The sequence below is a fragment of the Pseudorca crassidens genome, chromosome 2 (assembly GCF_039906515.1).
Source record: "Pseudorca crassidens isolate mPseCra1 chromosome 2, mPseCra1.hap1, whole genome shotgun sequence".
NCBI lineage: Eukaryota > Metazoa > Chordata > Mammalia > Artiodactyla > Delphinidae > Pseudorca > Pseudorca crassidens.
In genome coordinates, this window is record NC_090297.1 from 106051987 (window position 1) to 106156948 (window position 104962).

At 39.4% G+C, this 104962-nt stretch overlaps 2 protein-coding genes and 1 long non-coding RNA gene across 7 annotated transcripts; 1 reads left to right on the plus strand and 2 right to left on the minus strand.

Moving 5' to 3' along the window:
- Positions 1-5035: 5035 nt before the first annotated feature.
- PRKAB2 (protein kinase AMP-activated non-catalytic subunit beta 2) lies at positions 5036-22842 on the minus strand. 2 transcript variants are annotated; one of them, XM_067727503.1, is made up of 8 exons: positions 22726-22842; positions 22276-22458; positions 18352-18518; positions 17464-17557; positions 17107-17227; positions 13345-13478; positions 12604-12672; positions 5036-10269 (listed from the first exon to the last, which is right to left on the minus strand). In XM_067727503.1, the coding sequence occupies exons 2-8, from the start codon at positions 22429-22431 to the stop codon at positions 10192-10194; spliced, it is 819 nt and encodes a 272-aa protein (XP_067583604.1). In that variant the 5' UTR covers positions 22432-22458; positions 22726-22842; the 3' UTR covers positions 5036-10191. The 2 variants fall into 2 exon arrangements, with proteins under 2 accessions (XP_067583604.1, XP_067583605.1); XM_067727504.1 differs by lacking the exon at positions 22726-22842 and adding an exon at positions 22685-22704.
- LOC137219236 (uncharacterized) lies at positions 22796-75969 on the plus strand. 4 transcript variants are annotated; one of them, XR_010941037.1, is made up of 3 exons: positions 22796-23248; positions 49906-50162; positions 73421-75969. It is a non-coding gene; the product is annotated as an uncharacterized lncRNA (long non-coding RNA). The 4 variants fall into 4 exon arrangements; XR_010941035.1 differs by lacking the exon at positions 73421-75969 and adding an exon at positions 69962-70206; XR_010941036.1 differs by lacking the exon at positions 73421-75969 and adding an exon at positions 62519-64125.
- On the minus strand, positions 33514-70327 carry LOC137219233 (flavin-containing monooxygenase 5-like). Its single transcript, XM_067727502.1, has 8 exons — positions 70193-70327; positions 60023-60211; positions 57899-58061; positions 56208-56350; positions 53261-53460; positions 49747-50099; positions 43872-43944; positions 33514-42325 (listed from the first exon to the last, which is right to left on the minus strand). Exons 1-8 carry the CDS (start codon positions 70325-70327, stop codon positions 41980-41982), a joined length of 1602 nt encoding a protein of 533 aa, XP_067583603.1. The 3' UTR covers positions 33514-41979.
- Positions 75970-104962: the final 28993 nt, after the last annotated feature.

Consider the following 104962-nt stretch of genomic DNA (forward strand, 5'->3'; position numbering starts at 1 on the left):
ATGCATTCCCTATCAAAATCCCAACTTTTTTCACAAAAATAGAAAAATCCACCTTAAAATTCATATGGAACTTCAAGAGATCCTGAATATCCAAAACAATTTTGAAAATGAAGAACAAAGTTGGAAAACTCATATTTCCTGATTTCAAAACCTACTACAAAGTTACAGTAATCAAAAAGTGTGGTATTGGCATAAAGACAGACATATAGACCAATGGAATAGAATAGAGACCAGAAATAAACTCTTACATATATGGTCAAATGATTTTTGACAAGGGTGCCAAGACCATTCAATGGATGAAAGGACAGTCTTTTCAACAAAGAGTGCTGGGGGAAATGGATATCCACCAGCACTGGAATAAAGCTGAACTCTTATTTAACACCATATCCAAAAATTAACTCAAAATTGATCAAAGACCTAAATGTAAGAGCTAAAACCATAAAACTCTTAGAACAAAACAGGGGGAAAGCTTCATGACATTGGATTTGGCAATGATTTCTTGGCTATAACATCAAAGGCACAGGCAACAAAAGAAAAAAATAGGTAAATTGGACTTTATCAAAATGAAAAATTTTTGTGCATCAAAGGACTTCTATCATCAGAGTAAAAAGGCAACCCACAGAAAAGGAGAAAATATTTGCAAATCATATATCTGATATGGGATTAATATCCAGGAAATATAGAGAACTCTTAAAACTCAACAACAAAAAACATACAATCCAATTTAAAAATGAGCAAAGGACTTGAATGGACATTTCTTCAAAGAAGATACACAAATGGCCAATAAGCATGTGAAAAGATGTCAACATGACTGATCATCAGGGCAATGCAAATTAAAACCACAATGAGGTTTCACTTCACACTCATTAGGATGGCTATTATAACAATTTTAAAGGTCTCTAAACAAGAAAACAAAACAAAACAATTTCTACTACAGAGGTTGAGAATGTTTCCAGGAAAATTATGTACTCTATGACACCCCCTCTATCTCTTCCTGAGCACATATGTGAAGTTACTTTCTTACAGAATAGCCTTCAAATTAAACAAAATTCTTTATGTTCTCAAGGACAGTGTTTTCTCTTACCTAGTCTGGCAATCTTAATCTTTTAGTTCATTGAAATTTAATATAATTACTATTATAGCTGGGTATATGTCTACCACTTTATTACTTGGTTTCTATATTTACCATATGTTTTAAGTTCCACTTTCCCCTCCTTCTTTGATTTCTTTTTGATTAGACAAATATTTTATGTTATTACATTTTCTCCTCTTAACTTACCTTACCATTCTTTAAGAGTTTACCTTAGAAATATCAACATGCAACATTTTTTATTTAGTATATTTTTATACAAATGATTACTTTCACAATACTGCTAGAATTCCAACTAGGATTATTTTCATTCTTTCATAAAAAGTAGTTTTAGAGCTTCCCTGGTGGCACAGTGGTTGAGAGTCCGCCTGCCGATGCAGGGGACACGGGTTCGTGCCCCGGCCCGGGAAGATCCCACAGGCCCGTGAGCCATGGCCGCTGAACCTGCGCGTCCGGAGCCTGTGCTCCGCAACGGGAGAGGCCACGGCAGTGAGAGGCCCGCGTACCGCAAAAAGTAGTTTTAGTATGTTTGTAATATCCTTTGCTGGTGAGTCTTCTCAGTTTTTGTTTGTCTAAAAACATAGTTATTTCACCGTCATTTTAAAATTCTTAACATTTTTTGATTTATTGACGTATAATTAACTACACATATTTAAAGTGCACACTTGATCTGTGAGGCATCACCACACTCATGATAATGAATATAACCGTCATCCCCCAGAGTTTCCTCCTGCTCTTTCGTAATCTCTCCCTCTTTCCTATCCCTACCATTGATACCTCCATCCCTAGATAATCACTGATCTGATTTCTGGATCATATGGTATATGTTCTTTTCTGTTGGCTTCTTTTGCTCAGCCTAATGTTTTTGAGATTTAACCATGTTATTATGTTGTGATGGTTTATTTTATGTGTCAACTTGACTTGCCCAAATAGGATGCTCAGATAGGTGGCAAAACATTATTTCTGTGAGGGTGTTTCTGGAAGAGATTAGCATTTGGTCTATTAAGCTCTATCTCTGTGCAGCTTTCTCCTCCTTGGTACTCTACCCCGTGCATTCTGCATTGTTGGTCTTTGCAGACTTACCAGGCTGGAAATTCTCAAGGTATTCAGCCTGGGCAATTAAAGGGCTCACTTCATTTGTTTCCTGTATTTCAGGGATTACTGTCCTTCACTGCTTGTTTTTGAATGTCTAAAAACCATTATTTAATGTATTTTGTCTGGATCTTTGGTTGTTTTAGATGTGAGGATAAATCTAGTCCCTGTTATTCTATTTTGACCAGAAACAGAAGTCTCCTGGTAATTTTTGATTGGATGTCAAATATTGTGACTGTTTACATTGTTGAGTGCTGGATATTTTTGTACTCCTATAGGTATTCTTGAGTTTTGTCTTGGCATGCAATTATTTGGGAACCATTTGACCTTTCAAGAATTTTTAGTATAGTTCTTTTGTGTCCCATCCCGCATTAGTCCAATACTTGACAATGTCTTGGGACCATGTGCTTCAATCAAGCCCCTTTTCTCTAGTTAGTCTTTACTACCTCAGAACCAGGAGACTTTGGGACATTTCACTCTGCTTTTTATAAGCTCTCATGCTAGCTCTTAAGCCTTCCATGCAGTCCAGACTTCAGTAAGTGTCCTTTAGGGAAAACTAGCTGTGCATCTGATGCCCTTCAAGTTTTCAACTCATCCCTCTATCACCACATACCCACTAAGAGCTTTGTTGGTTTCACTTTACCCCCATCAGATACCCTCTGCCTGGGCAAAGCTCAGTCCTCAGCCCATGCCCAGAATCAGCAAATAGCTACAGGGAATAAGATGGCTAGTGATCTCAGTTCACCTTGGGCAGTTCTGCTTTCCCTCCTGAACATTAGATAATTTAGTCCTGGCTGCAGCCACAGTTCTTTGTTACATCTAAAAATAAGATGCCACTCTCAGAATCCATTCTGTGCTCAGACTGGCTCTTGATCAGGTAGATCCCTGGATTGTCAAATTCCTTTACTCTCCTCAGATATCCTAACTCTAGGTCATTCTCCCAGACAACCTACAGGAACCAGCTCTGCTAACTGGGGGAGAAAAAGAAACACCATCTTCAGGTTGCCACAAATGTTTCCATTTGTGGATACAACAAAAGACCCCGAACATTCAAAATATCTCCAGTCTGTCCCCTGACCCTCAGAAATATTTTCTGAGATCCTGTTGAATGTAACACCCATTCCACTACCCAATCCCAAAATGTAACTTGTAACTGTGACCCAGACTACTGTAATCGATGACAAAGATCCCTGAAAACAAGAACTAAGTTAGGTCTGTCATCATAGTTTTGAGGATCAGTTGGCCTGGAGTTAAGACTTTTACCCCTAAGATCCAGGTATACAGGTCTGCAGTAATCTTTGTGGCTTTCAGGTGTTTAGACTTCTCACCTGATGTTCTCATCCTAAGCTATCACTAGCAGGAGGGCTTTGGAAGTTGTAGTGAAGGGAAATTAGTTTTGGAGTAGTTGAGAATTTGGTGAAAAACTACTTTGGGTTTTAAAATATCATATAGCATATGGCCTTCTGACAAAGAACCTTGCCCTCCTCCCTAGAAAGTCAATGAAGAGAATACTTTCAAGACAGGAGTCTCCTTCAGCATATGACTGAGTGCCTGAAGCATTCTTACCAGTAAAAGAGCACAGAGAAGTTCATCTATAAGTACCCTGGAGCCAGGGAATGGGTTAGGGAAAGGGAGGTGGTACTCCAGATCTGCATATGTGCTGCTGGATGAATAGTGACCAAATAGGGCAGCGGAGAGACTCACAATGTCTCCCAACCACCTGTGTCATGGGTAATTGCCGATGCAGGGGAGGAGTTTGTAAGGGATACAACAAAAGACCCCAGATCAACTGGGCCAGAAGGAAGCACTTTGGGAAGCATATGTCAGTGCAAGTGTGGGTCTTGAAAGAATTCTGGTGCCATTTTATTGTTTCAGTGACCAGGGTACATGATGTTCAGGAGACCATTCTGTTAGTGCCTGAGTCCACGTTACACCTACCACTCTCTACCTCTGGTCTGCAGGCAGTCTTTTGACCTGCTGTTGAGCTTTGAGGCTGTTTTGGTCCATATCTACTATCACATGTCTTCATTACCTGTCCTTCTACTTCACATCTCCACTTCTCTCTTCAACTCCCGCTATTCTTCTCACCCTCTAGTCACTCCCACAGTGTCATTCCCTTCTCTCCCTTGAGGAAATTTAACTCAGTTGAATCTTTACAGCAGTAAATACAGGGTAGCCTTGTTGTGTTATCTGAAGAAAAGTCCAGAGACCAGCTATGTAAAAACCCCATGAAATAAAGGGATGGAAAACAAAAAGGATATTATAATCATGGCCCTGAACAAAGACATCTGAGGGAAGTGATTGCTGTCAGAATGAAGTATATAACCTGCTTTCAAGTACATATCTGACAGAGAAAGAATGAGTAGGGAAGTTCCAGGATAATGGATATATATATCTCTGGATATATGTTAGAATCACCTGGGGAGCTTAAAAAAATATAGATACCTGGATCCCATAGCAGAGATTTTCATTTAATTGGGGTGGAGGTAGTAGACTGGGCAGCAATATTTTTATAGAATCTGTATAGGTAGTATTAATGTCAGCCAGCGTTGAAACTCATTAGACTAGGATCTCAGCTAGTCCAGCACAGGATGATGGCTAAGTGTGCAGTTTACAGAAAGTGTTAAAAATCAAATCAGAGTTTGCATTCCTCTAGTTAATGTTGGCAGAGCCTGGAACAAAAAGAAGAGAAAAGGTGGCAGATGGAGGGATGACACCATATGTCCCATATACCTATTACTTTTCTCTTTATTCAAAAGTATCTGTGTGGCAATTTACATTCTTTAGATCCTGAGGCTAATTGAGTGGATAGGTCTTGATAATATAATCAGTAATCAATGAAGAACTCAAATATTATTGCTGTATAATACTTTTATTCAACAGTTTTACGGGAAAAAAACCCTCACATTTCTGTATGTGTTATATCACATAATTTTCAGACATGTCAGAGTCCAGTGAAAAATCACATTTGGAGAAAAGCTTTAAAATTCATTCTTGTATGCCACTCCTTTGTGAAATACCGAAAAGCAGCTCTGTATCGCAGCACTAAAGGTTACAAAAAGCACCATTTAAAGGAGGACTCACATGTTTAATTCCCTTTATAGTCTTATTCCCCCTTTGTAACAGAGCTGTACTCACTCAAAATGCTTCAGTGTAGTAACAACCAACATTCTCCAATTTACCAAAATTTAAACAAGTTTCACATATGGGGCCCAGTGTGGAGATTAGGACTAATCAACATTAGTGAGCTTTGGCTGTTCTAAAACCACAACCTGGGTAGGTGTTCTGTAGATGGGAATAGAAAAGAAATAGGATGATGAACACATAATGTAATACTTATAGTAGGTACCTCCTCGACCATTTTAACCTGACTATAAAATCCACATAGCATTTAGTTTTTCATATCGATCTTACTGCAAAAGCACTGTGCTACACAAAATTCGACTCCAACTAATGCTGGAACTAAAACAAAATTTAATTTTTAACAAAACGTATTCATTCAAAGCACAACTGAGGGGCTTCCCTGGTGGCGCAGTGGTTGAGAGTCCGCCTGCCGATGCGGGGGACACGGGTTTGTGCCCCGGTCCGGGAAGATCCCACGTGCCATGGAGCGGCTGGGCCCGTGAGCCATGGCCGCTGAGCCTGCGCGTCCAGAGCCTGTGCTCCGCATTGGGAGAGGCCCATGTACCGCAAAAAAAAAAAAAAAAAAAAAAAAAAAGCACAACTGAGTAAAGCAAATCAAGACAAAGCCCAAATTTGAATCCTGGAGGGATTCCACTGCGAAGAATTGGATTTCGTAAGTAACAGATTCTTGGAATTCTTTCCTTTTCTTTCTGTTTTCTTATACTTTTTAAAGATTTGGCCTTTTTACTCCAAAAGTTTCAGTTCATTTCAGAAATCACAGCCCTTCAGCCTCCAGTTGTGACTGGTGCTTAAGGAGAGACAAATGCCTAGATCTAGAGTTTTAAAAGACCCTAACTCCTATCCCTCCCAGGTCCTCCATCCCATGGGTAACTAGAGTCAGCAGTTCCTAGAAGACAGCAACAACTTGGCTTTAAGGATGAGTCACAATAATGCAGGAACCAACTGTGTATCTGCTCTTAAGCCTAGGCTCCAAATCGCTAGAACGTGAGGATTTAGAAATCTCTGAGAATAGAATGTATTTCAAACATACGCAAACATAGACTACTGCATATCATTTTTAGTTGAGGTCAAAAATTTAAAAGCTCTACTTCCCCAATTAAAAGCAGGGGATTCTATATCATTAATGTGTCTCCTTCATTTATACCCAGATTAATGTAAGACCAGTCTAGAGGTAACACTTCTTTCTGAATTTACCTTCATTTTAGCAGCATATGTGGAGTACCAACACTTTTCAAAGATTTTATCTCAGATCCATTAGGTCTACGAGACTAGAAATAATTGGGGTGAAGTGAGTGGGCCTGGGTTTGTAGGATCCTGTCAGAAACCTCTCTTGGATTCTTCTTTTACAGAGCTTCTTTACCATATATAAGCACTGTTTTAAAAAAAAGCCAACACTGTTGAGGCCAGGTATGACCTTCAGGGGTTTTGCCTACAGTGATTAAATCTCATTCAACTCTAAGCTTAAAACAAGCTAATAACCATAACACAGAAGTTCTCCTTACCAGCAAGATGACTAACATTTGTTTTAGGTAATGTTTGACTTTAGACCCTGGTAAAGCCTGCCTGACCCATGAAGTTAAAGCACAACATAGGAGAAAGTGTAGAAAATAGAAACAAGAAAAAGATTTTTTATACTGTAAATTCTGTACAATGAGATCCAAAGACACCAGTATATGTTTGATTTAATTTAAAAAAGGATATTTTTAGTTCCGAGTTACTTAAGCCTTAACTTTCCTAGTACCACTCCTCAGCTCAGTTACTCTTTCTTTTTCCCATAACTCCTAAACCATGATACAGTTCAAGAGTCAGCCCTCCCTAAGAATTACATTCTTACTCTTTGACTGTGAAACTCTTATAGGCAAAACAAATTTAAAAAACCCTAAAAAATTTTTTTTCCTTTATTCATTTTCAAAATCTGTCAAATTCTTCTGCAGAAAATAAACTATCCCTTTAACCAATATAAAAGAATGAGTGAACTGTACTCTTGGGTACCTTCCTCCCTCCCTCGCAACCTTCTAGAACAGTTTCTAGGGGACAGACTGAGAGTATGATAGGAATTCTCAAGGCCGTGGTATGTTAATCAGCAGTACAGAGGAGGGACAGGGCTGAATGAGTCATCATCCAATTCCTCTTACTGATCCCTTTCCATACCAGCTGGTAGGCTTCAGTTTCACATCTGGCTGAAAGATTACCTCAGAATTTGGAAAAGTGACACTTTCTACACATTTCCAGATTAGAAGGATCTGAAGGTCACCAGCACCAAAACCTACTGTCACTGGAGACAGACCCATTTCACAGAAGCCTCTGGCCTGAGAGAAACTGAAGGAATCTCTTTTCCTGCCACACTCTAATTATCTGTGCAGAATAGAGATTTTAATACAGGAACACAGAGACAATTACATGTCAATACTGCTGACAAGACATATGAGTACAACAAAATCCTCTAGGTGACAACCAAGATTTTAAATCCTCCTAAGTGGCCCACTTGTTTAATGGGTAATGGAAAAAACAAAATTCTAGTATAACTGAAGACAGTGTAGATCCTGAGAGTTGGTAGTAACAGAATTTGGCCTGGATTTTTAAAATGGCACACCATTCTAAAAGTGATTGGAACCATAAAACGTTCTCCACAATAGCCTTTTGAGGCGGATGGTGGCCTCGAGTGGCTAAAGCAGTATTTACTCTCAGCAATTAACCACCAAAGCACTGAGCAATTTACATTCCCGGCACGACAACAATCCCACACCCTACTGCCTCACACACAGGATCTAAGAGTTCTACATACTGGAAGACAACTGTATCATCAGCTTTACGTGGGAAAGACAGGAGGTAGCTAATTTACCTGTGGGTGCCCTTTCAGTGGGGCTGGGCTCATCTTAGCAGTCAAGGAGCCTCTCCAGCAACACGTTTAGCCTCCTTCAGTACTGAATGTTTGGCTTGCATTTATCTGTAATGGAAGAGCCACAGAAACTTGGGGAAAAATATCTTATCTCTGAATCTCAAGAGTGGATTGAATAGATACTTTTTACTCCACAAATGGAAATCACTGACCCCACTTCATCAACAAACATTTTCTGGAAGATACAGAAGAACAAGATAACTCTGTTAGCATTTAGTGCATGAAAGGGATACTTTTCATGGCTGGGAACACCAAAGGTAATTTCTTGCCTCTTGAATCCTTAAGTCGAGGGACACTTTTAGGTGCATAAAATGAGCCTGAATGGGTCTGTATCTAGAGCAATGTTTACTGTAATGATGTACACAGAGTCAGCCTTATTAATCTAAGACTGTAGGGGGCCAGACTAGAGAAGAAAATATTGGGGGCAATTTATCATAAGCCTGAAGTTCTCCAAATGCAGTCTCTTAAGACCAATGAAAAGGCATTTTTATTTTATTTTATTTTATTTTTGCGGTACGCGGGCCTCTCACTGTTGTGGCCTCTCCCGTTGCGGAGCACAGGCTCCGGACACGCAGGCTCAGCGGCCACGGTTCACGGGCCCAGCCGCTCCGCGGCATGTGGGATCTTCCCAGACTGGGGCACGAACCCGTGTCCCCTGAATCGGCAGGCGGACTCTCAACCGCTGTGCCACCAGGGAAGCCCGAAAAGCCATTTTCTGATAAAAGAAAAATGTAGGCACATAAAACTCTTCCAAGGATGAAAGACATGGAAGTTTTCCCTGGCTTTACTCCCACCTTCAAAGCTATCTGCTCTGTGAAAGAAAACATGGAAGCAGGGCCAAACCAGGTGGGAAAAAGTATGGGAATGTGCCAATACAGCCTAAACTGTGGCACCAAACCAAAACAAAAAAGTAGACCTGCATTCTGCCTTTCATATAAGGCTGAGCCATATTTTCTTCAGTAGAAGTTAAAATAAGTAGTGACAAAGTGTCATGGGCCTGTGCTGAGCTTAAAAAGGAGACTTTCTGGCTGCCCTAGTCTGTAAGGTGGGTCAGGTCTCACACAGCCTTTTTTTTGTTTGTTTGTTTGTTTGCGGTATGCGGGCCTCTCACTGTTGTGGCCTCTCCCGTTGCCTCCGGACGCGCAGGCTCAGCGGCCATGGCTCACGGGCCCAGCCGCTCCGTGGCATGTGGGATCTTCCCGGACCAGGGCACGAACCCGTGTCCCCTGCATCGGCTGGCGGACTCTCAACCACTGTGCCACCAGGGAAGCCTTCACACAGCCTTTGAAAGGGGTCACTTACCCACTGAGTTTTGTGTTAGGCAAGAGTCAGATATAGGATCTGAAGGAGGTTAACAAAGCAAGAATGTGAAATGAGAGGAAAAAGGGTTCTTGTGGGATACCTGGTATCATATAAAAAACAGATTGTGCACATACTCTGGGAATACAGAGAACCCATGCAAGAAAAGCTGCTTCTGCAAGGAGGCAGCTGTAAGTAGGGCAGCACTCTGGCACAAGTCCATCCCTTGGAGAGCCAAGGTAGCAGTGATAGAATCTCCACCCAACAAGGATCCTGAGAGTTTGCTCTTCATTCACTTTAGGAAAAAAGCTCCCTGTCATGGTTCTTCCTGCAGCTCTCCCCAACAGATCTTGGTGAGTTCCCACAGGTAGAGAGAATACATCTAGCTAGGAGGCTTCCATTAACTTTCCTCTCGTGTGTGTGTGTGTGTGTGTGTGTGTGTGTGTGTGTGTGTGTGTATATGATTTTTTCTTAAAATAAATTCCATGAACTCCTAAAGCTCTCATTTGCAATCAAATGCAAAAGCAGAGCATCCTACTCAGAGGCTCTGAAACACACATATTAGCCTCAAAGCAAATCAGCCTTCCAGTCCCAGGTAAGACTGGTCTAGTCCAGAAAGGCAAGGGAGATGCTTCTCCTGAATCCTGGGAGGCAGGAAGGAATCCCTTCAGATGGGCTTGTACAGCAGAGTAGTGACATACTTCTTCTTGTAGCGATGGGTTGCGCTAAGGACCATCACACTGTCCTGCAAGGGAAATAAACGTATGTAATTAATTCACTAGTTCAGGACGTAGGCAGCTGTTCCCAGCCATTAATCCTTCACAACTGCTCACTTTTAACAGAGTTAGTTTGATATTATAAAAAAAAGGTTGGTTTTGGATTCAAATCAATTTAAGTTTTGATCCTGACTTCTACTGTGACTCTATTTGTGACCCTGAGTAATCTACTTAATGTCTCTAAGTTTTTTCTCATCATTACAAAGGACAACACCTACCATTAATATGGTTCTGATGATTATATGAAAATATCTGACTATCTGAGAAAGTAGGTGCTGAAAAAATATTAGTCTCCTACCTCACTTCCTTCCCCACCTCACATTCAAATATTGGGCTTAAAACTATGATGGAAAAAAAGGGCTTCCCTGGTGGCGCAGTGGTTGAGAGTCCGCCTGCCAATGCAGGGGACACAGGTTCGTGCCCTGGTCCAGGAAGATCCCACATGCCATGGAGCCGCTGGGCCCGTGAGCCATGGCTGCTGAGCCTGCGCATCCGGAGCCTGTGCTCCACAATGGGAGAGGCCACAACAGTGAGAGGCCCATGTACCGCAAAAAAAAAAAACAAAAAACAAAAACAAAAAAAACAACTATGATGGAAAAAAAGAAATATCCTGATATCTATCTCTAGAAGGAAGTCTTAAAAGCAATGAGAAAAAAGGGCAGTGATCCTTTTGAAAAACCATTTCCAAGCCCCATTTAATACCAGGGATGAACTTTAAAAAAAGTCATCTCTGATCAAGAGGGGACTCAGGAATCATCTTCTATCCTTGAACAAAGTGGACCCTAAAATCCTCCTTGGAAAGACACTCAATCCAATGGATCAGTTCCAAACAGCTTAAACAATCTGAGAGAACCAGGGATAGGTCAAGGCCAAGCTGAACCACAACAATCAAGACCTTGACCTGGGTCAGAACCAGTGTGAAGAGTAAGAGGTACCATTTCCCAAGCAGTGTTACAGACCCTGGGTGTACCATAGAAAGAGATGGCAGACCTGTGGACATCACCTGATAGCCAAAGAGCAGATACAGGAGGCAAAATTCAGTTAGATCACAAAGAACCCAAGCAAATCCAATTAAGAAACCAGTGCCTCTTCCTTTTTTCCTCTATATTGTATCATCTACAATGAAGACTTCTCAGATTGACATTCTGTGACCACAGTATGCAGATCACAGCCTAAAAATGACAGACGCAAGGCAGGTAAAAAATTCAACTCCAGAAAGAGTTTGGTGGAAATGAGAAGTGGGTGAGAGAAAGAAACATCTACTTGGAAGAACCAGCACAATGGTCTCTAGGAAAGGACATGGAATAAAGATGGGAGGACTGGACCTCAGTCCTCTCTCTTGTACTTATTGGCAATATGACCTTCTATGAGCCTTAGTTTCTTTATCTATAAAACAGGGTTAAAAAATAATACTTATCCCACAAGGTTATTATAAAAATTAAATTCAATAATATACATTTAGTAAGTACCAGGTAATCTGTTAAAGACAGCTGTGATCAGTGATTTCCCTAATCTGGCTGCACATCTAAGAAATATAAGCAGCTTAAAAAAATTACTGAGGCCCATCCTAGATGCACTTATTCAGAATCCCTGGGGATGGAGCCTCTGAATCTGTATTTTCCCAAACTTCCCCCAAGTGATTCTGATGATGTTCAGCTTAGTTTGGTAACTACAGAACTATATAAAATATTATTCCAATAGCCAGACCACAAAGACATGACAAGACTGAACAGATATTTTCAATCCAGAATCTAAAGCAGCAGAGAAACCAAGAAGCATTCTAAGAGCTGGGACGGGGATGGCGGGGGGAACAGGGCAAATCTGGTCACATTTCTCCTTTAAGTAGTGGATAGGAAAGATGCAAGCACTTGGGTATATATGACTCAGGCAGCTGAAAGCAGCTCATGTCCACCTCTAAAAAAGTGGAAGCCTTAATATCACATTCAAGCATTCTTTGAACTGGAAGGTAAACTTGCTTTTTCTGTAAATGAAATCCTAGTACTATGAACTCAAACTTAATTAAGTAGGTGGTGCAAAGGTTATAGCTACCCAGAAAGAAACCAGGAAGCAAAAAAGTCCGTTCAATCACAGTGCAATTCAGCTAGCCAGAACTCAGATGTCGAGACTAAAATGTGAAACAAACCCACTAGTTAAAGAAAGAAACTTCTTCTCCTATAATCTGACCATTACTGCCAGCTTCAGCTTCAGTGAAGTAGCAGAGCAAGTAGCCACTAGGGAACACGTGTTCAACTCTTCCCCTCCCATTTTGGGGAAATATGTGAAGAACCAGGCCCACCACTTACCTTAATGGACAATGCATAGAGATGGTTCAGCATAACATGATTGGGCTCGGGGAGCAAGGCTGGATCACACTAAGAGGGGTAAAAAAAAAAACAAACCCAAAAAAACACCACTAAATGGGGTTAAATGCACAATCCTAAACCAGTTTATTCTTCCTCAGAGATCTTTGGGACTGTTGAGAAACTCAAAACTAGAATGTATTATTTCCTTTAAGTAATGCACTCATCCTAGTATATATAAATAATACATTCTCATTACAGAAAATTAGGAAAATTCTGAGTCCAGGGCAGAAACCCTTAGCCTCACTACCTATTCATTCTCTTTAACAGATCTTGCCCACAACACATATAGAAGATTTGTGTAAGAGGCAAAAATAATCTTAGTAGGAATCAAGTGAATTGACTAGAAATGTAAATTATATGCAAAATATACTTCTTTTGGATATCCCCAAATGATAAATACTCCTTATCTTATGTTGTAATAGAAGTCTTAGAAACTGGTTCTAGCAATCCATAGCTCTGAGCCTGATATATTAGGACCAGAAGACAACTATGAATTTTGGTAACAGTATTTGGAAAAGTCGCAACTCAGCCCTGGAAGAAGGAACTTGTAAAGCTACTGATACGTATATGATTTATACTCAACACACCTTTGTAATAATCCCAACGTCTACGATTACTACACTGTAGGTCAAATGGTCTAGTAACCCCCAGATGCCCCAGCAATACTCTTAGGATACTCACAGATATATTAGTGTCCTTGTTAAGAATAACTTGGAGAAGGTGAGGAGGCAGGATGGGTGGGGATTTGAATCTCTCCTCTGATCGAAACACATACATTTCTTGACCATAAGGCCCTGGGGGTGAGCTGGAAAGGTCTGGAAGATATTTATTCAAATATAAGGGAAAGTTGGAGAGCTATTAAAGATGCATGGAAAAACTGTCAGTACATGGCAGCTAATATTAAATATGGTAGAAGTCAAGAATCATAAACTTGTGACTTGTTGGGTCTACAACTGTAAGGCAAACAAAGAAAAAGTCTGCGTCATCCTGAACATAAACCATGAAGTTCCTCAACATGGTAACGTGACGTGAAGGATAGGGGAGGAGATGAGGGGTAAAAGATGTAGGTTCAGGGAAGAGCTACTCCATTTATCAATTGTATGACTTGGGACAAATCCCTCTTCTATAGTCAGTTTCCTCATTCATAAAATGAAAATAACAATCTCTGCCCTATTTCACAGTGCTTTTATAGGAATCAAATGAGACAACAGATGTGACAATGCCTTATAAACTATCAAACAATATGAAAATATTAGATTTGTTCTTTTTTCCAGTCAAGCAGCAAGGTTATAAACTTTAAGACTACTGATACTACGATGACTGCAACAAAAAGGAAAAATTAATAACAATGTAGTAGTCATTAGGGGAATGCAAATCAAAACCACAATGAGATACCACTTCACACTCATTAAGATGGCTAGAATAAAAAAAGACAGACAATAATAATTATTGGCGATGATGTGGAGAAGTTGGAACCTTTGTATTATTCCCATTGCTGGTTGGAATGTAAAATGGTGCACCACTTTGGAGAACGGTTTGGCAGTTCCTCCAAAAGTTAAGCACAAAGTTACCATATGACCCAGCAATTATACTCCTGGGTACATGCCCAAGAGAAATGAAAACATATGCCCACACAAAAACTTGAACACAAATGTTCATAACACCATTATTTGTAACAGACAAAAAGTGGAAACAATCCAAATGTCCGTCAGCTAATGAATGGATAAATAAAATGGTATACGCATACAATGGAATTTTATTCAGCCATAAAAAGGAATGAAGTAATTATATACATTACAACATGGATGAACCCTGAAAACATTATGCTAAGTGAAAGAAGCCAGACACAAAAGACCACGTAGTGTATGATCCCATTTATATGAAATGTCCAAAACAGGCAAATCCATAGAGACACAAAGTAGATTTGTGGTTGCCAGAGGCGGAGGGAAGGAGGCAATGGGAAGTGACTGCTCATGGGGATGGGGTTTCTTTTGGGGGTGATTAAAATACTCTGGAATTTGGACTTCCCTGGTGGTCCAGTGGTTAAGAATCCGCCTGCCAATGCAGGGGACACGGGTTTGATCCCTGGTCTGGGAAGATGCCACATGCTGCGGAGCAACTAAGCCCATGTGCCACAACTACTGAGCCTGCGCTCTAGAGCCCACAAGCCACAACTACTGAGCCCATGTGCCTAGAGCCCATGCTCTGCAACTAGAGAAGCCACTGCAATGAGAAGCCCACACACTGCAACGAAGAGTAGTCCCCGCTCACTGCAACTAGAGAAAGCCTGCGTGCAGCAGTGAAGACCCAGCGCAGCCAAAAAAAACAAAACAAAACTCTGGAATTATATAGTGATGATGGTTGCACAACTCTGTGAATATACTAAAACTTACTGGATTGCACACCTTAACAGAGTGAATTTTATGGCATGTGAAATTATATCTTAAAAAAATGGAAAAAGTGTATGCAGACAGAATAGAAATACACAAAAATGAAGAGAACTATAAGTTTTTGCTTAAAAATTTTTAATGTTTTTTACAGTTTCTAGTAAAAAGGATTTTAACAACCAGTTCAGCATAAGAACTCAGATTTCAATTAAATATACCGTGGGACAAAAGAAAAGAGTAGCAAAAATACTGTTATATTAAACAATATCTTAAAAATGTATAGAACGTGAAACTTTTCAAAGTACTCTCAGGTATTTTATCATAGATCCACAAAAACACTCTTTGCAAGTACATAGAACAGTTTTTTTTTTTTTCCCTTTCCATCAGAAAAAAAAATGGTTAAGTCATCTACCCAAAGTCATATACACGGCAAAGATGGTCACTGAGTGCAGATTAAAACCCATTATCTGAAGATTCCTAATAAAATGTATTCTAAACCCTACCTCAGTGGATCAGGAAATTGGGTGAAAGTGGGAAGAGAGAAATATCAAAAGTATGCTAGTCCTCTTTCTCTATAATTATGATTATATGTCTATTATTCATTGGTTGATTTGCTAGAATCATATAATGCAAAAATTTAGAGTAACTAGTGGCCTCATCATTCAATTCAGTATTTTTAAACTCTTTTAAATCTCTGCGCCACCAGTTAAGAACAACGTCCAGCCTTACTTTCTGAGCTTATATAATGAAAACAATATTTTTGTAATTTTCCTAAACAATTATTATACTATTGCTTATTCTTTTAGAAACTGCATAAGCCACTCTTGTGTCCTGAGATTCTAATATGTCTCACTTCAGGTATTGTGTCTCCTCAGCTGTGAATCGCTGAGAGTCTAAGCCTCTGATTTTACTGATAAGGAACCAAGAACCAAAAAGGCTGAAGGAGTTGTCCGTGATGCAAAGCTAGTTAGTAGCAGAGGCAGGCTTTGAACTCACAAGGGAGAAGTGTGCTTACTGGAAACACAGTTCTTTAGACAGTCATAGCCTTTACTGTAAAACAACAAAATTGGTAACTGTGAGCATGGATAGCAAATCCCTTTTCTGGTTTTATAGCTAATGTAAGGAGAGATGAAGGCCTTGGAAAAAGCACTGGGAGAAACAAAAGGATACAAGTCTTTTCCTCTACGAAGGGCTTTTTTTTTTAACCCAAAACTTACAAAACTTCAGTTAACATATACACAAAAGAAATGTGAGGTTTGGGAACTTCCCTGGTGGTCCAATGGGTAAGACTCCATGCTCCCACTGCAGGGGGCCCGGGTTTGATCCCTGGTTGGGAACTAGATCCTGCATGCATGCCGCAACTAAGAAGTCCACCTGCTGTAACTAAAAGATCCCGCATGCCGCAACAAAGAGCCTGTGTGCCGCAACTAGGACACAGCACAGCCAAAATTAATTAATTATTTAAAGAAATTTAAAAAAAAACCGGAAATGTGAGGTTTTTATAACCCTTTTCCCGCAAAAACTGCCATATATGTAGGCCCTATAAAATTATACAACTGCCAACTGAGCTAGCAAACTGGCAGGATTAAGCTGAGGCAGCTAAACAAGGCATATGAGACACAGCTAGCCCCTGCTAGTTGATACTCTCAAAGGTCAATGAAAAACTTGAAATATTACTAGAAATAGCTTTTTAAACTATAGACCATAGCCTATTAGTGGTTTATAAAAAGAAGGATAAAATAGAAAATAGAGTACTTTACATGTAATAAAGGCAAATATTATACTGTAAGACTTGTGTTACTGTTGTGTGTGTGTGTGTGTGTATGAGTGTGTACTGGGTTACAGTGTAAACCTACTGGTTAAAAAGTTTGAAATCAAGTACACTAGACAGATTTTTTTCTTGAAGACGGGTACCTAATGTTTATAGGAGAAACATATACATACAATTGATAAGATTCCTAAGGAGAAAATGAAAAAACAAACAAAAACCACTCTTGGGAAGAAACACGCATTATAAGAAAAACAGATCAAGAAAGAGCAAATACTACAAAATTACCTCGACAAGATGTCTCTGAGCTTTCCATTGAATCCAGCTTTAAAGCATCAAACACCTCAAAATCAGATTTCTTGACATGGATCAAATTGTTAATTGTGCCAAGCTGACTGGTAACCACAGGCTGAAACAATGAATGGAAAAAAAATTCATGAAACCCCATTTCAAATACATCTCTTCTATTCAACTCTCCTCTTTTTAAAAGGGATCATACTTGGCACCACCATCTTTTATCAAGAAAGAAATCCAACAGTATAGGAGCCTATCAGTCCTGACTGCAATGATGTTTGACACCAAGGGGAACGATAGTTTAAAGGAGACTGTTAAGTCAGTGGTTACCCTCGGAGATCAAGGCCTTACCTCTGATGGATCATGAACCCATTGTCCATCCACAAAGAACTTGTACTGGTGCTCTCCCTCAGGGAGGTCCAGGATGGCAACAAAGTCATTATGGCTATAGAAAAAAACAGAAAGTTAAATAGGCCAAATTTCTATTAGAAGACAGAATATAAATGTAAAAACCACGAGGCAATCACAATATCATACCAATGATCTCCCGCATTCTTAAGTGATTGCAACCCCTGTAGTAAAAAATAATTTATAAACCCATTCTCCTTTTTTATATCACCTTGAGCATGTATTTGCTAGCCCCTCCCAATAACTTTAGTTCTTAACTAATATCTGGAAAAGAACAATAAAGATGTTAATCCTCCCGAATGTTCCACCTTAGTACAACTATTTTGCTTCAGCAAAACGGATCCCTCATGAATGTAAATAAGATAGCAAGTAGGTTCAGGATAAGAAGTGCCTCAAGGTACCCTTCCCATATTTTGGTGGCAGATTCTAGAAAATTACCTATATACAAAGGGCCATAACCAGTTACATAATTCACTGTTGCTCTGAAAGCAACAAACAACATTACTACCTAGAACTTTACAGTGTGTTTTGTTTTAGTGCAGAAGTCAGAGCAACTGGACTCAGGCAGTTATGGAAGACTTCCCACAAGCATAGAAAGGACTTGTGTTAACACAGTCTTAAAGAAAATGACATTCTAAGTGGTAAAACATCTCTGACTCACTATGAGGTTAGAAAAAAATGTCACAGATATACTTATTGGTCACAGAAAATATTCTAGAGAGAGTCCCTAGCAGGTGGAGAGGAGTAGTCCAGCCAGGTCTCTCTCCTAAGAAAGGAAATCAAGTCTCTACTCCTGGACCCTGTAGACTCAACCAAGACACTTGTCTTCACCTCTTAATCAGTGGAATCTTGGTGCTCCAATTGTTGAAGGACCCAGAGATGAAGACCTCCTTGCCTCCTTCAGACCAGCGGATAACAGTGGGCCGGGCCTGCTGTGTGGGCTTTACGGAGTCCTCCAAATCCTGCTGCCATGATACAAACTCTTTGTCCCCAGGGAGCTGTAAGAAGGATTAGGTCATCCCTAAATTGTGACCCAGGAATTCTGAAAAGGTCACTCTCCTCCCTAGGGCAGAGAGGGGTGCTACGTTTCTGCTAAGGATTAATAAGCCTTGAAATTAGCAACTAAATCAGATTTTGAACAAACTATAGAAAAAGAACTCATCTAGGACCAAAATGGTCAAATGGCTTATGCTCGAAGGCTACCCAAATCACAGCCTAACTTCTGAGTCTGCATGTATCACTCATTCTTTCAGAGCCTTAGGATTTCCCTTAAGAAACAAACAAACAAAAAACCTTACTTCCTCTTACCAGATTAACTCATAGGCAGACAATTATGATATGCTTCTGAGTGTCTCTTAAGAGAAAAAATATGAAAATAAAGTATGGTTCTACAAAAAATAATTAAGTTAACCACATGCAAATATGAGCAGCTCCCAATTTATCAGTTGTAATAGAAATTAGAGATGCTAAAATTCATAAGTAATTCACAATCTCTGCTTTAGTTAATAGGTTACAAAAGGACATTAAAAATATAAAAATCAGGGCTTCCCTGGTGGCACAGTGGTTGAGAGTCCGCCTGCCGATGCAGGGGACGCAGGTTTGTGCCCCGGTCTGGGAGGATTCCACATGCCGCGGAGCAGCTGAGCCTGAGCGACCGGAGCCTCTGCTCTGCAGTGGGAGAGGCCACAGCAGTGAGAGGCCCGCGTACCGCAAAAAAAATAAAAAATATATATGTATATATATATATATATATATACATATATATATAAATCAGATCATTGGTTTCATAAATTTTGAGAAATCGTTATGAAATCTTACTTGCTCACCTATGCCAGGTTTGTACTAGTTATTTCAGGAGTAGGGATGAAAATTCTGGAGCCCCAAGAAGCATCAGATCAAAAACACAGTTTCCTTTAAAAAAGTGGTTCCAATATCAAATGAAGTATGTAGGATTCCGGAAAAACAACTGACTCCTTACTTAGTTTCTTTTCATTACCATCCTTCAGAACAGGAATTGGCAAACTATGGCCAGTGAGCCAGATGCTTTTACAAATAAGGTTTTATCAGAAAATAGCCACACTCATTCACTTACTCATTTTCTATAGCTGCTTTCATGCTACAATGGCAGAAGTGAGTAGTTGTGACAGACTGTATGGTCCGCAAAGTCTAGAATATTACCTACCTGGCCCTTTATAGAAAAAGTTTGCTCACCCCCACTTCAGATTGGCTTAAATAACTTTGGTAAATAAGACTATATGGTACCAAGCCAAAATATTACCAAATAAAATAATGTGGGTTAAAAAAAAAAAAAGGACTAGTTTATTCATTTGGGCTTTACTTTCAAAATGGCTGAGGCAGACTACCTTCCATACTCTCTCTCAATATTCCTCAAAACTACGCTATGAGATACCAGTAGCAGCATAATCCAAAGCAAGCAGAGAAAGAGAATTGAAGGAACTTTCACATTATATAAGGAAGTGGCTTAAGAGAAAAGTTTGATCTCCATTTTCTCAAAGCAATGAACTCTTATTTGACAGGCTGTATTAGAATTACAGAAATGTTTACATATGCCTAACAATTACATATGCCTCAGATTCTGATTCAGATATAAGGTCCGGGAATCTACTTTTAAAAAGCTTCCCAGACAATAATACTGAAATTATATTAAAAATAAAGAAAGAAACCTCATCTTTAGAGATACATCCTAAAATATTTACAAATAAAGTAATATTTGATATGATGGTCTGGGATTTGCTTCAAAATAATTGGTGGAGGAAGAGTGGATTGGGGTATAGGTGACATAAATTCATTCATGATTTGATCATTGTTTAAACTGGATGACAGTTAATACAGGAGTTCATTACACCGTTCTCCTGACTTTGAAACATGGAAAATGTTTCAAATTTTCTATGCAGTGTTCAAACAAATCTCAGGTGAGTCTAATGTGCAAATAGGACTGAAAACCATTGAACTAGTAAACCGAAGAAGGCTGGCATTTGAAGCAACGTAGGCCCGCCTGCCACTGTTTCTATTACTTACTTTTATGATTTAATAGTTTCAGTTTAGAATTTGAAAGCTACAAACTATTAATATGCCTAGCTTTGGAAGAAAGCCCTTCCACGTATGACATGACATTTCTGTGGTAGGCATGAGTGCAGCTGACTAGCAAAAAGATTGTTTACTCCAAGTTAAATAGTCAGCAAAATCATCAGGAAAAGAGGCAAAACAATTAGAATTATAACTGAAAAATGTTTAAGTGAAACATTGAGGGAAGAAATACAGTAGATTGAGAACTATAAAATCTTAGATTTGGAAGTGACCTTGGGAATTATTTGAACCAATTTTCTTATTTCACAAATGTCAAGATTGAGGTAAGGGAAAGAATGATCCAAAATAGGCTCCATTTCAGACAGAGCAACCTGGCTTTTATTCAGGACGCCGATTACTGCAGTCACAGTTTGACAAATACACTGTACTTAAATCCTGAGTCACCAATGTAGGAAACTGGTAAAAATACAATCACCTTGAGAAAGCTCTGAAGAAGTAAATTCAGATGGCTGAGGAGAGGGCCCAAATGTTGAGGAAGAAGTCCTGAAGTGGGAGAAGGAAGAAAGGAACGAAGAAGAAACCCCAAGAAATCACCCTCACTTCTCTTTGTGATTATGTTCTCAGTTGTGATCCAAGAAAATAAACAGTAGAATCCACATTTCATGTGTTATCAACCCGGCAGATTATTCTCTATTTACAAGAGTAAATAAAATAAAACCCCAGATGGGTGGGACAGGATGAGTGATAACATCAAACCTACCCCAATCTCCCCAACCCCTCCATTTTTCTACTTCATTCTAGTCAGACTACCAGGAGGAATTAATGTATTTAATGCCTACAACTCTGAAAGTGATTAGAAACATTCGAATAGTAATTACATTGCTGTCAGCTCCATCTATCCTTTCTGTAGGGTGAATACAAGTTGCCACTTTCCTGAAAGTCCTTGATTGAGAGCAAGGTCTTCAGGGCAACTGTGGGTTGTCCATTTTCAGCCGCGGTAACATTATGAAGTACTACCGGAAATTAGAGAAATCCTGGAATTATTTGCTCTCCCACTTGAGAAGCAGCTGGACGTGAAAGAAGCAGCTCAGCCAAGACTACTGTAAAGTATGAGATGAAAACTAAGCAGTCAACCAAATAATGTCCTTTATTGATCCCCAAGACTAGAAGAAAGTATTCATATAAGCAAGTGGTTGCTGCTCACAGCCATGCCAAAGGGGAAGAGGATCTGAAGTGATGAGCTCTCAGATGGGCAAAAATGATACTGATACACAACAGTTATCAGGAAAAAGAAATTCATTTACCTACCTCAAGGCAAATGTGAGGAAATGCCGCCTATGGTCAGCAACTCGGGTAACCTACCCTCTGAAGTTTTTCACCAGGGCTCACAACCTACAAATTCATCAGTACTCTAGAAGAGGGTGCCTGTTAGGAGAACCAAGGGCGACCGGGCGGAGGTTTGTTGGCCTCATCCTAAAAATGTGGCCAAAAGAGTAGTCGAGTAACAAGAACTCCGCCTCTATCCTACTTTGAGACAGCACCGCGAAAGGAATTACCACTCAATATCTCCGTCCCCGAAAAAAGCCTTTAATTCTAAAAACCGTAACCCAGGTCAGTGTGATAAGAAAAAATCAAAATAGGGAGGAGGAGCCCTGACACCCAGACTACTGCAGCATCGCCACCAACTGGGGGCGTGGGGACACTCACCTTGGAATCCGGCAGGCTGAAGACGCTGGGGTCATCGGTGCTCCCCACCATGATCTTATGTTCCTTGCCCGGGGCATGGCCGCCGGCGCCCTCGGCGCGCGCAGCCTTGGCGCCGTGGCGCTCCCCGGCCACCCGGTCGCTGGTGGTGTTTCCCATGGCGGTGCAGCTCGAGTCGGGGGCCACCTGCCGTGCGGAACAACACGGGGCTAGGGACACCCCGGCGGTCGCGTCTGGGGAGCCCCTGGCCCCGCCCCTGCGTCTGGGGACCCGGGCAAGGGAATCCCCGCCCCAGGAAAGCCGCGCGCAGGGGAGCCGGCCCTCCCTCCCTGGCCGCCAGGAACCCCCGGAACCCCCAATCCCCCTAGTTGCCCGCTGCTCAAGAAACCCGCTTTCGGAAACTCCCCCGCACCCTCCGCGCTCACTGCCCAGGGGCGCTCCCACCCCAATCACCTCCCGCGATGCTCTGCCTCCTCCCGGGACCAATGGTGCGATGGATGTTCTGCGGACAAGGCCACCAATAAAGTTATTGAAATTGAAGCCACGCCCCGGGCTAGCGACCCGGGTTTCCTCCTAAAATGGCTACAAGGCCAGAGACGCGGGGTCGCCCCGCGCGCGTTCCCTGCGGCCGCGCCGCGGCAGCGCTCGGGGCCCGCCGGCCTCTCTAGCCACCGTCGCCTCGATGGTGGGCAGCCGTGCGGAGCCTTCAGCGCCAGGCGGGGGCGCCGGTTCCGCAATCCACCGCGTGCGGGGCCAGGACTGCTTCGCTGGCGAGACTGCGCCGAGATCTTTGGTTGCTTGAGCCTCAGGGATTGGTATCTGGTGGGGACGGTCACCGAAGGACACGGGGTCCCCTCACGGGCTCTGGTGCGCACCCGGTGGAGCGGCATTGCTTTTTTCCCCGCTCCCTCACCTGGCCTCAGGTTCGCCAAACGTTTTCATTTTGTAGCGTCGTTTGGACAGGCATCCCGGAGAGGTGAGTTCCTATAGGGAATAAGAAAACGGACTTGCAACTGAAAGCTAAGGAAGTAGTAGTGGTAATTGCTCGAGGTTAAAACTAAGTGCTATGGGGAGCAGACAGCCTGACTGGGTCCCCAGGGAACAGGGAATAATTAGGAGATAAATCTTTTTTTTAAAAAATATTTTTGTTTATTTATTTTTGACTGCGTTGGGTCTTCGTTGCTGCGCACGGGCTTTCTCTAGTTGCGGCGAGCGGGGGCTACTCTTTATTGTGGTGCTCGGGCTTCTCATTGTGGTGGCTTCTCTTGTTGCGGAGCACGGGCTCTAGGCGCACGGGCTTCAGTAGCTGTGGCTCTTCGGCTGTAGAGCGCAGGCTTAGTAGTTGTGGTGCACGGGCTTAGTTGCTCCGCGGCATGTGGGATCTTCCCAGACCAGGGATCGAACCCATGTCCCCTGAATTGGCAGGCAGATTTTTAACCACTGCGCCACCAGGGAAGTCCCAGGAGATAAATCTTGACAAATTGTTAAAATTAGTATAAGGAGAAGGAGAAAGCTATTCTAGGCTAAGAAACAGCACTTGCAGTGAGCAACCCCAGAAGAAATGAAATTCAAGAAAGAGAGCAACAGAACCATCAGAAGGAATACTTAGGTAGAAAAGGGCAACGACAGTCTTGTTGGAGCAGATTCAGGTTTCTACTGATAATTAATGGGACTTAGGTGGTATTTACTAATTCTTACTCTGTATTATGATTATATGCATGTCTCATTACCTACTAGAAACCCTTGTCACTCAGCATGTGTTATAGTGACCAGCAGCATGGGCATCACCTGGGAGCTTGTTAGAAATGCTGAGTCTGAGGCCCCATCCTACAGAATCAGATTCTGCATTTTAACAAGATCCCCAAGGGAATGTGTATACACATTAAAGTGTAAGAACCACTGCATTGACTACTGGCAGAGAGCAAATCTAGGTTTGATTCTTCATGTTCTTGCATGCACCTTGTACAGAGTAAACATTTGCAGAATGAAGGGTACATGAATACTGTTTACTACATTTATAACAGGATAATTGCACTTAGTCTTAAACACAGCCAGTAATGGGGAACCCCAAGTCACACAAGGCCACCTTTTCTGAATGAGCAGCTCTATTTGTTGAAAAGTTCGTTTTATATTAAGTTGAAAACCCATCCACTTAAGTCCAACAAATCCTCTGCTCCCCCTTTTGTTTTTGCTCTGCCCCTAATAAACTCAGTTATTCTGTAGCTCTTAACCAAAGACAGTTTGCAGAAAAAAAGGTACATTTTTTTTACTGCAACCTTTTGCTCACCCCTCCAAAATCATTACTGTCTAGTTACCTCCTTCTTGGATAATCTTACCCCCCCCCCTTATCCCCGAGTTCCTTTCAATCTTTCCACAGGACTCTGAAGCAAGGTCCTTGAAGGACTAATACAATAAACATTAACTTGTGTACTGTTCAGCTTTCTAGCCCCAGGGTGGTTTCTCCATGCCAAGTAATATGTCCCCAGTATGTATTTCCTTACAAGCGTCAAATCAGCATAGGAGGAGCAAATCTGCTTTGGGGATTATTCATGACACTGTTCTGCTCTAATAACATTTATAAATCGGTCAGTAGTTAATAATAAAAGTCAACTTTGCATATTGTGTATTTTAGACATAAGACAAAAGTAATTTGACACTGTAGGAAGGATTAATTGCTTCTCCCTAGTCCCATGTTTGTTTGTTTTTTCCTTATACTCAGGAAAGACTAGGTAAAGAAACATGATCTCTTAACCAACACCAGTATAATTTCTCTCTTCAGACTTAATGCTGTTGCCCCAGTGTCCTATCCTTCCTTCTAGAGGGAAGGAAAAGAAGAAGGTAATAGGCAAAATAATTGGTGGGGGTTCTCTTGATGTTACTGTATCTCAGATGTCATTGCCACTCATCTCCTCAGATAAGCCATTCTGCCTGATAAACTGAGGAGAATAATGGAGAGCGTGGGAGGCTTCGCAACACAGTATACTTTTATGCATGCTGCTGAAGGTGTCCTACTTCCTCTGAGAGGTGAGGATGGGGGAATGGGGGAAGAATATATCGATTTTACAGAACTGGATGACAGGTTAGATTCGGCACCTGGAGCTTTACTTTCCTGTCTCTGCTCCCCAGTTTGCATCCCCACTTGTGATCAGGAATGAGTGTGACATCTCATCTTGGTGATTTCCATTTCAAAAACAATCTGATCTTTTTTATAAAGTTAAACATACACCTAACATGCAGTTTAGTAATCCCACTCTTAGGTATTTATTCAAGTGATATAAAGACAGGTTCACACAAAAACCTGTACATAAATATTTATTTGTACAAAACATATGTGGCTTCACTCATTTTCACCCCAAAAGGTAAACAACACAAGTGTCTTTTGCCTGGTAAATCTATAAACAAAATGTGGTATAGCCATAAATGGAATACTGCTCAGCAATGAAAAGGATTAAACTCTTGATACACACAACATGGATGAATATCAGATGCATTATGGGAAGTGAAAGAAGCCAGAGTCTATTTACATGACATTCTGGAAAAAGCAAGACTTAGGGTCAGAAAACAGATCAGTGCTTTCCAGGAGTTGAAGGTGGGAAGAGGTGTTGACTACAAAGGGGCCTTAGGAAATTTGGGGGAGTTATAGAATACTTCTGTATCTTGATTGTAATGGTGTTATGCATCTGTCAAAACTTACAGAACTGTACACTAAAAAGGGTGATTTTATTGTATGAACATTATACCTCAATAAAAAATAAAAACAATTTAATACTATTTAAAATATCAGCTTTAGGAAGAGGAATGATACAAGTTTATACACAAAAGAGACTACTCAACCATTGTGGAAAGTAATTATTTTTAAAAACAAATACCATTGATATTAATTTTTTCCACCTTTATTGAGGTATAATGATAAAATTATATATATTTAAAGTATGCAGCATGATGACTTGATGTATGTGAACACTGTGAAATGATTCCCACAATCAAGGTAATTCACATCTATCACTTCACACCTCTGTGTGTTTGTGTGGGAAAATGCTTAAGATTTACTCTCTTAGCAAATTTCAGGTACATAGCACAGTATTATTAACTATAGTCACCATGCTGTGCTTATTCATCTTATAACTTAAAGTTTATACCCTTTGACCAACATCTTCCCATTTCCCCTAACTCCTGACCCCTGGCAACTATCATTCTACCCTCTGTTTCTCTGAGTTCGACTTTTTTTTTAGATTCTAGGTATGAGTGACACAACACAGTATTTGGCTTTCTCTGACTTATTTCACTTAGCATAATGCCCTCAAGGCCCATCCATGATGTTGCACATGGCAGGATATTCTTCTTATGGCTAAATAATGTTCCATTGTGTATGTATATGCTACATCTTCTTTATCCATTCATCTTTAAACAGATACTTAGGTTGTCTCCATATCTTGGCTACTGTGAATAATACTGCAGTGAACATGGGAGTGCAGATATATCTTCAAGATCCTGATTTCATTTCCTTTGGATATATACCCATAAGTAGGATTACTGGATCATATGGTAGTTCTATGTTTTAATTTTTGAGGAATCTCCATACTGTTTTCCACAGTGGCTATACCAGTTTACATTCCCACAAAAGCATGCAAGGTTTCCCTTTTCTCCAAGTCCTTGCCGACTCTTATCTCTTGTCTTTTTGGTAATAACCATTCGAACAGATGAGGTGATGATATCTCATTGTAGTTCTGATTTACATTTCCCTGATGATTAGCAATGTTGAGTGCCTTTTCCTGTACCTGTTGGCCGTTTGTATACCTTCTTTGGAGAAATACCTATTCAGGTCTGTGATATCATGGTTTATAATAGGAAACATATATTTGGTCTTTGTCCCTCTTTATGAAATCCCAAAACCCTTGGCATTTCCTAAGTGATGAGAGCATTAAAGGTGTTTCTTGTTAGGTTAACGAAATGCCTTTTGGACTGAACCTAAGGATGGGAGCTGTTGTCAGGAAAACCAAACACGTGATTAGAGGGTTGGAACTTTCAGTCCCACACCCTGACCTCTGGGGAAGGGAGAGGAGCTGGAGGTTGAAACAATTGCCAATGGACAATGAGTTAATCAATCATGCCTGTGTACTGAAGCCTCCACAAACCCCCAAAAAGGACAGGAATTTGGAGAGCTTCCAGGTGGGTGAACTCGTGGAGATTCACGGAGAGTGGCTCGCTTGGAGAGGGCATGGAAACTCTGAGCCTTTTCCCCATACTCTGCGCTCAAGGAGATGGATCAAAACTGTCTACCCCTTAAGTATGGGCGGAGCATATTAACTTCCTTCCAAAGAATACAATATAGAAAAGGGGAAAAAAGGATAACTTTACAGTGGAAAAACTTAAACACAACCTCAGCCAGCTTAACATCATTAGTGGGAAGTCAGTAGCAGTACCTTTGATATAAGGTGATGAGAATAGCACTTTACCTCTGTAGTTTTCCTCCTGACAGCCCAAACCCCTAGACTAATCATGAGGAAAAAATATCAGACAATCACAAATTAAGGGATAGTCTACAAAATACTTAACTAGTACTCCTCAAAACTGTCAAGATCATCAAAAACAAGGAAAGTGTAAGTCTAAAAGCAGCCTAATGATAAGGAGTAATGTGATACCCTAAGTGGGAGTCTGTGATAGAAAAAACATTAGGGATAAAGTAAATAAATCAGAATAAAGTATGGAACTTAGTTCTTTTCAAATTGTCAAGTTCCTGAAAGAAGCAAAACACTGAAGAACTGATGAAGATTAGAGGAGATTAATGATACATAACAACTAAATGCAATATAAGATCCTGGAACCAAAAAAGGGAAATTAGAGGGAAAAGTGATGAAAATTGAATAAGTGATTTAGTTAACAGTTTTATATCAATGTTAATTTTCTTGTTTTGATAATTGTTGTAATGTTATGTGAAGTCTTATCTTTAGGGAACCTGGGTAAAGCTTATACAAGAAGTCTTTGTATTTTTTTTGCAACTTTTCTGAAAGAATGAAATCAATTCAAAATAAAAAGTTTAAAAAATTACTAAAGTAATCCAAATAGTAAAACACATGAGGAAGCCCAGTGACATGATCTTGACTCAGAAGACTTTTTCTTTTTTAAATTTTTGGCTGTGCTGCGCAGCATGTGGGATCTTAGTTCCCCAAGCAGGGATCAAACCCGTACCCCCTGCATTGGAAGTGCAGAGTCTTAATCTCTGGACTGCCAGGGAAGTCCCAGAAGACTCTTCAAATGACATTTTCACCCAAAGAAATAGAGAAAAAGAATACTCTGAAGAGAGCTTTAAAATAAGTTTATTTAAAATCCTCAAGGAAGGGAAGATACTAGTTTGAATACACCCCAGCTCCACACCACTCTCATCCCAACCCAATTTTCATAACTCAGCGTCTGTTGGTTCTGGTAGATAGTAGAGACCTCAGAATCCGTTCAAGTCCTGACAGAAAGAGCAATTACAGGTCTTCCTCACCTTTTGGCTAAATCGGTGGTTCTTAAACTTTACCATGCATCAGGAGGGCTTACTAAAACACAGATGACTGGTGACTGGAACTTCTGATTCAGTAAGTCTGGGATGGGGTCTGAGAATTTCTACCAAGTTCCAGATGATGCTGGTGTTTCTGGATCAAGAACCAAATTCTGAGAAACACTGGGGCAGGCAACAGTCTGGAGACCAGTACTGGAGATCCCTAATAAAAGGCAGTGTGAGGAAAGAGGTAGCTGACTCTTGGAACCATAATAGTGCTTCCCATTATCTCCAAAAATAAAGAATTAAAACCAACCAGAATATGGGGAACAAATCTCCTATACAGAAAAATTCCACATTTATGTATGAATTGCCTTCTCAAGGATGTGGAGCATAACTCCAGGCCTGAGATTGCTTATTCTTCGGAAGGCCACCTTGCATCTTTGGCCGATGGCTGGTGTCTGGGAATTTGGATTTCGGGAGGGTTCTTACCACCCCAACTGATAAGAGTGGCTCTCTGTGCCTATACTGTGTAACCGTGTGGTTTATACTGAACACCTGCTCTCCTTCTGGGAGTCTGGAATTTTGATATGGGCAGGCAGAGGGTGGCTGTGGACTATAGCCCTATTACAGACCTTGGGCACAGAGTGGAAAGATGTGAAAGTCTTCTGACTGCTTCTGTTTTCTTAGAGAAAAAAGAAACAAGGTTTAGTGGTCATGAATTTCAGACGTCAAATGAGCACAGTGATATTTTTCTCTTGCCATATTTAAGTGTTTTAGTGCAGGCACATAACTAAAGGTAATGTTTAGCCAAGCAAGTATGGAGGAAAGGGCTAAGGAATTGAGAATGCATGGTAGGATATGATTATAATGTTGGACCATGGCTTATAGACCAGGTAGGCTAGGAAGTGAAGATAGAGCAGGTTGATGGAGGGCATGAAGTGGAGTCAAAAAACTGTGGAGTTAGAGTACTGGAGTGAATGTGCTGAAAAGATAAGAGATGGTTTTGGAGAGTGGGTTGCTTGAAATCGAGATTTTGGTGGTAATGACATAGGTAGATTATAAAATCATTGGAATGAGAAGGTCATTGAAGGGAGAGGCCAGGTGGTAAAGGTCTACCTCAACACTCATACTTATTCTCCCGTCCTCCTTAATAACAGAACCTTAATTTTACCTGGACACACTGCCTTTCTGTATAAAGACACATTTCCTAGGCTTCCTGGTAGCTAGATATATGTGACAAAATACTTCCAATGAGATCTAAGTGGAAATGTTATATGGAACTTCTAGTAATTGTACTTAAAAGAAAAGGGGTGTGGCCTTCTATATTTCTCTTTCCCTCTGTGTAGAATGTCCATATAATGGCTGGAGCTCCAGCAGCCATCTTGGACCATAAGGTAGAAGCCATATGCTGATAGTGGAGCAGAAAGAGATGCTGTGGAGCTGTTACAGCATTTCAGGACTATCTTCCTCTAGAGTTTTTCATATGAGAGGGAAATAAACTTAAACCTTTTTTAATCCATTGTTACTTTGGGTTTTTCTATTATATGCAGTGGAATCTAATCCTAACTAATACATTGGGTTGGTGAAAGTATTACCTACACAGATGTGAACTACAGAATAATGCTGCACATCCAAGTTCATGTCAGCATTATTCACAATAGCCAAAACATGGAAACAACCTAAGTGTCTATCAGTGGAGAAACAGATAAAGAATATGTGGTGTATATACACAATGGTATATTATTCAGCAAAGAAATGAAGGAAATCCTGCCTTTGCAGCAACATGGATGGACCTTGAAGGCATTATGCTAGGTGAAGTAAGTAAGACAGAGAAAGAGAAGTATTGTATGATCTCACTTCTATGTGGAATCTAAAAAACAGAACAAAGTACCTGAACTCATAGATGCACAGAACAGATTGGTGGTCGGCAGAGGTGGGGGATGGGCAAAATGGGTGAAGGGGGTCAAAAGGTAAATACTTGAGTTATAAGATAAACAAGTCCTGGGGATATAATGTACAGCATGGTGAGTACAGTTAACAATACTGTACTGTATATTTGAAAGTTGCTAAGAGAGTAGATCTTTAAAGTTCTCATCACAAGAAAAAAATTTGTTAACCATTTGTGGCCATAGATGTAAACTAGACTTACTTTGGTGATCACTTCATTTTATATATATAGAAATTATTATATGGTACACCTGAAACTAATATAATGTTATATGTCAATTATGTATCAATAAAAAAATTGAGGTTAAAAAAACTGCTGAAAAAATTAACTACAGGAGTAGTTATATAGAGAGAGAGGGGGAAAGCTTGGTGCTAAAATCTTCACTGAATGAAGAGGAGTAAATGGGAGGTCCGTAAATAATTTCAAACAGGAGAGGTAGTGGGTGCTTTAAAGAAGCTGGGGAATTTGAGAAAGCAGGGAGAAACAGCAATGAGGACCAAGGCAGCAAGGAGGATCCAGGAAGACACGCACCCCACCTTCGTTCCCGCGCTAAGATATTGCCTTTTAACATCCTGTGTTTGATTGAGGAAATAAGATATGGATAGGACATGTCACTTGTGTTTCAAACCAAACAATATTAGAGATGACATACTGACTCAGAGCAATGATCTATCCCAGAATATTTTCTGGAAGAACATGCTTGCCCCACAGACATTGCAAAATGTTAAGCACCCCATAATCTCCTCAATAACTTTTTAATAAAATAGTGAAGTATTATTCACTATTTTATTTACTCCTTTAAAAACTCATCCATATTTTTATCTCCCACACTGAGCTTAATTAATTAATCATTTAATTAATCATTTATTTACTGAGGTATTACTGTGTTTCAGGTACTATATTAGGCACTAGGAACATACAGATTAATTACAAAGTATCTTTCTCAAAGGAATTTACTAGTTCAAGGAGGAACTAGGTGACAGAAACAATTGACATTATATAGTGTGACAAATGATAGTCACCACATATAATTGAGCAATATACCAGGTGTGGTGTGAAGCATAAAGATAGGTCACCTATTTAATCCTGGAGGTTTCTAGAACAGATAACAGATTACGTGAATCTTGAAGGTGAAATAGGTTGGGCAAGGGGAAACATAAGAATGTATATAGAAACATGGAAAAACACAGCACTTTGGGAAATTCCAAGTAGGCAGCTTGGAGGATGTTTGTATAGTATTATACGTTATATTACTACTGACAAAAGTAACCATGCACAGATCCAGTACTGAGTAAAATTATCTCATTCATGAATATACTTGTTATTAATATACCGTACATTTTGCTAGTGGAGACTATTGGCTTAATGTGCTCAGCTATAAGAACTTACCTAAGTATTTTAAGAAAATGTGTCTTTTGACCATATTACCATTTTCTCCTCTCTGCAACTGTAGTCTATACTTATTCAACAAAGGAACAAAATTGCCATAGTAAGTAATAGTATGCTTTATTAGAAGAACTTAATTTGTAGAGTAATCAAGGGAAAAGATAGTAATTTAAATGAATGGTACTATCCAATATTCTTCCTCCTCTGAGAAAATTCCACTAGACTATGCCTCTGGGTCAAATCCTGAACCAAAAGAATACATTTTTTAAAAAAAAAATAATTTTAAAATTTTAGAATAGTTTTAGATTTAAGAAAAACTTGGGAAGTTAGTACAGAGTTCCTGTGTATCCCACACACAATTTATTTTATTGGTAACATCTTACGTTACAGTGCTACATTTGTCACAACCAATAAACCAATCAGTACCTTGTTATTAACCATAATCCATACTTTATTAATATTTCTTCAATTATTACTTAATGTCTTTTTATGTTCCAAGATCCCATCCAAGGTACATTACATTTAGACATCAGGTCTTAGGCTCCTCTATACTATGACAATTTCTCAGACCTTCCTTTTTTTTGATGAGCTTCAGTTTTGAGATGGTCAGGTATTTTGTAAGATATTCCTGAACCTGGGTTTGTCTGATGTTTTCCTCATGGTTAGACTGGGTTATGGTTTTAGGGAGGAAGACCACAGAGGCAAAGTACCCTTCTCATCACATCATATCAAGAGTACATACTATCCACATGACTTTACTGTTGATGTTAATCTTGATCACCCAGCCGAGGTAGTGTTTGTCAGATTTCTCCACTGTAAAGTTATTTTTCTCCCTTTACCGCTCTTTGGAAGGAAGTCACTCTATGCAGCCTACACTTAAGGAATGGGGAGTTATGCTCCACCTCCTGGAGGGCAGAGTATTTATATAAATTGTTTGAAATTCTTCCATATGGGAGTTTTCTCTATTCTACCCCACTTATTATTCAATCACTTATTTATACCATTATGGACTGATGGGTATTTTTTATACTTTATATTATAATCCAATGCTAGGCTATTTATATTGTTCAAATTGTTCCAGCTTTGGCCATTGGGACCACTTTCAGTTGGTTCCTGTGTCCCTGTGACATTCCCCCATCGATTTGCTTTTTGAGCACTTCCTTACTTTCTGGCACTACAAGAAAGCATTTTTCTGTATAATATAATTGGGGAAATGATACAACCTTTTAATATAATTACAAAAGCAAGATATGGTAAATTGATGATTAATACACATTCATCAGTAACTAGGGCTTTGTATCTTGAGTTGTTTTGAGTTCACTTTCCTATTCACATCTTACTTTTAGCTTGGTTTAGAATTTAACCAATGATTTTTTTGGGGGGGTAAACTTTCATATTATAAGGAAACTGAGAGAGTCAGTGAGCTTAGAATTACATGCTTTTTATTTAAAGAGGACACTGGGGTACTTATTGCTGATAACTAGGAATTACATTATCAAAGGACTTTAATTCAACAGACTTACATGCTGAAAGAGGCAAATTTATATGTTGAAAGAACGAAATGGAAAAGAAGCGGCTTTCAATTTAATTTTGAACAAGAATAGTGTGCAGATTAAAAGATACTAGGTCCATTTTAATAGAGGATAAATCCCAGTACCACAAAGATTCTGGAAGAAAAAAGACCATCCAATTCTCAAAAAGCATTTTCCACAGGGAAAATTAGGCGAAATAGCAGGGAATTGTACAAATAGTTATATGATTAGGAGGAAGTTGTAGTCTCACATTTCTGGTTCTCTTATTTATTGTACATTGGGAAAGATAATGATTTCTAATGTTGTTCTTCCAGTTGTTCAAATTTATTTTTTGGTTAAGCAATAGGCAGCAATCCCAAATGTATTACACCACAGCTAATTTATGAACACACTTGGCTGGTACATCAGTTCCTTTCTTCATGAAATTAGGTGTGTCAGACATCTAACACTTAGTGAACTACTCTGACAGACAAGAAGAGAGCAAAACTTCTACGGATGAGAAAACAGAATCAACAGCAGCACTTGGACATAAACTGGAGGCCCTGGTTTCATTTCATTTGCTTTGTTTTTCATAACTACAATGTGTGACATAAGAACTGTTATAAGCAGAATACCCCTATATTTAGTTGTTAATCCTAATTTATTACATAACTGACCTCTTCGAATACTTACTACTTAGACTCTCTGTGTGAGAGGGTGTGGAGGGGAGATAGTAGGAGTTGGGGGGAGATAAATCCAATCACATTTGTAGGCCACACCACAGCAGTTGATGGCTACTTATCATAGTTCCTAAGTTAAAGTCTTGTATCCTAATATGGGAACTAAGAGATCAAAAAAGACTGGACAGCTCATTTAAAATCCCAATTTTTCCAGCCAAGTTGAACCTGCTGGTAGCTGCTAGATTGTTAAAATGATCCATGAGCCTAGAAAGTTGGAGGTAGTTTCTTCATTGAGAAAATAGAGATGTGTTGCTTAGAGGAAAAGAGTGAAAAATGACCAGGTATCAGACACACTAGTGAACAGCTAGTGAAACAAAGTGTTTAAGTATCTATATATCTTATCTTAGGTATATACAACTGTTATAAGACCATTATTTCTCTTATCTCTGAGGAAAAATACATTTAGTTACAATATTAAAAACAAATAAAAGATTAAAAGTCTAGTAGAAAACCAAATCCTGTCAGAAGCACAATTACATGGAATCTCCCATTTCTTATGTAGATATTGGCTTATTCTTCCCACCATATTATTTGATAAATGACAGCAAACATTTATTAAGCACCTACCACAAGGGCAGAGTCAAGATGACGGACTAGGAGGACGCGGAATTCGCGTCTCCGCATAACTAGGGCACCCACCATACACTGGTGGGGGACCACAGACAACTAAGGGGAATGGGAGGAACACCCAGTGACAGGGTAGGATGTGGGGCTTGTGGGGGGGGAGTGAGGGAGGAGGAGAAGTGGAGGTGGGACAGGACTGGTGCCCCTGATGGGCGGCTGTGGGAAGGGAAGGGATCCCATGCACGAAGGGGGAAATTGGGGGACCATTGGGAGGGCAGAGGATCAAAAGGGAGCATGCCCAGGTTTTCCCTGCCCTCTTGGGCCCCTGGGAGCCTGCTGAAATCCCAGGCCTGATCCTCTGCCCACCGAGGCCCCCTCCAGCCACGCGGGTCCTGAGGGAGTGGGAGGGAGGTAAGGGGGAGCAAAAGTAAAGGCTGACATACAAGACCGGCATCCCTGAGGGGTGGCTGGGGGATGGGAGGAGTTCCTACACCCAGTGGGACCGACCCACAGTTACGAGGGACGGCAGTTGCGGGGACACCCTAGAGGGTGGCGCAGAGGAATGGAAGGGCACGTGGCCAGCGCTTTCCCTTTCCACTTAGGCACCAGGGAGCCTGTTGGGCTCCTAGGCCTAATCCTCTTACTTTGGAGCCTCCTTCCTGCCGTGCAGAGCCCAAGCCCAGCCCCTACACCCCACCCAGGGCTCTACCTCTACACTCGGAGACCCCCTCTGAGAGCCCCTACAGCCACACTGGGCCTAAACCCCACCCACACACCCTCACCCAGGACCTTACCTCCAAACTCTGGAACTCCACACTCCAGAGGCCCCCCTTTGGATGTGCTGCCTCTCCCCTTCTGCGCAGACGCTAAGCAGAGCCCCTGCCCCATGTTTGAACGGAGCCTGCCTAGGCCCCACCCCCAAGGCCTTTTCCGGCTGCATGGGTCCTGAGCCTAGGCCATGCCCCACTCCCAAAAGTCACCCATCTCTCGCCTAGGTTCCCCCCCCCCACGCTAAAACCCACCACTGCCTAATTTCCACCCATGCTGAAACTCTGTGCCCCATAGCCAAGGCTTTTTTTTTTCTTTTCTCTTTTTCCTCTTTTAGATTGAGGTTCTGTTTTACCTTGATTCATCCTTGTTGATTCATGTATATTTTTATTTTTTCTAATAAATCTTTTAGTTTAAGTTTATTCTTTATACTTTGTTATTGTTCTGCTCCTTTTGGCTTGTTCTCCCCCTTTTCTTCCCTTTCTTTTTTCTGTTGTGGTTTTGTTTTATCTTGTTGCAGTTGTTTCAGTTATATATTTTTTCCTAATATATTTTTTATCTTTCTAATTTTATTTTGCTTTTTATTCTTTGTTCTTGTACTGCTCCTTTTTTTTCTTTCTTTTTTTTTTGCTGTGCCACGTGGCTTGCGGGATCTTGGTTCCCAGGCTGGAAGTCAGGCCTGACCTCCTGTGGTGGGAGTTCTGAGTCCAAACCACTGGACTAAGAGAGAACCTCAGACCCTAGAGAATATTAATTGGAGTGAGGCCTCCCGGAAGTCCTCATCTCAGCACCAAGACCCGGCTCTATCCACCTGCCTGCAAGCTCCAGTGCTGGATGCCTCAGGCCAAACAACCAGTAACACAGGAATACAGCCCTACCCATCAAATTTAAAAAAAAAAATGACAAAAAATAATTACAGACGAAGGAGCAATGTGAAAACTTACAAGACCAAATAAGTGATGAAATAGGCAACCTACCTGAAAAAGAATTCAGAGTAATGATAGTAAAGATGATCCAGAATCTCGGAAACAGAATGGAGAAAATACAAGAAACATTTAACAAGTATCTAGAAGAACTAAAGAGCAAACAGTGATGAACAACACAGTAACTGAAACTAAAAATCCTCTAGAAGGAATCAGTAGCTGAATAACTGAGGCAGAAGAATGGATAAGTGATCTGGAAGATAAAATAGTGGAAATAACTGCCAGGGAGCAGAATACAGAAAAAAGAATGAAAAGAATTGAGGACAGTCTCAGAGACCTCTGGGACAGCATTAAACGCACCAACATTCAAATTATATTCAAACATTCAAATTATAGAAGAAGAGAAAAAGAAAGGGTCTGAGAAAATATTTGAAGAGATCATAGTCGAAAACGTCCTTAACATGGGAAAGGAAATAGTCAATCAAGTCCAGGAAGCGCAGAGAGTCCCATACAGGATAAACCCAAAGAGAAACATGCTGAAACACACATTAATCGAACTATCAAAAATTAAATAAAAATAAAAAATTTAAAAGCAGCAAGGGAAAAGCAACAAATAACATACAAGGGAATCCCCATAAGGTTAACAGTTGCTCTTTCAACAGAAACTCTGCAAGCCACAGGGGAGTGGCAGGACATATTTAGAGTAATGAAAGGGGAACACCAACAACCAAGATTACCTGGAAAGGATCTCATTCAGATTTGACGGAGAAATCAAAAACTTTACAGACAAGCAAAAGCTAAGGGAATTCAGCACCACCAAACCAGCTTTACAACAAAATGCTAAAGGAACTTCTCTAAGCGGGAAACACTAGAGAAGAAAAAGACCCACAAAAACATATCCAAATCAATTAAGAAAATGGTAATAGGAACATCCATATTGATAATAACCTTGAATGTAAGTGGATTAAATGCTCCAACCAAAAGACACAGACTGGCTGAATGGATACAAAAACAAGAGCCTTATATATGCTGTCTACAAGAAACCCACTTCAGACCTAGGGACACATAGAGTGAAAGTGAGGGGATGGAAGAAGATATTCCACGCCAATGGAAATCACAAGAAAGCTGGATTAGCAATACTCATATCAGATGAAATAGTCTTTAAAATAAAGACTGTTACAAGAGATAAGAAAGGACACTAAATAATGATCAAGGGATCAATCCAAGAAGAAAACGTAACAACTATAAATATTTATGCACCTAACATAGGAACACCTCAATACATAAGGCAAATGCTAACAGCCATAAAAGGAGAAATCAACAGTAACACGATGGTAGTGGGGGACTTTAACACCCCACTTAACACCAATAGACAGATCATCCAGAGAGTAAATAAATAAGGAAACACAAGCTTTAAAAGACACAATAGACCAGATAGACCTAATTGATATTTAGGACATTCCACCTGAAAGTGGAAAAACACACTTTCTTCTGAAGTGCATATGGAACACTCTCCAGAATAGATCACATCCTGGGTCACAAATCAAGCCTTGGAAAATTTAAGAAAACTGAAATCGTATCAAGCATCTTTTCCAACCACAACGCTATGAGATTAGAAATCAATTACAGGAAAAAAAACAGTAAAAGACACAAACACATGGAGGCTAGACAGTGCACTGCTAAATAACCAAGAGATCACTGAAGAAATCAAAGAAGAAATCAAAAAATACCTAGGAACAAATGACAACAAAAACACAATGATCCCAAACCTATGGGATGCATCTAAAGCAGTTGTAAGAGGGAAGTTCATGGCAATTCAAGCTCACCTCAAGAAACAAGAAAAATCTCAAATAAACAGTATAACCTTACACCTAAAGCAACTAGAAAAAGGACAAAGCCCAAAGGTAGTAGAAGGAAAGAAATCATAATCAGAGCAGAAATAAATGAAATAGAAACAAATGGCAAAGATCAATAAAACTAAAAGCTGGTTCCTTGAGACGATAAACAGAATTGATAAACCTTTAGCCAGACTCACCAAGAAAAGAAGGGAGAGGACTCAAACCAATAAAATTAGAAATGAAAAGAAGAGATTACAAGTGACACTGCAGAAATTCAAAAGATTATAATAGACTACTACAAGCAACTCTATACCAATAAAATGGGCAACCTGGAAGAAATGGACAAATTCCTGGAAAAGTACAACTTTACAAGATTGAACCAGGAAGAATTAGGAAATATAAACAGACCAATCACAGGTAATGAAATTGAAACTGTAACTTAAAATCTTCCAACAAACAAAAGTCTAGGACCAGATGGCTTCACAGGCAAATTCTATCAAACATTTAGAGAAGAGTTAACACCTATCCTTCTCAAACTCTTCCAAAAAGTTGTGGAGGGAGGAACACTTCCAAACTTGTTCTACGAGGGCCACCATCACCCTGTTACCAAAACCAAACAAAGATATTACAAAAAAAGAAAATTATAGACCAGTATCACTGAAGAACATAGACACAAAAATCCTCAAGAAAATACTAGCAAACAGAATCCAACAACACACTAAAAGAATAATACACCATGATCAAGTGGGATTTATCCCAGGGATGCAAGGATTCTTCAGTATACATAATCAATGTGATACACCATATTAACAAATTAAAGAATAAAGATCATATGATCGTCTCAATAGATGCAGAAAAAGCTTTTGGCAGAATTCAACACCCATTTATGATAAAAATTACAGAAAGTGGGCATAGAGGGAACCTACCTCAACATAATAAAAGCCATATATGACAAACCCACTGCAAACATCGTTCTCAATGGTGAAAAACTGAAAGCATTTCCTCTAAGATCAGGAAAAAGAGAAGGCTGTCCACTCTTGCCACTATTAATCAACACAGTATTGGAAGTCTTAGGTGCAGCAATCAGAGAAGAAAAAGAAATAAAAGGGATACAAATTGGAAAAGACCTAAAACTGACTTTCCCAATGATATGGTACTATACATAGAAAATCCTAAAGATGCCACCAGAAAACTACCAGAACTAGTCAGTGAATTTGGTAAGGTTGCAGGATACAAAATTAATGCGCAGAAATCTCTTGCATTCCTATACAGTAACAACGAAAGATCAGAAAGAGAAATTAAGGAAACAATCCCATTTACCATCACAACAATAACAATAAAAAATACCTAGGAGTAAACCTACCTAAAGAGGCAAAAGACCTGTACTCAGAAAACTATAAAACACTGATTAAAGAAATCAAAAATAACATAAACAGTTGGGCAGGTATACCTTGGTCCTGGATTGGAAGAATCAATACTGTGAAAATGACTATATTACCCAAAGCAATCTACAGATTCAATGCAATCCCTATCAAATTACCAGTGGCATTTTTCACAGAACTAGAACAAGAAATCTTACAATTTGTATGGAAACACAAAAGACCCCAAATAGCCAAAGCAATCTTGAGAACGAAAAATGGTGCTGGAGGAATCAGTTTCCCTGACTGCAGACTATACTCCAAGTCTACAGTAATCAAGACAGTATGATACTGGCACAAAAACAGAAATATAGATCAATGGAACAGGATAGAAAGCCCAGAGATAAACCCATGCACATAGGGTCACCTTATCTTTGACAAAGGAGGCAAGAATATACAGTGGAGAAAAGACAGCCTCTTCAATAAGTGATGCTGGGAAAACCGGACAGCTACATGTGAAAGAATGAAATTAGAACACACACTAACTACAGACACAAAAATAACTTCAATGGATTAAAGACCTAAATATAAGGCCAGACACTATAAAACTCTTAGAGGAAAACATAGGCAGAACACTCTATGACATAAATCACAGCAAGATCCTTTTTGACCCACCTCCTGGAATAAGGGAATTAAAAACAGGAATAAACAACTGAGACGTAATGAAATGTAAAAGCTTTTGCACAGCGAAGGAAACCATAAACAAGATGAAAAGACAACCCTCAGAATGGGAGAAAATATTTGCAAACAACAACTGACAAAGGATTAATCTCCAAAATATACAATCAGCTTATGCAGTAACACAAAAACAAAAAACCCAATCCCAAAATGGGGAGAAGACCTAAATATTTCTCCAAAGAAGACATACAGATGGCCAAAGAAGACATACAGATGGCCAGGAGGCACATGAAGAGGTGCTCAACATCACTAATTATTAGAGACATGCAAATCAAAACTACAATGAGGTATTACCTCACACCTATTAGAATGGGCATCATCAGAAAATCTACAAACAATAAATGCTGGAGAGGGTGTGGATAAAAGGGAACACTCTTACACTGTTGGTGGGAATGTGAATTGGTACAGCCACTATGGAGAACAGTATGGAGGTTCCTTAAAAAACTAAAAATAGAACTACCATATGACCCAGCAATCCCACTATTGGGCATATACCCTGAGAAAACCGTAATTCAAATAGAGTCACATAGCACAATGTTCATTGCAGCACTGTTTACAATAGCCAGGACATGGAACCAACCTAAGTGTCCATCAACAGATGAATGGATAAAGAAGATGTGGCACATATATATACATTGGAATATTACTCAGCCATAACAAGGAACGAAATTGAGTTATTTGTGCTGAGGTGCATGGACCTAGAATCTGTCATACAGAGTGAAGTAAGTTAGAAAAACAAATACCATATGCTAACGCATATATATGGGATTTAAAGAAGCAGTACTGATGAACCTAGTGGCAGAGCAGGAATAAAGATGCAGACATAGAGAACTGACTTGAGGACACAGTGGGGAAGGGGAAGCTGGGATGAAGTGAGAGAGTAGCATTGATGTATATACACTACCAAATGTAAAATGGATGGCTAGTGGGAAGCTGCTGCATAGCACAGGGAGATCAGCTCAATGCTTTAGAGGGATGGGATAGGGAGGGTGGGAGGGAAGCTGAAGAGGGAGGGGATATGGGGATATATGTATACATATAGCTGACTCACTTTGTCATACAGCAGAAATTAACACAATATTGTAAAGCATTTATACTCCAATAAACATGTCAAAAGAAAAGAAAAGAAAAGAAAGCACCTACCACATGTCAGGAACTCTGCTAAGGACAAACAAAGATGACTAACAGAGTACCTGAGCTCACAGTCCAGGAATTACTGGAAGGAAAAAGTGATGGGTCATAAGAGTAAGGGAGGTAAGTCAGTACAAATGAAAAGCTGAGATTTCACTGTAGGGAAAAGAGGAAAAAAGGGTTAATGCTTTGGAAAGAGAAATAAAAGTAGCTTTCTGGGCAGTGTGAAGCTGAGAGTTGTTCAATCTTGTCAGGTTCTGAAGGCATCTCCAGATCCAGCTTTCAAAGAAAACTGGGACAGTGACAATGGAACAGCTAAAAATAGGTCATAATTATAGCAAAGAAAGCCACAGCCAGCATAAACCTGGCCATTGTTATTGTTGAAGTTGTGGAATTGTTGCTTTCAATTACTCTTGTCATTAGCGGCTTCCTGATACGATCTTCTGTGGTGAGGATAGCTTTTCGAGCTCCATCCCACTTTCCAGGGCCCTGTAGCCGATACTGGATTGGAGTACAGGGTCCCCAAAATAACTGTAATGCCAATTTGGGGTCAGTGAAGGCCAGGGACAGCAGATTGGGCCTGACGCCCACCAGATCAGCAAGCTCATCCATGGTATCTATATAGTCTCCCTGGATGGTGTGGCGTTGGCTGTCCACATACCTGAAGCAGAGAAGACAGAAACCATGCCTATTAACAATTCAGTCACTCCATCAATTAATCAATGCTTCCTATCTGTTCTTGGCTCAATATTGAGCTAGGAGCTGCAGAAACTAGTGAAGAAAGACACTGTCTCTATCCTTAAGGGCCTTATAGTCCACTGGACTCGATAAGATAGATACACATGAAACAGAGAAGAATGTAAGACTTTTGGTAAATCATGTGGTATTAGACTCCTAAATAGAAATGTAGAAGAGGGTAGTTAAAATCGAGCTATGATAAGTCGTTGAAGGATGTGGAAGAAATAGATAAGCTGAGAACAAAGAGGAAAGGATTACAAGTCAATATATATAATGTAGAATATATATTGTAGAAGTTTGTTAGTGAAAGGAAGGAGGAAGATAGGAGAGCACCTAGAAAGGGTATCAGGGTTAAGTAAAAACTGTCTTTCTCCTCCTTGCAGAAGGGAGAGTTATGCTGGTATAATCAGTTGAAGAAAACCACGTCTTTGGGCATGGAATGATTGTGCCTCTGACTTCTCCACAAAAATCTAGGAGCTTTATTAACATCAACTTTGTTCAAATAAAAATCAGCAGTGAATAAGCTCAAGTTCTGAAATTCAGACTGCTAAATGTGTCCACCCAAGCACTAAAATACGGGCTGGTGGTACCACCTTCCCAGATCTTATAGATTACTCATACTAAGAGCCACTGTGACCTAATTATGCTGTCACATGACAGCCAGCAAAGTGGCCTCTGCAGATTTGTAAATCTACCTGCAGATTTGTAATTTAACCATCTCTACCTCTCATTAATTCATCGCTGCCCTTCCTTCCTCTGGCAGCTCTAGTATCTCTTCATGTAATCCTTGCCAAAATAACGTACCAGGTTTTCTCTCCATGTGCTTTTTCCTACTTGACTTTTCTTTTAGGCCCTAAACATAGAATTTTCTTAAGCTTTTCTCTCCTTTCCCATCCACATTCAAACCACTTGGTGGTAATTCTCTATTCTATTGTCACAAACTATGATTTCCTTTTCCTTCAAAATATAATCTAAATCCTTAAACAAACACGAGGACAATAAATACAGTACAACATTGCTCTTATTAAGAAGTAAGTGGGGGGACTTTCCTGGTCGTGCAGTGGTTAAGAATCCGCCTGCCAATGCAGGGGTCATGGGTTCGATCCCTGGTCCAGAAAGATCCCACATGCTGTGGAGCAACTAAGCCTGTGTGCCACAACTACTGAGCCCGTGTACCGCAACTACTAAACCCCGCGCACCCTAGAGCCCATGCACCACAACTACTGAAGCCCACACGCTCTAGGGCCCACATGCTGCAACTACTGAAGCCCGCGTGCCTAGAGCCCATGCTCCGCAACAAGAGAAGCCATCACAATGAGAAGCCCATGCACCGCAAAGAAGAGTAGCCCCCTGCTCTCCAGAACTAGAGAAAGCCCATGCACAGGAACGAAGACCCAATGCAGCCAAAAGAGAAGAAAAAGAACTAAGTGGGAAAAATTAACCACCTATCTTCCTGGGAGAACTCTTACCTTTTGGCCATATCCTCTTGAACCTTAGCTATTTCTTTTATCATTTCATTTTGTAAGGCTAATGTCTTTATCCCTAAAGAGAAAAATCAAAATTTTAAGTGTAAAATTACCTCAGTATGAACACTAACCCTATTAACAATTACCATGCTATGGAAAATTCAAAGGAATACAGGTTAGTTGTCTGTACCAAGGAGGTTACACCTTCACTTGATCACCTTACCCTACCACCACCAGAATATAATAATATTAACCTCAGTAGCTTACTCTTTTCTGCTTTGTCTTTGTAAGATATTTCTCCTAATCTGCTTTCCAACCAAAAGCTGCCTCCTCCCTAACATAGTCTTTCAATTGGGAAATGAAATCTGGCCATGAGGAAATGATAAATGGCCTTAAAAGTATATGGAAAATGAGGTACAAAGTAAAAGGGCGGGAGGAATATGGGAAACACACCTGTACTTGTACTCTTATTAACAAAGAGGCTTTATACCACAGGGAGAAGGAAGTAAAAGTAAACTCTCAGTCCTGTTGTATGCCTACAGTTCCATGGAAGATAAGCCTTACCTTCTAAATTTTTTAATTTACTGAGAGTGAGGGGTAAGGTCAAGGGCAACTCATAATACCCAATCTTAACAGATAAATTTAAGCACCAATGAACAGTTCCAGTAGGAGGAATTTAACACCAAGGACATGGCTAGACAAAGGTAGAGTAGTATTTAAGTTGACATAGACAACTCTCAATTTAAATGATAAGCTTTATGCCCGGATTTACAGGCACTATGCCATGTAGAAAACTTTAGCCACACCCAACTCTAAAGTGTTACTCCACAAAATTCTGGAACGTGTAATTTTAGAATGGGAATATATCTTACCTAATACAATCCTCTCTACAAGTACTCTCAAGTGGTTATCTCATTCCTCCTTAAATATCTCTGGTGATGGGGATCTCATCACCTGAGGAGATGATTTAATTGTTTGGCTGCTCTACTTGCTGGAACATTATTCTTTTCATTGACCCCAGAACCTGGCTCCATGCAGCTGGCACCAGTGGACTTAGCTCTGCCTTCTGGAGCCAAGGAGTCTAGTGTTAACAAATGACAGCGTTTGAACCATTTGAGAACAACTGTCATAACTTCTTTAAGTCTTCCCATTATCAGCCTTAAAGCCTTAACAGTTCCCCATATAACAGCTTTCATGTTCTCTGCCCCACTGGTTGCCTTTCTCTGGGCTCACTCTAGTAACTATCCTGGTGTGTCCCTCTTAAAACATGAGACCCAAATTCAACCCTCAAGAAATAGCCTTCTGTGTTTTGCCATGTGTTCTTTTCATTTTAGCCTTGGGAATTATTATGTATGTTCGTAAGTCAATGAGGAATCACTGAAATGCTTCATTTGAAGTTAATCACAGGTCTTAAGATGCTCATGAAGCACAGTTTGAGAGTTGATTTCCAAATTATTTCTCATGGTACAACCATAATTTTTACTTCTCTTAAGTAGAAACATTATGGAGGAGGAGGTGATTTCTTGCCTGTGATTCAGCCAATCCATCCAAAAAACAAAACAAAAAACAACAAAAACACAACCAAACAATCATTATAAATTAGATAGGTAGATAGATAGGAATATATAAAGATGTGTACTGTATCCGGTGGTGCAGTTCTTAATTCATTGATACTGTTGTTGCAGTGTTTCCTCATTCAGGCACATGTCATTTTTACCATATGTATCTCCCTCCTTCCTATCTTGCACCTCCTCTTATATTACCAGTTTACATCAATGGCCACAACCCTGAGCAGATTCTTTTTCTGGCTTTCATCTCCAACCTACATTCCCTCCAAATCCTTTCAAATTCACCAATGAAATTTCATTCAAATATTTCTCGTATTCCTTTACCTTAGTTTAAAGCCCTCATTATGTCTTTCTTGGACATTTGTCACAGGCTCGCAACTGACCTATTTCCCATTTCATTTCCCTCTAATACGTCTTCTGAGTTACAAATCTGATTTGACTCCCCCTCTGCCAGTTAATCCTTCAATTGTTCTCTATTGCCTACATTGAATGTGAACTTCTTGCATGGCACCTAAGGATTTTTCTTGGTTTTGCCTCTATAAATATCTCCAGCTTCATTTTCTTTAATTCCTATAATACTTTATTCTCCAGAATTCTGAACTCCTTATAGTTCTCAGGACTTGGTTTATTTTGTCATTTTCTCTAACTTTGCATAAATATTACTAATTGTTCTCTTCTCTGTTATGTTCAAGATGCCATTGTCCTCTTAGTAAACTCTTACTTTTTTACAGTGTATTTGCAGTTGTAGGGAGAATTGGGTACTTATTCCTTTCTGCTCCCATAGCCAGCTCCTCTATATTGTTATTGGACCCTTGTTTAGGATATAGTAAATACCTGCTGAATGAACACATTAAATGTCTGTTTACTTGTCTCCCTTGCTTGACTCTGAGTTCCATAAAGATAAGAATTTTCTATTTGGTCATATTTGTATCTCCAGCACCTAGCAGAGGGTCTGGCATATACTAAGAGGCCAGTAAATGTTAGCTGAAGAATGTTGTTGAAGAACAGTGTGGAACTGAAGTTCAGAGATTTCCTAAGGGTTCCAAGGCAAGGTTCAAAGGGGGTGAGCCTGAATTGTAACTCTGTGGAACTAAGTCTTTCAGTTGGCTCTCGGGCCTAAGTCAGATTGTATTTATGTAGTCCTGACTAGTCCCTGCACTTTAAATGTAAAGACTATGTTACAAGAGAAAGGAGGTGTGGCTGCCATTCTGCTCTTTCAGTCCAGTCCAGCCTTTACCATGACTGGAAATTGGGAAGATAGTTCATAAGCTGAGATCCTCAGATAAGAACTTTCTACTGTAGAGTTTAGAATACCTCCAAAACTAAACTTGCAGTCATTGAATAGAGATGTATTAGCTACCTCCCATGTGCTAGGCACTGGTCTAGTCTTGGAAGACAAAGGCAAATAAACATGATTCTTTTATTTAAAGAGCTTTCAATATACTACAGAGAGGGAGGAAATAAACAGGCTTTTTCCACACAAATAACAAGTAAAGGGGAGGCATACCAGGCAGAGAGAACACCAGAAGCAAAGGCACAGGGTATAAGAGTACCTGCTGTGTTTGCTGCATAGTGGGTGAGTCATTCAGTGCATCTAGAAGATTGTAGGATGGATGGTAAAGACCTGCAAAAGATGGGCCTGAAAAGCAGCCTGTATCCAATTTGTGGAGGAACGTGAATGCCATGCTATGACATAATGCTTCCTTGTGATCCAGACAATTGGTATCATTTCATACGGTTTTCAAGGGAAGAAAGTTACGAAATGAAAGTGGAACACTTGCAAGGGCTCTTGAGAGGGCTACAAGCAAGACAAAAGAAAACTAGATTTCTGTCAAGGCAAGCAAGTGGGTTCAGTGTTCTAGGAAAGGGTGGAATATTTTCTTGACAAGAGAATAGTAATTCTAGAGAACAAAGGAAGTAGGGAAATGGGGATTGATGAGGAAAGGACAGGCCAGGGAAGAGGACAGGCAGAGTTGGGCAGGTGTGAAAGAATGGTCTTAAAATTGGCACAGTGAAGGTAAAATTCTGGGCTGAGAAAGGCAAGGATTTGGTAGGCAGACAGTAAAACAAAAAACTCAGGGTTCCTTTTGGAAATTTGCTAAAGTTATAGGGATTCTCTGATGATTCCTTCCTTCCAAGTGTTAAGAAGAGAGCTAGAGGGATTAGCACTAAGATTTGCTAGCAGAGGAAACTGAGCTTTTTGTGCATTTCCCCTAAGATCCCCTAATCCCACAGTCACAATGCAGAATCTTCCAAATACTCATTTGCCCTAATCCTCTCAATGGTTCACTTGGTCCTGGAAAAGAGTCTCGTTTTTGTTCAAAGTTTACTAAGATGCTGTGGCCTATTTTAAAGCAACCTTTTCCTCTTACTTTATTGACCCAATTAAAAGATCCACTTTAGCGGGCTTCCCTGGTGGCGCAGTGGTTGGGAGTCCGCCAGCCGATGCGGGGGATGTGGGTTTGTGCCGTGAGCCACGGCCTCTGGGCCTGCGCGTCCGGAGCCTGTTTTCCGCAACGGGAGAGGCCACAGAGCGTACCGCAAAAAAAAAAAAAAAAAAAAAAAAAAAAAAAGATCCACTTTATATGACTGGAATTAAGCCAACTTAACCGGTTACTTGCATTGTATTGCTGGTCCAGTGCTCAAGGAGTACATGATCTACTGGATAGAATTAAAAGGAATTAAGAAATGAACTTTGGGAGTTCCCTGGCAGTCCAGTGGTTAAGATTCCATGCTTCCACTGCAGGGGGCATGAGTGCGATCCCTGGTTGGGGAACTATGATTCCCACATGCCACACGGCACAGCCAAAAAATTAAAAAAGAAAAAAAAAGAAAGAAAGAAATGAAAGAACTTTGGGGAAATTTGGAAAAGTTTTTTATCTATCAACTCTAACATCATTGCTTCTTTTTTCTCTGCTACCATGAGGACCTTCACTAGGGAAGAAGAATCTGTAATTAAATAAGAACGTTTTTTAAAAATATTTATTTATTTATTTGGCTGCGCCGGGTCTTAGTTGTGGCATGCAAAATCCTCTTTGCGGCATGCATGATCTTTAGTTGAGGCACGTGGGATCTAGTTCCCTGACCAGGGATCAAACCCAGGCCCCCTGCATTGGGGATGCAGAGTCTTAGCCACTAGACCACCAGGGAAGTCCCTCAACAAGAACTTTGAACAGTTTTAATTAAACATAAGTAATGGTAGCAAATTTTATTATAGTAACCATAGAATCAAAGAACTTCTTTGTTAGAAGGAACCTTAAAAGTCATCTGATTTCTCCCTATTCTGAGGCTTGAATCTACTTCCTATTGGCCTGGCAAAAGTTTATTTTTAATGTTAAGCTGATATTGTGCAAACCCTCAAAGTTTCACTCCTTGTTTCTAGTTCAACCCTTTGAAGTGATACTAAGCAAATATAAAAAACCTTCTGCCATGGGGCATCTATTCAGGTATCTGAAGGGAACTTCCATATCTCCCCTAAATCTTATCCTCTCCAGGCCAAACCTCTCCAGCTCCTTTAGCTGTACTTCAAATGGCACATTTTCAAATCCCTTAACCACTCTTGTCTCTCTCCTTTTAATGTACTCCAGTTTCACTTTTAAAATGTCTGTGGGTGTGGTCTCACCAGTTCAGGGAAGAACAGTAGTAAATTCCAGGACATTACAGTTTTTTAATGATGACAGATATAGTTAAGTCTTTTGGAAGCCACATCATTCTGCTGATTCATATTGAGCCTACTATCCCAAACCCCAAAGTTTTTTCTCATGTTTTCCTAGCCAAAACTTTCTGAAAGAGGGAACATAAAGGGGGGAAAGTAAGACTTTGAGTGGCTGAATCTTCTTCATTCTGGACTAGTCTTTAACCAGCTCTTAATTTTTGTCTGAAATGAAATCACAGCACTTCTATATGTGACTTTCTCTAACTATAATGAAAGAAGATTAAATTCTTTTGCTTCACAAATATGTATCAGTTGTCTGAAATCTAGATGAGTGGATTTTAATCTGGAGTGCATGTGTGAATCACCTGGGGAACATTTTCTCAACAATTTTATGTAAGCCCCACTTGAGACTTATTAAATAAATACCACCAGGCAAACATGCCTATTTTTGGAAAACTTCCTAGTAGATTCTGCTATATGTCCATGGTTATAAGTTACTACTTTATATTCCCTCAAAAATTAATTTTTGAGCACTAATTTTGTACCAGGCACTGTTACAATCATACATGCTGTCTCAGCTATTTATAAGTAAGAACATAAACATAATTAAACAAACCACTAAGTAATTCGGTAGTCATCTTGCATGGTCACTTACCTTTAAATACTTGAGTGACCCAGCGTCCTTGGAGCTCTGAAATGGGCATAATGGCACCCAAGGGCTGGATCAAGCCTATGATTGCAAGAGTTGGCTTTTCTAGGTTAGGAGGGAAGACCTTTTTATACAGAGATATCTTGTTTTTGACTACTTTGACAGAATCTTCAAGAAAAGGAAAGGCAAAGCTATAGCCTGTAGCAAAGATAACAGCATCAATGTCATCCTCCCTGGAGCCATCCTCAAATATGGCCGCTGTCTCTGTGAATTCCTTCACGTTTGATTTCACCTTCACCAAGCCAGAAATTATACAATTTGGCAGAAAGTCATTTATCGTTGGATGCTGACTCAGAGCTCTGTGAATGATGATAAAGAAGGAGAAATCAAGAGAGATCATGAGAGGGAAAGATCATTACCATGTAAGTAAAATTCTATTTTGATTGAGGTGGTTAATCAATATGCCAATAGTCTCCCTTTATTCATGAAATTTGGGAAAGGTCTAATGTATACCAGCTTGATAAAGGTAAGGATCTCAGAGTACAAGCTGGACCCTGGATGGCATTGAAAGAGAAGCTGTTGGAGAAGTGAGGGAAGGATTGTTTTATTTGATGAGTACGTGCATAGTTTCTCAAGGACTGATAATGCTGTCAGTGATATAAGGCCACAGTCTAGTAGCTTCTACCCATATGTCAAGAAATCTGCAGAACTGGACTATCAGCATTCTGTTGAATCCCTTTTCCTCTTCAAAGTCCCAAGAGCCAGGCTTGGACCATCATTTTCCAAAAGATATAATAAATTGCATGTGTATAGTGACTTACAGTTATAAACTGTTTTTACATACATTAACGTATTTGAGTCTCACGCAAACCCACTGAAGGAGGCAGGACAGTTGTCATTATCCAGGTCTTAATAGACGAGGAAACTGAGGCCTGAAGAAGTTAAGTGGCTTGCCCAAGGTCACACAGCCTAGGATTTTAGGATTTATATCAAATGTTTTTTTATGAACTCCCTTGAGATACTCTAGGCATGGTAAGTAGTGTTTCCTTGAAATAACATAGGATAAGGTGCAGAATCTTGGACCTTTCTAAAAGCAGTGTGAATCCTGGACCCTGTGTTAACAGGCTCTGAGAATCCTCAGCCCATCATGTTCAGACAGAGCTGGCCTCTTCTTAGGAACAAGATATGTTTAAACAGTATTACTGGTTTGCTGCATTTAGTAATTCTTTGATGCAAACCTTTAGGTACAGATTCTGTTCTCATTCCAACCTCATCATTTCATCTTTCTCTCCAAACTTACTCCTGTTCACTAACAGTACTACCATCCACATTGTTGCCCAAGCCACAAAACTGTGAGTCTTACATCTGGTCACCAAGGCCACGCTTTCTCCTCTTAACACCCCCAGGATAGTTTTACTTATGCTGTTTCACCTGGGCCATTACAGCTGTCTCTAGCGCCTCCTGCTCCATCCCCTTTCAGTCTATCTTCTACATCATTTTTGGAGTGATTGTTCCAAAATGTATTTATTATTGTGTCACTCACCTGCTTAAAATCTTTCAGTGGCTGTGGGCTGTCTTCATTCTAAACTTTTTATTTAGCAGAGCACACAAATATTTTCATATATCTGCCCAGTGAACCAGGAGATATACTCAGTCACTCTTCCATCTTTGCCTGTAGTCCAGCCAAACCAAACTATGTTCAGGTCTCAGAGCATAATGTATTTTTTGCTATTCCAAGACCTTGTATTTATAATTAGAATGCTACTTCCTTACCCGGTTTGTTTGACTATATCTTATTATTCTATAAAGCCTCAATTTATTTTGTGATCACCAAACTTATGGATGCTACAGTTTCCATAATTGGGTGAAATAAATGGCTGAGAGTTTGGGGAACACAGTCTCTAAGTATCACCCCACTGGTTAGTTTCAAAGGAAAAAAAATCTTTACAAAAGAGAAACCTGGTAGACCACCTAATCCAAGTTGTCAAATTTTACATCATTAATATGCAATAAACTGCTATCATATGGCTCCTGATGTGATCCTCCAAGAAGGCACAACATAACCTATGGATACTCACACCAAAATTGTTTAACCTAAATATAATAAAGGAAGAACAGCTATGAAAGTCCAAATTTAGAGACTTCCTGCAAAACAAATGGCTTGAATTCTTAAAAAAAAAAAACCCATGTCAAGAAAATGGAGATTTATTTCAGATTAAGAGAGATTAAAGAGGTATGACAACTAAATACAATGGTGTAATACCTGACAGGACCCTGGATTTAAAACTATAAAAGCTACAGGAAATTCCCTGGCGTTCCAGTGTTAGGACTGCAAACTTTAAGCAATGCAGTGTGGCCAAACAAATAAATAAATAAGCTACAAATATTATTGAAACAATTTGGAAAATTTGAATATGCATTATATTAGATAATGGTATTTTATCAATGTTAAATTTACTAAGTGTGATAATTATGTTTATGTAGAAGAATGACCTTTTTCTTAGGCAATATATGCTAAAGAATGTAGGGTAAAGTGTGGTATTGACTGCAGCTTACTCTCAAATGTTTCAGAAAAAATTTATGAATATATGTATGTATATATGGAAGCTATATATGTGTGTATCTATCTATCTCCAGAGAGAGGGAGAGGGAAAAAGCAAATATAGTAAACCGTTAATAATAGGTGAATCTAAGTGAAGGGTATATGGGTGCTCATTGTACTTACTATTTTATAGCAAGTAAATCTAAACATTAAAAAAATTAAAAGCTGGAGGGGAAAACAGCATTTAAAATCAGCTTCTAGAAATGCTGTCACAGTCTACCTTCTAGGCTGTGTGAGAACTCCTATCTTTCATACTCTCATAGCACTCCATGCATTTCTTTATCATATTCTATTGTCTATCTTCTTGTTAGAGTATTAAAGGAAATATCCATTTCTCAAGTCTGTCATTTATTACTTGTGTGATCTTGGGCAAATTAGGTTCTCTAAGTGTCAGTTTTTATATCTGCAAAATGGAGATCAAAATAGTACCAACCTATAGGGCTGTTGTGAGGATTAAATGAGATAATGCGTGTAACTCATTTAAAACCGTGCTTGTCTTATATTAAGTCCTCAAAAAGGTACAGTGTTATTAGTATTACTATTACTATTAGGTCTTTAGTCTCAGTATTCTCATGCCAGTATAATGCTTGACTCATAACAGATGCTTAGTTGTTTGTTGGATGAATGAATGAATGATGCATTGCTCGCTACTACCATTTTGTTGTTGCTATTGGGCATCATGTAAAAAGAACTGGTACCTCGGGGAATGATAAAATGGTTAATGCCAAGGAGAATTATAGCCTGAAAATTACAGACCAGTAGATCTTGGACTTCTGTGGGGGAAAGGTAGAAATCTAATCTCAGATTCTGTGGACTTGCTTAATGTAAACATAGAGGTAACCCTACTATTAGCCTATGTGAACAGTCCTTATTCTTTGCCTTGGCTGTTACTGCCCACCTCCCAGCCTGGGAACATACCTGTGTTTAGGCTTCAGGCCAAACATTTCATGATCAAACCTTTGGTTCATCTTTTTTTCCAAATATATATTTGTTAATGTTTGACCACAAATCTTCTTCATAAAATATTTAAATCGAGAAGTCAACAACACATCAAAAGGATATCCATAGTCTCCGACACGATTGAAGATCCAAGCCCCTCTTCTGGTGCTGAGGAAAACCTGAGGCATGGGGAAAAAATGTTTGTTTTTGCCATTCTCTGACTTATTTCTCTGAAGGAATGGGAACCCAGTTTCTTCAAGATGAACTTCAAACTCATTAGTCTGGCTTTTTATTCCCTGGCAATATATATATTTTTAAATTTCCTGCCATTTTCTTCTCAAACACTAAGCTTACAATTAAATTGGTGTAGTCACTGACCAAGACTATGTCTTGCTCCCAACCACCAGTGCATTTCTGTTTAATGTCATTATGCCTCCCTGAAAAGCCCCCTATCCCCTTCATTCTCCAAAGCCTATTCATTTTTCAGATCCAGATCAAGTCTGCCTCCTCCATGAAGATACCACTGACTGTTCTGGCTGATAACTTTCTCTCCATCTTCTGAACTTCTCTAGTACTTGTCACCTGTCCAACTCATTTAAAATCATGGAACAGTAAAGCTGAAAGCAACTGGACATCATTTGATCTGAAATCTTCTGTCTTTTTTTTGCCTTTGATATTGTTTGCAGTATTAGAAAAAAGTATCATTTATACTGATATTTAATATTATATATTCTTATCTTTTATCTTTCCAAATGTGTTTTCTCCAAGGTGGGAGGTAGAGCATATACATCCTTTAGTCCCCAGCCTATCATCAGCATCACTTCCTTTTATTGAGAATTGTAACCTGTCAGTCACTGTACTAGGTCCTTTATCTGTATTTTTATTTGATCAATACAACAGCCTCTTGAAGTAGGTATTGTTATGTCCATTTTATGGATGAGAAGCATGGAGAGGATGAATAACTTGCCTGAGATCATATAGCTACTAAATGATAGAGCTGAATTTCCAACCTAAGTCTAACTGACTCTGAAGTCTGTGCTTAAGTAATGTTTCATCATTTATTTAAGGGAAAAGCTGAAGATTGCAAGTAGCACAACAGGGAACTGGTCTGTCTTTCTGTGTTATCTGCTGGCTAAAGTCCACGTACTAAAAGTTTGGTATTCAACTACCTGGCAAAAGCATCACTTTCTCTAGATTATAAAACTCGCTGGAGATATTTTCCAGGGTTGTAAGCTATATAAGTACATTGTTTTATGGTCTCTTGTCTAAGCCCTCATGTTAAAAGGTGACCTGTCTACAGAGGGATAATCATGTACTTCATACATACATTCTCACCCAAGGTGACCTTAACTGCTATCATAAATAAGCACTTTTACATGTCACCGTTGAAAGAGCCTGTGTGTAGTCTTAGAAATCAAATGGTTTTGTGTGCAGTGTGTATAACTTTTTAAATATAGGTTATGAGTAATATAAATGCTCAGAGCTTCATTTAAAAAGTTCTCTATGTATAAAATAGTGTCAATAATACATAGGTCACAAAGCTTTCTCAGACGCAACCACCTTACCTCCACCCTCTCTTCCTGCCTTGTTCTTTGGCAATTTACAATTCCTCAGTGCTTGTAAGGCCCAGCTCCTCTATAACTGACCATTTAACAAGCCAATGGTATTAAAGAAAGCTCATGCCTTCGGTCCCCACCACATACCTGGTACGTTCTTTTATCATAGCACCCATACCCTTTATTGTTTATATACCTATTTCCTAATAAATGCTTGTTGAATTAATTCATGGAGTAATATATGAAATTAGTTTTGTGGTGATAGATGGGGATAGATCTGAGAAGAAGTGTTATTGAATGGAGTTTGTGGGTAAAGTTCATTTCACAAAGTTGTGGCATTAAACTTCTATTTGGGGTGGGATAGGGAGGGTGGGGGGGAGGGAGACACAAGAGGGAGGAGTTATGGGGATATATGTATATGTATAGCTGATTCACTTTGTTATACAGCAGAAACTAACACACCACTGTAAAGCAATTATACTCCAATAAAGATGTTAAAAAATAAATTAAAATAAATGCCAACCCTAAAAAAAAATAATAATTTTAAAACAATTTGTGGAGAAGCACAGCTTAATTAAAGTTACTGAAGAACAATCAGGCATTTACTTATTGCCAACAAAGTTACGATTCAATAAAGACGTGAATAACAAAATATATCAATGATGTCTTTTTCTAGGAATTTATAATTAAGATACTTTTTTCACAGTTCAAAAGCTATGATACAAAAAACAGAACAAACAAAGCAAAAAACCTCAAGGACATAGAAATTGCTTTAGTGTGAATGTTATTCTGTGTTACCTAATGGTATGCAAAGGCTGGGGAGAGCTGCTTGCATGTGCTACAATGTAGATGCTTTTCATACTGGTACCCATGTTGTCTCTAGAAGGATTAGACTTCTTTTTTCCATTCGGGAAGTGATGAAGAGTGAAGAGGAAAATTCCTCCAACATCCTATTAGTGAAAAGCTTTCAATGACTGAGTACACTTTCCTTCAGATAAGAGCATTATCACTTCTACTGGCCAACAGGTGATCCACACTCTGAATGCTGCATTCTAACAAGCTCTCCCAGCAATCACCTGGTCTTCTTCAGAGCCAGAAGCACACTCTGAAGAGACAGCTGAGTGAGATTATGAGCACAGTTTGTGGTCATGACCAAATTCCTTAGTGTGAGGCCAAGTGAATAATGGGAATCTAACTTTTAACCTTGGCTCCATCACATCATCAGTCAAAATGTTGCCAACTGAGGTAGTGAAACCAAGCCCTGCATTTGCCATTGGCACTGATGGGCTGTGTGCAGGTATCCGTACACTCTGCTGGGTCCACCTGCAGCTTCCTTGGTGAAGCAAAGTAAATAATTTACTAATTCAAACCTGCTTGGCTGTGTGGCTAATTTCCACAGCCAGATCGCTTCCAGAATTCCCAATGCCAATTATAATGACTCTCTTTCCAGTGAAACTCTCTGAATTCTTATAATCTCGACTATGGAAGTACTGTCCTTTGAACTTCTCAATTCCTACAAGAGAAGGGAAAATAATTATTGGGTGATGGTTTATCTGATATAATTTGTTAAATCATTCACTTTTTTGCAGTGTGTAGAGTTTATGCATATATTCTCCATATGTTCTGCTTTTACTCAGGTGCACTGTTGCCTTTCTGAATATTTTGCCTGTTTCCTTTTCCCATAGCCTAAGAGTGGAACCTTGTGATTTCCTTATCATAAGTAGTCTGCTTAACTCAGGATCTGTTAGTATTTTGGACCTGTGGACTCACAAATCCAAACTGCTTCAGAAAACCTCCATTCTCTTTTGTCTTTTCATCCTGTTTATTTTTCTTTTATTGAAGTATAGTTGACATAATATTATATCAGTTTCTAATGTACAACATAGTAACTTGATATTTATATAGATTATGCAACATACAAAGTTATTACAATATTACAGTCTTTTGACTATATTCCTTGTGCTGTATATTACAGCACTGAGACTGATTTATTTTATAACTGGTAGCTTGTATCTCTTAATCCTCTTCACCTATTTTGCCCATCCCCCACCCCCTCTTTTCATCATCTGTAAATACCTACTTCCATTCCAATTGGAGTACATATATTCTTATATACTCTAAAGTATACATAGAGTGCTTTTTTCCCCAAAGAATGAAAATCCAGGTCAAAGACTGTTAATTAAGCTCTTTCTTTAAGCTTTATTTTCTTCCTTAGAAACTCAATATTTCTGTTTCCTCAATTGCTAAAAAAGCCCTCATTCAGGTTGAAGAAGACATGGTAAATATATACAATGGAATATTACTCAGCAATAAAAAAGAACAAAATACTGTCATTTGCAGCAACATAGATGGACCTAGAGATTGTCATACTGAGTGAAGTAAGTCAGAGAAAGACAAATATCATATGATATCGCTTATATGTGGAATCTAAAAAAAATGGTACAAATGAACTTATTTAAAAAACAGAAATAGACTCACAGATGTAGAAAACAAACTTATGGTTACCAGGGGGGAAAGGTGTGGGGGAGGGATTAACTGGTAGACTGGGATTGACATATACACACTACTATATATAAAATAGGTAACTGATAAATACCTACTGTATAGCACAGGGAACTCATCTCAGTACTCTGTAATGACCTATATGAGAAGAGAATCTAAAAACGAGTGGATATATTTATATGAATAACTGACTCACTTTGCTGTACAGCAGAAACTAACACAACATTATAAATCAACTATACTCCAATAAAAATTAAAAAAGAAAAATTCCCTCATTCAATCTAATGCAGATCAACTTTTATCCTTAAAAAACTAAAATTATTGTAAAACTAAATATAGAGCCTTCTAATTTTCCTCTAGTCCCCCAAATTACTGGTATCTCTACTTCCTAAATAGCGTTAATACAAGTTACCCCATCACTTTTCAGAAGAATATGCAGAATTAGGATAAGCTTTATTTCATCCCAAGATAGGCATCACTCAGACCACATTCCTCCCATTCTTTAGGGATCAGGTCACAGGCATAGTTCAAGTGTCTTCCTTCCTTGTAGGCTACTTACCAGGGAAGCTTTCCAAGGGTAAGTGAGCATTGGTGTGATGGCCAGTGCAAACCATAACTCCATCGAAGACATTCACCTCCTTTTTCCCTTCAGATACCGTGACCACCTCCCATTGGCCTGAAGTGGAGAAATCAGGCTGCTTCTTCACACTGCACACAGTGGTCTGAAAAGAAAAGGGGTAGCCACAGGGCACTATAACCACAGCCTATATAGTGGACATCTTCCCTGACAGGACTGTCCTTGCAGAGGGTAAACAAACGGCTGATACCACATAACAGGCTCATGCAGGGGTATTTGATTTTCATACTCCACAAATCAGAACTTTTTTGTTTGGGGCTGTGGTCAGAGTGAGAAAACTTCCATGAGGCAAGCTAAATAAAACAGAGTTGGCAGACTAATGTTGCACTCTCCTCTGCTTCTAGAGAAGTGCAAATTACTAGTTCTCTGGACCATACCCTAGGGCAATGTGATACTTGAATAAAGTTTGGGCTTCTCTTGTGCTTCTGAGACACTCCATGCACGAAATGCCTATTCCTCCCCCATACCCCCAGACATCCTGAGACCCTCTGATGCCTTCTTACCGCAAGTCCTGTTCTCACTGTCTGGCCTTAAACTTGTGACTGAGCTAGAGGGCTCCCTTTCCTAACAGAGTAGAAAAACATCTCAGTGACTCATATTTTATGTAAATGAACCTCTCTGACTCCCATAAATGCCCATTTTACAAGTAACTATAAAGAAAGAAGGTGTGAGATGGGATAGTCAGTGGCACAATTTTTAGCTTTAAAAAATAATAATAAATATAGTTTACTCTACCCAGGTTAAGTAAACATTAAGAATGTGTTCCTGTGCTTCTAGGGTTTATGCCATAATGTCTTGGTTGACTAATAGAGATACCCCTCTTGTATACCTGAGACATCATATACTACTTATAGTTCCTCTCTATCATGTTCTTACTTTTACACAGGCTGGTGCTTCTGCCTGAATAATCCTTTTACTCTTTCTTCATTTGGAGAAACTCACCCTTCAACATTTAGCTTGGTATTATCTCCTCTAAGAAAACTTCCCTGGTGTCTGATGCCTCATGCCCTGATGGGCTGTGTCCCTCCTCTGAGCTGCAATGTATAGATTTCAGTGGCATTTATCACTCTAACTCTTTATTTTTATAATTATGTTTACAATGAAATTTCTCTTCATTTTTCTATCTCCTTAACTAGACTGTGAAATCACTGTTTTTTTTTTTGTTTTTCTGTCTTCACTGCTTAGTATGGTAACAAACCTGTTTGTTTAAAGTGTTTAAACACAATAAGTGTTTAAAGAAGTGAAGAGAAGGACCACTAGGCTGTAAATGACTGACTTTGGAAGTCGTCACTGGATATTGCCATTTTAATTTTGTCATTAAACAAAAAAAGGCATGATTTAGTAGAATGATCAGAAGGTAGAAGATTTGGGCTTTTTGCCAGCTGTCAGAAGTATTGATTCTTTTATGGTCATGGTTTAGAATGATAGGAATATCACAGAAGACTTTACAGCAGGAAGGAACCAGTGAAGTGATCTAGTACAATAATCTTGTTTTACAAATAAACTTAAGACACATCGGCATTGAGGAACTTACTTGTCTGAAGTCACAAGTTGATTAGTGGTAGAGCAAAGACTAGAATTCAAGTTTTTGCTTCCCAATTCAGTGTTCCTCCCTCTACACCAGAGTTAACTTATTTGTTCCCTCATAACTTTTCAATACCTACTTCACTGGGTTGTTGTGATCACATAAATAATGCACTGGAAAGTACTTCAGAAAGTATAAAAGGGCTAAGCAGCAAGTTGTGGAAACAGAAGGTTTTGAAGTTCCCATGCCTGTCAGTTCCCTTCATTGTTTTATTGTAATCAAATGATATAGAATGAAGGCAATGAAATGAAGGTGGCTTCCTGGATCTGCAGTCAAAATACATAGAAGAGGGACCTTTCCATGAATATTTTCAGACATAGAGAAGACATAGAGTAGAATCTGTCTGGATAGGATAGATACATGAGCATATCAAACCAATCTATACATAAGCACTGGTAAATGAGAACAGTTATTCATTTACTTGAAACTCCGAACACAGAGATACCCACAAAATTCCCTACCTTAAACCGAATGTACTTTAGAAGGTCAAATTCTTTGGCATACATCCTGAAATACTCCAGGATCTGGGAGTTATGCATGAAGTTAGGATAGTGATCTGGGACGGGATAGTCACTGAAGCACATCATCTCCTTAGAAGTGTTGATGATCACTGACTTGTAAATACTGGCCCTTCCTTCTTCAGGTTCTTCCTGCAGTAAATAAAAAGCATTCATAGCAACTTGAGAATTAAGGTCATGGTTTATAAACAGCCAACAAACATTTGAAAAAGTTTTCTGAAAGAAATGCCAATTAAAAAAAGTCCCCTCCCCACAACCCTTCACATCTCCCAGTATTTGTGCCCTCGTGCAGTCTCTTCCCCTTGAATCTAAGTTGTCTTTATGACTTGCTTTTGACCAACAGCATGCAGTTGGAATGATACTGAATGGCTTCCAAGACTAAGTGATAGGTAGTCTTGCAGCTTCTGTCTGGGTCTCTTAGAAAGCTTGCTCTGGTGGAAATCAGCAGCCACGTAAGATGTCCAGCTACCCTGAGACCACCATCCTGTGAAGAAGCCTGAGCTAGCCACATGAAGAGCATGTTTGGGATAGAGAGATGTGCAGCCAGCCCCCAGAAGTTCTAGTTATCCCAGCTGACGTTCTAAATATGTGAGCAGAGGGGTCATAGCACACGTCCAGTCCCAGCTGTCACCTGATTGCCATGACATAAGACTCCAAGTGAGACTGCCCATCTGAGTAATAGTCTTTTAAATAGTATATATATTTCAAAGCCTAGGGAAGTTTCAAAAGTTTCATACGCTTGCCACATTGTTCTCCAGGAAACACTGTACTAACTTACATCCTGTCCACTATGTGTTCTCATTTTACCTCGTTTTTACTAAATTAAAAGACAATTACTCAGTGTTAGCAAAAATGAGGTGAAATGAGATCTTAGTACAATGTTTTCTGGACAGCAATGTGACAAGAATATGAAACCCTTGCAACCTGCCTTTTAAAGAAAGATTCAGCATTGTAGACAAAGATTTATGTTAAAGGATGTTAATGACAGCATTATTTATAACATAAAAATGAAATAAGCTAAATGCCTGCAATATTGTGATTTATAGGAAATATATATTTGGTCATCCAGATGGTCAAAATATATTTCTCATATATATTTGGTCTTTCTCCACAGTTCCTAGCTCAGAGCTCCCAAAACTCTCCTAATTTCCGAAGTGTTGAGAGTGATGAAAAGTACCCTTTGTTATGTTAATATGCTGACTTTTAGAAAGCAACTAAGGATGGGGGCTGGTTACCAATGGAGCAAACCCTGTAATTAGAGGGTTGTAACTTTCAGTTGCCTATCCTGTGATCTCTGGGGCGGGGACAGGGCCTGGAAGTTGAATCAATAACCAATGCCCAGTGATATCATCAATCATGCCTATGTCATGAAGCCTCTATAATAACCTAAAAGAGTGGGGTTCAGGGAGCTTCCAGGTTGGTGAACCAAAGAGATTAGGGGAGAGCGGTGTGCCTGGAGACGGCATGGAAGCTCAGTGTCCTTTTCCCTATGTATGTCTTTCATTTGCCTGTTCCTAAATTATATTCTTTTACAACAAACCGGTAACCTAGTGAGTAAATGGTTTTCCTGTGTTCTGTGAGCAAATTAATCAAACCCAAGGGGTGGGGATGGGGGTGATCATGGGAATTTCTGATTTATAGTCAGTTGGTCAGAAGTATAGGTAAAAAACAACCTGGACGTGAGACTGGCATCTGAAGTCCAAATCCAAGGAAGGGGTCATTGGAACCTCCAATCTGTAGCTGGTTGGTCAGAAGCCCAGGTAATAACCAGGACTTATGACTGGTGTCTAAAGTGGGGTTGAGGAACTGAGCCCTCGATCTGTGGAATCTGACACTGTCTCTGGTTAGATAGGCATCAGAATTGAGTTGAATCCTTGGACATCCTGTTAGTGTTTGAGAATTGTTTGCTGGTGTCTGGGGACCACGCACACACACATTGGAATTGGTCTCAGAACCATTTAATGCCCAAAAAAATTCACTGTAATTTTGAGAACCACTGCTCCAGATCCTTGCTACCTAAAGTACGATCTGTGGACTAGCAGCAGGGGCATCACTTGGAAGATTGTTAGAAATGCAGAATCTTAGGCCCCATCCCAGACCTACTGAATCGGAATCTGCCTTTTAACAAGATCCTCAAGTGTTTCAGATGCATCTGAAAGCAGAGAAGCATTGCTCTAGCTGATATCAAACCCCAGTTCACTGTTCTTTCCCCAGCAAGGTTAACTTCTTTGCTTCCTCAAAAACTTCTACTAACTACCTCATGGGGTTGTTGTAGTGATCACATAAAATAAAGCAGTATCTACCCAGATTGTTATATTAGTCTGTCACTGAGATATCACAAACCATGACTTTTCAACTCTATTATATTTTTTAAAAATTGTTTTGATTATGGAAAATTACCTTAACCAATTTGGACCCCCTCTTCTCTTTTTATTCCAGAAAAAGATATATGGATGTTACTGAACATTGAATGGCCACAAAGGAGAGTGTTCACTGGCTTTGCCCACATTAGAGATGATTTTCCTCCCATTTTTAGAGAAGAATTTTTCAGTTTCAGAATCCTGAATTGATCATTCCCATTTCTCAGCCCCATACTTCAAGATCTCATTCCCTTTGGCTGCTAATGGTGTTTTTACAAGTCTCTTCCAATCTATCCTACCTATTTCAACCAAAGTGTTCTTTCTAGGGTATGGTTGTATCTCTGCCCTAATTAAAATTTTGGATGCTGCCCCATTTTCTCTAGTGTATATTTTTCAGCTTAGGATTCAAAGACCTCCATAATGTCTTATAGTCTATTCCTTATCTCCCCAGCTAGATTGTAGGCCCCTTTACTTGTATTCATGCTCTTTCCCACAGCATATAAAATTATAAATAGCACGTAGTAGATATTTAATAGATGTACATTGAATTATACTGAGAAAGGTACATATAGAAAAAGGAAATAAATTTCACAAAATGCATAACAAACTAATGAAATACATCAAAATTTATTACAAAAACAGTTGAATAAGATATTTTTATCTTATTCACAAAAATTTGCTGTAAGGAAAATTGCAAAATAATATAAAATCAAATGCATAGAGATATTCATTTTATAGTATTTAAAATATCTATTAATTAGAAACCACTTAAAATGCCCCCCTCCCCCAATAGGAAAAGGGTTTAGAAAATTATGGTATCTCAATATGATGAAGAATTTACCTTCCACACCACTCCTTAAGTATCCTGCTAAATTCAAAGCAGATCCTGTCAACCCACTGCTTAATGGGCTCTACTGATTCCATTTGGAAAAGCAAATTTCTTATTTGGAAACTCAGCATATTTCACAATCTATCCCAATCTACCTTTTTATCTTCATTTAGTGCTCTCCTCAGTTAATTTCAAGCTTCTGAGTCATTAAATTGTTGTTGAAACATTCCAGACTCTTTCACGACTTCAAACTTTTGTAACACTACAGTACAGCTTCTTCATTTGGAAAATTCCTATCTATCATTCAAGAGTCACATCAAATGTCACTTCTTTGGAGAAATATTTCTTGTTCTCTCCACTGAGTTAAATGCCCCATTCAACCTCCAAGCTGCCAAAGCTCTCCGCTCATATTGCCATCAAGGCAACTTAGAACACGTGATATTCTGCATTTGTTTTCATGACTATGAGGTACCCAAAAGTAGGATTTGTGTCTTATTTTTTGTAGCTCTATCATCAAAACAGTACCTCATATATAGTGGATGCTTAATAAATGCTTTGAAATGAATTAATGAGTGAATTATAGAGATTGAATTTGGAGATACTTAAAACTATTATTTTGAAATCTGTGTAGAAACACTGAAAATGGCCTATGATATAACTTTAACTGGAAAAAGTAATATGACAAAATGCAAGTCACATTCTAATCACCAAGTATATAATATTATGTATGCCTAGGGCAACTGTATACCTATGTCTACCCATATTTATATAATTACACATTGTATAATGTCTCCCCTGTTATATGAGTATATTTTATTTATTTTAAATCAATAAAACTTGAAAGTAGGAAAAACAAATTGATTTATTAAGGAGGTATGATTTTTTCTTTTATTTTTGTAGAAATGTTGTTTATACTACACCTTCATGTTAAAAACCTTCAGCAAACTAGGAATAGAGGGAAATATCTTCAATTTGATAAAGAACATCTACAAAATACTTGCAGCTAACAGCATACTTCATAGCGAGAAAATGGACAATTTCCCCATAAAATTGAGAACAAGTTAAGGACAGCCTCTCTTACCACTTCTATTCAACACTGTGCTAGAAATGCTAACTAATGTAATAAGATAAGAAATGGAAATAAAAGTATACAGCCTTGGAAGGAATAAATAAAATGATTTTTATTCACAGATGATATGACTGTACAATATCCCAAAGAATTAAAAAGAATTAAAAAAAATATTCCTGAAACTAATAAGCAATTATAGTAGTGTTGCAGGATACAAGGTTAATATACAAGAGTCACTTACTTTCCTATATACCAGAAATGAAAAATTGGACTTTGAAATACAGTACTATTTATAATAACACCCCCCAAATTAAGTGCTTAGGAAAAATCTAACAAAATATGTATGAGACTTATATGCAGATACCATAAAACACAGAAGAAGAAAATCAAAGATATAAATAAATGGAAAGATATGCTGTGCTCATAGATTGGAAGACTCAGTATTGTTAAGATGTCAGTCTTCCCAACTTGATTTGTAGATTCAACGCAATCCCAATCAACATCGCAGCTAGCTATTTTGTAGATATTGACAAACTGATTCTAAAATTTATGTGGAAAGAAAAGAGGCTTAGAATAGCCAACTTTGACCTTAAGTGTGGACTGTGCATAGTGACTTTCTTGCAAAGAGTATAGTATGACAAGGGAGAAAAAAAGGAACAACTTTACAGTGGCAAACCCTGATAAACAGCATCTCAAGCCAGGTCGGCAAGGTTAACATCAATCAATTGTGATAAGTTTGATAGTATGTACCATTGATATGATGTGATAAGAATAGCACTTTACCTCTAAGGCCTTCCTCCCCAAAATTCATAACTCCAGTCTAACCATGAGGAAAACATCAGGCAAATCCCAGTTGAGGGACATTCTATAAAATACCTAACCAGTAATCCTCAAAACTGTCAGGGTCATCAAAAACAAGTCTGAGAAATTGTCACAGCCAAGAGGAGCCTAAGGAGACATGACAACTACATGCATCGTGGTGTTCTGGATGGGAACACCTGGAACAGGAAAAGGCCATTAGGAAAAAAACCTAAGTAAATCTGAATAAAACATGGACTTCAATTTATAATAATGTATCAGTACTGGTTCATTAATTAGGACAAATGTATCATACTAATGTAAGATGTTAATAATATCTGGGCATGGGGTATATGGGAACTCTGTACTATCTTCCTAATGATTCTGTAAATCTAACACAGTTCCAAAATTCAAAGTTTATTTAAACATGTTGTTTATATATAGCACTTTTTTTTAAAAAAAATTAAATTAATGAGTGGTAGGGTCCTTTTGGAACCAAGATGTTTGAGGGGCAAGGGTAGACACATTCCTAACTTTTAAATTCAACTTCATTCATTCTTTCAATAGATATTTCTGAAGTCCCTCTGTAATAAAAACACTATATTAATGCTAAAAAATACAAGTCTGTCCCTGTTATCCAAGGGTTCAAAGTTTAGTACAAGGAGTAGACCTATGCTTTCCACAGCAGGTGTGTTGGGATGACTGAGCTAAATGAATCACAGATCTTACCCCTGTGACAATAATCATATATTTGTATTCTTTTTCAAGCAACTAAGACAACAAAGTGTTATTGTGTGTCAACAAAAACCTTCAAGCCCTTCTAAACACCTGATTGGACCCTACGTAGGGTTCATCACTGTCAACTCACTGCTTTATAAAAGAGAGTGAGGGCAGAGCAGTACTGGGTCAGTGAGTGGAAAACGAAGCTTCTGCTTCTGCATTTTAGTATTTCCTACCATCAGTGAATAATCTGCCCTCTAGAGATGTATCTTGATTCCTGCCTAAGCACATGACTCGCATTGAGTAGGAAGTTCATATGAGAAACTAGAGAACAAGGGACGTAGGGTAGTGTAATTGGAACTGAAGGGACTGGAGGCAATAGTAAGGGCAGAAGAAAGGAGAAAAATGACTCCCCTTCAGTGGGAGGAGTGAGAACAGTGTAGATCTTCTGTTCCTTTGACAGACTCTCAGAATCCCGTGGGACAGAAGCTGTCTTAGGACTGTTGTTCTCAGCGTTGTCTTCACACTGGACTCATCTGGGGAACTCTAAAATACTAATGCCTGGTCCTTACTCCCAGAGACCCTGTTTTAATTGCTTCTTGTCTAATGTGTAGACAAGGTTGAGATCTGCTGGTAAGAGGTCGTGTGGTGGCCCCGGAAAGCTCAGGGCACCAGAATTTATCCCATCCACCTCAGAAGTCCTTTCTCCACACATCCTTAGCTAAACTGCAGAATGCCTGAGGGCAGTGGCAGGAAGTTATATAACTCTGTGTCTCCACACCATCTAACAAAGTCTGAGCTTCAGAAATGTTTGTTCAATGAACTGTTACCGATTTTGTTTTAAAAATGCAATGTCATCCTCATTAATCACCTGGGAAAGCTGGGGTAAAAGCTGAAGGGCAAAGGTTTCCATGTTGGCTGCACATTAGAAATAGCTAGTGGAGAGCTTTATTGGCACCCAGGCCAATAAAACCAGAATCTGGATGGACTGGTATCAGTATTTGTTAAAGTTTGTTAAAGTTCCCCAAGTGATTGTTCAGTGTTGCAGCCAAAGCTGACAGCCACTGCTCTACAGTTACCCTCTTTTAAGTATTTTTGTATCCATTCAGTTGTCTTTTTTGGGGGGGGGTTGATATATTTAAGAATTAAAAACACCCATTCATCTAAGGGTGTTTATTACTTAATTTCATATTTTAAATTAAAATGTACTAAATATGCCTCATTTTACATTATATTGTATCCATATGGTACCTTTGTATCACATATACACTTTAGAACCTCACTACGTGAACTGTAGTTATCAGATCAGCAGCATCAACATCACCTGGGGCTTTGCCTGAAATATAGAATCTTGGCACCACCCCAGATTAATGAATCGGAATGTACACTTCAGCAAAAGCTCCAGTGATTCATGTGCACATTAAAGTTGGAGAAGCACTGCTTTGGTATGCTTTAAGGATTTTTAAAATTCAGATTGACTAAAGAATATTAAAAATTATTTTCCAGCAATACATGCTCATTAAAACCTCAGCATTTCATAAGAGATTTATCATTTTAAGCTATTTCGTTCATAAAGTAATATTGTAGTGTGAAAATTAAAGTGATATGTCTCACATTTCTACCGACTTTTCACCATCAGTCTGGTCTAACTTTAATGAGGAGATCAAGAAGAAAGAAATTTATATTGAGTCCCTGAGACCTGTTACAAGAAAGAGAAAATGGAAGCCCTGAGTTGCCAGTGGCTTACTGGACACCCGGTAGCAATGGTGGAATTCCAAAGTGCTTGGGACGATCCTATATATGAAACCCCCAATGAATTACAGAAAATTTAGGGGGGGTAGGATGGGGGAGAGGAAGGCTCCAAATAACAAGCAAGGGGGTCACAGAAAAGCAGATCTGAGGCAATTCTTGAGGAAACCAGCATCAGCATGTAAAACATGTTTAATCTGCAATTAATGGATGTTTATAATACCTCAGTCTCCACAACTGTGTAACTGTGGAATATGTGAGAATGAAGGTCTCTATTTCACAAGCATTCTAAGCAGCCACCCAAGATATTTTGCTTCCCTAGGATTCATTTATAAAATGTAAATATATTTGGTGCCTAATATATGCCAGGCATCCCCCGTGGCTCTAGAAATATAGTGGTGTTTGTGTGTGCCTTTATAATATATGTAAAATATATGTATGTTGTATATAATGTAATAGACACAGATGTGGTCTGTCTTAACAGCAGTCAGAGCATTATGATGAAATATAGCTTATTTATTTTCAAGAAAGCAGTTTATAAGGTGCTGAAATTTTGCCAAGAGTATAATCAGAAAACACTCCAAATTGGGTCTTTAACAGAGAGGAAGTTTAAACCACTTTGGAAATAAAACCTGATAATCAGGTAGGATGGTGGACCCTTCACTAATTTCATGCCTGGTCAGTAGTTGCCAGACCTGGCTAGGATGCTTACCAGACACCAAATGTGTGGGCCACACTCTAGGCCAACTGAATAATAACTGATGTTTAGCAATTATTGTGCCACTGTTATTAGTGATGACATGAGTATTCATTCACTTAATCGCCACAATAACTCTATGAAGTGGGTGCCAATATTATCTCCTTCTTAAAGATGACAACACAGAGGTACAGAGAGGGTTAATGGTTTTCCCCAAGGTCACAGTAGGATTTGAACCCAGACATGCTCTTAACCTCTACACCATGCTGTGGCTGGATTTCAAAAGTAAAATTTCCTATTTATTACAAAATATTTATTAACAGTCTTTTCAGCCCATGCCCAAGACTGATTATGACCGAGGCATGCATGGTGTGCTAAGGAGTATCCACCCTAGATCCGAATAGGGACGATTGTCAAATAGAGTTAGTCCCCAAGACAGAGCCCAGATGCAAAACAACTGTACTGCTGTTCTACTAAGGAATGCTATGAACGAATGAAACCACTTTTAAGTAGCTGGCCAGCACCGTGTTCGTTTTGTGAAATATGAAACAAATCTGGACACCTTAATACACTTAAAACACTGGCTTAAAAAGTGAGTTGAAAAGCAAACCCAATGGATGTTGCTTTGGAGATCAGTTAAGGAGGGTGATATTCTTTGACATATAATAAGCTTAACTATCATTTAAGTAGGAAGATACCTTAACTGTTAGTAACAAGTTGCAGGACTCGGTGTGCACATTAAAGCAACTCAACTTTAAAACTGAGTCTGTGCAAGGATAAGAAAACCCAGTTGCAGGTGCCCTCTGCCCTTCTCTGAAGACAGGACTACTGCTTTGATTTCTCAAGTGAAGGAAAAGTGCAAAGCAAGGAAGGCAGCCAGATTTTATATCCTATTCAAGCACTAGAATCATTAGAGAATTGTTTAAAGTAAAGAAGGAAGGAAGCAATGAAGGAAGGAAGGTAAGAAAGAAAAGAAAAAAAAACAGTAAGGTTAGAAGAGATTGAAAAGGGGGATTCCTGGAAGGAGTTGTAAGCAGTATTCTAGATCACTTACCGATGAACGCAGACCAAGAGCAACCACTTTACATGATGCCATTCTGCTACACCCCCCTACCAAGATTGTTACCCTTTTCTGGATAGCGGCAAAACTCATTACAGACAGTGCCCAACTTGTGATTTTTTGACTTTACAATGGTTCAAAAGCAATACACATTCCATAGAAACCACACTTCGAATTTTGATCTTTTCCTGGGTTAGCAATATTTTGTAACATACTCCGGTGATGCTGGGCAGTGGCAGCTTCCAGTCAGCTGGAAGGATCAGGAGGGTAAACAACTGATAGACTTACAACCATTCTGCACCCAAACAACCATTCTGTTTTTCATGTTCACTACAGCATTCAATAAATTACATGAGCTATTCGACACTTTATTATAAAATAGGCTTTGTGTGAGATGATTTTGCCTGACTGTAGGCTAACGTAAGTGTTTTGAGCACGTTTAAGGTAGCCTAGGCTCAGCTATGGTGTGAGGTAGATTAGGTGTATTAAACACATTTGTAACAGGATATTTTCAATTTACGATGGGCTTATCAAGATGTAACCTCATTGTAAATCAAGGAAGATCTGTAAATGAAAATGATCTCTGTGCCATTTTCACAGACATCAGTAAAGGACAAAACGAGTGATACCTGCGTCCCATTTTGCTGCCAGCATAGGGAAAGAGGAACCTGCATAGAACCTGAGGTGATGGCTGCTGAGAGGAGGTCAGCAGGTTGAAGTCTGGCAGGTTTAATCACTGTGAAGCCCATCATACTTCCTGACACGAGGTAAAATCTTATGCAATGGTTCAATACTTGGCGAGAGCTCCAAGCATTAAGGAACAAGATTTACCTGAAACCTCCACAGCCCTCCGATGTCATCAGTCCCTTCAAAGCAGACGGGCTCCAAGCCTTCTTCCAGGCAGCACTTGATAGACGTGAGCCCACTCACTCCTCCCCCAATCACAGCAATTCTTTTCTTGGTCATGGTCTCCAGAGATCTTCACCGGGCTGGGTCAGTGTAACCTGTCCTAAAGAAAGGATGACAAAAGACAGAAAGCACACATCAGTTAACACCTTTCAAAGAAGAGCTTGAACGTAGCACTTAGATAAATTCTGCAGCAGCAGGTGCCTTTGGGGAACCCAGATTCCAGTGTCCTCATGGACCACCGGGAACTACTACACCTTGGACGAGTGAGCCCTGTGCCTGGAAGACCCAGAGCTGAGACCCAGAGCTGAGAGCTCTGCTGCGGTGCCCGACCTCGCTGCCTTTGCCCCAACACTGGCAGATCCTTCAGCTGCGATCAGGAGGGCACTGCACTTTCAGCTCTTTGCAAAGAAATGTAAAACAACAAAGTACAAACAGCAACAATAGCCAATGTGGAGGGGCTGTTCAGCTCCACCTCCTTTCAGCCAACACACCGCCCACTCAGCAGCACCCATTACCCCCACAGAGGGGAGAAAACGTGGGCCAAACCTGCTCTGGGCAGAAATAATTAACCCTATGGCCTCTCTGTTTTTCACCTGCAGTTGCTCGCACTCTCAGCTACTCTCAGGGGAGACCCTAGGGGCCGGAATCTCCATCACCCACCCTTCCCATTCACTTTTAACTTCCTGGTGTTGTCTTACAGTGACAGACTCCTACTGGTGAAGGGAAACTGTCACCAACAACCCTGAAGCAAGTCTTGCTGAAAAGCTTAAGCGGAGAACATGTCTTTCAGGAGATCTGTCAGAACACATCCCAGGCCCTCGTCCACCTCTCCAAGCCAACCCCCAACCCCACAAATCGGATCTTTGGTTCCGTGCTACGGGAAGAAATTTACTTTAAAATACCCATGCACTGAGCTGGGCGCTGGGGCACAGTGGGGAGTGAGGGGATTAAGTTTCCTACTTAGAGGAGCTTATAGTTTAGTAGAGAAGACTGATACACAAACATAATTTCAAAAAAATAAAAATACTGTGAAAAAGAACTTTCCTCACACAGCTACCTGTGTGATTACAAACATAAAATATCCACTTTTAAAATGTAACAAAATTTTCAAATCATTCAGCAAAGACCAATGTAATGGATATAGGATTTCATATACTGGGTCAGAATCAGGGCTTATTCAACCCAGGAGTCTATTTTGACAGGTGTAAGGGGTTCTGGAAGAGCTGGGTTGTAACCGATGCCATGCATCTCTGTGCACCTTATACTACCCCCTGAGTCCACCTTGCTGAAGATGATGTGATGCCAATAATTCCAGCACTGGGTTTTGACTTACTGACCTGGTTTTGACTTAGTGACCTCACCCCGAAAGTATCCTTCCCAGGCCAATGGGTTATTTCTCAAGGGTTTACCTTATATGGTGCAAAAGATACAATGGGAATGGATCATATCTTTTGGGAATGCACACATATAATCCTCTTGGCAACCCCATGGAGAAAGTACTATCAAGTAAGAAAAAGTACTTGTACTTTCAAGTAAGTACTATCAAGTTGTTACTTACTTGCAAGTAAGTGAAAAGACAGGTAGGTACACCTGGCAGTCTGGCTTCAGGCCTGGGCTTCAATCACTATATATAGTCTCCTTTATGAGAATATTTTTACAACTTATTTAGCCACAAGTCCTTTGTCCATTTCTCATGTCTCTGTTGCATCCCTTTTCTTTGCCTAGCTCCTGCCTTTACAGTTTACACTTTAGTTGAACTGCTTTTAGCTATTGCCTTATTTGAACTTCTTTAAAATATGTTTAAAAATAGATCTTTGGTTTGGGAAATCATTTGGCTTCATCAGGAAGTCTCCTGTTCAAAATATGGTTGAATTATATGAACACACACACACATGCACACACACAGTGGGGAACACAGGACATCAACATATCCTAATGGGAGAATAAAGGGAAAGAAGCTTAAGGATAGAGTTATATATTTTTTTCAGTAATTAAAAAAAGTGTTTTTGTTTTTTGATGTGGTTCTGTCTTTTTGATATGGTTCTTATTATCAAAATGTCATTAATCTCTCAATAGTCATCTTAAGACAAGCTAATCAAAAAGTTCATATTTTTCTTTAAAAATAAAAGCTCCTATTTACTTTTGTTCTGGATTCTCTTCTCACTTTGCTCCAGAAATCCCTTATTTAACTAGTGTCATCACCATCAAATACCATGAAATAGAATGTCTTTTGTCACCAAATATCTTTTCTGCTGTCTAAGGCTACTTTCTCCTAGAAAGAAAAAGCAGGGGTTTGTTTTGTTTTGTTTTTTCCAGTTACCTAAATGCATCTCCCTTGAGATTTCAAAAATATTAACCTCTCTTCTTATCCCGCCCCAAGATTTATGGCAGTGGAAGGGCCACCGAATACTAAAGAACAAGAAGTTCTCATATAATCATCCTGTTTCTAGTAGACCATGGTTTATTGGGTGTTGGAGAAGTTAGTGACTTCCTTTGAGTTAATGAGTTGCTGGACCACAAAAAGCCAATCTGAGTCTGAGGGAGATGATTGCAAGTCACCCAGAGATCCCAGAATTTGAGCTGGATGCAGCACCTGGATGAATTTGGAGTTGTCTCCCTTGGGGTGGGGATGAGCATATCAGGAGAAGGATGAATACAGAATTCTAGTGGCCAGAGGGGTGTCAGACAATGCTAACTTTTCATTAAAATCTGTTTTCCTCATATTACAGAATTATAGGACTGTAGCTGGCATGGGGCTGCCCAAATAGCAACAGTATTTCCCAGTTTCCCTTGCAGCTGCACGTGGCCATATGACTAAGTTCTGTCTAACCCATTTAAAAGGCAATGGTTTTCCCTGGACTTCTGCTCACTCTTCTTTCCTGTAGCCTAGAATAATGATAACAGAGAGATGTTTGGGAACTATGTATTGAAGTAGGTCCACCATCAGATTGGGGCCCTAAATGACTGGATCTTCTAATCTGGTTCTATTAAGCTTGGACTCTTACATGAGAGATAAGTAAATTGCTATTTTGTTTGTGCTATTGAGTTTTTAATTTTGTTTTTTACAGCTGTTTAGACAACCCTAATTAATATTAGTATCAACATTCTTTGGACCTGTAACTTTTTAAAGACTGATATCTTTCATAAAAGTTTTCAGTTATAGGGCTTCCCTGGTGGTGCAGTGGTTAAGAATCCACCTGCCAGTGCAGGGGACACAGGTTCGAGCCCTGTTCCGGGAAGATCCCACATGCTGCGGAGCAACTAAGCCCGTGCGCCGCAAGTACCGAGCCTGCGCTCTAGAGCCTGCAATCCACGACTACTGAGACCACGTACCACAACTACTGAAGCCCACGCACCTAGAGCCCGTGCTCCACAACAAGAGAAGCCACCGCAATGAGAAGCCTGTGCACCACAACGAAGAGTAGCCCCCACTCGCCGCACCTAGCGAAAGCCCACGTGCAGCAACAAAGACCCAATGCAGCCAAAAATAAATAAATTAAGAAAAAAGATTTTCAGTTATAAATGTGAACTTATACTATAATAATGCCTTTAAAAATAAAATTCTGAAAAGAGTATTTTAATGCAACCATTTTACATATGGGAATTTTAACTTATAAATGAATTACTTGGTTAATTTTGGATGTGTTAGAGATGCCTAGTTATAGGAAAACTGATGAATACTTTTATAAACTGAATATTAATCTCTCCCTACTGAATCAGTTTTACAATTTCAGAACAATACAAGAATTACTTTTAAAACTTAATATTGTAAAATGTAATTTTAATGCTCTACTACTTTGTGTTTTGTAATTAATTACTTTTACACCTGGCAAATATGTTTTATGTTGTTTTTAAATTACTTGTAAAATGTTTTAAACCTTGACTCAAATTTTCTCTGTTTAAGCTAACTGCAGATTTGCAAGTGAGTATATACAGGCTCAACTTTGACTAAAGCTTTTCTACAGACAAAAGGCAGGCAGAGGACATGGGGGTGGGGGGAGGACCATAGCGTCCTGCTCCATTTCAGCTGTGCTTCCTGTGCATCCAGTGCTGCAAGCCATGCTCTAACACACAAACACAAGTAATGGAAGAGCCTGCCCTTCGTGATTTTCAAAGATGATTGGAAATACAGAATATAAACCCATTAAAAAGATTTAGAAATACTTAAAAATACCATAAAAACAAGAGGAAAATCTCCAATGAAGAAACGACTGGGTTCTAAAAAGTTAATCAATTTTAACAATTTTAATCAATTGTTGAAAATCAGAATACATTTTCCCATAGAACCAATGTCATTTTTTATAGTTAAGGCACTGGAAATATTGTAAAAACCAACTGAAGCACAAAAGAAAATCAGTTAAAATTCTGGGTCAGTAGGAATGGAAGTTTTGTGGTAATGGCTCATTCACATTGAGAAGAACACCACTCATATCTGATGAGTCTCTGGGGGCTCTTGTCCTCCCATTCAGTCTTCAGGCACAGTGTCCTTGTGGCTTGCACTTCAGAGACAGTTGAGACTTGTCCTAGGGTGAGGACAGGGGAGATCATGAGAAGGAGATGATTCTAGGTATGGTTCAGAGGTAGAATGACTGTAATGATGGATGTGGAGCAGAGGTGTCATACAGAGAGTTTTCTTGTGCACATTCCCAGCCAATATCCACCTCCAGAGGTAAGCATTGTTTCCTTTTGTTTTTGTTTGTTTTTTATTACTGAGGTATAATGGACATGTAACATATTAGTTTCAGGTGTACAACACTTGTGCATCTGAATATTTGTATATTGTGAAATGATAACCAAAATAAGTCTAGTTAACATCTGATGCTTTTATTTGTTCTCAAACTTCAAATAAATAGAATTACATAGTATATACTCTCTGTGCTTGGAATCGTTACACAATGTAGTGTTTTTAAGATTTATCCAGGTAGTTGCATGTATCAGTAGGTTGCTCTTTTTATTTGTATGAATCTATAATTTGTTTATCCATTCTCCTATTGATGAATATTTGGATTATTTCCACTTTTTGGTGTAATGAAGAAGGTGTTTTATTCTTGAACAAGTCCTTTTTGTGGACGTCTGCTCTCATTTTTCTTGTGTGCCTAAGAGTGCAATTGCTTGGTCATAGGGTAGGTTTATGTTTAACTTTAGTTGCAACTGCCAAAAAGTTTTCAAAAGAGGTTGTGCCATTTTATACACTCACCTGCAATATATAAAAGCTCCAGTAGCTTCATAGCCTCTCAGCACTTGGTACTGTTCGTCATTCTTGTGGGTGTGTGGTATTATCTCATGGTGTTTTTGATTTGAATTTCCCTGATGACTTATGATGTTGAGCGTCTTTCCATTTAATTTCTTGGCCATTTGTATATCTTCTTTGCAAAGTGTTTGTGAAAACGTTTTGCCTATTTTTTAAAAGCTGAGTGATCTTATCATTGAGTTGTAAGAGTTCTTTTTTTTTTTTTTGCCGTACGCCGGCCTCTCACTGTTGCGGCCTCTCCCGTTGCGGAGCACAGGCTCCGGCCGCGCAGGCTTCGGCCGCGCAGTCTCCGGACGCGGCTCACGGGCCCAGCCGCTCCGCGGCATGTGGTATCTTCCCAGGCCGGGGCAAGAACCCGTGTCACCTGCATCGGTAGGCGGACTCTCAACCACTGCGCCACCAGGGAAGCCCCTGTAAGAGTTCTTTGTACAAGCTGGTTAAAAATTCTTTGCAGATATATTTATTTCAAAATATTTATTATTTATTTATTTTTGGCTGTGCTGGGTCTTCACTGCTTTGCGCGGGGGCTTTCTCTAGTTGCGGCGAGTGGGGGTTACTCTTCGTTGCCGTCAGCAGGCTTCTCATTGTGGTGGCTTCTCTTGCTGTGGAGCACAGGCTCTAGGCGCGTGGACTTAAGTTGTTGTGGCACGCAGGCTCAGTGCTTGTGGCATGCAGGCTCTAGAGCGCAGGCTCCGTAGTTGTGGCGCATGGGCTTAGTTGCTCTGTGACATGTGGGGTCTTCCCGGACCCGGGATCGAACCTGTGTCCCCTGCACTGGGAGACAGATTCTTTTTTTTTTTTTTTTAATCTTTATTGGAGTATAATTGCTTTACAATGGTGTGTTAGTTTCTGCTTTATAACAAAGTGAATCAGTTATATATATACATATGTTCCCATATCTCTTCCCTCTTGCGTCTCCCTCCCTCCCACCCTCCCTATTCCACCCCTCTAGGTGGTCACAAAGCACCGAGCTGATCTCCCTGTGCTATGCGGCTGCTTCCCACTAGCTATCTATTTTACGTTTGGTAGTGTATATATGCACATGCCAATCTCTCGCTTTGTCACAGCTTACCCTTCCCCCTCCCCATTTTCTCGTCCATTCTCTAATAGGTCTGTGTCTTTTTTCCTGTCTTACCCCTAGGTTCTTCATGACATTTTTTTCCTTTAAATTCCATATATATGTGTTAGCATACGGTATTTGTCTTTCTCTTTCTGACTTACTTCACTCTGTATGACAGACTCTAGTTCCATCCACCTCATTACAAATAGCTCAATTTTGTTTCTTTTTATGGCTGAGTAATATTCCATTGTATATATGTGCCACATCTTTATCCATTCATCCGATGATGGACACATAGGTTGTTTCCATCTCCGGGCTATTGTAAATAGAGCTACAATGAACGTTTTGGTACATGACTCTTTTTGAATTATGGTTTTCTCAGGGTATATGCCCAGTAGTGGGATTGCTGGGTCATATGGTAGCTCTATTTGTAGTTTTTAAGGAACCTCCATACTGTTCTCCATAGTGGCTGTACCAATTCACATTCCCACCAGCAGTGCAAGAGTGTTCCCTTTTCTCCACACCCTCTCCAGCACTTATTGTTTCTAGATTTTTTGATCATGGCCATTCTGAACGGTGTGAGATGATATCTCACTGTAGTTTTGATTTGCATTTCTCTGATGATTAATGATGTTGAGCATTCTTTTATGTGTTTGTTGGCAGTCTGTATATCTTCCTTGGAGAAATGTCTATTTAGGTCTTCTTTGGAGAAATGTCTATTTAGGTCTTCTGCCCATTTTGCGATTGGGTTGTTTGTTTTTTTGTTATTGAGCTGCATGAGCTGCTTATACATTTTGGAGATTAATCCTGTGTCAGTTACTTCATTTGCAAATATTTTCTCCCATTCTGAGGGTTGTCTTTGGTTGTTTATGGTTTCCTTTGCTGTGCAAAATCTTTGAAGTTTCATTAGGTCCCATTTGTTTATTTTTGTTTTATTTATTTTTATTTCCATTTCTCTAGGAGGTGGGTCAAAAAGGATCTTCCTGTGATTTATGTCATAGAGTGTTCTGCCTATGTTTTCCTCTAAGAGTTTGATAGTTTCTGGGCTTACATTTAGGTCTTTAATCCATTTTGAGCTTATTTTTGTGTGTGGTGTTAGGGAGTGATCTAATCTCATACTTTTACATGTACCTGTCCAGTTTTCCCAGCACCACTTATTGAAGAAGCTGTCCTTTCTCCACTGTACATTCCTGCCACCTTTATCAAAGATAAGGTGACCATGTGTGCGTGGGTTTATCTCTGGGCTCTCTATCCTGTTCCATTGATCTATCTTTCTGTTTTTGTGCCAGTACCATACTGTCTTGATTACCGTAGCTTTGTAGTATAGTCTGAAGTCAGGGAGCCTAATTCCTCCAGCTCCATTTTTCATTCTCAAGATTGCTTTGGCTATTCGGGGTCTTTTGTGTTTCCATACAAATTGTGAAATTTTTTGTTCTAGTTCTGTGAAAAATGCCAGTGGTAGTTTGATAGGGATTGCATTGAATCTGTAGATTGCTTTGGGTAGTAGAGTCATTTTCACAATGTTGATTCTTCCAATCCAAGAACATGGTATATCTCTCCATCTATTTGTATCATCTTTAATTTCCTTCATCAGTGTCTTATAATTTTCTGCATACAGGTCTTTTGTCTCCTTAGGTAGGTTTATTCCTAGATATTTTATTCTTTTTGTTGCAATGGTAAATGGGAGTGTTTTCTTGATTTCACTTTCAGATTTTTCATCATTAGTGTATAGGAATGACAGAGATTTCTGTGCATTAATTTTGTATCCTGCTACTTTACCCAATTCATTGATTAGTCTAGTAGTTTTCTGGTAGTATCTTTAGGATTCTCTATGTATAGGATCATGTCATCTGCAAACAGTGACAGCTTTACTTCTTCTTTTCTGATTTGGATTCCTTTTATTTCATTTTCTTCTCTGATTGCTGTGGCTAAAACTTCCAAAACTATGTTGAATAAAGTGGTGAGAGTGGGCAACCTTGCCTTGTTCCTGATCTTAGTGGAAATGCATTCAGTTTTTCACCATTGAAGACAATGTTGGCTGTGGGTTTGTCATATATGGCCTTTATTATGTTGAGGAAAGTGCCGTCTATGCCTACTTTCTGCAGGGTTTAAATAAATAGGTGTTGAATTTTGTCGAAAGCTTTCTCTGCATCTGTTGAGATGACCATATGGTTCTTGTCCTTCAATTTGTTAATATGGTGTATCACGTTGATTGATTTGTGTATATTGAAGAATCCTTGCATTCCTGGAATAAACCCCACTTGATCATGTTGTATGATCCTTTTAATGTGCTGTTGGATTCTGTTTGCTAGTATTTTATTGAGGATTTTTGCATCTATGTTCATCAGTGATATTGGCCTGTAGTTTTCTTTCTTTGTGACATCCTTGTCTGGTTTTGGTATCACGGTGATGGTGGACTCGTAGAATGAGTTTGGGAGTGTACCTCCCTCTGCTATATTTTGGAAGAGTTTGAGAAGGATAGGTGTTAGCTCTTCTCTAAATGTTTGATAGAATTCGCCTGTGAAGCCATCTGGTCCTGGGCTTTTGTTTGTTGGAAGATTTTTAATCACAGTTTCAATTTCAGTGCTTGTGATTGGTCTGTTCATATTTTCTATTTCTTCCTGATTCAGTCTTGGCAGGTTGTGCATTTCTAAGAATTTGTCCATTCCCTCCAGGTTGTCCATTTTATTGGCATAGAGCTGCTTGTAGTAATCTCATGATCTTTTGTATTTCTGCAGTGTCAGTTGTTACTTCTCCTTTTTCATTTCTAATTCTATTGATTTGAGTCTTCTCCCTTTTTTTCTTGATGAGTCTGGCTAATGGTTTATCAATTTTGTTTATCTTCTCAAAGAACCAGCTTTTAGTTTTATTGATCTTTGCTATCGTTTCCTTCATTTCTCTTTCATTTCTTTCTGACCTGATTTTTATGATTTCTTTCCTTCTGCTAACTTTGGGTTTTTTTTGTTCTTCTTTCTCTAATTGCTTTAGGTGCAAGGTTAGGTTGTTTATTCGAGATGTTTCCTGTTTCTTAAGATAGGATTGTATTGCTATAAACTTCCCACTTAGAACTGCTTTTGCTGCATCCCATAGGTTTTGAGTCATCGTGTCTCCATTGTCAGTTGTTTCTAGGTATTTTTTTATTTCTTCTTTGATTTCTTCAGTGATCAGTTCGTTATTAAATACTGTATTGTTTAACCTCTATGAGTTTGCATTTTTTACCGATCTTTTCCTGTAATTGATATCTAGTCTCATAGCGTTGTGGTAGGAAAAGATACTTGATACAATTTCAATTTTCTTAACTTTACCAAGGCTTGATTTGTGACCCAAGGTATGATCTATCCTGGAAAATGTTCCATGAGCACTTGAGAAAAATGTGTATTCTTTTGATTTTGGATGGAATGTCCTATAAATATGAATTAAGTCCATCTTGTTTAATGTATCATTTAAAGCTTGTGTTTCCTTATTTATTTTCATTTTGGATGATCTGTCCATTGGTGAAAGTGGGGTGTTAAAGTCCCCTACTATGAATGTGTTACTGTCGATTTCCCCTTTTATGGCTGTTAGTATTTGCCTTATGTATTGAGGTGCTCTATGTTGGGTGCATATATATTTACAATTGTTATATCCTCTTCTTGGATTGATCCCTTGATCATTATGTAGTGTCCTTCTTTGTCTCTTGTAATAGTCTTTATTTTAAAGTCTATTTTGTCTGATATGAGAATTGCTACTCCAGCTTTCTTTTGGTTTCCATTTGCATGGAATATCTTTTTCCATCACCTTACTTTCAGTCTGTATGTGTCTCTAGGTCTGAAGTGGGTCTCTTGTAGACAGGATATATATGGGTTTTGTTTTTGTATCTCTTCAGCCACTCTGTGTCTTTTGGTGGGAGCATTTAGTCCATTTACATTTAAGGTAATTATCATTATGTATGTTCTTATTCCCATTTTCTTAATTGTTTTGGGTTCGTTATTGTAGGTCTTTTCCTTCTCTTGTGTTTCTTGCCTAGAGAAGTTCCTTTAGCATTTGTTGTAGAGCTGGTTTGGTGGTGCTGAACTCTCTCAGCTTTTGCTTGTCTGTAAAGGTTTTAATTTCTCCATCAAATCTGAATGAGATCCTTGCTGGGTAGAGTAATCTTGGTTGCAGGTTTTTCTCCTTCATCACTTTAAATATGTCCTGCCGGTCCCTTCTGGCTTGCACTGTTTCTGCTGAAAGATCAGCTGTTAACCTTATGGGGATTCCCTTGTGTGTTATTTGTTGTTTTTCCCTTGCTGCTTTTAATATGTTTTCTTTGTATTTAATTTTTGACAGTTGGATTAACATGTGTCTTGGCATGTTTCTCCTTGGACTTATCCTGTATGGGACTCTCTGTGCTTCCTGGACTTGATTAACTATTTCCTTTCCCATATTAGGGAAGTTTTCAACTATAATCTCTTCAAATATTTTCTCAATCCCTTTCTTTTTCTCTTCTTCTTCTGGAACTCCTATAATTCGAATGTTGGTGCGTTTAATGTTGTCCCAGAGGTCTCTGAGACTGTCCTCAGTTCTTTTCATTCTTTTTTCTTTATTCTGCTCTGCAGTAGTTATTTCCACTATTTTATCTTCCAGGTCACTTATCCGTTTGTCTGCCTCAGTTATTCTGCTCTTGATCGCATCTAGAGTATTTTTAATTTCATTTATTGTGTTGTTCATTGTTCCTTGTTTCCTCTTTAGTTCTTCTAGGTCCTTGTTAAATGTTTCTTGCATTTTCTCTATTCTATTTCCAAGATTTTGGATCATCTTTACTATCATTATTCTGAATTCTTTTTCAAGTAGACTGCCTATTTCCTCTTCATTTGTTAGGTCTGGTGGGTTTTTATCTTGCTTCTTCATCTGCTGTGTGTTTTTCTGTCTTCTGATTTTGCTTACCTTACTGTGTTTGGGGTCTCCTTTTCGCAGGCTGCAGGTTCGTAGTTCTGTTGTTTTTGGTGTCTGTCCCCAGTGGCTAAAGTTGTTTCAGTGGGTTGTGTAGGCTTCCTGGTGGAGGGGACTAGTGCCTGTGTTCTGGTGGATGAAGCTGGATCTTGTCTTTCTGGTGGGCAGGTCCACGTCTGGTGGTGTGTTTTGGGGTGTCTGTGGACTTATTATTATTTTAGGCAGCCTCTCTGCTAATGGGTGGGGTTGTTTTCCTGTCTTGCTAGTTGTTTGGCATAGGGTGTGCAGCACTGTAGCTTGCTGGTCGTTGAGTGAAGCTGGGTGCTGGTGTTGAGATGGAGATCTCTGGGAGTTTTTCACCATTTGATATTATGTGGAGCTGGGAGGTCTCTTGTGGACCAGTGTCCTGATGTTGGCTCTCCCACCTCAGAGGTACAGCACTGACTCCTGGCTACAGCACCAAGAGCCTTTCATCCACACAGCTCAGAATAAAAGGGAGAAGAAGTAGAAAGAAGAAAGAAAGAAAGAAAGAAAGAAAGAAAGAAAGAAAGAAAGAAGGAAGAAAGAAGGAAGGAAGGAAGGAAAGAAAGAAAGAAAGAAGGGAGGGAGGGAGGAAGGAAGGAGGGAAGGAAGGAAAGAAAAAGAAAAAAGAAAGAAGAGAAATTAAAATAAAGTAAGATAAAATAAAGTTATAAAAATAATTATTAAGAAAAAAAATTTTTTAAAGAAAAAAACAAAAAACGGACAGATAGAACCCTAGGACAAATGATGAAAGCAAAGCTATACAGACAAAATCTCACACAGAAGCATACACATACACACTCACAAAAAGAGGAAAAGGGGAAAAAATCATAAATCTTGCTCTCAAAGTCCACCTCCTCAATTTGGGATGATTGGTTGTCTATTCATGTATTCCACAGATGCAGGGTACATCAAGTTGATTGTGCAGCTTTAATCCACTGCTTCTGAGGCTGCTGGGAGAGATTTCCCTTTATCTTCTTTGTTCTCACAGCTGCCGGGGCTCAGCTTTGGATTTGGCCCCGCCTCTCTGAGTAGGTCTCCGGAGGGCGTCTGTTCTTCGCTCAGACAGGACGGGGTTAAAGGAGCAGCTGCTTCGGGGACTCTGGCTCACTCAGGCCGGGGGGTTGGGGGGGGGAAGGGAAGGAGGGGTACGGATGCGGGGGCGGGACTGCGGCGGCAGAGGCCAACGTGACGTTGCACCAGCCTGAGCCACGCCGTGCGTTCTCCCGGGGAAGTTGTCCCAGGGTCATGGGACCCTGGCAGTGGCGGGCTGCACAGGCTCCCCGGAAGGGAGGTGTGGATAGTGACCTGTGCTCGCACACAGGCTTCTTGGTGGCGGCAGCAGCAGCCTTAGTATCTCATGCCCGTCTCTGGGGTCCGCACTGTTAGCCACGGCTCGCGCCCGTCTCTGGAGCTCCTTTAAGCAGTGCTCTTAATCCCCTCTCCTCGCACACCAGGAAACAAAGAGGGAAGAAAAAGTCTTTTGCCTCTTCGCCAGCTCCATACTTTCCCCCCTCGGACTCCCTCCCGGCTAGCCGCGGTGCACTAACCCCCTGCAGGCTGTGTTGACGCAGCCAACCCCAGTCCTCTTCCTGAGCTCCGACCAAAGCCCGAGCCTCAGCTCCCAGCCCCACCCGCCGCGGTGGCTGAGCAGACAAGCCTCTCGGGCTGGTGAGTGCTGGCTGGCACCGATCCTCTGTGTGGGAATCTCCCCGCTTTGCCCTCTGCACCCCTGTTGCTGCGCTCTCCTCCGTGGCATGGAAGCTCCCCCCCACTTCGCCACTCTCAGTCTCCGTCCGCGAAGGGGCTTCCTAGTGTGTGGAAACCTTTCCTCCTTCACAGTTCCCTCCCACTGGTGCAGGTCCCGTCCCTATCCTTTTGTCTCTGTTTATTCTTTTTTCTTTTGCCCTACCCATGTACGTGGGGACTTTCTTGCCTTTTGGGAGGTCTGAGGTCTTCTGCCAGCGTTCAGTCGGTGTTCTGTAGGAGGTGTTCCATATGTAGATATATTTCTGGTGTATCTGCGGGGAGGAAGGTGATCTCCGCGTCTTACTCTTCCGCCATCTTCCCCTCTAGGATCTGGCAGACGGATTCTTAACCACTGTGCCACCAGGGAAGTCCCTCACTTTCTTAATTGTGTTTTTTGATGAGCAGAAGTTTTAACTTTGGATGAAATCTACTTTATCGTTTTTTCCTTTACGGTTAGTACTTTTTGCTCTTATTTAAGAAATCTTTGCCTATTCCAAGCTCATAAAGTCTCCTGTGTTTCCAGCTAGATTTATATTTTACATTTCACATTTAGATCTGCAATCCATTTTTTAAAAAAATTATTTTTTGGCTGTCGGGCCTTAGTTGCAGCATGCGGGATCTTCACTGAGGCATGTGGGCTTCTCTCTAGTTGTGGCGTGTGGGTTTTCTCTCTCTAGTTGTGGCGCTTAAGCTCCAGGGCGTGTGGGCTCTGTAGTGTACGGCACACAGACTCTCTCCTTGAGGCGCTAGCTCAGTAGTTGTGGCGCCCGGGCTTAGTTGCCCCATGGCATGTGGGATCTTAGCTCCCTGACCGGGGATCAAACATGCGTCCACAGTATTGGAAGGTGGATTCTTTACCACTGGACCATCAGGGAAGTCCCCTGCAATCCTTTTTTTTTTTTTTTTTTTGCTGTACTCGGGCCTCTCACCGCTGTGGCCTCTCTCGCCGCGGAGCACAGGCTCCGGACGCACAGACCCAGCGGCCGCGGCCCACGGGCCCAGCCGCTCTGCGGCACGTGGGATCCTCCTGGACCGGGGCACAAACCCATGTCCCCTGCATTGGAAGGCGGACTCCCAACCACTGCGCCACCAAGGAAGCCCCCTGCAATCCATTTGAAATTAATTGTTTTGTGAATGGTATGAGTATAAGAGTCAAGGTTTATTTTTTTTTCTATCTGGATGCTGTATTCTTCCAACACCATTTATTCGAAGACCTTTCTTTCCCTTCAAATTGCATTGGTGTCCTTTTCATTGGTCAAGTAACAATATACGTGTGAGCCTATATCTGGACTCTATTTTGTTCCATTGATCTATTTGTTTATCCTTATGCTTATACCATATTGTATTAATTACTTGCCTTGATAGTAAAATTTGAAAATTGGTAGCATAAATCCTCCATCTTTATTTTAAAGATGATTTTGACTTTCTAGGTTTTTTTGCAATTGCATTTAAATTTTAAAATTAGCCTATCAATTTCTACCAGAAAAGCCTGCTGGGATTCTGATTAGGATCGCATTGAATGTATAGACCAATTGGGGAGAAGTGACATCGTAACAATTAAACATTACTCCATGAAATAGGCTATTTTTTCTTTTATTAGGTCTTTTTTGATTTCTCCTTGTTTTATGATTTTCACTGTAGAATCTTCTGCATTTTATTTAGTCCTGTGTACCTTATTATTTTTTAAAGCCTATTGTAAATGGTATTATTTTTACATTTTCATATTTCAATTGTTTGCTGCAAGTATAAAGAAATATAGCTGATATTTGTATATTGACTTTGTATCACATGACCTTGCTAAATTCACGTATTACTTCTAGTAGTTTGTACATTCCTTGGATATTCTATGTACACAATCATGTCATTTATGAATAAAGCTAGTTTTACTGTTTCCTTTGCAACTAAAAAAATTTTTTTCTCTCCTTATTGCACTGGCAGGAACTCCAATACAATGTTGAATATAAGTGGTGATAACAGACATCCTTATCTTGTAAGGGCGAAGCATTCACTATTTCACCATTAAGTATGATATTATTTGTATGTTTTAGGTAAATAATCTTATCAAATTGAGGAAGTTTCTCTCTATTCTTAGTCAACTAATAGTTTTTATTATGAATGGGTTTTGAATTTTATAAAATGCTTTTTCTGTATCTTTTAAGATGATGACATTGTTAAAATTATATTGAATGACTTTTTAAGTGTTAAGCCAGCTATGTCTTTTTGGAATAAACTCACAAGACGATGATGTGTATGGGTCTTACATAATACCGTATCTGATTTGTTAGTATTTCATTTGGATTTTTTTCCCACCTGTATTCTTAAGGGATATTACTCTGTAATTTTTTTTCTTGTAATGTCCTTGATAGATTTTGGTATCGAGGTTATGCTGGCCTCTCTGAAAGATTTTGTGTAGAATTGTTCATATTTTTCCTTAAAAGTTTGGTAACATTTATCAGGATAGCCATCTGGATCTGGTGTTTTTGTTGTTGGAATGTTATAAATTATGGACTTAATTTCAGTAAAAGATACAGGATTATTCAAAATTTCTGTAAGTTGTGTTTTTCTAAAAAGTTGCCCATTTCATCTAGGTTGTCAACTTTATTGACATAAAGTTGTTCATGAACCCTTATATTATTTTTTTAATGTATATGGCATCTATAGTGATGTTGCCTCTGTCATTCTTGATATTAGGTGTATCTCTTTTCTCTCTTACTCTTTTCCTTGATCAATTCTATCAATTTTATTAATCTTTTCAGAGAACCATCTTTTGGTTTCATTGACTTTCTCAGTTTTTAAAAATTTTTTATTTTAATTATTTATTTTTGGCTGCATTGGGTGTTCATTGCTGTGTGCGGGCTTTCTCTAGTTGGGGCAAGTGGGGGCTACCCTTTGCTGTGGTGCACATGATTCTCATTGTGGTGGCTTCTCGTGTTGCAGAGCACAGGCTCTAGGCGCGAGGGCTTCAGTAGTTGTGGTTCGTGGGCTGTAGAGCGCAGGCTCAATAGTTGTGGCGCACGGGTTTAGTTGCTCCGCGACATGTGGGATCTTTCCAGACCAGGAATCGAACCCATGCCCCCTGCATTGGCAGGCAGATTCTTAACCACTGCACCACCAGGGAAGTCCCTGACTTTCTCTGTTTTATATCTCTTTTCTATTTCATTAATCTCTGATTTTATTTCTTTCTTTCTACCTTCTCTTTTTTGTACCTTGTTGAGATAGATACTTAATTCATCAAATTTACATCTAAGAACTACTCTAGCTGTGTCCCACAAATTTTGATATGCTGTATTTTCATTACTGTTACTTTCAAAATATTTTCTAATTTCTATTGTAATTTCGTCTTTGGTGAATCAGTTACTTAGAAGTAAGTTACTTAATTTCCAGATGATTTGGGATTTTCTAGATATGTAACCAACAGGATCCTATGGGTCCTTCCCTTGACAGGCCTCTTCCCTATATCCTCTGCTTTAGCTCCTCTGAAGTATTGTACTTAGATGACTGTATCTGACACACAGTTCCTGAGTTGTTTTATAAATGCTAAACCCCCCACCAAATGGATGAAATTAACTACTTGATGACTGTGAGCACATAACCCAAAGACCTACTGGAGCCTGAGGATTGATAATGTTAACCCCTGTGACACCGCCCTGTTACCTCACCATCAACCAATCAGATAATTCGGCAGGAGCTCATCACATACACTGGGATGCCCCTCCCTTACCTTACCTTTAAAAATGCCAAAATGTTCATTGCAGCTCTATTTACAATAACCCGGAGATGGAAACAACCTAAGTGCCCATCATCGGATGAATGGATAAAGAAGATGTGGCACATATATACGATGGAATATTACTCAGCCATAAAAAGAAATGAAATTGAGCTATTTGTAATGAGGTGGTTAGACCTAGAGTCTGTCATACAGAGTGAAGTAAGTCAGAAAGAAAAAGACAAATACCGTATACTAACACATATATATGGAATTTAAGAAAAAAAAATGTCATGAAGAACCTAGGGGTAAGACAGGAATAAAGACACAGACCTACTGGAGAATGGACTTGAGGATATGGGGAGGGGGAAGAGTAAGCTGTGACAAAGCGAGAGAGGCATGGACATATATACACTACCAAACGTAAGGTAGATAGCTAGTGGGAAGCAGCCGCATGGCACAGGGATATCAGCTCGGTGCTTTGTGACCGCCTGGAGGGGTGGGATAGGGAGGGTGGGAGGGAGGGAGACGCAAGAGGGAAGAGATATGGGAACGTATGTATATGTATAACTGATTCACTTTGTTATAAAGCAGAAACTAACACACCATTGTAAAGCAATTATACTCCAATAAAGATGTTAAAATAAAAAAAAGCCTTGCTGTTCGGTGCTTTATGACCACCTGGATGGGTGGGATAGGGAGGGTTGGAGGGAGGGAGACATAAGAGGGAGGAGATATGGGAACATATATATATATGTATAACTGATTCACCTTGTTATAAAGCAGAAACTAACACACTGTTGTAAAGCAATTATACTCCAATAAAGATGTAAAAAAAAAAAAAAAAAAAAGCCTTGCTGAAACCTATTGGAGAAGTCAGGCTTTTTGAGCACTAGTTGCCCCGGGTTCCTTATATGGTGCCTTACAATAAATGCTGCACTTTCCCTCACCACAACCCACCAGGCAAGTGGACCCACGTTTTGGTTTGGTAACAGATATCTTATTTTTAGTGATTTCTGGTTTAATTTTTCTGTAGTTAAAGAACATATTTCGTGTAATTTTAATCCTTTGAAATTGATTGCTAGTTTTATGGCTCAGCATATGATATATTTTTTGCAGTGTTCCATAAGCATTTGAAAAGATGGAGCAACCTACACCTGTTGAGTATAATTTTCTACAAGTGTCAGTTAAGTTGCTTAGTATTGTTGCTCAAATGTCCTATATCCTTACTAATATTTTGTCTGCTTGTTCTATTGATTACTGAGGAGATATGTTAAAATCTCCAACTCTAATTCTGTATTTGTCTTTCCCATACAGTTCTGTCAATTTTTTGCTTCATAAATTTTGAAGTTATATTATTAGGTGCATATACATTTAGGATTATGTATTTCTCCTATGGAATTGATCTTCTAATTATTATGAGTATTCTTTTTTTCTCTGTTACTTCTTCCTTAACATCTACTTTGACCATTAATAATATAGCCATATCAGTTTTCATATGGTTACTGTTTCCACGGAGTATCTCTTCCCATGTTTTATTTCCAATTACTTATATTTATATCAATTATGTTTAAGGTGTATCTATTGTAGTCAGGATACTGTTGGTTCTCTTTTAAAATAAAATCTGACAATCATTTTCTTTTAAAGAGTCATTAGCCCCTTTAAATTTTTTGTGATTACTGATATGGTTAGCTTTAAGTATATCATACTTGTGTTTTTAAGTTGTTCCATCTGTTACTTGTCTCTTTGTTCCTCTTCTCCAGCTTTCTTTCAGGTTAGTCAAGTATGTTTTAGTTCTTCATTTTTCCTCTTTTGTTGTCTTTTTACATATAGTTCTGATAGATTTAGTAGTTACCCTAATGATTACAATATACATATTTAATTTATTACTATCTTGAATTAGTACTTAATTGCTTCACAAACAACGTAAGAGCCTTACATCCGTATAATTATAATTTTATTTATCTTTCCTGAATTTTGTTATCATTGTCATATATGTTACTTCAACATGTTATGAACCCCATAATACATTGACAGTATTATTGTTTTAAACAGCAAATAGTCTTTTAAAAAGAGTATGAAGTGAAAGTCTTTTAATTTTAAATTTCTACCATTTATACCATATCAAGATATCAAATTCCTGGGAATAAACCTAACCAAAGATATACAAGTCCTCTATGCAGAAAGTGGGAAAAAAATATTGGAAGAAATTAAAGAGACCTAAATTAATGGAGTGAGATGCCATGTTTATGCGTTATGAGTCAATATTGCAAAGATGTCAGGTCACTGCAATTTAGTCTTCAGATTCAATGCAATGCCAATCAGAATCTCAACGTGTAGTGTGTGTACATGTGTGTCTGTGTGTGTGTAGCTGATTTTAAAATCTTAGCCAAGGCACCTGAAAAAGAACAAGGCTCACCAAAGAAGATATATAGATGGCAAATTCTAAGACTCACGACTGAAAAGCATATGAAAAGATGTTCCACATCATATGTCATCAGGCAAATGCAAATTAAAGTGACAGTGAGATAACTCTACACACCTATGAGAATGACCAAAAACCAAGAACACTGATGACACCAAATGCTGGCAAGGTTATGGTGCAACAGATACTCTTTCATTGCTGGTGGGAATGCAAAATGGTACAGACACTTTGAAGGTTTCTTACAAACTTACATACATCCAGCCATCAGCAGTCGTGAGTCTTGGTGTTTCCCAACGGAGTTCAAACTTATGTCCATATGTAAACCTGCACTCAGATTTCCACGCCCCATCACCCAGCTTAATTGAGAAAGAAAATTATATATATTTAAAGTGTACACCATGATGATTTTCTGCATTTATACATTGTGAAATGATTACCACAATCAAGTTAATTAACACATCCATCACCTAACATAGTTACCTTTTGTGTGTGTGTGGTGAGAAAGCTTAACATTTACTTCCTTAGCAAATTTCAAGTATCCAATGCAGAATTATTAACTATACTCACCATGCTGTATATTAGATCCTCAGAACTTATTCATCTTATAACTGAAATTTTACACCCTACGACCAACATCTCCTCATTTCCCCTACCTTCTAGCCCTTGGTAACCACTGATCTACTCTGTTTTCATGAGTTCAACTTTTTTTTTTCAGATTCCACATATAATAATTCCACATCCTACTATTTGTGATAGCATACAGTACTTATCTTTCTCTTCTGGTTTATTTCACCTAGCATAATGCCTTCTAAGTTCACCTATGTTGTCACAAATGACAGGATTCCCTTTTTATGGCTGAATAATATTCTATTGTATGTCTATATAACATAGTTTCATTATCCATTCATCTTTTGGTGGATACTTCGGCTGTTTTCATATCTTGACTATCATGAATAATGCTGTAATGAATATGGAAATGCACATATCTCTTCCAGATACTGATTTTGCTTCCTTCAGGTACATACCAAGAAGTGGGATTTCTGGATCTTATCACAGTTCTATTTTTAATTTCTTGAGGAACCTCCATACTGTTTTCCATAATAGCGGTATGAAATTACATTCCCACCAACAATGTACAAGAGTTCTCTTTATGCCACATTCTTGCCAATATTTGTTATTTCTTACATATATTTCTTTTGACAATAGCCATTCTAGCAGGTATGAGGTGATATCTCATCATAGTTTTGATTTGCATTTCCCTGATAATTATTGATGTTGAGCATCTTTTTTATCTATCTGTTGGCCATTTGTATATTTTCTTTGGAAAGATATCTATTCACATCCTTTGTCCATTTTTTAATTGGATTATTTGTTTTCTTCCTATTGAGTTACATAAGTTTCTTATATATTTTAGATATCAACCCCTTATCAGATATATGATTTGCAAATATTTTCTCCCATTCTGTAGGTTGTCTTCTCATTTCCTTGATTGTTTCCTTTGCTGTACAGAAGCTTTTTGGTTTGATGTAGTCCCAGCTGTTTATTTTTGCTTTTGTTGCTTGCGATTTTTGGATGATCTAAAAAAATCATTGCCAACACCAATGTCAAGGAGCTTTTCCCTATGTTTTTTTCAAAGAGTTTTATAGTTTCTGGTCTTACATTTCAGTCTTGAATCCATTTCAGGTTAGTTTTGTGAGTGGTAAAATAGGGGCCTAATTTCATTCTTTTATAATGTGGATATCTAGTTTTCCCAACACCATTTATTGAAGATACTATCCTTTTCCCATTTTATATTCTTGCACCCATGCCAAAGATTAGCTAACTGTTTATGTATGCATTTATTTCTGGACTGTCCACTCTCTTCCATTGGTCTATGTGTCTGTTTTTTATGCTTGTATCATACAGCTTTGATTAGTAGGGGTTTTTAATGTAGTTTGAAATCAGGACGTGTAATGCCTCCAGCTTTGTTCTTTTTTCTCAAGGTTGTTTTGGCTCTTTGGAGTCTTTTGTTGATACAGATGTTTATAGCAGCTTTATTTGTTTGTTTTTCATTTTTAAATTATTTATTTATTTACTTTGGCTGCACTGAGTCTTCATTGCAGCACGTGGGCTCTTTGTTGCGGCATGTGGGCTTCTGTAATTGTGGCGTGCAGGTTCTAGAGTGTGCAGGCTCAGTAGTTGTGGTGCGTGGGCTTTATTGCAGTATGTGGGATCTTAGTTCCCTGACCAAGGATCAAACTCTGGCCCCCTGCCTTGGGAGCATGGAGTCTTAACCACTGGGCCACCAGGGATGTCTCTATAGCAGCTTTATTTGTAATTGCCAAAACTTGGAAGCAACTTGGATGTCTTTCAGTAGGCAAATGGATAAATAAACTGTGGTACATCTGGACAGCAGAATATTATTCAGCGTTAAGAAGAAATGAACTACCAAGCCATAAAAAGACATGGAGGAAACTTAAATGCATGTTACTAAGTGAAAGAAACTAAAATGAAAAGGCTACTGTGATGGTTAATTTTTTTTTAAACATCTTTATTGGAGTATAATTGCTTTACAATGGTGTGTTACTTTCTGCTTTATAATATAGTGAATCAGTTATACATATACATATGTTGCCATATCTCTTCCCTCTTGCGTCTCCCTCCCTCCCACCCTCCCTATCCCACCCCTCTAGATGGTCACAAAGCACCGAGCTGATCTCCCTGTGCTATGCGGCTGCTTCCCACTAGCTATCTATTTTACATTTGGTAGTGTATATATGTCCATGCCACTCTCTCACTTTGTCACAGCTTACCCTTCCCCCTCCCCATATCCTCAAGTCCATTCTCTAGTAGGTCTGTGTCTTTATTCCCATCTTACCCCTAGGATCTTCATGACTTTTTTTTTTCCCTTAAATTCCATATATATGTGTTAGCATACAGTATTTGTTTTTCTCTTTCTGACTTAACTTCATTCTGTATGACAGACTCTAGGTCCATCCACCTCACTACAAATAACTCAATTTCATTTCTTTTTATGGATGAGTAATATTCCACTGTATATATGTGCCACATCTTCTTTATCCATTCATCCGATGATGGACACTTAGAGGAACATGGCGGAAGAGTAAGACGTGGAGATCACCTTCCTCCCCACAGATACATCAGAAATACATCTACACGTGGAACTGCTCCTATAGAACACCCACTGAACGCTGGCAGAAGACCTCAGACCTCCCAAAAGGCAAGAAACTCCCCACGTACCTGGGTAGGGCAAAAGAAAAAAGAAAAAACAGAGACAAAAGATTAGGGACGGGACCTGCACCTGTGATGGTTAATTTTAAGTGTCAACTTGACTGGGCTAAGGTATGCCCAGATAGCTGGTAAAACATTATTTCTGAGTGTGTCTTCGAGGGTGTTTCTAGACGAGATTAGCATTTGAATTGGCAGACTGAGTAAAGAAGATCACTCTTTACCCTTGTGGGTGGGCATTACCCAATCCATGAACGTCCTGAATAAAACCAAAAGGTGAGGGAAGGACAAATTTGTTCTCTACTTGAGCTAGGACATCCATCTTCTCTTGCCCTCACCTATGGTTGCTCCTGGTTCTTGGGCTTTTGGACTGGACTATGACTTAAACCATTGGCTTCCTTGGTTCTCAGGCTTTCAAACTGGGATTGGAACTACACCACTGGCTTTCCTGTGCTCCAGCTTGCATATGGCAGATCAGGAGATTTCTCAGATTCCATAATCAGTGAACAAATCCCTCATAATAAGTCTTTTACTATCTATCTATCTATCTATCTATGTGTATATATAATCCTATTAGTTCTGTTTCTCTGGAGAACCCTGACTAATACAGCTACAAAGTACATGATTCTGACTATATAACATTCTGGGAAAGGCAAAACTATGAAGACAGTAAAATGATCACTGGTTGCCAGGGATTTGAGGGGAGGGAGGGATGAATTGGTGAAGCAAAGAGGATTTTTAGGGCAGTGAAATTACTCTGTATGATAATATAATGGTGGATTTATGTTATTATATTATATTTGTTCAAGTCCATAGAATATACAACACCAAGAGTGAGCCCTAATGTAAAGTATGGACTTTGGGAGATAATGATGTGTCAGTGTAGGTTCTTTGATTGTAACAAATGTAACACTCTGGTGGGGGATGCTGATGATGTGGTAGGCTATGCCTGTGTGGGGCTGGGAGTATATGGGAAGTCTCTGTACCTCCCATCAATTTAACGTTGAAGCTAAAACTGCTCTGAAATAAAAAAAAAGTCTAAAAAAATGGAATCAAAAAAATTTTTTTCAATAATTCTCTTTTTTAAAAAAAAACAAGGTGGAAGACTTGCTGTACTAAGCTACAATTGTGTTGTGTTGGTGTAAGAATAGTCAAGTAGATGAACAGGGCACCATAGAGAATCCAGAAACTGGTTCATGCACATAAAGACATTTGATTTATGATGAAGTTGTCACTGCAAAGCACTTGGGAAAATAGCTTATCAATAAATGGTGCTGGGTGCAAAAAACCCCACAAAGCTTGATTCTTACTTAATATTCTACAAAATACTAATTCCAATTTATAGAAATAAATGTACTAGAAATCTTAGATGGTATAATAAGAAAAAGAACTGGGACTTCCTGGTGGTCCAGTGCTTGTGGCTCTGCACTCCCAATGCAGGGGGCCCGGGTTCGATCCCTGGTCAGGGTACTGGATCCCGCGTGCCTCAACTAAAGATCCCACATGTGGCAACAAAGATCCTGTATGCTGCAACTGAAGATCCCTCATGCTGCAACAAGGATCCTATGTGCCACGGCTGAGACCCGGAACAGCCAAATAAATAAATAGATAGATAAATAAATAAATAAATTTTTTTTTAAAGAAAAAGAATGAGAGGTATTTAAACTGAAAGGAAGAAATGTCCCTACTTGCAGAGAACACCTTTGTCCATGTAGAGGATTCCAAGGAATCTACACAAAAAGCTACTAGAACTTACAAGTGATTAGCAAGGTCACGGTATAAAAAAGGTCAACATACAAAAATCAACTTGCATTTCTATTTATTTGTAATAAACAATTGGAATCCAAAAGTTAAAAACGGTACCAATAGATCTTCATAAATGAAGCACTAGGTATAATTGTAATAGGACATGCAGGATCTTTATTTTCAAAATCAAAAAATGTTGATGAAATAAAGCAGAGAAGACCTAAATGAATGGTGAGACATACCCTTTTCATTGATTGAAAAATTCAATATAGTTAAGATGTCAATTCTCCCTAAGTTGATATAAAGATTTAATGTAATCCCTATTAAAATCCCAGCAGAATTCTTTGCAAATATAGAAAAGATAATTCTAAAAGATAATTCTAAAAGATAATTCATATGGAAATGTGAAGAAACTGAAGTATCTAAAACAATTTTGAAAAACAAGAACACAGTTGGAAGACACATTACACATTAAGATATATCATAAAGCTACGGTAAAAAAGACGGTGGTATTGGTGAAAGGATAGATACATAGATCAGTAGAACAGAATAGACTCCAGAAATAGACCTTCACAAATTCAATCTATTGATTTTTAATGATGGTACAGAAGCAATTCAATGGAGAAAGGACAGTCTTTTGCACAAATGATCCTGGAAAAAATAGACATCCGTATGCAAAAAAAAAAGTGAACCTTGACCTATATCTCACACCACATAGAAAATGAATTTAAAATGGATAACAGACCTAAGTGTAAGATGTAAAACTATAAAACTCTTGGAAGAAATTATAGGAGAAAATTTTCATGACTTTGGGTGGGGCAAAAATTTCTTAATACAAAACCAAAAGCATAATCCATAGAAGAACAAATTTATAAATTAGACTTTGTTGAAACTTAAAACTTTTTCTCCTCAAAAGACATTAAGAGAAGGCTTCCCTGGTGGCACAGTGGTTGAGAGTCCGCCTGCCGATGCAGGGGATATGGGTTCGTGACCCGGTCCGGGAAGATCCCACATGCCGTGGAGCGGCTGGGCCCGTGAGCCATGGCCATTGAGCCTGCGCGTCCGGAGCCTGTGCTCCGCAATGGGAGAGGCCACAACAGTGAGAGGCCCACATACCGAAAAAAAAAAAAAAGGGGGGCAAAAGATTTGAACAGACACTTCACTTCAGGAGATATATGGATGGCAAAAAACACATGATGAACCCATTAGTCATTATGGAAATGAAAATGAAAACCAAATGGGAAACTCTTGCACACCTATTAGAATGGCTAAAATAAAAAATAACGACAATACCCAGTGCTGGTAAGGATCTATAGCAGCTGGAATTCTCCTACATTGCTTGTGAGAATGCAAAATGGAATAATCATCCTGGAAAACATGTTGATAGTTTCTAATAAAGTTAAGCAAATACTTATGTGACCCAGCAATCCTACTTCTATGTATTTAGTCTAGAGAAATGAAAACACATGACCACACAAAAACTTGTACATAAAGGTTCATAGCAGTACTATTCGTAACTGTCAAAAACTGAAAACAACCCAAAATCGCCTTCAACAGATGAATAGATAAACAACCATGGTGTATTCATACGACAGAGTGCTACTCATCAGTAAATAGGAATAAGCTATTAATACACAAACAACATGGATGAATCTGAAATACATTATGCTAAGTGGAAGAAGCCAGTCTCAAAATGTAACATAATGTATATTTCCATTTATATGACATTCGGGAAAAGATAAAACTGTAGTAATGGCAAACAGATCAGTGGTTTCTGGGGATTAGGGGTGGGTTGAGAGACTGATTAAGGAGTGTTAGAATTGTTCTTTATCTTGCTTGTGGTGGTGGTTATAAGGATCTCTGCATTATTAAAACTCATAAAGCAGTAAACCAAAAAACAGAAAAAGAGTGAATTTGCTGTGTGTAAACTTTAAAATACTTAATAGATAAATAAGTTGAGATATATTAGTGAAACGGAGCAGGACCATATGGTCCTTGCCCCACCCCTTGTCCTCAGCCTGCCTTTTGTCTGTGGAAAATCTTTAGCCAAAGAATAGGTTTGATCAGAGAAGTGAGGAAATGCAGAAACCAAGGAAAACAGTCAAAGGAGACCAAATAATAATAGTTTAATCATTAAGCACAGTCAAGGACCTTTAGTTCCTCCTTAAGGGCTATAGACAATACTCTGAGCCATGTCCTGTGAGCTGTTTTGCAGATACCAAAGCCCTCACCAGGTGGAGGAGGATGACTACATGATGACCAAATTGAAGCCATGACATAAGCTGCCACAGTTCCGAGAACTGGCCTCAAAGAAATGGGAGCAAACTCTGGAACTAAAGATTAACTGTACTTGAAACAACCAAGGTGACACTGATCAGACCACCACATTACCGGTTTCCAGATGACTGTCAGAGCTGACTGTGCTGTTCTGCTCCCTCCCTCTGCCTATACAGCCCTGAAACTCCCCTTTAAAAGCCCCTTCCTCTGAGCAGCAGTTGGGAGTTGGTTCTCACACAGGAGTCCACCCTCTCCCCTGATTTCTGGCCTTGGAAATAAAGCAAGCTTTCCTTCCTACCAACACTTGTCTCTCGAGAATTGGCTTTTGAACAGTGAGCAGTCGGACGTGGGTTCGGTAACATTAGAGGTTGGACTCATCATCTTGGGTCAAACTGATAGTCCAAGTAGCCTACAATTTTATGGCTGGTAGTGCAGTAAAATAAGATAGTTGCTATTTATGCTCCCTGGCCCCATATATGCCAGTATATTTTAATGGTTATCTATGGTTCTGTTAGGCATTACTGACTCATTCTTACTCTGGAAACACATTTATTTTACCTTTTAAGCCATTTACTAAAGGTCATAGTAACATGCAGTAATATTTTTTATAAGTGGAAATTTTAAAAATCTAGAAGAATCAACTGAATAACTATTTGTACTAAAAAGACAGTTCAATAAAGGGGCAGAATATAAGATCAACATACACAAATTGATGTTTTTTCCTATATATCAATTAAAAAAGTAAGAGAATAAAAGATCCCATTAACAATAGCAGGAAAGGGGGCTTCCCTTGTGGCACAGTGGTTAAGAATCCGCCTGCCAATGCAGGGGACACGGGTTCGAGCCCTGGTCCAGGAAGATCCCACGTGCTGCGGAGCAGCTAAGCCTGTGTGCCACAACTACTGAGCCTGCGCTCTAGACCCTTTGAGCCACAACTACTGATCCCGCATGCCACAACAACTGAAGCCCGTGTGCCTAGAGCCCATGCTCTGCAAAAAGGGAAGCCACCACAATGAGAAGCCTGCACACCACAACGAAGAGTAGCCCCCGCTCGCTGCAACTAGATAAAGCCTGTGCGCAGCAATGAAGACCCAACACAGCCAGAAAAAAAAAAAAAAACGAGTCCCTGGAATTCCCTGGTGGTCCAGTGGTTATGACTCCACACTCTCACTGCTGAGGGCCTGGGTTTGATCCCTGGTTGGGGAACTAAAATCCCACAAGCCATGCGGTACAGCCAAAAAAGAAAAAAAAATGAGTCCCTATCTTTGCAGGTGCAATGGAAAAAGTAGCAGCTCAAATAAAAATTATAAAAACAAACAAACAAACAAAAACACCAGAAAAACAATAGCAGGAAAAACTAAACATTTCCTAAGAATAAACAAAAAAGTAATATGCAAGACCTATTTGAAGAAAACAATAAAACCTGACTAAAAGACATAAAATATGACTTGAATGAATATCTTGTTCCCAGGTAGGAAATCTTAGTATTGTACAAATTATTAAGTTTACCAGTCTCCCAACATTAATTGGTAATGTCAAGGCAATCCAATCAAAATTTCAGTTGAATTTTTATGGACTTTGATGAGTTGATTCTCAAATTTATATTGAATACTGGAAAAGAAAATGTGTTTAAAAAATTAAAAGAAAGACAAACATTGAAAAGAAATATTTAAAAACAAAGTAGCAGTATAGTGATTGAAACAGTGTGGTATAGTTGTGTAAAAAGATAGCCTCGTGTACATAAAGGAATTTAGTTTGTAATAAAGATGCTGCTTTTTAATCATTGTAAAAAAGGATGAATTATCAATAAATAATGTTTGTTATCTATTTGGGGAAAAAGGTAAAGTTAAGTCCTTACTCTGCATTGTATCAAATTCCAGAGATAGATATAAAAAACAAAACTAGAGAACTACTAGGAGAAAATATAAGAAAATATTTGTATAGTCTGGGAGAAAAGGAAGGCATTTATAATAAGTAAGAGTCTAAAATCCAAGAACAGTGAAGGAGAAGTCTTACACATGCAAATTCAAAACTTCTGTATATAAATAATAATAAATAAGGAATTCAACAAAAGATTAAAATTCAAAATGTGTGAAGAGCTTCACACAACTATTAAAAAAAGACAATACAAAAATAAGCAAATGATATGAACAGTCCATTCAAATAGAAGGAACTAAAAACGGCCATTTCGTTTATAAAATGATCTTCAATCAGACATGTAACCAAAGAAACTTTAGGTAATATTATATCTGTTTTCCTCATCAGATTGGAAAACAAAACAAAAAGATTGGTCATATTCAGAATTGGAAAAGTGATGGAAGTGGGCATGCTCACCTACTGTGGGTGGAAGATAAACTGATTAAGCCTTCATGTGGAACAAGTTTATCAAAACTGTGAGTTCCTTTTACCACCAATTCCCTTCCAGGATTTCCTACAGAAATAGTTACACATGTGTATAAACAAAGATGTTTATTGTAGCATTGTTTGGGATATAGCTTAGGTGCTGGAGCCGGACTATGTGGACTCTACCCCCAACTACTTTTCTGACCTCAGGCAACTTAATATTTTTGTGGCTCAGTTTTCTCATCTGTAAAATGAGGAATAGAATATTACCTACCCTGTGTCATTGTTGTGAGGAACAAAGAAAATAATACGTGTAAAGTGCTCAGCACATGGCCTGGCACATCGAGTTCAAGTGTCAGGTGGCATTAATAGTGAAAAATTTGAAATAACTTCATAAATGTTCATCAAGATGGGGAAGGACTCTATTACGGGACACCATACTATAGACATATATATATATATATATATATATATGTATATTTTTAAAAATTTATTTTGAATGAGGTGAATTTATTGTACTGACATGGAAAGATTAGCAAAGAGTTTAACCAGCACAGCCCCTGTTTGGTTTCTGTAGCTCTCTTGGCAAAGGGTAGGGACAATCTAAGCAAGCACAGTTAAAGCTTTAGCTCACATTGAGTACATCACATCCACTTGCATTCCACTGACCAAAGCAAATCATATGGACCCTGCATATTGGGAGGAACTGAAGTCATATTAGTTAAGGGCTGGATGTACCGTCATCTTACAGGGGAGAAAGTGAATAGTTGGGAACAGTAATACCATCTACCAAAACTGGCTATCCATGACCCCACGAACCCACCATTGAGTAGACATCCCATACTCTGTGTGTCAGTGTGTGTTTTCTATTTACCTTCAGAATCCGTATCTATGGGCCACACATATGAGAAAAACACTATGGAACATTTGCCTGTGGATTCCCCGAGCAAATGAGGTTACAATGGGACCTCAACAATGAGAGATAAATCCTGATTTCTTGTGTCTCCACTGGAAAGATGTAGATACTTAGGTGATCACCAGGCTCATTCCCAACTTAACTTTTTTGTTCCTTCACAATACCCTGGACATTCAAATTTGTGTTTAGTTCCTTGTAAAAAATTATTTCATTTAATTTTAACAACACCATTATAGGGTAGCTATTTTATCCTCATTATAAATTATTGTGTATCATAGGCCTTCCAGAAGCACTCTCTTATTGTTAAAACTCTTTGATTATGAGTATTAATTGTGCATGACAATTTTGAGCAGTTTGGGGGGATGGAGTTGGGAGAACTCCCTTGCATCAGTGTTATACCAGTGTCTCAGGAATACATGTCTGCAACAGGTGTGCTCATTTTTCAAACCTAAGACCCAGCTTTGTGGGGTTAGGGCATGAGATGGCTTTGGGCTCTTGTCAACCACAGCAGAAGAGGGTTCTTAAGATTGTAGCCTCTTTCATCCTAGTGCAGTCACTAGGCCACTGATATAGGGCACTGACGTAATCCTAACCTGAGCCCAAAGGTCTAAGTCCATGTACTCAAAAGAAGTCTGTACAAATGTTTACCCATGGTCACAACTTTTACTTAAGCTCCAAATCTGACTCACTAGATGCTGCCAGCTAGTGTCCTGCTGTGACCCAACAGAGCAGGGACATAACAGACAGCAAACACAACTTGTCCACTAACCTGTCATCATGCATGTTTTGGTAGGGTTGGCATAGGCCAAAGCCCATCACTGACATGGTTTGGATACTATTAATCTTATCAGGTTGCCGTTGGCAGAGGGTGTACCTTCTCTGTGGTGTCATCAAAGAATTAATATGAACACCATGCTTATATAACCTGAGCAATGAATGAAACAGGACTTGGGGTTATACTTTATTCTGGAAGTTAACACTGATTAACTGGAAAACATTGGACAAGTTGCCTAAACTCACTGCACCTTCGTTTACCCATTTGTGAAATATCCTCTCTGTACCTCAAGGTTATCACAATCATAGGTCCTGGATTTTAGAATTGTTCTACAGATACCTCATTCAAACATTCAGCAATACTTATTATGTGCCAGGTAATCTTCTAGGTACAGTTGAATTTTCAACATATCTAAAAGTGAAATTATCTTCTCTTCCTCAACCCAGCTTTTATCTCCCATATTCTCTGTCTCAGTGGTGGCGTCAACATCCATCCAGTTGCCTGAGGCAGAAACCCCTGGGCGTCAGTCTCAGTGTTTCTCTTTCCCTCAGCCCTACATCGGTCCTCTCAAGTGTACCCTCACCAATTAAAAGAATCTATTACTCCCTTGCTAACCCTGCCTCAGTGTTTCACCCTTGCGGTCTCTCTGCCTCGAACACGCTCCTTCCTGATTTCACATAGCTGGCTTCTCATCATTCAGATCTTAGCTCAAATGTCATTTTGTTAGTGACATGTTCTTCAACCCATCCAATACAGAGCTGCTCCCCAGTCCTGCTCTTAATCTAGTACCCTTTTTTTTTTTTTACCATCTTATTAGCAGTAATACTACCTGATAACTCACTTGTACGCCGCCTCCCCACCGCCACCACCATTTTGTCTGTCTCCAACACAGGATCTAAGCTCTGTAAGTGCAAGGACATTTTCTGACTTGTTCACCTCCATTCCAGACACTGGGAATGTGGCTAGCATAACCACTATTTATTGTATTCATCCAGAAGAATCCAACATGGTAAAATCCAGTTCTCTAACTATTCCTCACTTGCACCCAGCACACACTATGCGGACTGGTCTCGCAACCATAAACCTCAAGTGTCCCTTGCTGCTGTTTGGCACTTTTCTCCAGTCAATTCACTCTCCCACTTCCCCAGACAATTATTTCACACCTTTCCCTCCTGAAACCTCTAACCCCACTCTCCCTCCTCAAGCTCATCTGATGACTTTGTTTCTTACTTCACATAAACAACAAAAACAGAAGAGATCTTCCATGTGCTCTCCCCACCGCTTCTGTACATACACTGTGCCTCTGTGTGTTCCAATGCGTGGACTGTCCATGCTCCTATCTGGACCAACCCCTCCACTCGTGCATTGGGTCCCACCTCCTCTCACTCAAGGACATCACTCCTGCAGCATCAGTTTTTCTCTTGATTGTTTTTCCCTGAGCTTTCAATATGCTCTAATGTCACCCATCTGCAAAACAACCCTCCCCTTGACCCTATTTCCCCTTTCAGTTATTGCTCCCAGTTTTCTGCTCCCTTTTACAGCAAAACTCTTTGAAAGAGGCGTGAGACATTTTGTCTCCACTTTCTTTCCACCTATTCCATTTTTAAAACCCACTTCTGTATACAGAAATCATTCTTGTCACGGTCAACAATGACTACCATATTGCCCAATCCAGTGGTTATTTCTCTATCCGACCTTTACTCCACCTCTTAGCTGCATTTGACACAATCACTCACTTCTTAAAGCGCCTCACGTGGCTCAGGGACACCATGTTCTTAGTTCTTATACTATGACACAGGCTGTTTGTTCTTCTTAGTCTCTTCTGCTGGTTCCGCCTCATCTTCTTGACTTCTAAATATTAGTTGTCCAAGACTTAGTCTCTTTTATAGTTTCAGTCATCTCTTAGGGGGATGCATCTAGTATCAAGGCTTAAGGTCTATCTTAAAATGAGGACTTCCATATTTATACATTCAGTTCCAATCTCTCCTCTGAATTCCAGACTAATCTGATTATCTATTCAAAATCTATATTTGAATATCTAGTAACCATTTCATGCTACTCCGTCCAAAAATGAATTCTTCATGTTTCTCAAACCTCCTCATTCTCAGTCTTCTCTCCATAAATGGAAACTCCATTCTACCATTTTCTTAGGCCAAATCCCTGAAATCACCCTTTATTCCTCTACTTCTCTCAGACACTTTGTCAGTTTCTTTTTTTTAAACTTAAAAAAATTTATTTATTTATCTTTGGCTGCATTGGGTCTTTGTTGCTGTGCGCAGGCTTTCTCTAGTTGCGGCGAGTGGGGTCTACTCTTCCTTGCGGTGCGTGGGCTTCTCATTGTGGTGGCTTCTCTTGTTGCAGAGCATGGGCTCTAGGCACATGGGCTTCAGTAGTTGTGGCTCGCAGGCTCGGTAGTTGTGGCTCACGGGCTCTAGAGCACAGGCTCAGCAGCTGTGGCACGCAGGCTTAGCAGCTCCTTGGCATGTGGGATCTTCCTGGACCAGGGCTCGAACTTGTGTCCCCTGCACTGGCAGGTGGATTCTTAACCACTGCACCACCAGGGAAGTCCCTGAATCAGTGTATTTTATAGGCTCTACCTTTTTTTTTTTTTTTTTTTTGTGGTACGCAGGCCTCTTACTGTTGTGGCCTTTCCCGTTGCAGAGCACAGGCTCTGACGCACAGGCTCAGCGGCCATGGCTCACGGGCCCAGCCGCTCCATGGCATGTGGGATCTTCCCGGACCGGGGCACGAACCCGTGTCCCCTGGGCAGGCGGACTCTCAACCACTGTGCCACCAGGGAAGCCCAGCTCTACCTTTTAAAAATATCTAGTATGTTACCACCTCTCACCACTCCACTACCACCACAGTGACCCAACAACTATCATCTCTTGCCCAGACACCTGCAACAGTCTCCTAACTGGTCTCCCTGCTTCCACTCTGCTCTCTTCTATAGACTTTTCATACAGCATTCAGAGTAGACTTATAGGCATCATCTCAACTAGCTGACTTGGAGTCTCTCAGTTACCTTTATACAGTTACCTAGCTGTGCTTTAGATGCCAGACTAAATATACCAACAGAACACTTAGCTTATAGCTAGTATCCTATCTCTGGTAATATACAAAAACAAATGTACTTTAAATTAAAAATAATGAACACCCTTTTGTTTGAGCTGCAGGTGGTTGATATTGCTGCTTTAGTGGATAAGTCTACCCACAGAGCCTAGAGGGGAAGAAATAAGTCAAACACAGAGACCAGGATGCAAACGCCACTCAGGAGCAGCCACATAGAACAGAAGCCCCTCCAGAGAAGCCAGCAAAGGGCACAAGTCTATGTTAAGGTTTTGAGAAAATACCCAGGTAGGAAATCAGTGTAGCCCCATTAAGTGACTTTCTCTTTCACCTTAACGTTGATCACTACCTGATTTTATTTGCTTATTACTTGTCTCCTCCTTTTGAAATCTAAGCTTAAACTATAAACTTAATATAAGTATAATTTACTTAAGTGTTCTACAGATGAGATCAGTGGCCTCTATCTCCAGTGCCAAAAGAGTACTTGGCACATAGTAGATGTTCAATCAGTATTTACAGAATGACTCAAGACACAAAGCTAGCTTCACAAACAGTTCTTTGTTTGAGTTTTTATGAATAAACCAACCTGAAGACATCTCCTTTGTAGCTAAGTTCCCCCCTTTATTTAAAGGGGGTGAAGATGTGGGGAGTGCAGCTTTAATCCGTGTTTACTGAAGGTGGAAGCACCAAGATTAACCTAAATGGGAATTCAGTATCCTTACGACATTACCCAGAGAATAACATGTTTCCTGTTCCAGCTTTGTCAATTACCATTCCAAGTCACAGTTTCTTCAACCGTGATGTAGGAACAATTATGGTACCTATTTATAGGATTATCGGGAGGATTAAATGAGACAGCAATTCTAACGCATCAATAAATGCAGGTATTTGGTTGTTATCATAACATTTGTATTAGTGGTACACAACTAATCATAAATCACTACATCTTAAATCCACTTAAAGTTTATGTTGAGTCATGGTGACTCACAATCTAATACATCGCTTCAATTTGCTCCCCATAATTCACTTAAGAAACCCATTGTGGCAAGGACATCTTTCATGATTTTAATTTTCTACCATTCAGAAGTTCCAGCCTACAGACAACAGGGAGTAAGTAAGAGGATTTCAGGGCCCAAGCCAATTTATTACTCGTGTAAACTGAACTTTACAATCCTGCTGTGAATTGCTGAGGGGCAGAGACGATGTCTTATTGAA

Coding starts and splice junctions, on each gene's coding strand:
- PRKAB2 (XM_067727503.1), bottom strand. CDS start 22,431: ATGGGAAACACCACCAGCGACCGGGTGGCCGGGGAGCGCCACGGCGCC. Junction 17,558..18,351: donor AAGATTCCACTGATTAAGAG/GTGAAGACAAGT, acceptor TTTTTTCTATAG/CCATAATGACTTTGTTGCCA. Junction 13,479..17,106: donor CTCAGAGACATCTTGTCGAG/GTAATTTTGTAG, acceptor AATATCTTCCAG/ACCTTTCCAGCTCACCCCCA.
- LOC137219233 (XM_067727502.1), bottom strand. CDS start 70,327: ATGACCAAGAAAAGAATTGCTGTGATTGGGGGAGGAGTGAGTGGGCTC. Junction 60,212..70,192: donor GAGGGCTGTGGAGGTTTCAG/GTAAATCTTGTT, acceptor TATTTACTGCAG/GAAGAACCTGAAGAAGGAAG. Junction 43,945..49,746: donor GGTCACTCAAGTATTTAAAG/GTAAGTGACCAT, acceptor TTTTCTCTTTAG/GGATAAAGACATTAGCCTTA.